This window comes from Rhineura floridana, chromosome 2 (assembly GCF_030035675.1).
Source record: "Rhineura floridana isolate rRhiFlo1 chromosome 2, rRhiFlo1.hap2, whole genome shotgun sequence".
NCBI lineage: Eukaryota > Metazoa > Chordata > Lepidosauria > Squamata > Rhineuridae > Rhineura > Rhineura floridana.
This window is the reverse complement of record NC_084481.1, coordinates 240,099,779-240,243,957: the sequence shown is the minus strand read 5'-3', so window position 1 is coordinate 240,243,957 and position 144,179 is coordinate 240,099,779. Positions and strand designations below refer to the sequence as shown.

The following is a 144,179-nucleotide window of genomic DNA, read 5'->3' as shown; positions in this document are numbered from 1 at the left end:
AAAGTAGAGCAGTAGCCTCCCGACCACGAGAGCAAGGAGTCCTGGCTTTACCAGCCCTGGGCCCAGCCTGTCTAGCTGAATTCCTCGCCCAGAACTTCAGACCCTGGAGAGACTGGGAGGAAAACCTGGGAGAGGGTGAGATGGAAAGAGATGGAGGACTGACAGAAAGAGAGGTGTCACCACTACCACTAGCGGCCTGGGTAGCAGCCTTTGCCTGTGGTTGGCGTGATTCAGCCTGGGCAATCCGATGGTGGGATAATGGCCAGATACGTTATCGTGCCGCTGCAGCGTGGCGAGAGGCGGTGCCAGCCTATCTGACACCCCTCTTTATCGCTGTCAAGCGATGGTCGACATGTGCGGAGTGGGTCCGGGCCAGTCCGCTAGTCGGTCGCCCACTCCGCTGTCAACTCTATCAGAGGATAGTGGAAGAAAGCCTATTCCGCCCAGAGGCTGAGCGCCGGGCTGCACGGACAGACATCTCCCTATACCTGCAGGATACCCAATATCCAATCCCCCTGTTCCGGGAACGGCGTATCCCATTACGTCTCTGGGATGTCCGATGGCGTTTTTTCCATCAGGTGGCAGCGGTTGAGGCCAACCGGCCATGGGTGACAGAGGGGGAACAGTCTTGCAGAAGATTACGCTGTGTCAGAGATCGAATGGCAGGAATCACAGTCCGAGGGGGTGGTCAGGAGACCGTACAGCATTTTGTTGCCGACTGCCCTGCTTCACGGCTGGTTTGGGAGGGTCTATCTAAACAATTGCACTGGCCAGGCCTGGCTCACCAAAGGTGGGAAGCGGTGGTGTCGGGTCAAGAACAACCGGGGCTTGGAGGGCCACAGTGGCCAGGGGAGGCACCTGCAGGAAAAGGGCGAGACTGCTCAAAAGTCCCACAGTCAACCATTTGGCTCCTCAATCTTCAAGTTTTGCAGGCGCTCTGGCGGGCGCACGGATGGGAACGTTTCACTGGCAAAGAGAGCGATCCCAAAGGCACTGTGCGCGCTGTCCTCGGTGCCCTGCGTGATATGGCGAATTATGAGCATGCACGGATGCCGGCGACGAACTGGGTCCGCCTCTGGCCCTGGATGGCCGGTGTGCCTCCACCCATTACCTGAGCACTGCTTATTCACCTTCAGACCATATCAGTTTAATATATTTCTAAATCAGTGCTGTATGATCATTGCCTTTGGATGTCTGTCTGTATGTATGTTTATTGTTTCTGGATATATGGGTTTGTATATATGCTTAGATAATCCGATACCGTCGCTCTGCTGTTCTAGCTGCTGCTGCTACGAAATAAGGATCTCCACTTTGGACCTGTGGCAATTGGAACCATAGCATTTGAAGCAAATTTTGAAGTAAACTTTGGAGTGGACTGTAGTTCTGTTCTAGATTGTATGTTGTATATTATAAGGGGTATTATGAGGGGTAAATTTTGTTGTGATCTTTGTTGTATCTTTCTTGTAAATTTTCCTGTTCTTATTTCTGTGGATATAGGCCGCATGTGTAGTGGCCGTGTATTCATTCTGTAGTATGGTTTATTCTCAATAAAAATATTCATACCTAACCCTAACCCTAACCCTAACTTTGAACTTTGCACCTTGAACCTTGAATCTCAAAATTTTGGAGTGAATTTTTGGAGTGAACTTAATAATGAACATTGGAATTAACTTTAGAGTGAACTGTATTTCTATCTTGGAAAAATGTGTTGGATACTGTTAATGTTAATGTTTATTGTAAATGTTTAATGTTTATTGCTAATGTTAAAATTTCTGTAGGAAGGTTATTATAAATAAAAAATATTCATACCTAAAATATTCATACCTAACCCTAACCCTAACTCTGTTTTCAAGGAGGAAGGACGTGGTTTTCTGGAGCTCCTGCGAAGGGTTTGGGTGAGCGTGATTTTAACCCCCTTGGGGGGGTTGAATTTCTTCAAAAATAGTATCTGGACATTCCTAAGACTGTGGGGATTCTTTTGAGACCACTTGTGTATTTGGGGGACGTACGGGGGGGGAGCTATAGGTCCCCCCCCAACGAGGCCTACTAATCCCAAACAAACCTCCCCCCGGCTGGGGGAAGGAAGGACTTTGAAATGGAGGCCAAACAGCTCATAGAAATAGATAGAAAGCTCAAACAAGAGCTTCGCCAGAGAAAAGGAGAGAGAGTTAAAAAGAAAGAACTCCCTCAAAAAGGTGAAGGCCAACTGGGGAGTTGGGAGGAGAAAGAAGAACCTCCAAACAGGATTGGAGTGCAAGCTGGAGCCTCTTTATCCAGCAACCTCATGAAGATTCTTCAGTTTGTAGAGAATACAGAGTCACCTAAACCTACAATGCAATACAGAGGAAAAGTCAGGAGAAAAGAAAGAACTTATACAAGAGCAGATAAAAACAACAGATGAGATGAATGAAATGAATTTAGAAATGCAATTAAACCCTGGGAATATAATAGAATTCCTAAAGAAAAATCAAACAAACTTAGAAACTTCTGAGAAAATTGATGTGTTACCTACCCCATTATCTGTTAAAGATTCCAGAGATTGTATAATAAATCTTACAATGTCTGCAGGATTTATAGAGGAAAAAGCAAGCATGCAAAAAGAAAGTAAAGCAAACCTGCAAAAAGCAAGCATGCAAACTGAAAACTGCAAACTCCAAACTGCTAATAATGATGTAATTGATCAGGCCTGGGAATACTCTCAGCTAGATACAAATCCTGAAGTAGATTCCAGAGATTGTATGGTAAATCTTGCAACTTCTGCAAGCTTTGTAGAGGGAAAAGCAAGACAACAACAAGAAAATAAAGCAAGCCTGCAAAATACAAGTCTGCAAAATGTAGCAAGCAAAACAAGCTTGCAAAAAGCAAGCCTGCAAAATGCAAACCAGCAAAAAGCAAGCAATACAAGCTTGCAAAAAACAAGCCTACAAAATGCAAATATGCAAACAGTAAATATGCAAACTGCAAACTGTAACATGCAAACTGCTAATAATGATGTAAGTGACCAGGCCTGGGAATGCTCTCAGCTACATACAAATCCTGGAGTGGAGCAACCACTTGTAAATCCTGATATGGATGTAGCAGCAGCAGCAACTCAATTAGATCTACATGAGTCAATGGAGAATTCTGAAGCAACAGAGGCTGATGCATCTGCAATTGTGATGGAAGATGAAGAAAGAGGTCTATGGTCCTGAAGGACTACCTGTAGTAGAAGGCGGAGCTAGAGAGACCAGAATTCTGTTGCGTTGGAAAGAACAATTAAAATCTGGATGGCTAAATTATCATACCTGGCTGCTAGCTGAGCCAGGTGGATCTTGGGACATGTTAAAACTATGGGGTTTTCTTGTTGCCCATATTGCAGTATTTCCCGCCCCTGCAGGCCCTAATTTAACCAAACTTAGCCGTGATGCTATTTTAGGTTGGCTGGACAAGACACACACGACAATGAGGGCAGCTTTACAAGGAACCATTCCAGGTACCATGGAGGAGATGGCGTTACACCGGACGGTGACTTTAGGTATAGTGGAAAGACTATTAGTAGGGAGACGTGCACGTACCTCCACACGAACATTACCCACCTGGCTTGAACCGGCAAAGATGGAGAGAATGATACAAGACCTAGCCAGAGAATGGGAAACAAAAACCAGTGTTAACTGTTGTCCACTTATCTGGCAGTCGATAGGACAGGCAAACTCTACAATACAACGTCAGGATTATATTGAATGGCTGTGGCGCCTAGTGGGACATCTTAAGTTTTGGCGCAAGACTGCACGTAGAGTCGCGATGGAGATACCTAGCGGCGGAGCAGACGATCGAGATGACCGAGAACGAGAGACCGTGGCGGCTGAAATCGAATGGCGGTTGGCCGTACCTCCAGATCCAAACTTGGAAATAATGGCCCAGAATTCTTGCCAGGGGGCTTCTCTGAAAGAGGGGCCTCCGCAAACGGGTGAGGGACAATCGGGAAATTTACATTTACCTTTGCAACAACGAGCCTCTAATGTTAAAAAAGGTGGTGGGCAATGGGGAGGAGGAGCTAGGGAAGAACTGATAAATACGATGCGGGTGGAAGTATCAGGGCCGATACAAGGGAATAGGGGACTCTTAGAAGGGGTGGTTGGGGAGCCTAGGATTTCACCACTGTTGCCCTCTGCTGGTTTGCCCTCTGCTGCTCTGCCCTCTGCTCTGCCCTCTCCCTCCTTACAGAATACTGGCGATTGGCATGCAGACATCGCGCCTATGAAGATATCCCAGCAATCGAGCGGTGGATGCCCGTCCAGGAAATCATGCCAAATGCACCCACAACTGCAAGAGCAAGAGCCATCACAGAACACCCTTTTGTCTGCAAATCCATCTGGAAACTGTACTGAGCCTTGGATTGGTACTCCTTTGAATATTGTTTCTCTCCCCGGGACTGAGCAGGGAGAACCGTTAACAGGTATAGGAAGACCTTTATCAGAAAGGGAGACTACAGAAACAATGGGACTGGGACAGGATATGGGAGGAAGCCTAGCAGTAGGTAATGTTGGGAAAGAAATGCAGAAAGATGATGGGAGACCATCCTCAGGAGCGGGTGACATAAGGCAAAATACTGGGGAATCACATTTGCTGTCTGGCAAGGGGGCGAGACGACCTGAAATGAGTGAGACGATGCGCCCGTCCCCGATGACTAGGGCAAGTAGTGGCATCAACCAGAGAGTGTCTGAACCTGCACGCACTTATGCTGCTGCGGCTAGTGGAGGAACTGGAACGGCACCGAGAGCTAGGATGGGGGGTGTGGGTGGCCCCACCCGTGGCACGGCATCGCGCCCAAATTTTGGTTTTGGCTTTGATTTAGAGGCGGAGATCCTTGAGGATGCCCGCTTTCTAGATGAATATTATAGTAAAATACCACAGCGCCCAGACCCCCGTGAACGCTATGTGGTCCGTCTACGATATCGAGGGCCTGACCCCGCCTGCCTAACAAGAGAATATGTGATTCAACAAGTACTTCTTGGGAACCTAGGGATGAAAAAAGATCATTTCCTGGCAGTCATTACTCCCCCTGGCCTTACAGAGGTTGATGTTTGTTTCGCCTCAGAACGTACCTACCAAGCTTTCTGGGATCGTTGCCGGACGGCCCGTCAGCTTAAAGCACGATGTTTTGAGGATTTTGATATTATCCCTCTCTCTCGGGGCGAAAACAAAGTAGTAAACATTGCGTTTCGCACCACTGGGATTCCCCCAGAAGATGTGGGAGTCTGGTTGAGGAAACACTGCACGGTCCTCCTTGATCCAGAACCACGTATAGATGAATATGGGATTTGGACTGGAGAGTTTCGGGCAGTGGTTGCCCTTCACCGGAACGTAGAGGGAGGTCAAATCCTCCACTTACCAAAATTTTTCTTTATGGGTCCAGATCGTGGAGTGACCCGCTACAGTGGCCAACCACCGGCCTGTTTCCTTTGTGGTTCCTTTGCTCATCGCCGCCGGGACTGCCGGTTGGCCCTCTGTGCAAAATGTGGAGTATGAGGACACGCCACAGCGGCCTGCCAGTGGCCGGTTACCTGTAGTCTGTGTCGCAATGAAGGCCATGTATACCGGTGGTGCCCGCAGGCATGGCTCAATAAGCAAGATCCAGACAGGTACCTAGAATCCATGCAAGAAGCAGTAAGGCATGCCTGGGCAGCCCAAATGGTAGAACGCCAGGAGTCAGAAACAACAGTTAGCAGTGAGGTGGGTAGGGGGGAGCGACAAACACCACCAACACTAACCCCACTGAGGGAAGCTAGATGGGGAGAGGGTCAAACTGAAGAAGGGGCCGAAGAGGGCCCCTGGGAGACAGTGAGAGGAGTGCAAAAAGGCCATCGCAGGCAACTACCGGTAGCTCATCCAGAGCCCCAGCTGCACCTTGGCAATCGTTTTCTCGTTCTAGAAGGAAATGTAGACAATGCGGAGCGAGGCAGCTCCACTGAGAATATTCAAAGAGCTCCTTCCGAGATAGCGAGGGCACCAAATGCTCAGCAGCCTGAGGGAAGTAGGCCATCATTGGGCATAGGAATACTAGGGAAGAACATGGGCAGAGATATAACGCATGAAGGGATGACGGACAGTCGTCGCCGAGCTACAAAAAGGCAGGTCTCAGAGGCGGCTGGACTAAACACAATAACCCCGCTTAGTTCCCCTAGAAAAATTCCAGGCAAACGTACCAAGGGTATGACAGAAGAGGAGAAAGCACGGGTTTTCTTATGCTCCCTTCAAGGGGTATCTATGGAGGAACTTCGCAACTCCTTGATTAATGAACGCATTGAGATGGACATCTTGAAGCAACGTGAGGAACAATGCCAGCAAGATTACCTTGAGCGGCCGACTGAGGACCGTCTGGCGGAGCTAACGGCGGTCCGAGCTCACTGTGCGGACCGCCGCTGGCGCATACAGACGGTTGAAGATCAGCTTGAGCGGGTGGAAAAGGTGGAGAAGGATAGGGAGAAGGATAGGGGAAAGGATAAGGGAAAGGAGGATGGCATGGAGGAGCACAGTCTGGAAGAGTACAATCCAGAGGAAAATAAAAATGAGATGGCCCAGATAGATGCTATTACTAAAATAACTGGAGAGGAGGTGACCATAGAAACTGTAGGGGCACCGAGGATGCCGGTTACGCCTCCCCCAGAACCATCAGATACTTCTCCATCTCGGGGAATCATGGAAAACAGTAGGCCTGCACCTGCTGCGCTGAGGCGCAGGAGGGGGCAGGAAAATAGAGACTAGCCTCCTCTGAGGCTACTGGTAGAGAGCAAGAGAAGGGGTTTTAAAATTTAAAATTCTTGTTTAAAATTCTTGTTTAAAAAATTCTTAAAATTCTTATCTTTAAAATTCTTCGGTTTGTTCTTATTCTTGTTCCTTTACTTGGATTTGGCTAATAAAGATTGGATTACAGATTGGATTACAGACTTGCACCTATCTTGGATAACTGGACATCGGCTCCTAGACTAGACTGGATTTTGGAATTTGGAATTTGGAATTTGGATTTTGGACTTTGGACTTTGGACGTTGGACTTTGGACGTTGGACTTTGGACTTTGGATCTTACAACTTGCAACCTTAATTTTGGATGCTGTTCCTGTGTTGGGTACTGTGGGGGTTAATGTTAATGTAAATTTCGTTTTGTTATTATTAAGCCACATGTGTAGTGGCTGAGTAATAATTTTTATAATATTTATGTAGAATGGCTTATTCCAATAAAAAATTTCATACCTAAAAAAAAAAATTTCATACCTAACCCTAACCCTGACCCTCACCCTAACCCCTGACCCTCACCCTAACCCCTGACCCTCACCCTCGACCCTCACTCTCACCCTAACCCTAAACCCTAACCCTAAGACCTAGCCCTTATCCTAACCCTAACCCTAACCCGATCCTAAAAAAAAAAGACACTAGGCCAAAAAAAAAAAGAAAAGAAAAAAGTAAAAAAAATGACACTAGGCCTAAAAAACGGGCAAAAAATCACCGTTTTGTACTCTAGCTCCACTCATTTTGTGTGCCATTGGGTTCCCTATCCTAACCCTGACCCTTGACCTTGACCCTCACCCTCACCCGACCCTGACCTGACCCTCACCCTCACCCTAACCCTGAGCAATGTTAACCTGCCTTTGGACTATATTGGGTAACAGTCTTTATATTAACTTCAGTTTTCAGTTTTCAATAAGTTTTCAATAAGTGCTGTGTATTGCTTGTGGACAGATTGTGCAGTTTTTGGACAGATTATGGACTGGGTGACGCCGACGCTCTGCTGCTACAGCTGCTGCTGCTGCACCAAATGGATTTGGACTTTGGAACTGTGGCCTTTGGAGCAGACTTTGGAGTGCACTTTATTCTGGGTACTTTGAAGGATATTTTGAGGGGTTAATTTTGTTGTTCTTAGTTTTGTTCTTGTTCTTGTTGGTCTCAGGCCGCAAATGTAGTGGCTGAGTACCCATTATGTAGTATGGTTTATTATCAATAAAAACTTCATGCCTAAAAAATGCATGCCTAACCCTAACCCCAACCCCAACACAAACCCTAACTTTGAGGGGTATTTTGAGGGGTTAATTTTGTTCTTGTTTTTGTTGGCCGCATTTGGAATACTGTGTACAATTCTGGTCGCCTCATCTCAAAAAGGATATTCTAGAGTTGGAAAAGGTTCAGAAGAGGGCAACCAGAATGATCAAGGGGATGGAGCGACTCCCTTACGAGGAAAGGTTGCAGCATTTGGGGCTTTTTAGTTTAGAGAAAAGGCGGGTCAGAGGAGACATGATAGAAGTGTATAAAATTATGCATGGCATTGAGAAAGTGGATAGAGAAAAGTTTTTCTCCCTCTCTCACAATACTAGAACTCGTGGACATTCAAAGAAGCTGAATGTTGGAAGATTCAGGACAGACAAAAGGAAGTACTTCTTTACTCAGCGCATAGTTAAACTATGGAATTTGCTCCCACAAGATGCAGTAATGGCCACCAGCTTGGATGGCTTTAAAAGAAGATTAGACCAATTCATGGAGGACAGGGCTATCAATGGCTACTAGCCGTGATGGCTGTGCTCTGCCACCCTAGTCAGAGGCAGCATGCTTCTGAAAACCAGTTGCCGGAAGCCCCAGGAGGGCAGAGTGTTCTTGCACTTGGGTCCTGCTTGCGGGCTTCCCCCAGGCACCTGGTTGGCCACTGTGAGAACAGGATGCTGGACTAGATGGGCCACTGGCCTGATCCAGCAGGCTCTTCTTATGTTCTTATTAATAAAAAAATCATGCCTAAAAAAAAATTCATGCCTAACCCTCACCCTCACCCTTTTTTGTAGAATGGATAATCTTCAATAAAAAATTTCATACCTAAAAAAAAATTTCATATCTAACCCTAAACCTCACCCTGACTCTCGCCCTAACCCTAACCCTAAACCCTAATCCGAACCCTAAACCCTCACCCTGACCCTAAATCCTAAATCCTGACCCTGACCCAGAGGTCTCCATCTAGGGGGTCGCCAGCCTCAACCTGGGCGGCCCAAACTGCCACCGTGCCTTCTAGTTGTAGGTGTAGCTCCTCGCTCCCATCCAGGGTGGCGGGACACAGCCGCCAGAGCGGGCGGCCGCGAGTCCCGACCTGCCTCATCCTCCCAACCGGTGTTGGCCAGCAAGACTAAATTTCACTACCAGCATGGCGTGATCGGACCAGTCGGAGGCGAGGACGCAGCAGCCCTCCACCTCCCACCCTGCCAGTGCCCAGACGCGGTCAAAGCGGCTGGCCACGCACAGATGGTGAAACGTGAAGTGCGCCAGCACCCCCGTCCCCCGCGCCACTCCATAGCGCTCACCATCGTCAAAGGGTCTCCCACTCCCAGGTGGACAGAAGGCCAGCTGATTGGGTACCTGCAGCACTGCATCCTGCAGACCGCGCTCTGCCAGGCCAGGTGCCAGCCGCCTCTCCTCTGCCGTCAGGGATGGCGGTACTCGGCCTGCCGGGACCGTGCGGTCCTCTGGCCGGGCTCGGTTATTAAAGTCCCCCGCGACCAGTAGTTGGCGTTGCGTGCGGCTCTGAAGGAAGAGGCAGAGCCACAGTTGGCGCTGCCCCTCCCCCCATTGGCGCATAGACCCCACAGAGGCGGTAGGCACCTCCCGGGCCCTCCAACCCCTGGCCGGCTGTCGGCAGCAGTGATGGCGGAGGCGCCTAGCGGTCGAGCGGAAAGCCGGGAGCGACAGACCATGGCGGCTGGGGTCGGACAGCGGACGGCCGTAGCCCCTGACCCAAACTGGGAAACGGTGGCCTGCAGTTCTTGCCAGGGGGCTTCCCCGGGCCACCATGCAGCAGAGCAAGGTATATTTGTGCTCTGCTATCTGAACCAAAGGAAGATAATAGATTTGTATCATGCTTTTTTATTTGAGTCTACAAAGCAGCTGGCCATATTCTGAAAATGGTTTACATTAAGAGGCTTACACTTAGAAAACCACAAAAGGAAGGGGGCAGGGAAGAGAACAGGGTGAAAACTATTTTTTAAAGTAACACTGACCAAGTCAGTACAATGCACAAGACAAACAAAAGACAAAACACCTCCCACATGTAGACAATATTCAGTTCCTCTGAATGTGTTTACTTCCTCAGTTCAGGAAGGGTGGAGCTTGGACCTGTTGCTTCAGCAATGAAGCACCTGAGACTGCAAGCTTATACAGGAGCTGGAGGCTCCACTCTTTCCTGGTTCTCAGCCAGACCACCATCTAGGCATTTTCCATTCAAAGCAAACTGTGATGTTAGCTGAGATAACAGCAGAAATATTCTCAACACCATTTCATTCAGTCACATCAAAATAGTATTTTTATGGTAATAGCACAAGTTCTGCCCAAGTGCAGCAGTACAAACCAGCAGACAGTTATAACGTAAGTACACTGTGGCTGCTGGTATAAAATTAAAACATCTGAGTGATCAGGACTCTTTTTCACTATAGTTGTAGTAACAGAAACACGCTTGCAGACATAACCAGTGATGAGAAACAGTACTGTGTGCAACAGAAAGTAAAGACACATTCTACAGTTTGTAGACTCGTGCACCTTTTGGTGCTCTTAGAACTAATCCCTGCACAGATAAATGGCAAACATTGATTGCACTGTAACTCTCAATCCACTTCTGGATTCATTCTACATCCAATGTTCTGGCACAGCTATGGTGGCATTTTGCTTCTACCACCATTTCCTACTCTCACAAGCATCATGAGAATGATTTTCAGATGTCTGGGTAGGTGCTACATTAGTGTAAGCAGGGCCTTTCCCCATCTAGGAATAGTTGTCAGATGGATCACAGCTTAAACATGTGTGCATTACTGAATAGCTAAAATATGCTTTTATTCATTCCCTCTCAATAAATAAAACTATCAGTGGGACATAAATAAAATCCCAGTTACTTAGATGTTTTCATACTGTATGTCTCACTAAGCCAAACATTTTCCCCAAAGTTCAAATTTTAAAAATTATCACATGCAATTATTTAAGTCTTGACTAGTCTTTGGATCAAATTTTGGTTAATCTTGGTGTAATGAAAAAGAAAAGAATAGCGAGCTAAACCCACTAACAGACTCCTGCAGAGTTGATTACTGTGGTGAAGTGGCAGGTTGTTTTTGTGAAGGTTCAGGACCCTAGTCAAACTTGACCTATTGCTACTGTATTAAATTACCAGGAAGCATTGATGTTGGAGGCTTATCACTTCACAGAAGCTTTGCCTAAATAGTTAGTGTCAAGAATAACTAACTTTGGTCAAGCTGAAATGGGGCAACCAGAGAGAATTCTGGGAACCTGTGGCTTCCTTAAGATTCCCTACTGGGGAAGATCCGAAGCTCAGTGTCAGACGGGCAATTTACAACCTTGCAAGGAAGTGCAACTAATTCTTAGGTGTTGTCCCTTATCGGCTTCCTGGGATTAAAAGTCAGGAAGAGGGGGTGTTGTAGATCAGGGCCCTGGGTGAGGCTGTCTAGCTCCCTAGTCTATCAAAAGACTTTAAAGGAGTAGAATCCCAGCAGGAGCAGCATACGGATATTTGCTTTCCCCCCTTTGTTGACCAGTAAATCCCTTAAAAGTTGAGGATGCTCTTTCAATCCTTGTTCCCTGTTCCATCCACCTGACATCTGACAGAGGAATGCCGTTTGGGGAACCAGGCAGTTCCAATGTAAGTATAGGATCTTAGCTTAGCTAGCTGTTGTTTTCTTTGTCTGTTTTGAACCTCTCCCCTTTTGTGATGCCAATGTACTATGTGAAGCCCTGCTGAGGGTGATTAGCTTTAAGGAATCAAACTGTTTTGTTCTCTTTCTGTACATACTGACTTAATTACTTTTTTAAAAACTATATTTATATAAGTGGTGTGTATTGGCTTGGAGCTAAAGATTCTGAATCTAGTCCTTAACCACTGGACACTACTGAATCAAGATTGGTTAATCTCTTAGAAGTAACATTAGTCTCTGAGATCCCTTCTCTCAGAGCAAGGAAGTATTTGGAAGGGTGGTGGCAGTTAAAACCGGGAATATGTACCTCAGAAAGGAGAGAGAGTTTACCCAAGAAGCGGCAGCCTAAGGGAAGTTGGGACTGTTCTCGGAAGCAAAGATCCCCCCCTCGGGTTGCCGAGGACAAGGGACCCCAAGGGGACAAATCTTTGACAGTTAGAAAATGTAATGTACAAGCAGCTCAAAGAAATCTGAGAAAGAAAATAGCCAAGTTCACATTTTAGTGGATAGCCCAAACCCTGGCCAGCCACGGCAGGGCTTAACGGAGAGTGTGCTGCCTCCGCAGGGTTAGAATTATATATAGAGATACTCCTTCATAAGGCATTTATTTGGTTAAGAGTTATGGAATTCTAGAGGGCTTTCTCCATGCTCCCTTAGCCTCACAGTAACTTCCTGTCAGGTGACATCACCCCTCTCTTTAATTGGTTGTTATTTTTCCCTCCAAAAACCTGCCTCAGTTTGTTCCAGTCATCAGTGAAGCTAGCAGCAGGCCTAGTAGCCCCAGAGAACACTCCTTTTTTACCTATCTGTCTCTCAGAAGATATTTCTCTACCAGAATTGCCTCTTCCAGAAGCTTCTTTCTCAGAAGGTAACTTTCCTCCATTTAATCTACCTCATCAACAATCCTACAATATAATTTACCTGCTACCAATCTTCTTCTTCATCATCACCCTCCTCAGTTCATCATCCCCAGAGACTGTATGCTTTCTTCGAAGTTTTTGTATACCTTTGTGTTTCCTGGTTTAATAAAATAGTTCTGATTAAAAGAGAGAGATTGAGTTGACTGTCTGGCAAAGTGAGTTTCAGAACCACGGGCTCAGAACAGTAAAAAAGGAGTGATTTACACTTCCTCTGGAGTCTTGAAAGCAAGTGAATTAGCATGTAACCCTCCTGCTAAAAAATCCACTCAGCTTCTCTTACAAGTTTCTAACCTGCTTGTCTCACAAAGTAGCTGGGCCCATTCTGAATTATCAGGAGACTGTGTTTGGCTGTATGTTACCCCAAAGCAGACTGGAAACTCATACGCAGAGTTCTTCAACCCCCAGATGGCGCAGACCAAGCCAAGCGGGAGACAGAACAAAGCACACGGGTATTCCAACCACGCTGAAGGCAGTAGCCCACCAGCTATTCACAAGGCCTGATTGCTCAAGGCAAGCCCTCAGACCACCTTGTACTCAGCTCCAAACTCAAGCTCTGGGTGCAAAACGCAGATCGGCCTACAAGGAGCCAGCCCTGTTGTTTCCCCACATTGAGTGAGCACCAGAGTGCCACCTGCTGGACTCCAAGCATAACTGCAGTCCAGCTACCCACATTAGAAATTGCAGCCATTTTAGAAAGCTTCTGCAAACTGCAAAATACAGGTTTCCACAATGCCACTTCCCAACGAAGCAATCTGCAATGAAGGCAGTCAGGATAAGGCTGAAAGTGCTGCATCCCTATCAGACAAAAGAAAAATGAAAATAACTTCTAAGATGAGGGAGTTTCTAGAAGCGCAGGAGGCTCAACTTTCCATGAAGTGCAGCAGAGCCTGGGAAAAGGTGACCTGGAAGTATCCAGAACAGCTGCCATCCTGGAAGACATGCAGAAAGTCCACAAAAACCTGGCAAAGCACTGCATTGCCTGGCTTGGCCTGACACAAAACCACTACCGCATCCTAGACAGACTGAATTCAGAAACAACTCTGAGTGAGAAACAGGTAAACTAACAGCAACATAAACTAGTTGATGAGGTTCAGGAGGACCTGGAGCAGCGCATCCTAGCCTCAAGGGAACTAGAAATGCAAGATGGGTTAACACCTGCATCATCTGGTGACAAAGTCAAAGGGATTGAGCCTTGGGAAGCACCAAACCCTAAGGCCCTTCTTTCATCAAGAGCTTCCACAACATCAAGCTCCAAAGCTTCTTCCAAGTTAACCAGTAGTTCTGGGAAGTTAGCCATAATTGCCCTAACCCTTGCTGCAGCTGAGGCAGATGCTGAAGCTGCAGCAGCAAAAGAGCGCACAGAATTTGCCAGGAGAGAGGCTATTCTACGTGTAGCAGCCGCTCAGGGGAAGGCAAAGATGGAAGGGGAATTGGCTCTGCTTGAAGAAGAAAAGGTAGCTGCCCAGGCCACTGCACGGGCAAAGGCCCTGAAAACAGCGCTGAAAAGGGAAGAGGTGGACTATGCTCAGCGCGTATCAGAATACATACCAGACCAGACAACTTCACTGTTTGAGTCCATAAGGTGTGAGCCCAGCCACAGCCCGGAGTATGCCTGTCAGCCTGACTTCCGTAGGCCTCGATACCATGAAGCTTCCTATTGGGCCTGTACAGCAGATGTTTGCACTGGGAGCAATCCATTGGATGAGATAGAGTTGGAGTTCAGGAGCCAATCACAGCCATGCCTTCCCAAGATGGATGACATCCCACCTCTCCTTGATGAGGATCCCCTGCTGATGGTTCCATCAAATAGGCCCATCTCCCATGCACCCTGGGACACTTCACAGGTAACCCCTCCAGAAACTTATACTGCCCCCCATGAAGGCCGTCAGAGGCTATGGGATACTCCAGGTCATGCTGTCAACTACTCCAGCTTGGCTGCCCAGTTATCTAGACGGGACCTGTTATCTAGAGGGCTTACAAAATTTAGCAATAGACCAGAAGACTTCAGACCCTGGAAAGATGCATTCCTAACCACCACCCAAAGTCTGGAGCTGTCAGCTGCTGAAGAGCTAATCTCATGACAGCCTGGCTGCAGCCTGATTCTGCAGCCCAAGTGTGGCGTATCTGTGCAGCATGCATAGGCAAACCCAAGGAGCACTGTGTCGAGTTTGGAATAGGCTAGAGACATGCTATGGTGCACCTGCAGAGATTGAAAGTGCCCTTATGGCAAAACTGGAAAGCTTCCCCAAGGTAACCAGTAAAGACTACCACAGGCTGTGGGACCTGACAGATCTCCTGGAGGAGCTTGCAGCTGCGAAGCCAGACCCACATCTTCCAGGACTCTCATGCCTAGACCACTACCTGTCTCAAAAGCTAATTGTAATGAAGCTGCCATACCCAATACAAGAGAAATGGAACTCTGCACTCACAAACTACAGGGAAAGGTACCATGGCATCTATCCTCCCTTTTCTTTCCTTGTCAGCTTCATCCACAGAGTTGCTAAACAGATGAATGACCCCTACTGTGTCTGCTCTGCATGGAGTACCATTGACCCTACTCATAGGAAGACATCCACACGTGACACCAAACCTAGAGCAGTTGCAACTGTCTGTGAAACAGAGATTGCAGATCTCATGTCTACACCTAAGAAAACAGAAGGCCCAGACCATATCTGCCCACTACACAAAAGGCCCCATCCTCTAAAGAGGTGCAGAGCCTTCAGAAAGAAGCCACTTGAAGAACGCAAGGCTCTGTTGAAGGACCACAAGATTCGTTTCAGGTGCTGTGCCTCCACTGAGCACTCTGCTAAGGACTGTAAGGTCAGCATTAAGTGCACGGATTGAAGCAGTGACAGACATGTTACCGCACTGCATCCTGACTAAAGCAAAGCAATTCAGTCCTCATCTGTTTCCTCTGTCATCAACCACGGCGGGGAGGGAAGTAACAAGAAGACAGAGCTTGATGTCTCCACAGTCCAGTGCACCAAGGTGTGTGGTCCAGGGCCTAAAGGAAGGTCCTGTCACAAAATATGCCTAGCCAAAGTGTTTCCTGAAGGGCATCCAGAAAGAGCTATAAAAATGTACGTCATGCTAGATGATCAGAGCAATCAGTTGTTGGCAAGACCTGAATTCTTTGAACTGTTCAATCTCCATGGGAAGGAGATCCCATACGTTCTTGAGACGTGTATGGGTGTCACACAGACAGCGGGGAGAAGGGCCACCGGCTTCCTGATTGAACCCATCAGGGTGAGGTGCAGCTGTTGACCCATAGGCATGACTGCCTCGTGTTTCCATCAAGACTAAAGCAAAGAAGAGCAGAGCAGGGGTTAAGCTGCTTGCAGAGCCTTGCAGAGCCTTGGCGAGGCTGTCAAGGCCAGCACCTGGTGCTGCCAAGGCAACCAAGAGAGAAAGGTTGGACAGCTCTGCCAGCCGTTTGTGGGGGAAGAAGTTCTTGCTAGGTGGTGTATTCTGTGGGGGAAGAAGTTCTTGGTAGAGGGAAACGTCTTGTGTGCTGTTTTTGCTGCTTTAATGTCCAAAGTAAAGGACTCTTAAAACAAGATCTCTGTCGGTGCTTGGATTTCTTGAACGTCTTGCTGTTCACCTGTAAAGAACCGGACACGCAATTCCACACACACCAACAGGGTTATGGGCCCAGATCCGGCGCACGTTACAGCGCAGTGAAGACTGTTCTGATCCAAGTCAGAGCTCCGGAAGGCAGCTTGATTGTGCCTTGGAGAGGTGAGCGGAAATGGCAGTGAATATGTCTGCAGGCATGCCAATGGAACGTCTCACGGAGACTAACTATGCCAGCTGGAAGCTACGGATGACAGCATTTCTGATTAAAGAAGACTTGTTTGAAGTTATCGACACCACCCCACCGGCAGTTCCTCAGGCGGCCTGGACACGTAAGGATGAGAAGGCACAGGCTTTTATTACTTTGGCACTCTCTGACTCTCAATTGCTCTATGTGAGAGACGAACCCACAGCGACACGGATGTGGGATGTGTTGCAAACTGTACATGTGCAACAGACAGCGGGGAGCAAACTTTGCTTGGCGAGGAAACTGTACCAGATGCATCTAACTGAAGAATGCACCATGACCAAGCATATCACAGAGTTCAGACGTTTGTTTGCAGAATTGGAGGACAGAGGAATGGAGCATAGCAATCTTCAAAAGGTGTACATAGTTTTGGCTTCACTTGACGAAACCTGGAATAATCTCGTGATATCAATGGAGACTATGCCAGACGGAGGTCTGAATTTGGACTTTGTGGAGGAAAAACTGAACCAAGAATGGCAGAGAAGACAGGAGAAGAACTGAGCTGAAGGAAGCTGTCAAAAGCAAGCAAAACTTCAAGGAGCAGCAGGGGCAGAAAGCCTGTTATTTTTGTGGAGCACGGGGTCATATACAAAGGAACTGTGCAGCCAGGCGGAAAAGCAGAGACTGTGGCTGGAAGCAGTCAAGTGTGAACTTTGTAAGCGCAGAAAAGCCTCAAACCATCAGTACGCAATGGGTGTGTGACAGTGGTGCTTCCCATTGTCTTGTGAAGGACCTAAGCCTGTTTCACACGTCGAGAGCAGTACAAGACTCTGTGTTGTTGGCTGACGGATCCAGGAGAGACGTGCTGGCACGAGGCACGATGAAGTTAAGTAAGATTGGGATTCTGACGGACGTTTTGTATGTACCCCAGTTAGCTAGCAATATTCTGTCTGTGAAGAAGTTAGTAGATATTGGTCATACTGTAATCTTTGACAAAGAGAAATGTATTGTGCAAAGAAGGGGCAAGGTCACCTGCAGAGGATTTATGACGAAGGGGCTGTTTCAAATGACCATGAGTGCGTTGCATGTGAAAAGCACTAATGACGTGAGGTTAATGGGGCTTAATGGGAAAGACGGACAGGGCTGCAAGGACGCTGCTGTCAATAGCCCACTGTCAGTATTTACAGCCCGGATGGAGGTGCCTCAAAGGGCACATGAGGAGCCATGCTCAATCAGTGAAATCAGGCTAATGCCTGAGGCAGAGCAGCACAAATGGCAGCAGGCCATGCAAGAGGAGCTGCAGGCTATGGCAAATAATGGCACATGGACCCTGAGTAAACTCCCTATAGGGAAAAAGGCTATAGGGTGCAGGTGGGTTTTCAAAAGGAAACGGTCCAGGGCAGGAGAGGTACAGAGATACAGAGCTAGACTGGTAGCTAAAGGCTTCACGCAACAGCAAGGCACAGACTACGATGCGGTGTTTGCAACTGTGGTCCGATGTGAGTCTGTGAGAGTGTTGTTGAAGCTGGCAGCAATGCAGGGTTTGCATATAAACCACTATGATATCAGCACGGCCTTCCTCCATGGTGACTTAAAGGAAGAGATTTATATGGAGCAACCCCCAGGTTTTATAGCCGAACAGGGGTTGGTCTGCAAGCTGAATAAATCATTGTATGGCTTGAGACAGAGCGCCTGGTGCTGGGACATGAAACTCGATAGTGTGCTGAGGGACATGGGCTTCAGAAGGTGCACGGCTGACACATGTGTGTATGTGAAAGTGACAGGAACTAGGTACACATACTGTGCTGTTTACGTGGATGACATCCTCTACTTTTATAATGATGAACAGGAGGAAAAAGACTTCCATACCTGCTTGAGCAAGCAGGTAGACACCAAAAGCCTGGGTCCGGTGGCACAGTACTTAGGTACAGACATAGAGCGCACCACTGATGGCTGTATAATATTAAGACAGGAAGGAAAGATAAATCAGCTCGTGGAGGAGGGCAAAATGACAGAATGCAATGCTGTCAAGACTCCTATGGTTGTGACATTCCAACAGCACATGCAAGAGACGCCTTGTGCAGAACCTGATTTGTACAGACGTATAATAGGAAAACTACAATATCTGGTAAAGGTGTCTCGCCCAGACATCTGTAATGCCATCAGCATATTGAGCCGGAAGGTAGAGCATCCATCAGAGGCTGATTGGCAGGGAGTAAAAAGGGTATTACGTTATCTACAAGGAACAAAAACAAAGGGTCTGGTTCTATCAGGAGTGAATGTAGGGGGTCTGGAATGCTTCGTGGATGCGGATCATGCAGGTGAGCTGAGCAGTCGCAAGTCAACCACTGGCATAGTTGTGATGTGGCACGGGTCTGTCATTGACTGGAGTAGCAAGAAACAGACAGTGGTTGCCACATCGAGCTCAGAAGCTGAGTATGTTGCTCTATCCCATGCCTGCAATGAGCTGCAATGGTTCACAATGCTCATGCAGGATATAGGCATGGAAATACAGCTGCCTATCACTGTGTATGAAGATAATCAGACTTGTATCAAAATAGCCACAACAGAAGCACATACTAAACGAACAAAGCATATCAGTGTCAGGTACTTTCATGTAAGGGACTGCGTGCAGAAGCGGTTTATCAACCTGACATATTGTGACACCAACAACATGGTTGCTGACATCATGACCAAGCCTTTATGTGAGGATAAGTTCGGCAAACTGGTGCCAAGGCTTGGAGTGGTCTGATGTACAATGTAAATAAAAACATGTAACTGAAATGTAATGTATGATACAATGAACTGTGGCAATGTAATCTGTGAAATGTTACTGGAAACTGAAATGTAACTGTTATAGTTTAAATGTATTGCTGAATCATGTGTAGTCTTAATGGAAAGGTGGGGACTGTTGACCCATAGGCATGACTGCCTCGTGTTTCCATCAAGACTAAAGCAAAGAAGAGCAGAGCAGTCTCCAACCCATTGACGTAATAAACCTCAAACAAAACTATGCAGGTAAGAAGCCAGCAGGCGTGTGGGGGCTTTCCAGTGTTTTGCCCAGCCTGCAGCATGTATGACTATCTGCCTGTTGGACAGCAGTCGTGGGTGTGCTCTCGGTGCAATGAGCTCCTGGCTCTCTGGGAACGACTTCATTTCCTTGAGGCCAAGGTGGCAGACCTGGAAAAGCTGAGAGAGGCAGAGAGGTGTGTGGAGGAGGCCTTCAAGGACGTTATAGCTGTGTCCCACTCCAGCGATGATAGCTCTCCTGCTATCATGGAGAACGATAGTCTCAGGGAAGGAGAGCATCCAGCTGAGGAAGAGGGAAACGATCCCTTAGAAGGGACCCATTCCTTGGGGGATGAGCAGCTATCCTCTCGTGCCAAGGAAATATCTCCAGGGGGTGGAGGGATCCTTGTAGTGGGTGATTTGATCATTAGGAACATAGACAGTGGGGTGTGTGATGGGCGTGTAGACCGCAAGGTGTTTTGCCTGCCTGGTGCGAAGGTTGCGGATATCGCCCGTCGTTTAGATAGTTTGGTAGACAGTGCTGGGGAGGATCTAGAGGGGGAATGTGGTTGGCGATTGGCTTGAGATGTGGTTGGCTGAAGGCAACATCTGGGGTGGGCATTTGGTCACACCTATTCGGTAGGGCATCGCATTCTAGCAGTGGAGGTAAGGGGTCCTGCTGTTGGTGTGTGTGGAATTGCATGTCCAGTTCTTTACAGGTGAACAGCAAGACGTTCAAGAAATCCAAGCACAGACAGAGATCTTGTTTTAAGAGTCCTTTACTTTGGACATTAAAGCAGCAAAAACAGTACACAAGACGTTTCCCTCTACCAAGAACTTCTTCCCCCACAGAATACACCACCTAGCAAGAACTTCTTCCCCCACAAATGGCTGGCAGAGCTGTCCAGCCTTTATCTCTCTTGGTTGCCTTGGCAGCACCAGGTGCTGGCCTTGACAGCCTCGCCAAGGCTCTGCAAGCAGCTTAACCCCTGCTCTAGAATATAAGAACATAAGAAGAGCTTGCTGGATCAGGCCAGTGGCCCATCTAGTCCAGCATCCTGTTCTCACAGTGGCCAACCAGGTGCCTGGGGGAAGCCCGCAAGCAGGACCCGAGTGCAAGAACACTCTCCCCTCCTGAGGCTTCCGGCAACTGGTTTTCAGAAGCATGCTGCCTCTGACTAGGGTGGCACAGCACAGCCATCATGGCTAGTAGCCATTGATAGCCCTGTCCTCCATGAATTTGTCTAATGTTCTTTTAAAGCCATCCAAGCTGGTGGCCATTACTGCATCTTGTGGGAGCAAATTCCATAGTTTAACTATGCGCTGAGTAAAGAAGTACTTCCTTTTGTCTGTCCTGAATCTTCCAACATTCAGCTTCTTTGAATGTCCACGAGTTCTAGTATTATGAGAGAGGGAGAAGAACTTTTCTCTATCCACTTTCTCAATGCCATGCATAATTTTATACACTTCTATCATGTCTCCTCTGACCCGCCTTTTCTCTAAACTAAAAAGCCCCAAATGCTGCAACCTTTCCTCGTAAGGCAGTCGCTCCATCCCCTTGATCATTCTGGTTGCCCTCTTCTGAACCTTTTCCAACTCTAGAATATCCTTTTTGAGATGAGGCAACCAGAACTGTACACAGTATTCCAAATGCGGCCACACCATAGATTTATACAACGGCATTATGATATCGGCTGTTTTATTTTCAATACCTTTCCTAATTATGGCTAGCATGGAATTTGCCTTTTTCACAGCTGCCGCACACTGGGTCGACATTTTCATCGTGCTGTCCACTACAACCCCGAGGTCTCTCTCCTGGTCGGTCACCGCCAGTTCAGACCCCATGAGCGTATATGTGAAATTCAGATTTTTTGCTCCAATATGCATAATTTTACACTTGTTTATATTGAATTGCATTTGCCATTTTTCTGCCCATTCACTCAGTTTGGAGAGGTCTTTTTGGAGCTCTTCGCAATCCCTTTTTGTTTTAACAACCCTGAACAATTTAGTGTCGTCAGCAAACTTGGCCACTTCACTGCTCACTCCTAATTCTAGGTCATTAATGAACAAGTTGAAAAGTACAGGTCCCAATACCGATCCTTGAGGGACTCCACTTTCTACAGCCCTCCATTGGGAGAACTGTCCATTTATTCCTACTCTCTGCTTTCTGCTTCTTAACCAATTCCTTATCCACAAGAGGACCTCTCCTCTTATTCCATGACTGCTAAGCTTCCTCAGAAGCCTTTGGTGAGGTACCTTGTCAAACGCTTTTTGAAAGTCTAAGTACACTATGTCCACTGGATCACCTCTATCTATATGCTTGTTGACACGCTCAAAGAACAAAGCATAATAGGTAGGCACAAACATGAAAACACTCTGCTCGTGTCAAATCAGTAGCAATCCTCTCTGTGTACTATTAAGAGTGAGACCAGTCTAGCATTTCTGACAAGATTTTGGTTAATCTGTAATCTTGTGTCTGTAACCCAAAATACAGATCCCAACATGTTCCAAAAACAACAGCAGCCATCCAGCGGCAGTCTGTGCTAAGAAACTTGTAGGAAGGGGGTGGGGAGAGAAGAAAGACAAAAGCAGTAGCATTTATAAAGAGGAAAGATAAATATATCATTCACTCCACAGTGCATGCCTGCAAGTGTTTCCCTGCATCAAAGAAACTTTGATGAAAACTAAAGAAAAATATAGTTAAAATTAGAGTAAGGCTGAAGTTAGGAACAGTGTAAATTGCCTCCAAACCATAGCTTCCAAGTGGTTAGACAGACAGATCTACAACTGTGAGTCTAATGCATGGTTACTTTTAACAATTAAAATGGCAATCCTGGGCAAGGTTAGTGATATGATATAGACAACTGTGACATAATTTGAAAGGCATTCTCATTTGGCAGGTATTTGGCACTACCCTCAGAAAGAGGTGATGTTCTAGGTTATAGGATCCCAACCAATGACATTTGTAGTAGCAGAGCTTCCATAAAACTCCCACTGGCAATTAACTTGCTGGATTGTAGTTTATCTATAAGTCTTCAAGGCTCTGATTTTTCCACTCTCCTTCTATAGGATATCACTAAATCTACAGCAAACCTTTAATTAAATCTTACAGGTTAATAATGGAAATTTCTAAAAAAATTATTAAGTACAGACATTTTAAAAAGAAATTACCAGTTATATTTTCATATAAAAGCAGGAGTATGTACCCTCAAATCACAAATATGCTTGAAGCCTTTGGGACAGCAACAACATACTTTTGTTAAGGACAGAGCAATTAGTTATTCTTAAATCCAGCTTCCCGATTGCTTCCTTGGGCAAGTCAGATGAAATGCCTTGCAGCTTTGCAGATTTTATCATACACCTCTGGAAAAGGTGATTGCTTCCTTGGCGACTCATATTTAATGTCTTGCAGCTTTGCAGATTTTATCATACACCTCTGGAAAAGCATTGTTACACTGAAGTTGCTTCCTGAGCTTGTGATATAGGGAGCCATCAAACATTTCCCAGAATTCTTCACGGGTCATATAGCAATCTGCATACAACATCTGAAAACTAAAAGGAAAATGAGAAGTAGATCTGAGAATCGTTGCATCTGAAGGAGGCAGAAAATCTTGTTCATTTCTTAGATCAGGCTGATCAGGGTCTTGTCCTAGGAGAGGAAGGAACCCTTCAGCCCAAGTACTCCAGCAGCACTCCATGAAACCAATTCTGTTTTTGAAGAAAACACACTTCAGACTGCTCAGCAGGCCCAAAAGAAAAAGTTTGTCCAAGCAGTTTATAATAAGCAATGTTTTTGTTAAATAATCTATACCTTCAATAAAAGCAACATTTTTTAAAAAAAACTGGCCAATATAAATTATAAATTATAAGTTAAAATTTGTGTTTGTGCAACACTGTCATGTAGCAAGCCAAATCCATACTCAGGCATGAAGCTCACTGGGTGATCTTGGGTCGGTTACCATCTCTCAGCCTAACCTACCTCACAGTGTTGCTGTGAGGATAAAATAGGGAGGGGAGAATCATGTAAACCACCTTATGTATGTATTATTATATTTGTATCCCACGTTTCCTCCTAGGAGCTCAAGGTGGCATACAAACATGGTTCTCCCCCTCTCATTACACGGTGGGGATTTAAGCCTTGAGCTTCTTGGAGGAAAAAGTGGTGTATGAATGTAATAAGTAAATAAATAAACAATAAAAAGGCAACTACCAGAGAGTTCTCATAACAACATGAGAGAAAACATATTTTCAGGACTTAGACCCTTACCCATAAACACTCCTTACAAACTTTTCTATTTGCCTGGTGGAGGCCATGGCATCGAAGTGTTTTGTTTTGGGCTCTCCGTAGGCTCCTACATCCACATAGAGCTCTGCTTCGTTTCCTTTTGGGTGAATCATGCCGGGGTTATTAGGCAGTATGAAGGGACAGAGCCACAGTGGATAAACCTAGAAACAATGGAAGAAAAAAGATCACCACAGTATTCACTTAGAGCAATATATGGGAGCTACTCCCTACTTCTTTCTGAATCTTGTGGTTGGTACTTATTTTGTTTAACAAGTACCTGCTACAAAGAACAACCTTAAATTTAGGAAAGCTCTTACTTTAATGTCACTGTGGAAGGTTTCAATACATTGTTCAAGACTTTTCATGGGGATCATCATGTCTTGTACGACATGATGCTGTTCATAGAGCTTTCGAATTGCTTCTCCTTGGGTCAATTTTAAAAGGGAGATTTTAGGAGGAACCATCCAGCCGAACAGGTAGCGAAAAACAGGGTTATTGCCAAACGGAATGATATCCTAGAAAAAAGACAAATGCAAGAAACTTTACATTCAAATCTGCGTCACTGACTTCAAAAATCAGTGAACTGTGCTCTCCCCAAAAGAACACAACATTTTTTCTTCATTAATAATAGTGCTAAATTGGTACATTCAACCAATACAGACTGAAAGCACACAGATTTGGTTAATTAGCAACTAATTCCACACTGGAAGCAAGTTCTTCCTTCCTTTCCAAGGTCCATTGAGTGCTTGTTAATGGGAACTCTTGCCTACTGAACTGCCGTGACATGATGTTTTTCACACCATCTGGGGGATTACCATAATAGTTTTTCCAGCTGGCTCACATCGGTGATAACAGCAAATCCCAAGGGAAAACACTTCCTTTACCTGCACAGTTTGAAATCAAACCGCAGGAGAAAATGAAATTGGATTTGCAGCAGCCGATCAGATGACATCAGTCAAGTGATTGACAGGTGGGCAACGCTGTCCACCCATCAAACGGCCCATGGGGGCTGAGGGAATGTCAGAATCTGGCCTGCTGGTCAGATTTAATTTCCCATCCATTCTATATATTATGGGGGAAAAGCTCATCTCACTCAGCTACTTTGCTAAATTTATATTACCAGAGAGATGACTGAATTGACAAGGAGTAAACATGGGTAAAATGTCCACCCAATAATAAAGTTGCATGAATTAAAACCTTACCTGGAGCTCCCAGAAAATGCTCCGTGTATGCCTGTGATAGTAATGCCTTGCCGGAATATATTCAGTTCCTGTCTTGTTAGTCTTCAGATAGTTCTCCACGTGCTTAAAAAACCATGTTTTGTAGTAGTTGCCAATTCTATTAATCTTAACATAAACAGGAACACAATGAAATCACCCCCGCAAAAGAAATTTTGTTTGATAATTCAGAAGTACAATGTGGCTGTAAGACAAGTACTCCTAATGTTCAGCAAATTTCTGTTACTATTCAGAATGAAATTGACTGGAAGCACCAGAAAGTTTATGTAGCTCAGGTGTACCTAATGTGATGCCCCCCAGTTGTTGGTGTTACAATTCACGTAATCCGTTACCATTGGCAATGATGGCTGGCGCTGATGGGAGTTCTGTCCAACAACATCTGGAGGGCACCATGTTGGCTATCCCTGAAGTAGAGTCATGCAATGTACTCCATTCATATGTAGTACAGATCATTGTTTAAGTGTTCTTAAAACTAGCAATTATTTCTGTAGGTAGGGACTACCCACAGTGCCAATATTGTGCACTTCTTTTATCAAGCAGAACGGTTTGTGCTAGGTATGGGGAGAAATAGTGGTTTGACCAATAATTTGTGAAATTGATTCAGTAATTTGAGGAGAAATGGTTTTGTACAACAGCCCCGGCCCCAACATAATAATGTTTAAGACACAAGATTGATTTGAAAATCACTGCTTTTTGTCTCTCGCTCTTGGGGTAGGGAATTGGATCCAGCTGGCAAGCCAAATCCTTACCTCCCTCTACAACCAGCTTTGACAGCTGGCATTATTTACAACCCTCACTTTTGGAAGGAAGTCATGTCTTTATGAAAATAACAAATCTAGGGCTCATCTGCACGGTGGTTTACTGTGTTTGGTGCTATTTGCATGTCCTTAAGAACATAAGAACATAAGAAGAGCCTGCTGGATCAGGCCAGTGGCCCATCTAGTCCAGCATCCTGTTCTCACAGTGGCCAACCAGGTGCCTGGGGGAAGCCCACAAGCAGGACCCAAGTGCAAGAACACTCTCCCCTCCTGAGGCTTCCGGCAACTGGTTTTCAGAAGCATACTGCCTCTGACTAGGGTGGCACAGCACAGCCATCACGGCTAGTAGCCATTGATAGCCCTGTCCTCCATGAATTTGTCTAATCTTCTTTTAAAGCCGTCCAAGCTGGTGGCCATTACTGCATCTTGTGGGAGCAAATTCCATAGTTTAACTATGCGCTGAGTAAAGAAGTACTTCCTTTTGTCTGTCCTGAATCTTCCAACATTAAGAACATTAAGAACATAAGAAATTTGCATGGTTCACATGCCGTTACAGGCAAACAGAAGCTATCACACAGATTTCCCCCTGTAAATCCATACTAACTCAAATCCATTGAGAACATGAAAAAGGAGGGGGGAAAGTCTTCACTCCCTTTCTCTAGTGCTTCCAGACACTGGCAGCTTGGTATCAATTACATCTGATACAGAGGCTATGACCCTACCTTCATGTACATCTGCTCCCACAAGTGATACATGCCCTGGTCTCCTCTTGCTTAGACTACTGTAATGCGCTCTATGTGGGGTTACCCTTGAAAACGGTCCAGAAATTGCAGCTGGTACAAAATGTGGCGGCACAGCTTGATAAATGTTGGGAGGATGAGCTGGGCTCCTGGGGGGTTGTCAGAAGAGGATTCAAATGGCTGGCAGAGGGAGGAGGGAGGAACTTACCCTCTGTGGAGCGAAGCCGAAACAGAGGACATGCCAGAGATAGGGACGCCTAGCAACGGGGAGCCTGAGAGCCTTGAAGTTTTAGAATCCCCCCCAGACATTCCCAGGCCCTCCCTTCTCCGCAGCTAAGAGCAAGAGGGAGGGCTGATCACAGCAGAAAGGCGGAGAGATGGTTTACCCTCAGCCCCTCCTTTATCACCCATAGGGGAATCGGACACTTCAGAAGAGGAGGAGGTGATGCCTCCCCCCTCACCACGCACATGCAGACGGTTGAAAAGACAGGAGAGAAGGGGGGGAAGGTGGGCAGTACCTGAGGGGGAGTTAAGGAGGAGCGAAAAGTTGCCCGCCCGTTTAGCCCCTTCTTAAAGAACAGGCGGGAAGCAGCCCCTTGCTCTGTCAACTTTCTCCCAATGTCGCAGGACCTGTATCCCTGTATTGCTTCATGAGAAAGCGCAGTCTTTGTTGGACATTACTCTAATAAAACACGAACTACAATCTCTGGTCTGGTTCCTGAGTCGCATCCTGGGCCTGACAGCTTGACAGAGCCACCTAAATCACCCTCAACGCTCTCTTCACTTGACTGGGACAAGATGTCAAAGGGAGCAGCGGGGGGGACGAACCCCACTTCTGAGACGGAAGAAGTGAAACTCTTGAGGACTAAGGTAGCTGAATTGCAGACGGATGTCCAAGCCCTGCTAGCAGCAGTCAAGGCACTGAAGACGGATAATCAAACCTTGAAGGCCACGATAGACCAGATGCAAACAGCCCCTCCAGCTGCCGCAGTAAAGGTTCCCATTGGATTGCCCCCAAAATACGCGGGACAAAGTGATCAGTTGGCAACTTTCGTGGCTCAATGTGAGTTATATCTGAATGTCAAGCACATGGAGTTTCCAGACAATGGGGCTAAAGTGACCTTCGTGATTAGCCTCCTGGAGAAGCTGCAAAATGGGTGACTCCGTATCTCGTGAGAAAAGATACTGTCTTAAGAAGGTACAGAGGATTTATACAGGAGATGACCGAGATGTTCCAAGACCCGCAAACAGCTGAAACAGTAGCGTGGCAACTAGGCGCTCTGAAGCAAGCTAAAGGGACTGTTTCCGAGTACACTAACGCTTTTAAAATTCTGTCCCAGGAAACTGGTTACAATGACGCCGCCCTGATGTTTATGTACCGGAGTGGATTAAATGCTGAAATCCTGGATGAGTTGGCCAGGATCTCCCCCCCCCCGCTGACCTACCAGGGCTCATCCGGCTATGCCTACAGATAGATCACCGGATGGAAGGAAGGCGCCTGGAAAGGAAGCAGGAGGTCCCGAGATACTGAGCCTCGGCATCTCACAGCAAGACCCTTCCCTCTGCAGGAATGGCAGGTAATGCAGCTGAGGGACAGGGAGGGGCTAGGCCAAGACTGTCAGAAGAAGAAAAGGAAAGACGTCGCCGAGAACGTTTATGCTTTTATTGTTCAAAGCCGGGCCACGTGGCCAGAGACTGTGGACTAAAAGGGGGGAAAACTGAGCCGTCGGGAAACTAGAACACCCAGTCCATGTGCAGGCCGGTGGACTGGGGGCAGCGTTGTATAAAGGCCCCCCAACGATCCAACCTCCCTCAAAGGGGGTGTTGGTCTTGCCTATTCGGATTACAACTTCCAGAGGAGTGGTGTTTAATTCCACTGCCTTAATTGACAGTGGAGCCTCCACAAATTTTATTGATGTAAAGTTAGTCAAGCGTCATGGAATTTCCCGGTGGAAACTGGACGCTCCCCTAGCTGTGGAGACTATCGATGGGAGACCCCTGAAGTCAGGAGGGGTGACACAAGCCACAGAGGAAGTGAAACTTCAAATCCCCGGGCACGAAGAGTTCATTTCGCTATACGTGTCAGATCTCTCGAACTTTGAGGTGATTCTGGGAATGCCCTGGCTAGCAAAGCATGAACCCACAATAAGTTGGAAGGAGGCGGTGGTGTGGTTCACCTCACAGTATTGCCAGGAGAACTGTCAACCTGAAGGAATCAAGAACACCTTAGCGGGGGCAGTGCAAGAGATCGAGCAAGTGACCCTGCCGCCAAAGTATGAAGAATTCAAAGATGTGTTTGATGAAAAGGAGGCAGAGACTTTACCCCCCCACCGCCCTTACGACTGTGCGATTGATCTAGTGCCAGGAGCCAGCATTCCATCAGGGAGAATCTACTCTCTCACAGAGATTGAGAGGGAGGCCCTGAAGGAATTCCTGGATAAAAACCTGAGATGAGGATTCATACGCCCCTCACAATCCCCTGCTGGAGCGCCACTATTGTTTGTGAAAAAGAAGGGGGGGAACTCAGACCCTGTAACGACTATCGCGCATTGAACCAGATCACCATCCCCAACAGCTACCCGCTGCCCCTGATCTCAGAGTTGTTGGACCGACTGCGCTCTGCAAAAATCTTCACGAAGTTGGATTTGAGAGGAGCGTACAATCTGATCAGGATGAAGCAGGAAGATGAATGGAAAACAGGGTTCTTGACCGCTTACGGACAGTATGAATACCTGGTCATGCCGTTCGGACTTTGTGGAAGCCCAGGAATTTTTCAAAAATTCATGAACGACGTGTTTAGAGACTTGTTGGACACATATGTAATCTGTTACTTAGATGATATCCTGGTGTTCTCAAAGAACCAGGAAGACCACGACCAGCATGTGAAGACTGTGTTGCAGAGACTGAGAGAAAATCACCTGTATGCTAAATTAGAGAAATGTGGATTTGACCTCAAGTCTCTAGACTTCCTTGGATATCGAATCTCAGCGGAAGGCGTGGAGATGGACCCAGGGAAAGTAAGCTGTATATTGGACTGGGGCCAACCTGTCACCAAAAAGGATGTACAACGGTTTTTGGGGTTTGCCAATTATTACAGAAAGTTCATTCCAGGGTTTTCCAAATTGACAGCTCCTCTGACTGACTGTTTAAGGGGAAAGAAGAAGTTTCAATGGACAGAGAATGCCACCCAGGCCTTTGAGGAGCTGAAGAGAAGGTTCGCTTCTGAGCCCATTCTGCACTTTGCTGACCCGACCCGCCCTTTCATCGTGGAAGCAGATGCTTCAGATTTTGCTATCGGGGGGGTCCTTCTGCAATTAGACCAAGAAGGAAAGGAGCTGCACCCCTGTGCGTACTTCTCTCGGAAGTTAAAGCCTGCAGAGAAGAATTACACAGTTTGGGAGAAGGAGCTGCTGGCCATTAAGGACTCTTTTGAAAACTGGAGACAATACCTAGAGGGGGCCCCTCATCAGATCGAAGTGCGCTCCGACCACAAGAACCTGGAAAGCCTCCAAACTGCCAGAAAGCTGAACCAGAGACAAATAAGATGGTCCCAGTTCTTCACCAGGTTTAACTTCAAGATCACTTACCAAGCCCAAGCCAAAAACCAGAGAGCTGATGCCTTATCCAGACAGTCACAGTACAAAGAAAGTGAATCCGAGGACCAGCCTCAGTTCGTGATCCCGCCAGAGAAATTAATGTTGGGATCATGCCAGTCTTCGTGGGAAGAGGAACTCAAAAAGGCACAACAAGAAGATGCAGACGTACTAAAATATGGGCAGGAGACGGGACAAAGTCAAGACTCAGAAGTAACCTTTCACTGGAGGAATGGACTATTATGGTTCAAAACAGCCAGATATGTGCCAGAAGGAGAATTAAGGCTCAGAATCCTACGCCAGTGCCATGATTCCATCACAGCGGGACACTTTGGGATTTACAAGACCATTCAGAACGTGGCCAAGGACTTCTGGTGGCCTAAAATGCGTAGGGATATTGAAAGCTATGTAAAGTCCTGTTCTGTCTGTCTGCGGACAAAAACACAAACAGGAAAACCAGCAGGGCTGTTACAACCGCTACCTGTCCCGCATGAACCCTGGAAGGATCTCTCCATGGATTTTATAACTGATCTACCCAAATCCCAAGGAATGACAGCCGTTTTAGTCGTGGTAGATCTACTCACCAAAATGGCGCATTTCCTCCCTTGTGCAGGGGCCTTAGAGGCTAAGGAAACGGCCAAGTTATTCATCAAAGAAGTCTACCGACTGCATGGGTTGCCAAACAGTGTAGTCTCAGACCGAGGAACTCAGTTCACAGCCAAATTTTGGAGAGCAATGTGGAAACAGTTGCAGACGGAATTAAAACTCTCCTCCGCCCATCACCCCCAGACAGATGGGCAAACGGAACGCTTGAACGCCGTTTTGGAAAGGTATTTAAGAAGTTATGTGTCCTATCAACAGACTGACTGGGTATCATATTTGCATTTTGCAGAGTTCGCCTACAACAATTGTCTACACTCCAGCACTCAACAAACCCCATTCTTCGCGAATTATGGATTCCATCCTAAAGTCTTTCCAAGCAGCTCAGAAGGAATGCTGGTACCGGCAGCTGAGGACTTCCTAAAAGAATTGCAAGCGGCGCAACAAACACTGAAACAGCAGTTAAACAAAGCCAAAACAGAGTACAAGCGAGTTGCTGACCTGCACAGGAAGGAGGGCCCCCCCCTTCAACCAGGAGACCAGGTATGGCTGTCCACCCGTTTCCTCCAGATGCCGGGCAAATGTAGAAAATTACAAGACAAAAGGGTGGGTCCTTTTGAAATAGAAACTCAAATTAATCCCGTGGCGTACCGGCTGAAGCTACCTGACACGTTTAAAATACATCCTGTGTTTCATCGATCCCTCTTGACGAAAGCTGCCCCTCCCAGTGAGCTGCGGCCGGAGGAGCCTCCTGGGTCCCCACTCCTGATAAATGAGCAGCTTGAGTTTGAAGTTGAGGAAATCTTGGATTCCAGGATCAGACGCCACAAGCTGCAGTATTTGATTCACTGGAAGGGCTATGGAGTGGCTGACAGATCATGGGAAAATGCAGATGATGTGCATGCTCCAGAGTTAGTAAAACTTTTCCATCAACGTTTTCCTCACCGCCCCAAGCCAGACAGGGGGAGGGCGGCACAGCTTGAGAAGGGGGATGGTGTCGGGAGGATGAGCTGGGCTCCTGGGGGGTTGTCAGAAGAGGATTCAAATGGCTGGCAGAGGGAGGAGGGAGGAACTTACCCTCTGTGGAGCAAAGCCGAAACAGAGGACATGCCAGAGATAGGGACGCCTAGCAACGGGGAGCCTGAGAGCCTTGAAGTTTTAGAATCCCCCCCAGACATTCCCAGGCCCTCCCTTCTCCGCAGCTCAGAGCAAGAGGGAGGGCTGATCACAGCAGAAAGGCGGAGAGATGGTTTACCCTCAGCCCCTCCTTTATCACCCATAGGGGAATCGGACACTTCAGAAGAGGAGGAGGTGATGCCTCCCCCCTCACCACGCACACGCAGACGGTTGAAAAGACAGGAGAGAAGGGGGGGAAGGCGGGCAGTACCTGAGGGGGAGTTAAGGAGGAGCGAAAGGTTGCGCGCCCGTTTAGCCCCTTCTTAAAGAACAGGCGGGAAGCAGCCCCTTGCTCTGTCAACTTTCTCCCAATGTCGCAGGACCTGTATCCCTGTATTGCTTCATGAGAAAGCGCAGTCTTTGTTGGACATTACTCTAATAAAACACGAATTAACTACAACCTCTGGTCTGGTTCCTGAGTCGCATCCTGGGCCTGACAATAAAGCACAGCCGTCACCGGGATCATATCACCCCAGTGTTGATCGATCTACACTGGCTACCCGTTGTTTACCGGGCCCAATTCAAGGTGTTGGTATTGACCTTTAAAACCCTATACAGTTTCGGCCCAGTTTATCTGAAGGACCGCCTCCAGTATCACCAATCATGCCGCCTAACGAGATCAGCCTCGCAAGACCTTCTCTCGGTCCCACCGGTGAAAACAGCTGGGCTGGTGCGGACCAGAGAGAGGGCATTTTCGATCGTGGCCCCCACCCTCTGGAACTCGCTTCCTTTTGACCTCTGTCATGCCCCCTCCCTGATGAGTTTTCGCCGAGCCTTAAAGACCTGGCTATTCAGGCAGGCCTATCAGATTTCTGAGGGGGATTAGTTTTAATAGTATTTATTGAAGATGGCTTTAGTTGAATTGATGCTGATGTTGTGTTTTGTTGATTATGTATTATTTTATACTGTACTGAATTGTTGTATTGTATTGTTGTACGTCGCCCAGAGTGTCCATTTACTCGGACAGATGGGCAACTAATAAATAAAATTTTATTTATTTATTACTGTGCTTCAATGCTTTTAGGTGGATGTGTCAATCGTTCCCTTCTCCACACCCACTCCCTCCTCCTCCCTTCGTTCATTTTATTTCCTGTAGACTGACAAGCAACTCCTGGTTGCTCTCCTTCATTCTGCTGGCCTTTTTATGTTGTTGCCAATGGTGCCTTTATTTTATTTTCTCCCTAACTTGTGTGCAAAAGCATAACACTGCTCAAACAAAGATTTCTATTTCTGCTGTATCCTACCAAGGATAACACAGATATTCACACTTCTGGGGGTTTTTTTAAAGGAACATTTGCAGCTGGTAGAACAGACTGAGCATGCTGGATTAAACCTTAGCAACCAGAGGGAGTGGAAATGTGTAATTAGAGGGTGGGGCCACAAGGAAAAAGTGAGACTAATCCTCCCCAGAGGAATGACTGCTTGTGTGAATGGGAAGAAGTGATTGGCAGCTAACATTTGAGCAGGAACTGCGGATAATGCAGATGAAAAGTGAAGATAAAAGAAGTGTATTTCCTACAAAGAAATGCTGTAGATGAGCCCCTAGTCAGACCCAATCTAATCCAATCTTAACAGGGTCGGTTTGGATGGCTCCTCCCCTGGGAGGAGGTGGCAGAAGGCTGATAGGGGCCCTCCCTAATGGTCACAGGGAGGTGCCATCCCATATGTTAGGAATGTCCTCCAGCGTCATCTGACAAAGCAATGATTTCAAAGGGACACCACTGTGAAAGTAGCACCAGCTGATCGGTCATGTCTCCAAACCCCATTTTAGGCAGGGACTTGCACCTTTACCCTCCCCATACCTGATGTCATATCTTACATCCAGTGTACGGCAGATGGCCATAGTTTGGCCAAAATGGTCTGGTGGGCCAAAATGCAAAGGCCTACAGACAAAAGGTTCCTGTCCTCTGCTATATTAGTTTAACAGTGTGGGAATTAGTGCAGGAGGCTACAGGGGAGAGTGATGAAAATCCCCTCTCCTTCCATTTGTGGAAACCATGCTGGATTAAATTCATTTCGATTCATGGAAGGGTTTAGTCAAGTGTTTTGCTGTGCAACAGACCTAAACTAGTTTAATAGTCACTCTTCAGTCCAGAGAACCATGGGAACTATTGTTCTGCGAGGAAGGCTACCATGATACTTAAATACTGATAGAAGTTTTTGCTATAGATGGGTCTTCTTAACTTTAGAGGCAACAGGTTGCATAGACTGAGACAGAGGCAAGTTTGTCCTGTCCCCTACCTCCACTGTACCCTAATAAGTAGAAAAACAAATGTTATATTACCTTGCTCTGATCAGCTTCATTGGTCAAAACTCCTGTCATGATGACAGCTTCGTCCATAGAATAAACCAGACCCTCTACAAAATGATTCTCTTTCTTCTCAGATTCTTCAGCAAATCTCTTACAGATTGTCTTCAATCCTCTCACGGGCTCATAATGTAGCTTCACATATTTCTTAGCTGGGATCATCTTTATTTCTGCTGTCACCAGGAAGCCCAGTGTGCCACAAGACCAAGGCACCGCATAAAACAAGTCTGAGTTCTCCTTCTGCAAAAAGCACACTACACTAAATCATCTGTTGATACAGAGCAGGCATAAAGTCATAAATCATAGCAAATTAACATGTTGTCTTACTGGTGTACATCTCACATGGCTCCCATCAGCAAGAACAAGTTCATAGGCCACACAAGAATGCTGAAATAGTCCATAAATATGGGAGGAAGACTCAATGCCAGTCCCCATGATCAAGCCACCTGAGCAAGAGACCATTGCACAACAATCAGATGAACTGTATTTTAAATTTAAGCAGGAGAGCTACTTCGTGACAAATGAATTTTCATAGGTAAGGGGGAAAAATCACACTTAACATATATCTTATGCCCCATAGAAAAGTATAAAATTAATTTATTTTAACTGCTAAACATATCGCCCTTCCATAATAAGTGGAACAGTTTTGACGTGGCAGATTTTGGGCACACTAGTCACTTCAAAAGCAGTGAGAATATATATATACTTCACAGAGCATTATCAATATAACTATTTATTCACAAGTCTCCAATGGCATCAATCTTTATTCTGAATTCTGTAATTATTGCCTGTTTACATTCCTTTTCAAGTTCATTGCAGAGCAGATTAAGGCAGATCAAGTTATTATCTTCCCCCCTGCGGCTTACCATCATTATCTCATTCCCCCCTGCTGCTTTCTGTCAGTTACAATCTGCACTTCATTGACATCAGTGAAATAGAACACACATTTGAAGAGTTCACACAGAAAGCAGATCAATAAAAGTATCACACTATTGATGATTTCAAAGCAAATTTTAAAAAAAATGAATTGGGAAAAAAAGAAGACTGAAGCAGAAACCAGGTGTGGAGAGTTGCTACTTCAAAATTCTCTCTGCAAAGAGACAGAAAATCAGAAATAATAATAAATCTAATGGCAACTCCAATTATTGCAGAAAAGGAACCCATCACTACTTCAGACCTTTCAGGGCCACCTACAGTAAAGTGTTGGGTTAAACACTGTCTCTGCTTGCACCTACAGCAAAGAGTCTCCACTGGCCACACCTGGAAGACAAACGGGCTAATCTTCCAATCAGTTGTGAAATATGCCTGAAGCTGTTTTTTTTAAAAAAGTACTCAATCCGACTAGGTTTTTAGAGTAAAATGGGGCATTTTTACTCTATTTACCCCCATTTTCAGAAGAGAGGTGGAAATGCACCAGAACCGACACAAAAGTGTGTCTCTACTCATAATTAAGCTTTATAAGTCTCAAGACCTCTCACCTACTGTAAGATCATCAAGTTCTGGTACCACTGGAATAGTCCAGCCCATGGGGTTGAGGTGTGCAGTTAACTGTCCCATTGAGACCAAAGGTTCCACACGGACAACCTACAGCAAAACACATTTTACATACCATGATCAAATGCCATCAATCAATGCAAATCTGTATTGTAGTTTTATTGCTTCTGCACCATTTAGAGCATACCTTGAAAGTTACCCTTTGCTTTTGTACATCATGAAATACAACAGAAAAGAAATAATTACACAGAATAGTGTTAGAGATCATAAGAACATAAGAAGAGCCTGCTGGATCAGGCCAGTGGCCCATCTAGTCCAGCATCCTGTTCTCACAGTGGCCAACCAGGTGCCTGGGGGAAGCCCGCAAGCAGGACCCGAGTGCAAGAACACTCTCTCCTCCTGAGGCTTCTGGCAACTGGTTTTCAGAAGCATACTGCCTCTGACTAGGGTGGCAGAGCACAGCCATCACGGCTAGTAGCCATTGATAGCCCTGTCCACCATGAATTTGTCTAATCTTCTTTTAAAGCCATCCAAGCTGGTGGCCATTACTGCATCTTGTGGGAGCAAATTCCATAGTTTAACTATGCGCTGAGTAAAGAAGTACTTCCTTTTGTCTGTCCTGAATCTTCCAACATTCAGCTTCTTTGAATGTCCACGAGTTCTAGTATTATGAGAGAGGGAGAAAAACTTTTCTCTATCCACTTTCTCAATGCCATGCATAATTTTATACACTTCTATCATGTCTCCTCTGACCCGCCTTTTCTCTAAACTAAAAAGCCCCAAATGCTGCAACCTTTCCTCGTAAGGGAGTCGCTCCATCCCCTTGATCATTCTGGTTGCCCTCTTCTGAACCTTTTCCAACTCTAGAATATCCTTTTTGAGATGAGGCGACCAGAACTGTACACAGTATTCCAAATGCACCATAGATTTATACAACGGCATTATGATGTCGGCTGTTTTATTTTCAATACCTTTCCTAATTATCCCTAGCATGGAATTGGCCTTTTTCACAGCTGTCGCACACTGGGTTGACATTTTCATCGTGCTGTCCACTACAACCCCGAGGTCTCTCTCCTGGTCGGTCACCGCCAGTTCAGACCCCATGAGCGTATATGTGAAATTAAGATTTTTTGCTCCAATATGCATAATTTTACATTTGTTTATATTGAATTGCATTTGCCATTTTTCCACCCATTCACTCAGTTTGGAGAGGTCTTTTTGGAGCTCTTTGCAATCCCTTTTTGTTTTAACAACCCTAAACAATTTAGTGTCGTCAGCAAACTTGGCCACTTCACTGCTCACTCCTAATTCTAGGTCGTTAATGAACAAGTTGAAAAGTACAGGTCCCAATACCGATCCTTGAGGGACTCCACTTTCTACAGCCCTCCATTGGGAGAACTGTCCGTTAATTCCTACTCTCTGCTTTCTGCTTCTTAACCAATTCCTTAACCACAAGAGGACCTCTCCTCTTAACATGCTTGCTTATATTTGATGTAATTGGGTAACTAAAAATCCAGTCATATGAATGCTTTAGGTAGAGCAGCACAACAGTATCTAGAACAGACACAACAGCTATAGCTGCACCAACAATGTGAGAATTTGGCCACAGATGGTCCTGTCTGACCTGCTTATCATATGTACATACCACTGCAAGTGCAGGATCATGCCTCTGATCCTGGTTATTGCACCTTTCAGAGTTTTGTAAACCAACTTTCAGTGCACAGAAGCGTCATCCTTTATTCTGCATACAGAAACAGCAGCTTTTGTTCTTTGCAATCAAGCAGTTATTTATATTTATCTGATGATAATATTAAAATAAATAGTAGTTTTTTAAAAATATGTATTTTGAAAATATTTTATTCTGCTTGCCCCAAGGGAGAGTCATTGTCAGTCTGCATGAAATTATCTCTGATGGTTAGCAATTAACACACACTAAAGAGTTGATACTGCATATAGCTTTAAAGTGCAAGGTCCATGTGCAGGCCCCTCTGGGGATCCATCACCACCGGTCAAGGGGACTCTGCAGAGGCTAGTACTGGTCTCCCCAGGTCCTGTTGCCTGCCTCTCCACCCCATCCCTAAAGCGAATGTAAGAAAAGGAATCCGGCTCAGAGAAAGTTTCCTCTGTGCCCAATTCCCTGCCCAACATTTTCAACCCACTGGGTCAGTCCAACTCTGACTGTTTTAATGTAAGCATCTATAGAGATGTATGAACCACATTTTTCATGTTTGTATTACATGAGGAAGTCACCGAACATGCCTTCTAAATGACTGCACGTGGCTCAAAAGAACATTTACAAATGGCAAGGAACACCCTTTTGAAAAAGTTCCTTTAATTATTTCAGCAAATGTTCCCTTAAATATTTCAGCAAATGGTTGATTCAGAATGCACACCTATCATGACCAATGTTTTAAAAAGTTTTAAAAAATAATGTATATGAAGTATTTTCATTCTGGCTCCAATACCCTAGGACCACTTCCAATGTTGCATTTCCCTTCACATGTGTACTGGTGAACCAGCCAGAAAGGAATGTCAAATTATTGGACGCTAATAAAAATCAGACCTCAGGAAAAAAAGAACAAAGACCTTTTCTCTCAAAGCACATCTTAGGCTCTGGTAGAAAAATATGCCAACCTGGCATGTATCACTAAGACCTGGCTGGACACAGATGGAGGGGTCTACCTCTTGCAAATGTGTCCACTAGAGCTCACAGTATAGCACCACCCTAGACTTCAGGGATGGGGAAGGACACTAGTTTTGATCTCTGGAGATTCAATTGCCCTGGTCAGTTACCTGGGCCAGCAGACAGACAGCTTTGATTTGAGTGTCTGTATCTAATGTTGGGAATCTGAGACAGGATTTGGATGTCATTGGAGTACCATCCATCCTGTGGCCAAACAGTCTCCTTTGCTGTAGTTTGCTTGAGATGATCTGATGTGCTGTGTTGAGGACCCCATGACTGATCATCTTGGGGGACTTTCAAATTCATGACAAGCTAACCTTATCAGGCGTAGTTTAAGATTGTTCACCTTTCATTACAACTATATCTCAATTTATATATACCCACATACGTGGCAGGACAGGCATTGGACCTGGTTTTCCGTAGTGGATTTGGGGGTGATGTTCTTGTGATGTTCCTGTATTAGTGTAAATAGGGTAAGTGCTGTTTGTATAGGAGATACATGGTAAGTAGAATGAAAGAGGAAGGGGGAGTGAATGGGCAGTAGAATGTTGGATGATTGGCTGAATGTTTAAAATGGCTGACAGTATAAAAGGAAGAAGGACAGTGGAATCTGGGTGGTGAATGTTAGTGGGTTGTTTTGGTGGGTTTTGAGAGGAGATTGTGTGGAGAGTTGGTGGATGTGAGGAGAGGGTGGAGTTCGGATTAATACTAAGACCAGTACCTCAGGAATAGATGTAACCATATGCTTAAGTGCCTTTTAAAGAAATCTTGTTATCTTTGTTATTCAATAAATACTTTTGGTTTACCAAAGGCCTGATCCTTGGCTGGGGTTTCACAGACCAGAAGGGAGGGTAAGGTAAATACCAAGGCTGAAGGATAACAAATGGTGGCAGCGGGGAAGGGAAGAATAACACCACAAGCAGTCTGAGTAAATCAAAGGGATTGGGACAGCTTAAGCACGCAGTCACAGAGGTAACCTAATTGAGGGAGACTCAGGCCGAGTCTCTGGGACTACTGGTTATAGGACGTGACTGGTGGTGCTGCCTAGCAGGGGGATCTGTTGAGATCTGTGCTAGAGCGGGGAGAGAAACCATAAAAAAGGACAGTCCGGACTGGTGGAGTCCCTGGTGGTGCCTAGAGACAGGCAGTAACCACGAGCAGGTAGGAACATGACAGGGAAAGCCAGGGAAGGGCGTCACATGTGGTGGTAGCGGTGGGATATGAACCAAAGAGAGTCCCAAAGACACGTGGTGACAAAGGAGACTACGTCACAGGTGTTGGCTGTAGCGGTGGTACGAATACTAGAGAATCCCTAACAGTGGTGTGGCAAACAGAAATAACAAAACAAGATTACTTGTGAGAGTGACTGGCAAAAATTGTGTGGCAAAGAGTGAGTGAACTCAAACACCATGGCTGAATATATAAAAATGAAAAGAGAGGAGCTGGTGGAGAAGTGCATAACATTCAATTTACCTCACGAGGGTAAAGGGGTAGATGAATTGAGGGTAGCTCTTATAGGATTTGCAACTGCCCAGCAAAAGCAACCTGTCAGGGAAGAGACCCCAGAAGGATACTTAAGCAATCCCGCTTATATAGAGTACTTGAGAGAGAAGTTAAGATGGGAGGCTGAGGAAAAAGACAAGGAGAGGGAGTTGGAAACTGAGAGATTGAGAATGGAAGCTGATGGGAAAGATAAACAGCGAGAGTTAGAAACTGAGAAGTTGAAGATGGAAACTGAGAGATTGAGGATGGAAACTGAGAGAATGAGAGTGGATGCCGAGATACAAGGGGAAAGATTAAAATTGGATAGAGAGAAATTTCACTCTGAGGAGACAAGGAAAGACAGAGATGGAGCAAAAATAAAAATTACTCCAAAGGACTTTGCTGTGTATGAGCCTGGTCAAGATCCTCAAATTTATCTCACAACCTTTGAAAAGGCAGCTCAGTTGTGGGGGCTACCTGAAGATAAATACATGCAGTATTTATCAAACCTGATCAAAGGGGAATTGGCAGAGGTATACCAATATTTCCCCTCAGCCAGGCCCGTCACCTATGCTGAGTTTAAAGAGGCAGTATACAAAAGGTTCAGACTGGGACCTGACTACTTTAGAAAATTATTCCGAAACTGTCAGATCCAAGCAGGGAGGTCTTTTGTTGAACTCGGAGCAAAGCTGACGGATATATTTGGGAAGTGGATGAGTAGTGCCAAAGCTCAGTCAGTGGAAGAGGTGAAAAGCCTCATGATACTGGATCAATTATACCATCAGTTACCACCAGAAATAAGGCTCCTGGTCAAAGACCGGTCCCCTACATCGGTGCAGGAGGCCGCAGAGATGGCGGATCACTTTGCCTCCAACAGAACTGGCTGGGTGGGGAAAACATCAAGAGAGTTTAAACCCAGACCACTGGTCTAGAGTGCCTCCACCTTGTACTGGGCCAAGGAGACAGACTGGGAATCTTGTTGGTGTACCGCCCACCTTGCTGCCCAACAGCTTCCCTAGCTGAGCTGACAGAGATAGTCTCGGAGGTGTTGTTGAGGTCCCCCAAACTTGTGGTGTTGGGGGATATCAACGTTCATGCCGAGACTGTCTTATCTGGAGCGGCTCAGGACTTCATGGCCTCCATGACAACCATGGGGCTGTCTCGATTTGTTACTGGCCCAACGCATGTGTTGGGTCACACTCTTGATTTGATCTTCACCACTGGTCATGGAGATGGTGATCTGGAGGTGGGGTATTTTTCATCTACTCCATTGTCATGGACAGATCACCGCCTGCTGAGTTTTAGACTTACGACGACTCTTTCCCTCTGCAAGGGTGGGGGACCTATTAAGTTGGTCCGCTCCCGGAGGCTTATGGATCCTATTGGTTTTCAGAGGGCTCTGGGAGTTTTTCCAGCTGATAGTACTGGCGCTCCTGTCGAGGCCTTGGTCGAACTGTGGAATACAGAGATGGCCCGGGCTATCGACACGATCGCTCCTGCGCGCCCTCTTCGATGCAGAGCTCATACAGCTCCGTGGTATACCCCGGAGCTGAGAGTGATGAAGCAAGAGAGAAGGAGGCTGGAGTGCAGATGGACACGAACTCCAGACGGATGCAATTATGCTTTGGTAAGTGCCTCTACTAAGTTGTAAATAAAAGCGGTAAGGGCGGCGAAGAAGTCCTACTTCGCTGCCTCTATCAAGACATCTCTCTGCCGCCCAGCAGAGCTTTTTAGGGTTGTACGAGGACTCTTACATTCTGGTCCTCAAGATACCATTGAAACATCTGAAGCTCGCTGTAACGACATTGCAGGGCACTTCCAAAATAAAATCGCATGCATCCGTAGGGACCTAGACTCTGATGTTATGACAGATGAATCCATTGAAGTGTCCAGAACACGGTCTTGTCTTTCATTATTGGATGAGTTTCAGTTGGTGCAGCTTGAGGAAGTGGACAAGGTGCTTGGAATGGTGCGGGCGACCACGTCTGCTCTAGATCCTTGTCCATCTTGGCTGGTCAAGGCTAGCAGGACTAGTACCACCGGCTGGGCCAAGGAAGTGATAAATGCCTCCTTGAGTGAGGGAGTAGTCCCTAGTAGCCTCAAGGAGGCAGTAGTGAGACCTCTTTTGAAGAAACCTTCCTTAGACCCAGATAACTTGAACAATTATAGACCGGTGGCAAATATCCCCTTTTTGGGCAAGGTTCTGGAGCGGGTGGTTGCCAATCAGCTCCAGGTGCTCTTGGATGAGACCGATTATCTGGATCTGTTTCAATCCGGTTTTAGGCCTGGTTTTGGCACTGAAACAGCCTTGGTCGCCCTGTACGATGACCTCTGTCGGGAGAGGGACAGAGGGAGTGTGACTCTGTTGATTCTCCTTGATCTCTCATCGACGTTTCATACCATCAACCATGGTATCCTTCTGGGGAGACTCGTGGAGTTGGAGGCACTGCTTGGCAGTGGTTCCGCTCCTACTTGGCGGATCGTCGCCAGAAGGTAGTACTTGGGGAACACTGCTCGACACCTTGCACTCTCCATTGTGGAGTCCCTCAGGGGTCGATTTTGTCCCCCATGCTTTTTAACATCTACATGCAGCCTCTGGGTGCCGTCATCAGGAGTTTTGGAGTGCGTTGCCACCAGTACGCTGATGACACGCAGCTCTATTTCTCCTTTTCATCTTCTACAGGTGAGTCTGTGGATGTGCTGAATCATTGCCTGACCGCGATAATGGACTGGATGAGAGCTAATAAACTGAGACTCAATCCAGACAAGACTGAGACACTGTTGGTGAGTGCCTTCCCTGCCCACATGGTGGATGTTCACCCTGTTCTAGATGGGGTTACACTCCCCTTGAAGGAACAGGTTCATAGTCTGGGAGTTCTTTTCAATCCTTCCTTGTCTCTTGAGGCGCAAGTGGCCTCGGTGGCAAGGAACGCGTTCTACCACCTTTGGTTGGTAGCCCAGCTACGCCCCTATCTGGACAGGGATGACCTCGCCTCAGTTGTTCATGCTCTGGTAACTTCTAGGCTGGATTACTGTAATGCGCTCTACGTAGGGCTGCCCTTGAAGACAGTTCGGAAGCTTCAGCTAGTGCAAAACGCAGCAGCCAGACTGCTGACGAGGACCAGCCGGTCAGCACATATAACACCTGTTCTGGCCCGTTTGCACTGGCTACCTATTTGTTTCCGAGCCAGATTCAAGGTGCTGGTTTTGACCTATAAAGCCTTACACGGCGTGGGACCGCAATATCTTGTGGAACGCCTCTCCTGCTATGAACCTACCCGGTCACTTCGCTCAGCATCTAAGGCCCTCCTCCGGGTACCAACCCATCGAGAAGACCGGAGGACAGTTACTCGATCTACGGCCTTTTCTGTAGTGGCCCCCGAACTGTGGAACAGCCTCCCCGAAGAAGTACGCCTGACGCCTACGCTTCTATCTTTTCGGCGCCAGGTTAAGACCTGGCTATGCTCCCAGGCATTTTAAGCGTTTACGTTATAATTTTATATTTTTATTTTTTATTTTGTTGCTGCTTGTGTTTATTGTTTGTTGTCTGATTTTATTGTTGATATTTTGTATTTTAACCTTTCTGTACACCGCCCAGAGAGCCACTCGCTATGGGCGGTCTATAAATGAAACAAATAAATAAATAAAATAAAATAATGGTGGCAGAAAGGATGTGGTGCCACAGCGAGTGAGTCCTCCAGTAAAATCTGAAGGGCACAGGACACCCCAGAGTGGACCTGTGTACCCTAAAACAGAGGAGAAATTATGCTACAAATGTGGTAGACCGGGGCACCTACATTTTCAATGTGAGGTTGCCAACCCCATTAGTAATCCTGCTCAGGCAAGGGCAGTAAAAATAGAACCAAACGATTTAACCACAAAAAAGGTTCAGTTCTGCCAGATAAACTGGACAGAAGTAACAGACCTTGATTCAAGTCTGAGAGAGGAAGTGAGTGTACAAGGGGCAAATTATTGGGCATTGCTTGACACTGGTGCCGCTCAGACATTACTGAGGCCAGATTTAATAAAATCTGAAGAAATATTACCTCAGGAAACGGTGAATATCCAAGGAGTGAGGGGTCAACCAGAAAGCTTGCCTGTGGCCCTGGTGAAAATGGCGTGGAGAGGCCGAGAGGGCAGATATAAAGTAGGCATTAATGCCCAACAACAAGAACCAGTGATACTGGGAAGAGATGTTATGGGGGCACAAGGGAAAATATATGTGGTGACCAGACAGCAACTTGGCAGAGAAACAGAAGCCATGTTAAGGGGGGCTGAAACAAACAGGGTGGAATCTGCGAGCCTCAGGTCCCCATAGCAACCCTTGGCAGGCCTGCTGAAGGAGACAAACTGTATCAACTGGTCTCTGGGGAAGAGACAGAGCATTTCAGATAAGAACTGAATAAGGATACCAGTTTGAATCAAATAAAGGAGCAAGCCCTGACCCAACAGATTCCTTTCACTGACAAACTGAGGAATCAAGTTGTGTGTGAGAATGGGATTTTATATAGACTGTGGATGCCTGCTGAGAGAAAGGATGAATGTGAACCAGTGAAGCAATTGATAGTACCTAGCAAATACAGAACCAGATTGCTAGAGGTAGCCCACGATGTCCCATGTGCAGGACATCTGGGAATAAAAAAGGCCAAGAGGAGATTGGCTGCACACTATTATTGGCCAAACATCTCCAAAGATGTAAAACAACATTGTCTATCTTGTGGTATATGCCAAAAGGTGGGAAAAAGTGGAGTAAAGACTAAGGCACCCTTAAAGCCCCTTCCTATAATTGGACAACCCTTTTATAGAGTGGCAATAGATTTGGTGGGCCCTTTTTCCAAACCCACAAGGCATGGCAAGAAATATCTAGTGGTGGTGGTGGATTTTGCCACCAGGTACCCAGACGCAGAAGCACTAAGATCTGTAGAAGCCCCTGTAGTGGCAGAGGCTTTATTAAAAATCTTTATGAGGCTGGGTTTCCCTCATGAAGTGCTGACGGATCAAGGCAGTGTATTCATGGGAGAAGTGATGCAATGTATGTGGAAATGTTGTGGTCTAAAACATCTAAAGACCACTACTTACCATCCGGCCACTAATGGGCTAACAGAGAGATTCAATGGAGTTTTGAAGGGCATGATAAGAAGCTATGTTCAAGATCACCCACAAGACTGGGATGAACGGTTGGGATGCTTCTTATTTGGATACAGAGAAGTCCCTCAGGAGTCAACAGGCTTCTCACCCTTTGAACTGATGTTCACTAGAAAAGTGAGGGGACCTTTGGAACTGTTAAAAAATTCATGGGAAGGAACCCTGGGAGAGTACAAAACATCTGTAGTAGATTTTGTATTGGAATTTCGCAATAAATTAACATCAATGATGGAGGTGGTGAAAAAGAATTTGAGTCAAGCACAGCAGAAGCAAAGTTACTGGTATGACAGAACAGCCAGGGAATGTGTGTATGATGTGGGAGATATGGTTATGGCGTTCATACCCAGGAAACATGACAAATTACAGGCTAACTGGGAAGGACCATATACCATCAGAGAAAGGCTTGACACAGTGACATATGTAATCACCACAGACCAATTAAACAAAAGCAAAGTGGTTTATGTAAATATGTTAAAGCCTTACCATACCAGGGATGCACAGGTGTTGCAAGTTACCTTATTCCCTGAGGGAAGTGGGCCTGAACTTCCGGATTTGGTACAGGAAAGCAAAGGAGGGGTAGATCAAGTGGAATGGTCAGAAGAGGTGAAGGAGGAAGTAAAAGAAGAGATTCTGAGAGTTTTGAAAAACTATGGGAATCTCTTTAGTAATAAACCTGGCCGAACCAGTATAGCCAAACATTCCATTAATACTGGAGATCATGCCCCAATCAGATCTATGCCATACCGTGTGAATGGGAAAGTTTTGAGTGAGATCAAAAAGGAGGTGGAAGATATGCTGGAATTAGGAGTGGCTGGTTTTTATAGGAAGTTTGTGAGAAATTTTGGGGAAATAGCAACCCCCTTGCATGAATTAACAAAGAAGAAGTGTTCTGAGCGGGTGGTATGGACGGATGAATGTCAGAAGGCTTTTGATCTGCTGAAGCAAGCCTTGTGCCAAGGACCCATATTAATAGCACCAGACTATGAGCAACCATTCATCGTGGCTACAGATGCGTCAGACCTCGCGCTGGGAGTCGTCTTGCTGCAGGAGCTCCACGAGCTAGAGGGAGCCCCAGCTGACAAAGCGTCAAGGTGAGTTAAGCAGCAGAGCGAGTTCGGCAGCAGGGCGAGGAGGCCAGGGCCCCCCACTCTGCCCGTCTGTTCCCTGACCTCAACTAAACCGCAGTCTCCAACCCATTGACGTAATAAACCTTAAACAAAACTATGCAGGTAAGAAGCCAGCAAGGGTGTGGGGGCTTTCCAGTGTTTTGCACCGCCTGCAGCATGTATGACTATCTGCCTGTTGGACAGAAGTCGTGGGTGTGCTCTCGGTGCAATGAGCTCCTGGCTCTCCGGGAACGACTTCATTTCCTTGAGGCCAAGGTGGCGGACCTGGAAAAGCGGAGAGAGGCAGAGAGGTGTGTGGAGGAGGCCTTCAGGGACGTTATAGCTGTGTCCCACTCCAACGATGATAGCTCTTCTGCTATCATGGACAACGATGGTCTCGGGGAAGGAGAGCATCCAGCTGAGGAAGAGGGAAACGATCCCTTAGAAGGGACCCATTCCTTGGGGGATGAGCAGCTATCCTCTCGTGCCGAGGATATATCTCCAGGGGGTGGAGGGATCCTTGTAGTGGGTGATTCGATCATTAGGAACATAGACAGTGGGGTGTGTGATGGGCGTGTAGACCGCAAGGTGTTTTGCCTGCCTGATGCGAAGGTTGCGGATATCGCCTGTCGTTTAGATAGTTTGGTAGACAGTGCTGGGAAGGAGTCAGTGGTCGTGGTGCACGTTGGCACCAACGACATGGGGAAATGCAGCCGTGAGGTCCTGGAAGCAAAATTTAGGTTGCTAGGTAGGATGCTGAAAGCCAGGACCTCCAAGGTGGCTTTCTCTGAAATGCTACCGGTTCCACGCGCAGGACCAGCCAGACAGGCCCAGCTTCGCAGTCTCAATGCGTGGATGAGACGATGGTGTCGGGTGGAAGGGTTTGGATTTGTTAGGCACTGGGGAACATTTTGGGACAAGCCGGGCCTGTACAAAAGGGACGGGCTCCACTTGAACCAGAATGGAACCAGACTGCTGGCACTTAAAATTAAAAAGATGGCAGAGCAGCTTTTAAACTGACTGAGGGGGGAAACCCGACAGGAGCTGAGAAAGGTCCGGTTCGGAATAAACCTCCCCCCTGGGATAAAAACCAAAGAAATGATGAAATTTTAAAAGGGGTAGGCCTAGAAGTAGGCATTGTGAGAGCAGGGGCACAGGATATAAATTCAGAAGAGCAAAATTACCACAGGCCTAACCACAAGTGCCAAAGACACTTGAAGAGAGACACTGCTTACAAGTGCCTGTACGCTAATGCTAGGAGCCTCCGAACCAAGATGGGAGAACTGGAGTGCTTGGTCTTAGAGGAGAGCATTGATATAGTGAGCATAACCGAGACCTGGTGGAATGGAGAAAACCAGTGGGATACGGTTATCCCTGGATATAAACTATATCGGAAGGACAGGGAAGGACGTATTGGTGGCGGAGTCGCTCTATACGTGAAAGAAGGCATTGAATCCAGCAAGCTCGAAACCCCCAAAGAGGCAGATTCCTCCACAGAATCGTTGTGGGTGGTGATACCATGCCCCAGGAGGGATTTAATACTGGGAACGATCTATCGTCCCCCTGATCAAAATGCTCAGGGAGACCTTGAGATGAGATATGAAATTGAGGAAGCATCCAAACTAGGAAATGTGGTAGTAATGGGTGACTTCAACTACCCGGACATAGACTGGCTGCATATGTGTTCCAGTCATGACAAAGAAGCAAGGTTTCTAGATATTCTAAATGACTATTCCCTAGACCAGTTGGTCATGGAACCGACCAGAGGGACGGCAACCCGGGACTTAATCCTCAGTGGGGACCGGGACCTGGTGCAAGATGTAAGTGTTGTTGAACCGATTGGGAGCAGTGACCACAGTGCTATTAAATTAAACATACATGTAACTGGCCAATTGCCAAGAAAATCCAACACGGTCACATTTGACTTCAAAAGAGGAAACTTCACAAAAATGAGGGGATTGGTAAAAAGAAAGCTGAAAAACAAAGTCCAGAGGGTCACATCACTCAAAAATGCTTGGAAGTTGTTTAAAAACACTATATTAGAAGCTCAACTGGAGTGCATACCGCAGATCAGAAAAGGTACCGCCAGGGCCAAGAAGATGCCAGCATGGTTAACGAGCAAAGTCAAGGAAGCTCTAAGAGGCAAAAAGTCTTCCTTCAAAAAATGGAAGTCTTGTCCAAATGAAGAAAATGAAAAAGAACACAAACTCTGGCAAAAGAAATGCAAGAAGACAATAAGGGATGCTAAAAAAGAATTTGAGGAGCACATTGCTAAGAACATAAAAACCAACAAGAAAAAATTCTATAAATACATTCAAAGCAGGAGACCATCTAGGGAGACGATTGGACCCTTGGATGATAAGGGAGTCAAAGGTGTACTAAAGAACGATAAGGAGATTGCAGAGAAGCTAAATGAATTCTTTGCATCTGTCTTCACAGTGGAAGATATAGGGCAGATCCCTGAACCTGAACTAACATTTGCAGGAAGGGATTCTGAGGAACTGAGACAAATAGTGGTAACGAGAGAGGAAGTTCTAAGCTTAATGGACAATATAAAAACTGACAAATCACCGGGCCCGGATGGCATCCACCCGAGAGTTCTCAAAGAACTCAAAGGTGAAATTGCTGATCTGCTAACTAAAATATGTAACTTGTCCCTTGGGTCCTCCTCCGTGCCTGAGGACTGGAAAGTGGCAAATGTAACGCCAATCTTCAAAAAGGGATCCAGAGGGGATCCCGGAAATTACAGGCCAGTTAGCTTAACTTCTGTCCCTGGAAAACTGGTAGAAAGTATTATTAAAGCTAGATTAACTAAGCACATAGAAGAACAAGCCTTGCTGAAGCAGAGCCAGCATGGCTTCTGCAAGGGAAAGTCCTGTCTCAGTAACCTATTAGAATTCTTTGAGAGTGTCAACAAGCATATAGATAGAGGTGATCCAGTGGACATAGTGTACTTAGACTTTCAAAAAGCGTTTGACAAGGTACCTCACCAAAGGCTTCTGAGGAAGCTTAGCAGTCATGGAATAAGAGGAGAGGTCCTCTTGTGGATGAGAAATTGGTTAAGAAGCAGAAAGCAGAGAGTAGGAATAAACGGACAGTTCTCCCAATGGAGGGCTGTAGAAAGTGGAGTCCCTCAAGGATCAGTATTGGGACCTGTACTTTTCAACTTGTTCATTAATGACCTAGAATTAGGACTGAGCAGTGAAGTGGCCAAGTTTGCTGACGACACTAAATTGTTCAGGGTTGTTAAAACAAAAAGGGATTGCGAAGAGCTCCAAAAAGACCTCTCCAAACTGAGTAAATGGGCAGAAAAATGGCAAATGCAATTCAATATAAACAAGTGTAAAATTATGCATATTGGAGCAAAAAATCTTAATTTCACATATACGCTCATGGGGTCTGAACTGGCGGTGACCGACCAGGAGAGAGACCTCGGGGTTGTAGTGGACAGCACAATGAAAATATTGACCCAGTGTGCGGCAGCTGTGAAAAAGGCAAATTCCATGCTAGCGATAATTAGGAAAGGTATTGAAAATAAAACAGTCGATATCATAATGCCGTTGTATAAATCTATGGTGCGGCCGCATTTGGAATACTGTGTACAGTTCTGGTCGCCTCATCTCAAAAAGGATATTCTAGAGTTGGAAAAGGTTCAGAAGAGGGCAACCAAAATGATCAAGGGGATGGAGCGACTCCCTTACGAGGAAAGGTTGCAGCATTTGGGGCTTTTTAGTTTAGAGAAAAGGCGGGTCAGAGGAGACATGATAGAAGTGTATAAAATTATGCATGGCATTGAGAAAGTGGATAGAGAAAAGTTCTTCTCCCTCTCTCATAATACTAGAACTCGTGGACATTCAAAGAAGCTGAATGTTGGAAGATTCAGGACAGACAAAAGGAAGTACTTCTTTACTCAGCGCATAGTTAAACTATGGAATTTGCTCCCACAAGATGCAGTAATGGCCACCAGCTTGGACGGCTTTAAAAGAAGATTACACAAATTCATGGAGGACAGGGCTATCAATGGCTACTAGCCATGATGGCTGTGCTGTGCCACCCTAGTCAGAGGCAGCATGCTTCTGAAAACCAGTTGCCGGAAGCCCCAGGAGGGGAGAGTGTTCTTGCTCTCGGGTCCTGCTTGCGGGCTTCCCCCAGGCACCTGGTTGGCCACTGTGAGAACAGGATGCTGGACTAGATGGGCCACTGGCCTGATCCAGCAGGCTCTTCTTATGTTCTTATGTTCTTAGGAGAGAGAAGGCACCAGACATCCAGTGGCGTATCTGAGTCGCAAGCTGACGCCGAGGGAGAAAAACTATTCGTCGGTCCAAAAGGAGTGCCTAGCGGTCGTGTGGGGACTGAACAAGTTGCGCCCATACGTGTGGGGACGAAGATTCACGGTAACAACGGATCATCGGGCCTTGTTATGGTTGCAGACTATGAAAAACCATAACACTATGCTGCAGAGGTGGTCCTGGGCCCTACAAGACTATCAAGTGGACTTCCAGTTCATAAAAGGCAAAGACAATGTACTGGCCGATGGACTTTCCAGGGAAGTGGCTTGGACTGCAGTGACGTGACCAGACGGAGGAACAAAGAAAGACATTTTCCCCATAGAGACTTGTTATATTGTTAGCGCGACGTATAAATCCTGGAACAGGAATAATACTCTGCCGTTGTTTTAAGGGGGGGGAAATGTGATGTTCCTGTATTAGTGTAAATAGGGTAAGTGCTGTTTGTATAGGAGATACATGGTAAGTAGAATGAAAGAGGAAAGGGGAGTGAATGGGCAGTAGAATGTTGGATGATTGGCTGAACGTTTAAAATGGCTGACAGTATAAAAGGAAGAATGACAGTGGAATCTGGGTGGTGAATGTTAGTGGGTTGTTTTGGTGGGTTTTGAGAGGAGATTGTGTGGAGAGTTGGTGGATGTGAGGAGAGGGTGGAGTTCGGATTAATACTAAGACCAGTACCTCAGGAATAGATGTAACCATATGCTTAAGTGCCTTTTAAAGAAATCTTGTTATCTTTGTTATTCAATAAATACTTTTGGTTTACCAAAGGCCTGATCCTTGGCTGGGGTTTCACAGACCAGAAGGGAGGGTAAGGTAAATACCAAGGCTGAAGGATAACAAATGGTGGCAGCGGGGAAGGGAAAAATAACACCACAAGCAGTCTGAGTAAATCAAAGGGATTGGGACAGCTTAAGCACGCAGTCACAGAGGTAACCTAATTGAGGGAGACTCAGGCCGAGTCTCTGGGACTACTGGTTATAGGACGTGACTGGTGGTGCTGCCTAGCAGGGGGATCTGTTGAGATCTGTGCTAGAGCGGGGAGAGAAACCATAAAAAAGGACAGTCCGGACTGGTGGAGTCCCTGGTGGTACCTAGAGACAGGCAGTAACCACGAGCAGGTAGGAACCTGACAGGGAGAGCCAGGGAAGGGCGTCACAGTTCTCTATATGTGAGAGCCATATTTGACCCTGTTGTCATGGACAATTCGCTACTTGATCAGGTTTGATTTCAAAGCTGCCTGTAACCTCCAAAAGAGCAGACCACAACATTTGATGGTCAGCCCCTGAAGGCTGATGGACCCAGAGAATTTCCTGAGGTTATTGCGGAAATGTCTTTAGTTGGAAGTCTTGCAGAGTCCTTGGTTTCTGCCTGGAATAGGAAGATGACCTGGGTCATCACTATGATCACTCCCAATAGTCCTCTACCTATCCAGAGAGCTTCTCAGCTCCCTGGTATTCTGAGGGTAATGAAATCTCAGGATCAATGACTAGAGCACAAACGGCAGAAGACTCAAAGTGACTATGATTGAACACAGGTGAGAACCTAGTTAGTCTTGCTCTGTGGGAATAACGGCAAAAAAATAATTTTTCACCACCACTATTGAATCTGTTCAATGCCATCCAGCAGAACCAGTTTAGAAGCTGCAAGAACCGCACAGTGGGAATCCAGGTAGCCACCTAGTGGTTGATCTTCCAAAGCTAAGAGAACAGGCTTTGGGTGCAAGACACAGCAGTGCAGCCAACTCAGAGATCCTGTGTTCCAAGTTCTGATTCTTCCAGTTGTAAATTTGAAACCACACTGAGTCAGGTACACCAAAGAGAACTGGAAAGCACAGAAACCATTGGGCTTAATTATGTTCTACAAGAGCAATGTCTATTTTTATTATTTATTTATTTAACATATTTCTGTCCCGCCCTTCTACCCTATAATAGGGCACTCAGGGCGGCTTACAATAATATCGAGCACGTACATAATAAAACTGTACACAATAAAAATCACAAAAACATTAAAATACATAAAATACAATTAAAATACATAAAATAATATATATACATATACACAGACATACACACATATATGCATATATAGGGAGTGGTACTGAAGGGACTACTGAGGTAAAAAATAACACAGAAGGCATAAAATCAGAGTCAGGCTCTACCTTCAGTCCCTCCCAAAGGCTCTCCGGAACAAGGTTGTTTTCAGAAGTCTCCGGAAAACCATCAGAGAGGGAACAGAGCGAGCTTGTTGGGGTAGGGTATTCCAAAGCTTGGGGGCCATAGCTAAAAAGGCTCCCTCCCACATGCCTGTGAATCTAACATCTTTCACTCCAGGTATGCAGAGGAGACCCAAGGCAGATGATCTTAAATCCCGGGCAGGTACATATGGGCGTAAGCAGTCCCTCAGGTACATTGGTCCTATTAAAGCCCACAATTTGAATGGAAGTATACATTTCAAGCTTACCATTCTCTCAGCGTCCACCTCCAAAACATCCATCAAGTTGATTGTTATGTTCTTAAGAGTCTTCTTGTACTTTCCAACGCGAAGAGATACTGTAAGCCAGCCAGGGCGGCCTGTGCACATATATGTTCTTTGGCCTTCTTTTTTCCACTCTCGTACCTTCAAGAAAGTAACATTAATTTAATCTCTTATATATAACAACTATTTTTGGACCTGACATTGTTTTTACAAGCAGTAAGCTTTCCTCTTAGTTCTACCTCTTTATAGTTATTCAACTTTGCAACCAAACTTTTGTTTTTTAATTTAAAGAGACTCCAAGTCTTTTTACACTTTGATACTGGCAATTAAAGTAAGCATGTTTTAGATTTACACCTTAGCACAAACATGAGCGTTCCCAGAGAGATCGTGGCTGCTGCACTCCTCCCTTTGTCCTCCTGCTGCTGTGAACTAAGCCATGATTTGGCTTAGAAAACTGGCCAAACCTGGGCTTGTAGTTTTTCCCCTTCAGGCAAATCATGTGCTGTAAACCAAGGAACAAACCTTGGTTATAGTTTGTGACACAAGTGGAGTGACACAAAACACAAGCACATTAAGACAAACCATGGCTTAGCTCACAGCAGCAGAATGCCTTGGACAGCGGCACAGCAGCCACCATCTTCTCTCCAGGATCCCGCACACTTGTGCTTAGCCATAGCTTGGCTTCGCATTACATGTCAGCCAGCTCAGTTTAGTCTTGGAAGAATAGCTCTCAAAAAAATAAGAAACATTATCTTTCTTAAGAGATTAGCTGCTAGGTTATTAAGATTATAATTTATTAAATAGTACTGGCAAAGATATACCTGAACACTACTGCTTTAGCACATGTTATGAATGTGAACTGAACCTGCAGATGTGCTGTTGTGGCCAATTCCTGGAGCCACTTCAAACAACACATACAGGTTTAGGATAAGCTGAAGGAGAGTCAGGTACAGCATGGAGTCAGGTACAACAGACAGTGGCCTGTTTTCATGCAACACTAAGCCAAACCATTAGCATTACAATCGAGACAGAATAAGAGAGCAAACTAGTATTTGGCAAGCACAATATAGCACAGACCATTCTGGACTTGTTTGCACCATGATGCTCAGAAGACTGCAATGTCAAGTTAAAGTATCCCATGCCAATACACCCCCTTATGATTATGATGATAAATTATATAGTGTCACAAGTGTGCAGAATACACGTCACTAGGTCCCTGCCTTAAGAGCTTACAATCTAAAATTCAATACAGGAAACAGAATAAAAAGAAGAGAGAGGTGAAGCAGCTATAAACAGGGAAAGAATACAAAGTTGCTTCAATTACACATGGAATCAGTTCAGCTTTGCAAAATAAGCCTACTAAGTTATTAGCCCACAAAAATATTAACCTAACAACACATATCTGGATTAGGCTGCAGCCCTAACCCCACCTAACTAGGAGTCAGCCCCATTAAATTCAATAAGATTTACTTCTGAGTAACCATGGATAGGAGCGGCACAAAGACAGATATAGCAGGCAAGAAAGACTCTTATCCTTTACTTGCCTAGTCACCAAGAAGAGGTACACATTCCACATTCACTGTTATTATTATTAAATTTATATCCAGTTCTTCCTCTCAAAAGGAGCATTACAGGTGACTGGGTGATACTTTGCATGCAGGAGTACTCGGATTCAGTCCTTGGCATCTTCAGGTTTTTTTCTTTTGGCTTCTCCATTTTTATAAAGAATTGGATAGTAGCTGATGGATGTATAGGGTCAGATGGGCAACAAATCTGATCTGATCCTAGAAGAGTCCACACGTTGGAAATGTAAATGTGAAATGATTCCTTCCATCAACAGGGACACATTACAGAAGGTAAAAACTTGTTCTTGCACAACTATCTGCCAGGGAGGTACACTGCACAGAAGTCTCTGCGATTTGAATGTTTCTGGATAAATGGTTTTCCTGGAGTCAGGCATATACCTACATAAGCCACACAAGGACTGCACTATTTCCCTCTCTTGCTTATGTCTGTGGTCCATAAACAGAGGACCAAGAACTAAACAGATTTACTGTGGATGATACTGTCCATAAGGGCAACAACTTGCCAAATACTGATGCTAATTCAGTACATAGAGATCAGGAATACCTTGTGTATCTTGATTTTTATATTTTGAAAGCTGCTTAGATGTCCATTCCGGCACTGAGTGGTATTAAATAAAGTAATAATTTTATGTATATGACTAAATAAAATCATAATTTAGCACGACATCACTGCTACAGGCACAGAACTGCTTGCGCAAGGTTTTAGTCCAGAGATAGGGAACCTGTGCCCCTTTCCCAGGTGATGTTGGCCTCCAACTCCCATCAGCCCCAGCCCACACAGCCAATGGTTAGGGATGATGGGAGTTAGGTACACAGGAAGCTGCCTTATACGGAGTCAGACCATTGATCCATCAGTTCAACAACATCTGGAGGACCACAGCTTCCCCATCCCTGCTTTAGTCCAAGGGTGGAACAAGAGATACAAGCCAAATTGAGACATATACCAGCATGTCCTCTCCCTCTTTCTGTATCAGAAAATTTCCATTATCAGCCAATGCAAAGCCAACAACAATTCATAACCACCCTCCCCACAAAAAAATCCGACACGTTTGATGCTGTGGGTAGTCCTTATTTGCAGCTCAGAACTGTATGTAACATGAACGTTATTCCCATTTCAGTATTTCTCTGGTTATATTCCCTGTTTGAAAGCCTCTACTCCTGGAAACTACTGACAGAAGCAGTGGGCTACAAAAACACCCTCAGCCTCCCTAGAACACTGAGCAAAGTTGCGCCTCTAACTTCTAATTCTCACAGCATCTCTTTTCTCTCCCCCCCCCTTCTTCTCACCTGCTCCTGGATATTGCGAACTCGCAGGTTATGCTGTCGGGGAGCACTGTGGAGCTTCTGCACAACCCAGGCGCGGAACTGGTAATAGATGTCGAAAAGGACAGAAAGGGGCAACAGGAAGAGGCACACGAAAATCCAGCGGTGATGGACCAACACATACGCAATCCCCTTGTAGCGGGCCCACAGAAAGAGCAGCAAGAGCCCAACCGCGAAAGACAGCAGGGGGCCCATCTCCGTTACAAACACGCGCGCACACGTCAAATAACCTGAGTTCTCTAAATCGGATCTGCTCGACGACTCCTATACGGGACCACCCAGGATGGCACTGAGTAACTGACACAACTTGTTTACCCAGCTCGCCTGCACAACTGTCTCTAGCGCCCCCTTATGACCACCAGCAGCCAGCTGTTCCAACAACTGCCACCCGGAAAAGTCACGCTACCCCACACCTCCTCCACGGCCACACTGCGCTTTTTCTTCCCCCATACACAATTGTTAGCACCTTTTTAATAGTACCGGATCTTCAAGCATACAACGCGTAACACACACACCCTAGTTTATATACTACGTTTAAGGTCAAGAGGTGCATTCATAAAAACACCTTCGAAGACACGCTTCCACGCTAACAGAACAATTTTAACACTCGCTTACAGACTGTAAACCCTATTGCCTTCGCCCTTCTCAACTCTCCTGGCTGCCTCTTCCCCCAGAATAATCAGCCTTTAACTGCGCTTCCCTAGCCTAGCCGAATCTTTTCCTCTCGCTGACGGCAACACCATCCACAGAAAACACGCAACATTTCCGAGCGCTTAATCTTGTAAAGCGCTCAGCACCCGGCGTTCCTCCCCCGCACAACTCGAGGGACAGCCCACCTCTCTCCTGGTTGGCTGGGCGGCTTGCTCGGAGGTGAGGAGAGGGATATCGTCCAACCAATGGGTAAGCGCGCTTGGATCGGATCAGGCGCTGAATGATGGGATTGGCTGGAGGAGCAAAGGCCGGCTTTGGCGGCGGCGGGGGGCTGGGATCTGGACACCAGTTTCTCCAGATGCTTCTGAACAGCACGAGGCTAGTTGGGGGTGCTCCTTTCTCCTCCTCCGCCCTCGTCTCTGCCCCCGCCCTTGACTGGCAGGTTGCCTTCAACGCCGTTGGGAGGGGCGCTGCAAGACATATTTTTATGCTTGGGACTCAGCCTCGGAATCTGCTTTCATTGAAAAATGTGAATAAATATTAAACCTCTCTGATTATGTACAGGGTTCCCCACCCCCGCATTAATTCCAGAAGAATGTCCATCCTTGTCTTTTGCGGGCGGAACACAGAGGTCTGTGGCAATTTTTAAAAAGAGGGGGTTAAGGCTGCAATCTTATACTCGTTTACCTGGGAATGGATATAGTGTAGGATTGCGCTGTAACGTTTAAGGATTTTGGCGTAGGCTTTGTAGCAAAGATATTTTCTCAGCAACAGTTCATGGAACAATTAACGTGCCAAAAGAGTCTGGTGGTGGTCATTTCCCCACCTGTATTACAGACACTTGCCCCTACACAGACAAGCAGTTCTGTGGGCTTGAAATATTGTTGGCATGCTGAAATGAAATAGTATCCAGTCACAGGAGCAGCACCATGGGGACAGCCTTTCAAGCCACGTGCTGGCTTGTGGCACCTTGCCTGGAAAGTTCTCATCTTGCCCTCCTTGCCAATGTGGCACGATGCGATGGCACGAGGCAAACCATCCGCAGGATTTGGGTGTTTGCCATGCTAGAAGCAGTGCCCAAACTTAGGGTCTTCTGTTGCTCCCAATACAGTGACATCCTTGTGAAAGCTAAAACCAGTTCTACATATTATGCAGAATGAGAGGGATGAGTGACTTGGCAGAATTCTTGGTCTTCTCTGTGGCCCTGGTGGGAGTATCGCAGGTAGAGCCAGCTGGAAGGATCGTCACAAGGCACTTAGGTCATTCTGGCAGGACCAAATGACCTACGCGTTCTCCGGTGGCACCATATTGTATGCCATTTTGGAGACGGGGAAGAGCCACTGCCTGGGAGCGTTGCTTGCCTCCCTCAGGAGGGTGTTCACCTGCTCTCCGTACCTGGCCAAGCCCCTCCTCGGGAACAAACTCCACCAGCTGCTCTTCAAGCTCAAGGCAACCTATGAGCAGGAGCGTGGCCAGCAGATTGTGGTTCCCGAGGTGCCGGCAGCAGCTACAGGTCAGGTGTCGAGGTTCAACACCGCTGCCTTTTTTGAGTGGGTCATTAAGAACCAGGTGAAGGACTTCCTCACTGCTCTGGCCCTCTACGACAGCCTGAGGCTGCCGGTCACAGACTGCCCCTGGTGCCAGGAAGAAAACCTGCACAGGGTGGAGCACCTGCTCCACACTAACAACGCGAGGCTGTTCTTCTGCAGCAGGGACAAGGTGAAATATGCCAAGACAGCTGTGACGACCTTCTTGGGACAGCAGCATATCGCCATGGCAGCGGAGAGCAGGGTGGAGATGGCCCTCAGGAACTTTCAACAGATCTTCCACCAGCTCTACGACCTGTCTGCGGAGGAGCTCCGAGGGGTAAAAGCAGCTTTGCAAGTGGTGATGGCGTGGCTCCCTTGCGAACCTTTGGTGTTCTTCACCAAAGTGTTCAGAGCACTGGTGCTGTCAAAGCCCAAGAACCAGTGCCTCTTCTTTGCCGGACCCTACAAGACAGGGAAGACGACAATGGCCCACCTCCTGGGCCTCTGGCTCTCCCTACGTGTCCCTCAATGTGAACCAGCTCAGGGAGCGGCTGGGCTTTGAACTTGGGAGGGCCCTCAACACCCAGCTAGTCATTTTTGATGATGTGTTGGGAGAGGGCTCTTGCCAGGCAGGGAACACGCGGGGAGGCATGGGTTTCAGGAACCTCGATTCCCTGCATGTCATCTTCCCTCCGTCAGTTGTCACATACAACTGGTGTCATATCCCAGAGTCCCTCCAGGTGCGCATGAGGACTCTCAACTTTGAAAACAGTGGCGTTGCGGTCCCTCAAGAGGCCATTGAGTGGATGGGAAAAGGGGCTCTCATGGCTGCCCTTCTTATCTCGGAGCTCTCTTTGTTCCAGCTTGATTTTTTTTTCAGTTCCTCTCTGGAGCAGGATGAGAACTTTGTGCAACAGAGGCGGCTCATCTTGAGAGACTTAGATTCTTAATTCAGGCCACCCTTTTCCCCACCGCACACAACTTCCCCCCCCCCCAAGTTAATAATATCCCGTTGTTTCCATAGTAATTGCTGTTTTGTAAAAGTTTATAGTGATGATATTGTGTGTGTGTGTGTGTAGAGATAGTGTTGTGTGTGTGCGTGCGTCTTTATTGTGTTTGTGCAAGTGTTATATTTGTTCTCGTTTTTGTTGAACAATAACTAGTTTAAACAGTAAAGGTTGGGTTTTTTTCTCTTTACACCTTAGAAATGTTGTTTGTGAATTTTTGGAGGGGGTGGTTAAGGGTTGGGTGGTTTGGTGAGGGGGGTTGTGGTAAGTTAACCTTTCAGTACCATCCATGCACCTTGAACCTTACAGCACAATCCATTCCCTGTGTCATGTCATGCCTTGTTTCTGTTATTTGGGGTCATTGCAGGTGTTGCCAACACTCACTATATGCTCAGAGGCACACCCTACCCAATCTGTCCAAGCTGCACAGGAAGTGAAATACCAACCTGAAATGTGTTTCGATTTCAACAGATTTGTAGGGCAAAAAGTGGCGGCATGGTTTCCCACATCGCTGGTGTATTCACTATAGCAGGCCAATTTCCCAGCTTTTCAGAGTTTGATAGCAACACGTTATTTTTTTTAAAAAAATTACAGAACACAGAGCACCTCTAAGAAATATTAGTGGGTAGCACAGAGCAGCAGCTCAAATTAAGCAGACTAATTAAGAGCCATTACACTAAGTATGCCTAATTAAGAGTTCCCATGACCAGACTACCTAATACTTTTAATTAATTGATGCAGGTCACTGAGGCAGTCTGGCAGGCAAGCTGGTCAGGCAGGCAGGCTGGCAGGAAGGCAGGTCAGGCAGGCAGGCTGGTCACACACAGCCCTACACATTGTCCAATAAAAGCTTGAGGCTGCAGTCCAAGCCCTGGCCAGACAATGGCAAAGGTTAACGGAGCAGCAGGGCCACTGCCACATCCACACTGCTGTATACTGGCATAGAGAGGTTGAGGGGTGAGATGGCGGTGTGCAATGATGGAGGAAGGTCAGGCGGGTGGCATAGCCCCACTGTGACGTCTACTGCTGCTACCTGTGCAGTAATATCTGGACATAATCTCTCCAGGAATCGCCAAATCCTGAAGATAGTAAGCGACGTTTTGTCCTCTCCTATTGCCTTGCCACTGACATGATCAGCATCTATGAACCACCCTTGCGCAATTCAGGAATTATTGGAGGCAAATACCTAGGCAAGACCAGAGTCTCTGAGCCAGGGTCCTCTACAGACAACCCTGTTTACTATGAACCAGCTGACCTCACCATTGGGGCTATGGTGGAAGGTGAGTAGAAGATGGAAGGTAAGTAGAAAGATGAGGCATAACTTAGCTATATTAAATTAAATACACTATTTTAATTAGACCTTTGTATATGAGAAACATATACACCTAGTTGAACTACTACTGAACTGATTGTTGTGGGATTTGAGCTCCTTAGACCTCAACAATTCAAGGTGCTGGTTTTGACCTATAAAGCCTTACACGGCTTGGGACCACAATACCTGATGGAACGCATCTCCTGATACGAACCCACCCGTACACTACGTTCAAGATCAAAGGCCCTCCTCCAGGTGCCTACTGCAAGGGAAGCTCGGAGGGTGGCAACAAGAGAGAGGGCCTTCTCAGTGGTGGCCCTCAAGTTATGGAATGATCTCCTTGATGAGGTGTGCCTGGCGCCAACAATGTTACCTTTTTGGCACCAGGTCAAGACTTTCCTCTTCTCCCAGGCATTTTAGCATGTGTTTTAAATTGTTTTAAATTTTAAATTGTTTTAAATTGTTTTTGAAATATGTGTTTTTAAATTGTATATTTGTTTTAATGTGTTTAGTTGCTGTAAACTGCCCAGAGAGCTTCAGCTATGGGGCAGTATGCAAGTTAAATAAATAAATAACCCTATTATCATCTACGTTGTAGGGAGAACAAAACAGTAAAAAATCAAGGTAGAGGCAGAAGATATTGCCAGTCCGTCTGCAGCTTAATCTTGTCTTTTTGTACTCTGGTCCCAGGACAACAGAGTTGTGCAGTGCAACCACAAAACTCTCTGATCATGGCAGATATGGAAGATTCTATTCTAGAGTCTGCTTTAGGCTGCAATCCACTACATGTCTACTCAGAAGTAAGCTCCGTAGTGTTCAGTGGGACTTACTCCCAGGTCAGTTTGTATTGTATTGCAGCCTCAGTCACTTTCCAAAGCAAGTTAGATGACCAAGCCGCAGGATCAGCTGAAACCTTTGACTCCTTGGGTTGTATACTTGTTTTCCAAAGGAAGTGCTTGATGATCAACAGAGGTAGTGATAACTGGTTGGTTTTCTTTCATCTAGTGTTTGGGAACAGGTTCATTATCACAGATGCTGATGAGTATGTCCTGAATTACATGGAAGGCAATTTGGAGAGTTTTCCAGCAGCAGTTGTGCAGTCAATGAGTCATTTCTACAGGAGTCATTAGATTCTTCCCGGGAAGCTTCACTCCATGTTTCTTAGTGTGACATTATCCATTCCAGTCCTGGCAGACTAAGGTCCCCTTTTCACATAATAATCATGGCAAAGGAATCACAGTAGCACAGTTCCTTCCTGCTATAAAATTAGCATAAAAATCTGCTATGGCTCCTTTACCAGTGGTTAGGGAATAATAGTCTCAAATTGTGCCACCTACAATTCTGCCCTCTCACAGTGTTCCACCACATTGTGGAGTAGTTCCTAGACTGGTTGTCTTAAAGACAGGCACCTGAAATAGTACTGGAGGAAAACAATTTCTGGGATGGAAATAAGAATGTTGCCACATTTCCTTCAGTGAATCAATATAGGAAACTGTTAGCTAGTACAGGTGTATTAGGTGTTTTTGGTTATCAAGTGTGCCAGTTCCCACCTTAGGATGGACTTCCCTTCAACTAATGAGTGGCAGATTTCATTTATTAAATTGTAACTTGAGTATTCCAAAAGTTTATTTCTGTTGAGGTTTTGACAATATGCAAATTTATCTAAATTTATCTAAATTTAAATCAATTTGATTAAAAGGCTGGTGATTAATGAACAATTAATCTGATGACAGCTCTAATTTATCTTCAGTAAGCTTTTCAAGATTATTTTAGCTAGACTAGACTAGGTTTGTACATACTAGATGAAGTATACTTAGTGGAAGTAAATGAAGTTTCTGTTTCAAGTGAGCTTCAAGTGAGTCTGACAAGCAGGAACTGGATGCACTAGCTGAGCACATACAGGAACACATGAGGCGACAAAGATGGCTCAGGGCTCCTGAAGAAAGAAGAATTCTTTGCTCTCTGTGACCACTTTAAAGTGCCTATTGACGACCCCATTTTGCAGAAGGTAAAGAGTAGGAATAATCACCGTATCTAAAGTCTGGCAAGAAAGCCATGACAATGATTTGCAGTAATCTGATCAAATGTTTTGTGCAAATTTCATTCAAGTCCTATTCAAGTCCTATTGCATTCACGCCTTTAGCTCTGAGTCAATATATATTGTATCATGCTGTATCATGATGAAAGTCCCTTCCCATACAGGCATTAAGGACAGGGGCAGGTAATGTGGCCAACAGCAGGAGACATGGTGGAACTGTAAAATAAGAGCATATATGTTTTAAAAAAAGAATTTGTAATGTACTTCTCATATATGAAGATAATGGTACACTAGTCCTTCCTGCACTGTTGATTATCTGCCACAGAGTGAGAACAGCTTAGAATAACGAGATGTTAATGGAGAGAAGATAGCTTCATCTTCATATTTATTTATTTATTTAACTTGTATACCGCCCCATAGCCGAAGCTGTCTGGGCGGTTTACCTTTGTATAAGGTCTCCTATAACATAAGGAGCTGCCATGTTGGATGTGTCCTTAGCCACAGATCTGCTGCCAATTCATGTTGCAGTTGATAGAATTTGCATACATTTATCAAAAAGTATCCCTTAGGTAGTGTGGTGTATTGCATGTTTTCTTAGATGCAACTTGCCTAATTTCTGCTAGGAAATAAGAAGTGGTAATTTTTGGAGATAAGGGTTGCTTACATATTGGCCCTTTTCTCTAGAACTGCCATTCATTGTTCACTCACTTTTTCCAGAGTATCCACACGACATTATGAGCCCTTTGCTGTGTTTTTTCAGCCCTGATTTGTGGTGATTGTGTGTGTCTGTATGTGTGTGTGTGTAATACAATGCAATTGCAGCACCAGACTGCCCAGTGTGGATAGGCAAAGAGCTATCCACTCTTTGGCTTTTCAGGGCTCCTGTGCCTTTGAAATCAAACACTTCATTTTACAAATCCATTCCATTTTATTGCTACCTGTTGATTCAGGCAGAGAAAGTAGTGATGACTAACCTTTGATTTTTCCTTGGAATATTATCTCTAAATAGCCCCAAAATGTCAGATTCTCTTGTGGCAGATTTTTTTTTTTAGTAAGAGATTTTTTTTCCCTTTTAAAATATTGAATGGGTGCTTTTTGGAGCACAGCTCCACCATAAAATGAAAAGGTACCAATAATCTCCCCATCCTCTGCATTCAGAAGAGAAACTGACACTGTCTAAAAGCTACCGTGTATGCCTTTGAATACTAGGTGCTGGGAATTGTAAGTAGGGAGAGTGCTGTTGCACTCAGGTCATCCTTGTGGGCTTCCCACACGCATCTGCTTTGCCACTGAAATATGTTGAATTAAGTGGGCCTCTGGCCTGATCCAGCAGGGCTCTTCTTGATTACAGAGCTAAAGGTGAAGCCCTGCTCCTCACTCTATACACTTAGGAGAGAGGATTCAGAGCCGAGTGGGAAGACTTGAGGGGGTCCCAATTGGTGTAGTGACGGGTAGAGGGAGATATGGCGTTGTGCGGAAGACTTGCCAGGTGAGGGGAACTCGGCCCAGACAACTAACGGCTGTGCCTCGTTCCAGTCTTCCCCACAACCACAGGTTCGTTGGTTGCCCTATCAGCCAGCCCTCAGATCTCCGGATGCTGCTTGTAAATGCCAGATCGGTACATAATAAAATCTCCCTCATCCATGATTTAATTGTGGATGAGGCTGCCTATCTGGCATGTATAACTGAGACCTGGGTGGGCGAACAAGGAGGAGTTGGCCTCTCCCAGCTGTGCCCACCGGGATACTCGGTTCAGCATCAGGGTAGATCTGAAGGTCGGGGAGGGGGGGGTTGCTGTGGTCTATAGGAATTCCATCCCCCTCTCCAAGCACCCTGTCCATGTGACTACTGGTCTGGAATGTTTGCATCTTGTGTTGGGTCAATGGGACAGATTGGGGATTCTGTTGGTGTACCGCCCACCCCACTGCCCAACGGACTCCCTAACTGAGCTGACAGAGGTAGTCTCGGATGTACTGCTGAGATCCCCCAGACTGATGATGCTGGGGGATGTCAACATCCATGCCGAGGCCGCCTTATCTGGAGCGGCTCAGGACTTCATGGTTTCCATGACAGCCATGGGGCTGTCCCAATATGTTACTGGCCCAACACACGTAGCAGGCCATACTCTAGATCTGGTTTTCGCAACTGGACATGGAGATGATGATCTGATGGTAGGGAGTTTTACATCAGCCCCTCTGTCATGGACAGATCATCGCTTGTTGAGGTTTAGACTTACAGCGGCTCTTCCCCTCTGTAAGGGTGGGGGATCTATTAAGATGGTCCGTCCCCAGAGACTTAAGACTTCTGATGATTTTCAGAGGGCTCTGGGGAGTTTTCCGGCTGATAGGGCTGGTGCTCCTGTCGAAACCCTGGTTGAACTGTGGAATGCAGAAATGGCCCGGGCAGTTGACACGATCGCTCCTGCGCGCCCTCTCCTTTGTAGAGCTCATGCAGCTCCATGGTATACTCCGGAGCTGAGAGCGATGGAACAGTATAGGAGACGGCTGGAGTGCAGATGGAGGCAAACTCCTGATGGATGCAATCATGCACTGGTAAGTGCCTACACTAAGTTATACTCAGAGGCAATAAGGGCAGCAAAAAAGCAATATTTTGCTGCCACTATTAAAGCATCTATTTGCCGTCCAGCGGAGCTCTTTAAAGTTGTCCATGGGCTATTGTCTTCTGGCCCTAGGGACTCGGTGGAATCATCTGAGGCCCGCTGTAATGAATTTGCTAGGCACTTCCAGGTAAAATCTTTTGCATCCATCGGGACTTAGACTCCAATGTTATAGCAGTTGAATCGAATGAAGTATCCAGAGCACGGCCTTGTCCTGATTCTTTGGATGAGCTTCAGTTGGTACAGCTTGAGGACGTTGACAAGGTGCTTGGATTGGTGCATGCAACCACTTCTAAGTTGGACCCTTGCCCCTCTTGGCTAATAAAAGCTAGTAGGCATGGAACAGCCGGCTGGGCCAGGTAAGTGATAAATGCCTCATTGCGAGAGGGAGTGGTCCCTAGCTGCCTGAAAGAGGCTGTGGTAAGACCACTTCTGAAGAAACCATCCTTGGACCCAGAAAATCTTAACAATTACAGGCCGGTAGCAAATGTCCCATTCCTGGGCAAGGTCCTCGAACGAGTGGTTGCCAGCCAATCAGGTTTCAGGCCTGGTTTTGGTACAGAGACAGCCTTGGTCGCCCTGTATGATGACCTTTGTTGGGAGAAAGACAGGGGGAGTGTGACTCTGTCGATTCTCCTTGATCTCTCATCTAGCTGACTGAAAGAGGCGGTGGTAAGACCACTTCTGAAGAAACCATCCTTGGACCCAGAAAATCTTAACAATTACAGGCCGGTAGCAAATGTCCCATTCCTGGGCAAGGTCCTCGAACGAGTGGTTGCCAGCCAATCAGGTTTCAGGCCTGGTTTTGGTACAGAGACAGCCTTGGTCGCCCTGTATGATGACCTTTGTTGGGAGAAAGACAGGGGGAGTGTGACTCTGTCGATTCTCCTTGATCTCTCACCGGCTTTTGATACCATCAACCATGGTATCCTTCTGGGGAGACTCCTACTTGGCGGGTCGTCTCCAGAAGGTAGTGCTTGGGGAGCACTGCTCGACACCCTGGGTACTCCAGTATGGGGTCCCACAGGGGTCACTTTTGTCCCCCATGCTTTTTAACATCTATATGAAGCCCCTGGGTGCAGTCATCAGGAGTTTTGGAGTGCGTTGCCATCAGTATGCTGATGACACGCAGCTCTACTTCTCCTTTTCATCTTTTTCAGGTGAGGCTGTCAATGTACTGAACCGTTGCCTGGCTGCGACAATGGACTGGATGAGAGCTAATAAACTGAGGCTTAATCCAGACAAGACCGAGATGCTGTTAGTGGGAGGTTCTCCCGACCGGATGGTGGATGTTCAACCTGTTCTGGATGGGGTTACACTCCCCCTGAAGGAGCAGGTTCGTAGTTTGGGAGTTCTTTTAGAACCTTCACTGTCACTTGAGGATCAAGTAGCCTCGGTGGCACGGAGTGCCTTTTACCAACTTCATTTGGTGGCCCAACTTCGCCCCTATCTGGATAGGGATGACCTCGCTTCAGTTGTCCATGCTCTGGTAACCTCTAAACTAGATTACTGCAATGCGCTCTACGTGGGGCTGCCTTTGAAGACGGTTCGGAAACTGCAGCTCATGCAAAATGCAGCAGCCAGATTGATAACGGGGACCAGGCGGTCCGAACTGAGTGAATGGGCGGAAAAATGGCAAATGCAATTCAATATAAATAAGTGTAAAATCATGCATATTGGAGCAAAAAATCTTAATTTCACATATACGCTCATGGGGTCTGAACTGGCAGTGACCGACCAGGAGAGAGACCTCGGGGTTGTAGTGGACAGCACGATGAAAATGTCGACCCAGTGTGCGGCAGCTGTGAAAAAGGCAAATTCCATGCTAGCAATAATTAGGAAAGGTATTGAAAATAAAACAGCCGATATCATAATGCCGTTGTATAAATCTATGGTGCGGCCGCATTTGGAATACTGTGTACAGTTCTGGTCGCCTCATCTCAGAAAGGATATTATAGAGTTGGAAAAGGTTCAGAAGAGGGCAACCAGAATGATCAAGGGGATGGAGCGACTCCCTTACGAGGAAAGGTTGCAGCATTTGGGGCTTTTTAGTTTAGAGAAAAGGCGGGTCAGAGGAGACATGATAGAAGTGTATAAAATTATGCATGGCATTGAGAAAGTGGATAGAGAAAAGTTCTTCTCCCTCATAATACTAGAACTCGTGGACATTCAAAGAAGCTGAATGTTGGAAGATTCAGGACAGACAAAAGGAAGTACTTCTTTACTCAGCGCATAGTTAAACTATGGAATTTGCTCCCACAAGATGCAGTAATGGCCACCAGCTTGGATGGCTTTAAAAGAAGATTAGACAAATTCATGGAGGACAGGGCTATCAATGGCTACTAGCCATGATGGCTGTGCTGTGCCACCCTAGTCAGAGGCAGCATACTTCTGAAAGCCAGTTGCCGGAAGCCTCAGGAGGGGAGAGTGTTCTTGCACTCGGGTCCTGCTTGCGGGCTTCCCCCAGGCACCTGGTTGGCCACTGTGAGAACAGGATGCTGGACTAGATGGGCCACTGGCCTGATCCAGCAGGCTCTTCTTATGTTCTTATGAACATATAACACCGATTCTGGGCCGCTTGCATTGGCTGCCTATATGTTTCCGGGCCCGGTTCAAAGTGCTGGTTTTAACCTATAAAGCCTTATACAGCGTGGGACCACGACACCTGATGGAACGCCTCTCCCGATATGAACCTACCCGTACGGTACGCTCAGCATCAAAGGCCCTCCTCCGGGTGCCTACTCAGAGGGAGGCTCGGAGGGTGGCGACAAGAAAGAGGGCTTTCTCAGTGGCGGCCCCCGAATTATGGAATAGTCTTCCTGACGAGGTACGCCTGGCGCCGACATCACTATCTTTTCGGCGCCAGGTTAAAACTTTCCTCTTTTCCCAGGCATTTTAGTATGTGTAAAAATGTTTATGTTTTAAATTTAAATTTTAAGCTTTTAAAAAAACCTGTTTTAAATATGTGTTTCATTGTATTTTATGCTGATTGTTGTGAACCGCCCAGGGAGCTTTGGCTGTGGGCGGTATATAAATTTAATAAAATGAAATGAAATGAAAATGTCCAACACATGAACAGGGCTATAGAGGAGCCAGTATCCACACATGGAACAATCCTAGAGCTAGGAATTCTCCCATCACCAGGAGCTTCTTCTCTGTTTTTCCATATACTTGAACCTTTATAAATAGGTCTAAACTGAACTGGAATTGTTTTTGTTCAGTGAACTAGCCAGGTTTAAAGGACTTCTCTTGAAAGCAGCTGGCCAAGGCTGTCTGCTTCTATGGGCCACATCTTTTTAATCCAGGTGGTTCTCAATTTGGACTGTTCCTTGGAACATGCAAGTGGTTCCTAAATGAGTTGTGGAACTATTATTCAGCCAAAGGACAGATGTATCTAGAGACTGGAGTGTTCTTGTTTGGAAAATGGAGCAGGAAATGTACTCTAATCCAGAACACTCACTTCTGCAGCCCCTCTCAGAGGGGAGAAACACTCTTTACCAAGAGCTCATTAAATTGCAACTGAACAGTTGCAGTGTATAAAGGCCAGAACTACTCTTTAGTTCACATCCACAGTTCAGTTTGTAGAACACCAGACTGGAAACTCTTTGACTGCAGTTATGTCCTTCCCTAGAGAAGGGAACTATCTATTTTTCACCACTGTGGAGGAGCCATAGTTGGTCTTGTTAACTACATACCGCTACAGACTCCCACCCACGCCTGTGAAATGATATTCCCAGCTTTTCAATGACTTGACTTTTCTTACTTTTGTCTTCTAGCTTATTGACCTTTGTTCTCATGGAGAAAACCAGATAAGATACCCTAGCTTTCTCAGGGTGTTTCTGGGCTGATCACCACAAAAGGTATAAGCAACAGCAACAGCAGGAATTTTCCATATGTATTCCCTAATGTATATTAAATTGTGCTAATTCTTGAGCAGTCGTTTTGGTCTCCTTCCTTTCTATCCTACACACTCGCTTAACCATTTTTTCAGAGCCCTTGGCAGAGGCAGACATGACTGTACACTCATTGCAAGTTACATCTTCTGAAAAGGCATTTCTCCCACAACTGTAATCTCACAATTAGCTGAGAAGGCTATTTTGACCTAGATGACCCCTCTCACTTTTCACTAGGGACCATGCCAATGCCCACAGCTTCTTCTTTTTTTAGCTACACGAGTTTAAATGTAAGCACTACACTTGGGCTGGGCGACTCCCAGCACTGCTCTTGAAACTGTGTGTGTGTTGCAGCTGCCTGCTGTTAGCAACACCTCCTGCACTGACACCAATGTACTTTTAGACTGGGAAGGGTGTAAAGAGGTTTTTCCAACAAGTAAAGCTTGTGGCTGAGTTATGGTCAAGATGCCAACAGTAAACAATTGCTTCATACCCTAGGAATATTTCAAGTTATCTACTGTTGATGTATGAGCCATTGTTGTCATCATCATCATCATCATCATTTATTACCTGCCCTTCACCCAATGTTCCCAGGGTGGGTTACAACAATTTTAAAATATGACATTAAAAACAATTTAAAAACAAACTACAATCCCCAAATAGGGTGGGTCCTAAAAATACATGTCTCAGTTGTCAAAGGCTGGGTAAAGAGGTACTCTTCAGCATTCACCTAAAACTGTACAGTGAAGTTGCCAGATGCACCTTGGTGGGAGGGAATTCCACAACACAGGGGCCGCCACAGAGAATGCCGTCTCCTGGGCCACCACCATCCAAGCTTCCAAGGGTGGCGGAACTACCTAAAGGGCCTCCTCTGATTATTTCAGCACCCCAGAGGGGACTGTAGGGAAGGAGGCAGTCTTTCAGATAGTTGGGACCTACATAGTTTAGAACTTTAAACACTAGCAGAGCCCTCCTTTTATGCCCAGGAGTGCTCCTAGGACCTTTATAGCAAAAGCAGTACCCATTTTAACTTTAATATCATGACTTGTTTCCAAAGAATGCAAGATAGCATAAATGGTTTTCTCCCTCACCCCCATTTTATTCTTAGCACAACCCTTTGAAGTAGGTTAGGCTACGGGTATGTGAGTGGCCCAAAGTCGCTCAGTGAGCTTCATGGCTTAGTGAGGATCTACAAGACCAAGCCAGGATTCAAAGCTCCTCAGATAAGTGTTGCTTCTAGATTGGGTAATTCATAAGAACATAAGAACATAAGAAGAGCCTGCTGGATCAGGCCAGTGGCCCATCTAGTCCAGCATCCTGTTCTCACAGTGGCCAACCAGGTGCCTGGGGGAAGCCCGCAAGCAGGACTCGAGTGCAAGAACACTCTCCCCTCCTGAGGCTTCCGGCAACTGGTTTTCAGAAGCATGCTGCCTCTGACTAGGGTGGCAGAGCACAGCCATCACAGCTAGTAGCCATTGATAGCCCTGTCCTCCACGAATTTGTCTAATCTTCTTTTAAAGCCGTCCAAGCTGGTGGCCATTACTGCATCTTGTGGGAGCAAATTCCATAGTTTAACTATGCGCTGAGTAAAGAAGTACTTCCTTTTGTCTGTCCTGAATCTTCCAACATTCAGCTTCTTTGAATGTCCACGAGTTCTAGTATTATGAGAGAGGGAGAAGAACTTTTCTCTATCCACTTTCTCAATGCCATGCATAATTTTATACACTTCTATCATGTCTCCTCTGACCCGCCTTTTCTCTAAACTAAAAAGCCCCAAATGCTGCAACCTTTCCTCGTAAGGGAGTCGCTCCATCCCCTTGATCATTCTGGTTGCCCTCTTCTGAACCTTTTCCAACTCTATAATATCCTTTTTGAGATGAGGCGACCAGAACTGTACACAGTATTCCAAATGCGGCCGCACCATAGATTTATACAACGGCATTATGATATCGGCTGTTTTATTTTCAATACCTTTCCTAATTATCGCTAGCATGGAATTTGCCTTTTTCACAGCTGCCGCACACTGGGTCGACATTTTCATCGTGCTGTCCACTACAACCCCGAGGTCTCTCTCCTGGTCGGTCACCGCCAGTTCAGACCCCATGAGCGTATATGTGAAATTAAGATTTTTTGCTCCAATATGCATAATTTTACACTTGTTTATATTGAATTGCATTTGCCAATTTTCCACCCATTCACTCAGTTTGGAGAGGTCTTTTTGGAGCTCTTCGCAATCCCTTTTTGTTTTAACAACCCTGAACAATTTAGTGTCGTCAGCAAACTTGGCCACTTCACTGCTCACTCCTAATTCTAGGTCATTAATGAACAAGTTGAAAAGTACAGGTCCCAATACCGATCCTTGAGGGACTCCACTTTCTACAGCCCTCCATTGGGAGAACTGTCCGTTTATTCCTACTCTCTGCTTTCTGCTTCTTAACCAATTCCTTATCCACAAGAGGACCTCTCCTCTTATTCCATGACTGCTAAGCTTCCTCAGAAGTCTTTGGTGAGGTACCTTGTCAAACGCTTTTTGAAAGTCTAAGTACACTATGTCCACTGGATCACCTCTATCTATATGCTTGTTGACACTCTCAAAGAATTCTAATAGGTTACTGAGACAGGACTTTCCCTTGCAGAAGCCATGCTGGCTCTGCTTCAGCAAGGCTTGTTCTTCTATGTGCTTAGTTAATCTAGCTTTAATAATACTTTCTACCAGTTTTCCAGGGACAGAAGTTAAGCTAACTGGCCTGTAATTTCTGGGATCCCCTCTGGATCCCTTTTTGAAGATTGGCGTTACATTTGCCACTTTCCAGTCCTCAGGCACGGAGGAGGACCCGAGGGACAAGTTACACATTTTAGTTAGCAGACCAGCAATTTCACATTTGAGTTCTTTGAGAACTCTCGGGTGGATGCCATCCGGGCCCGGTGATTTGTCAGTTTTTATATTGTCCATTAAGCCTAGAACTTCCTCTCTCGTTACCACTATTTGTCTCAGTTCCTCAGAATCCCTTCCTGCAAATGTTAGTTCAGGTTCAGGGATCTGCCCTATATCTTCCACTGTGAAGACAGATGCAAAGAATTCATTTAGCTTCTCTGCAATCTCCTTATCGTTCTTTAGTACACCTTTGACTCCCTTATCATCCAAGGGTCCAATCGCCTCCCTAGATGGTCTCCTGCTTTGAATGTATTTATAGAATTTTTTTTTGTTGGTTTTTATGTTCTTAGCAATGTGCTCCTCAAATTCTTTTTTAGCATCCCTTATTGTCTTCTTGCATTTCTTTTGCCAGAGTTTGTGTTCTTTTTTATTTTCTTCATTCGGACAAGACTTCCATTTTCTGAAGGAAGACTTTTTGCCTCTAAGAGCTTCTTTGACTTTGTTCGTTAACCATGCTGGCATCTTCTTGGCCCTGGCGGTACCTTTTCTGATCTGTGGTATGCACACCAGTTGAGCTTCTAATATAGTGTTTTTAAACAACTTCCAAGCATTTTCGAGTGATGTGACCCTCTGGACTTTGTTTTTCAGCTTTCTTTTTACCAATCCCCTCATTTTTGTGAAGTTTCCTCTTTTGAAGTCAAATGTGACCGTGTTGGATTTTCTTCGCAATTGGCCAGTTACATGTATGTTTAATTTAATAGCACTGTGGTCACTGCTCCCAATCGGTTCAACAACACTTACATCTTGCACCAGGTCCCGGTCTCCACTGAGGATTAAGTCCAGGGTTGTCGTCCCTCTGGTCGGTTCCATGACCAACTGGTCTAGGGAATAGTCATTTAGAATATCTAGAAACCTTGCTTCTTTGTCATGACTGGAACACATATGTGGCCAGTCTATGTCCGGGTAGTTGAAGTCACCCATTACTACCACATTTCCTAGTTTGGATGCTTCCTCAATTTCATATCTCATCTCAAGGTCTCCCTGAGCATTTTGATCAGGGGGACGATAGATCGTTCCCAGTATTAAGTCCCTCCTGGGGCATGGTATCACCACCCACAACGATTCTGTGGAGGAGTCTGCCTCTTTTGGGGTTTCGAGCTTGCTGGATTCAATGCCTTCTTTCATGTATAGAGCGACTCCGCCACCAATACGTCCTTCCCTGTCCTTCCGATATAGTTTATATCCAGGGATAACCGTATCCCACTGGTTTTCTCCATTCCACCAGGTCTCGGTTATGCTCACTATATCAATGCTCTCCTCTAAGACCAAGCACTCCAGTTCTCCCATCTTGGTTCGGAGGCTGCTAGCATTAGCGTACAGGCACTTGTAAGCAGTGTCTCTCTTCAAGTGTCTTTGGCACTTGTGGTTTGGCCTGTGGTAATTTTGCTCTTCTGAATTTATATCCTGTGCTATATATATATTTATATCCTGTGCTTTATATGAAGCTGCCTTATACATAGTATGCCTGCTTGTCTGTCCAACCTAGTACTGTCTACTCTGCCAATAGCTCTCTGTCTCAGAGGGCTTTCTGGTTAAAAGTATCAGAGCATAAGAAGAGCCTGGTGGATCAGGCCAATGGATTTCATGGAAGAGCCTGGAAGATAGCAGAGACTGAACCAGCAACTTTCTACATTCCATCGACCTTCCCAAAATGTTCTAAGGCTGCTGTTCCATCTCAACCAAGCATATTGGGGAATGAACTTGCCATGACCGGCCTCACAATTAAGAAGCCACATTTCCTGAGGTGACAGGTTAAGCCAATATATGTTAGTGGTGAATGCACAAATACGAGTTCTGGAGATCTTTCTATACCTTTTTATTTCAGAAAATATTGTTTCAGAGATAGCTTTTTGAAAAGCTGTTTAACAATAAAAATTCATACACAATTTGTATTTTTCAATGGCACAAGGGGAAAATAATAATTGAGAAGGAAATCCTGAAAAATGTTGCCTTCTCCTCCCCACCTCCCCAGACCTTTCAAGATTAAGTTTAAAATATGCAAGAACAGGCATTTTTATCTCAGCTTCCTGACTTAAATTTGGTCCATATTAATATTAATAAGGGGACATCCCCCTGACATGTACATATCTTCTGTTGTACACTGCCCAATGCAAAATACTCCTTGGCTGAATAGTGATAAGAATACATAGCTTCTGAATGAAAACCAACAAAAAACAAAGCCCTTAGTAACAAATTCCAATGTAGTTGTGCAACAATAAAGGATAATAAAGGCTGTTCTTCTGGAAGACACAAAATCAGGACTAGAGGTAGCTGCTTTTCATCTGTAATAGTGGAATCTTAATTCCATCCAGCCTAACCAACAAACTATCTGCAGCCTCCATTATTAGTTTTATATAGCATTTAGTTTCTGTTCCAAAAGCAGCCATTAAACACACAGGGCTTGGGTGGGCAGAACATTTAAAAGGGGATTCTGCTTTCCTAACTGTTTTACCAGATGGGTACTGAAACAAATAAAACAATGTATTTTCAAGAATACAAATGTTAATGCCCTGCTGTAAAAGATCTATACACTGAGCTTTAGAAAGTTTGTGGTTAGACCTGCAAAATCATGCTACGTAACTTCCAATCTATCTAGGACAAGACAGGCAGTAAAAGCACTATGAGGTTACATCTCTCAATCCAGAAGGTATGATGAGGAAGAAGAGGAACCTCAGTGCTCCTAAAAGTAAACCTCCCTGCCCTGCCAAAAAACTTGACCACATTAAACCATTGCCTCTATTTCCTCCTCCCCGCATGAGACCGCAAATCCAGGTGACCTTTTTTGCTGCCCAACCTGGGAACCTTTTTTTGGAACCTGGGAAGCAAATTGTGGGACAATGAAGGTGTTAACACTGAATCAGGAGCTAAGAGGTCCATGTGGTAATATCTATGAATAGCCTCTTCTTCCATTTCTTTGGAAAGAGACTATGACTGTTACACATGCACACACTCACACAGAAGGCACTCCTCTGTGGAAATGCAGGTTACATGTAGCTTTATTATACTTTTTGGGAGCTCTTAAAAAAGAGATATCCACTGCAGCTGCTGAGGCTGCAATTTGAAGCACACCACCTGTGCAGGGGAGATGCAGATGCAAAGGGCCTCCATAACCCTCCCTCCCAAGCTTTTTTCCCCATTTTCAATGTGAGTGGTACCCATTTCTTTCTCTCCTTTTGAGGATGGAAGCAGTGGGTATGGGAGGGGTGTTTTTCAGTGGAAAAGTAGCTTGAGAGGAAAGAGTTAAGGAAACCGCTTGTCTGTCTCTCTCACACACACCCCTTCTGCTTCAAAATCCAGCATCAATGAGTGCATTGTGTTAAAAAACAACCGAAAGAAGTATCACATAACTATACAGCACCACAAAAGGACCACAAGAACAAAACCAGAATGAGACTGCTTGCAGCCTTCTTTGCATGAAGTTTTAGAATGAAAGCAAGTTACCTAGAATTGAAAGTAGATAACTGAATCTGGTCTACTATGGAACTAAGACTACCTGTTTGTGGTACTGTGGCTTGTGCTGTATTACAACACAGACATTTATTTAGAATTGTTTCAATGAGAAGGCACCTACCTATAGTCAAAAAAAGGCATAGAAAATTGAAGCAATGTGTTCAACAAAAGCTGTCCCTCTTATGAATAGCTAAACTAGTGTATAGATGTGAAATACACCAATACATAAAGACAGACACATACAATAGATAAAAAAGGTATGAAAGGCTACGTGGCAATGTAAGGCACTTGTATGATCTGTAACATGCTATACTGGCTTGACAACTTTGTGCAGGAGGAAGCAAGGTGAGCAGGCTGAAGACTGCTTTCTACAGTTTTTAAAACTGATCTGCTGAGGTGCCTTGGGAGACAGGTGACACCAGTTGCTACAGAATTAGGGAAGCGCCATTTGATCTAGGTGGGTTGAGTAGCAGCAGCTCAGGATCTATAACAGCAAGTAAGGAGAGGTCCCAGCTTAGAACAGTGGTCTCTCTCTTTGTAACAGGCTGTTTATGGGAAGGAGGTGGGCAGAATGAAGGTGGGGCTAGCTTCCATTAGGCTCAACCAACAGAGACCTGGTTTCACAGCTGTATCATGCTGGGTCAACCCACCTCACCTCACCTCCTTATAGCACCATTGTCTACCCAGCATAGTCCTTCACTCCTATACAAAAAGTATATAGATGAGGTATCTTTAGGACTCAACAAGGAGTGACAGGCACAATGTGGTAAGTTTGGCTTTGGCTCAGAATATCCCTAAACTGGACATTCCAAGGTTTTGGAGGAAAGGGAAATCAACAGCTCCAGGTACGCTCTCAAGTAGTGCCAACAGGAAAAGAACAAGGGAAAAGATGAATGTGATACTACAGCAGTTCAAATACTGTCCACAGCTTAGGGAGTATTGTTTCCCCTCCTCATACTATGCAACAATCCTAAGAGCTGTACAACTTGTGGCCCAGCAAGCTCAACGCACTGCCCGAGCTGTGCATTGTGACTTGCCAGTGCCTTGGCAATCCCTCCATTTTACTGTCCTAGGCACATCAGATGCAAAACATACTAATGCACCACATTTGGCGAGGTGGATTATAAATTATGCAGACTCAGTTTAGGGGCACCATGAGATAAGGAAAGTGTGCACAAAAATGAAAGCTGAAATTGAAACCTGCACCAGTTACTATAAAAGATTCCAATGTTGAAAAAAGACTTGACATGATAACAAATCAGGCATTAGGTGGCCCAAATTCCTTGCACTGGTAGAGTGAAGAGCCACTCAGTCACTTAGTGTAGATTGCTGAGCCAGCTGCTATTCCCTAGCCTATCCCAGCAGCTTGCTGAATACTTATCGTCATGGATGGCCAACGCGAATAGAACCCTCAAGCCCCTTCCTAGTATTAAGTCATGATCTACAATCCAGAGGGCCTCTATGGAGAAAATACTTGTGAGGTGATCCAGCTGCACTGGGGCTTAGAGCAAGTCTCACAACTAACCCTGCCGAATGAGGCAACCTCAACTGTACAAAGGAGGACAGGAGATACTATTTCCTGAAAACAAATAAACAGGATGGCAGTACATAGAACCTAAAAGTTATTCTTGAATGAAGGACCCATTCCCTCTCCCAGAATACTCTTGTCACTGCTAGTTATGCTTCAACAAGAAGAGGAAATGTAGCTGAGAAAAGGGTGACCTCTGAGGTAGATTTTATACTTAATACCGTCCACCAGCCTGGAGAGAAGGTGGCAGATTATGTGGACAGCAATTTCCCCCATTAGACAGATTCCCTCTCCCCAAATTCCTAACTCATCCACATATTAAGGAGCTAGGAATTGTCCAGCATTCTGTGTGGAAGCAACCTGTGCAGCCATAGAAGCAGAGGAAGAAAATAATTCTCAGGAGCTACAATGGTTAGAGCAAAATGGATTCAGATACCCTTGGATAAAACTTATGAAAAAGGGTGGCTCAGAAAACAGAATACCAGTGTTGTCATCCTAAGCAGACTTATTAGGAAAGAAGCCCTACTGAACACAGTGGGATTTGCTTCTGAGTAAACTTGCATAGAATTGTGCTGCACAAGCAATAATATTGCCATGCTTTGTATGGATGGACCCCTTAAACATGACAGACCCAGGCATGATTACCCCAGTGCTTCATTAAGGACACTTGTTACAGAGGAAATAAAGTATCCGAAAACTGTCTGCTTGTTAAGTAAGGAGGTCACAGGTCATCCATAGATGTATGCCCTGAGCTGCCGTTTGAGTGAGTGGGGAAGCTGCTCCCTATGCTAAGGCACTGTAGGTTAAGAAAAGGCCAGTGGAAATGGAAAATATGTCATACACATACAAAGCCATCAGGTCTATTTGCTGGCGTTTTAGGAGAATGCAGTTCTTGCTAAGACAACAGTAAATTCTCTATTATGCTAGGAGGAAGAAGCACTGGAGATCAAAGGTTTGCATCTGTCCCACTCTCCAGAATGCATCAAGAGCTAATCTCTGAGAACAGGAATAGCACAGCCCAAAGGATACATGCATACAAAGGGATGTGTGTGCTTCTCTCCATTATGTTGTGAAGGCCTGACACATCCTAAATGTTTCACTAATTTTACCAGATGTGCAATAGAATTAGGAAACGTAGACAGAGAAGGAACCCTCAGAGATTTGCTCCTTGATCATGACTCAAATTTGATTTCCCACAAACCCTCTCTTTGCAGGAATGCATTGTCTCAAGGGGTCAGACCTTCACATACTACTCCGAAGTTCTGTTCTCATGGCAACAAAGCACATCTTATTTTAAAGATACTACCTCTCCAAGCCAAAGCATCATGAGATGCAACAAGAGCACTACAAAGTCAGGGAATGGATTTTTAAGGAAAATTCACTTATAAAAACATCTCTGGGTGCAGAAAAAGTAGCAAGAACACATAAAAGGATAGATAAAAAATGCACAATAAGAAAATACACTGGATGAGGAAAGGGTTTGGTGTCCAAACCCCGCTGTGAACGGAGAGGGGCTTTTTGGTTACTGTCTGGAGGGAGAAAGATCTTTTCATTGTATGTGTTTAAGGCATTTGAAATAGGACTTTGTGAAGACAGAAGGGAGGCAGCTGCTTCTTATTCCCGGAGTCCTTAGTTTTGCATTTTCCATCTCCTTCTCAAACATCCTTTGCAGATTGTGTTTTGGCTCTACGGAGACTTGAGTTTCTTGGTCCGTGGTGAGGTACCATTTTCTGTTTTTATCACTCCATTTTCATGGTAGCCTGAAGTGAGGGGACGGTAAGGAGAAAATGATTTTAAAACCCCTCAATAAGTGGTTAAGGTGTTGGACTATGACCTGGGAGACCAGGGTTTGAATCCCCACATAGCCATGAAGCTCACTGGGTGACCTTGGGACAGTCACTGTATCTCAGCCTCATGAAAACCCTATTCACAGGGACTCCATAAGTTGGAATCGACTTGAAGGCAGTATAGACAAGATCTTTTAAAGATACAAAGAATGGAGTTTGGATGCTGTACTTACTGAGTACTATCATTTCAGGGTGAAGGCTAAAATGATGTACCTTTTTCAATTCCTCAGGCCACCACCCACCCACAGCTCCCTCTGACAACTCTCACTGTCCATCAAAGTTTCCGAAGCCAGAAGTATGGGCTTTTGTAGTATGAGCAGAACTACTCCACAGGAAACATATCTGAGGCTTCTGGCAGATTTATCCTAAAATGTGGTTGGCTTAACTGTAACTGTCACAGTTATATCTTGCCCTCCCTCCAAAGAGCCAGAAGTAGCTTACCTATGACTCCTATGCATTCGCTCACCCAGGTAATGTACAAAAAACTATTCTCCTGCCCATCAGACCCTATCATGGACCCATGGGTGGGGTGGGAGAAAGCTGCAAGAAAACTGGCAGGTATCTCTATGCTACTAATACACCAAAAAGTGTGCTCTAGCTGTTTCTGTTTCCCTGGCCCAGGTCCCTAAGTCCCATATTTGTCAAGAGCTCATCACACCAGTCAAGAAATGCCTCCAGTGCCCACTACCTGATTAAATTAGGGTTATCACCCAATTAAAAACATTATTAATTGATTAGTCATATGCTTTAATAAATTAATCAAATCTTCATAGATTTGGCATATGAAAAAAAAAAGGTTTGAAGAAAAAAGTTATGTGGCACAGCAGGCATCATTCCACACCTCCCATCTCTTTTATACAGATGATGCCTGCCTCTTGCAGTCGTGAATGTTCTTGTATGAAAAATATTTCTTTAAAAATCTGCCTCCCAACTGATCTTTTTTTAGTTGAACACGAGGTTTTTAATTGATTAATCTAACCAAATAGTTAGCTATACAATAGGGCTTCGGAATGTAGGCAACAGCATCATATCAATTCAGAACACTGGTCCACCCTAGCTCAGTATTGTCTACAGCAGTGGTTCTCAAACTTTTTTGGTTCGTGGTGCACTGTAAAACATATAAAAATTTTCTGGCGCACTTCGTGTACAAAATTAAAAGTATATTAATATATTAATTGATCATGGATGTAATAAATCTCTATACAAATGGGTTTCTTCTCATTTTTAAAATATACTTTCATAATATTCACGACACACCTAGTCACCTCTTGTGGCGCACCATTTGAGAATCAGTGACAGGAAGCAGCTCTCCAGGGGTCAGAGAGGGGATCTATCCTAGCCCTACCTGGCAATTCCAAGGTTTGAACCTGGGTCTTCTGCAACCAAACCATGCACTCTACCAAAGAGCTACAGCCCTTCTCCTAGGATATTGGCATCCTAGCTTAAACCACACATTGTTTTAATGTGCCTAGGCTTGGTGCTTACCAGACTCCCTTTTGATGGTCTTCAGTGGCTGCTTGCCATGGGCAACTGCTGCTGCAGCTCTTTTTCTAGCACTTTGCTCATTCCAGTACTCCCGCCAGCGCCGCAACTGGAAGTGGATGAAGCGCCACATCATCCAGGCCTGTGAGAAGCACACCAGAAGTAGAACAAACATCCTAGAAGAAGGAAAGAGGGAGGCTGTGATTAACCAAAGACCCGGCCAGTTATAAGGGGATGCCAGAGGGGATGAAAGAGCCACAGATTAAATTGCCCTGCTATCCATCTGGCTTTCTATATCAAAAGCTTGAAGGAAAGATACCAAGGTTGGCACATCCAAGTTGTCAGCTCTTCCACTATCGAACCAATTGTGTTCTGGTGGATGTTTGTTTTGATCCAGTCAGCTTTCACAGCTGTGTATACAATCTTGAAAGTATGAAAGACAGCTTCATTCAGAGGACTTGTTTGCACAAACAGGGTATTTATGCTTGTTTACCCTAAGAACTGTTTAATTTACATAGACTGGGACCCTATTCAGGTATTTTAAGAATGTGGAAATTCCACATGTGTTGGTATATAAGTAGCACTCCTGATAGGAAGCAGGCTATGGGATTGAGTGCTCCCACCGCTGCTGCTCCACCACTCTTTGGAACAAATTTATTTCATCCTTGCCTGTTAGTCTTAAACATAGCTAATGTATCAGGATGAAGATTAATCACAGTTAATGCTACAAAGCAAATTCCCCCTTAACCAGGGTATGCTAGCCAGACCCTGATTTAAAATACCAGTTAAAGGGGAATCTCTGACGTATTGGTGGCGGAGTCGCTCTATACGTGAAAGAAGGCATTGAATCCAGCAAGCTCGAAACCCCAAAAGAGGCGGACTCCTCCACAGAATCGTTGTGGGTGGTGATACCATGCCCCAGGAGGGACTTAATACTGGGAACGATCTATCGTCCCCCTGATCAAAATGCTCAGGGAGACCTTGAGATGAGATATGAAATTGAGGAAGCATCCAAACTAGGAAATGTGGTAGTAATGGGTGACTTCAACTACCCGGACATAGACTGGCTGCATATGTGTTCCAGTCATGACAAAGAAGCAAGGTTTCTAGATACTCTAAATGACTATTCCCTAGACCAGTTGGTCATGGAACCGACCAGAGGGACGGCAACCCTGGACTTAATCCTCAGTGGGGACCGGGACCTGGTGCAAGATGTAAGTGTTGTTGAACCGATTGGGAGCAGTGACCACAGTGCTATTAAATTAAACATACATGTAACTGGCCAATTGCCAAGAAAATCCAACACGGTCACATTTGACTTCAAAAGAGGAAACTTCACAAAAATGAGGGGATTGGTAAAAAGAAAGCTGAAAAACAAAGTCCAGAGGGTCACATCACTCGAAAATGCTTGGAAGTTGTTTAAAAACACTATATTAGAAGCTCAACTGGAGTGCATACCGCAGATCAGAAAAGGTACCGCCAGGGCCAAGAAGATGCCAGCATGGTTAACAAGCAAAGTCAAGGAAGCTCTTAGAGGCAAAAAGTCTTCCTTCAAAAAATGGAAGTCTTGTCCAAATGAAGAAAATAAAAAAGAACACAAACTCTGGCAAAAGAAATGCAAGAAGACAATAAGGGATGCTAAAAAAGAATTTGAGGAGCACATTGCTAAGAACATAAAAACCAACAAAAAAAAATTCTATAAATACATTCAAAGCAGAAGACCATCTAGGGAGGCGATTGGACCCTTGGATGATAAGGGAGTCAAAGGTGTACTAAAGAACGATAAGGAGATTGCAGAGAAGCTAAATGAATTCTTTGCATCTGTCTTCACAGTGGAAGATATAGGGCAGATCCCTGAACCTGAACTAACATTTGCAGGAAGGGATTCTGAGGAACTGAGACAAATAGTGGTAACGAGAGAGGAAGTTCTAGGCTTAATGGACAATATAAAAACTGACAAATCACCGGGCCCGGATGGCATCCACCCGAGAGTTCTCAAAGAACTCAAATGTCAAATTGCTGATCTGCTAACTAAAATATGTAACTTGTCCCTTGGGTCCTCCTCCGTGCCTGAGGACTGGAAAGTGGCAAATGTAACGCCAATCTTCAAAAAGGGATCCAGAGGGGATTCCGGAAATTACAGGCCAGTTAGCTTAACTTCTGTCCCTGGAAAACTGGTAGAAAGTATTATTAAAGCTAGATTAACTAAGCACATAGAAGAACAAGCCTTGCTGAAGCAGAGCCAGCATGGCTTCTGCAAGGGAAAGTCCTGTCTCAGTAACCTATTAGAATTCTTTGAGAGTGTCAACAAGCATATAGATAGAGGTGATCCAGTGGACATAGTGTACTTAGACTTTCAAAAAGCGTTTGACAAGGTACCTCACCAAAGGCTTCTGAGGAAGCTTAGCAGTCATGGAATAAGAGGAGAGGTCCTCTTGTGGATAAGGAATTGGTTAAGAAGCAGAAAGCAGAGTAGGAATAAACGGACAGTTCTCCCAATGGAGGGCTGTAGAAAGTGGAGTCCCTCAAGGATCGGTATTGGGACCTGTACTTTTCAACTTGTTCATTAATGACCTAGAATTAGGAGTGAGCAGTGAAGTGGCCAAGTTTGCTGATGACACTAAATTGTTCAGGGTTGTTAAAACAAAAAGGGATTGCGAAGAGCTCCAAAAAGACCTCTCCAAACTGAGTGAATGGGCAGAAAAATGGCAAATGCAATTCAATATAAACAAGTGTAAAATTATGCATATTGGAGCAAAAAATCTTAATTTCACATATACGCTCATGGGGTCTGAACTGGCGGTGACCGACCAGGAGAGAGACCTCGGGGTTGTAGTGGACAGCACGATGAAAATGTCGACCCAGTGTGCGGCAGCTGTGAAAAAGGCAAATTCCATGCTAGCGATAATTAGGAAAGGTATTGAAAATAAAACAGCCGATATCATAATGCCGTTGTATAAATCTATGGTGCGGCCGCATTTGGAATACTGTGTACAGTTCTGGTCGCCTCATCTCAAAAAGGATATTATAGAGTTGGAAAAGGTTCAGAAGAGGGCAACCAGAATGATCAAGGGGATGGAGCGACTCCTTTACGAGGAAAGGTTGCAGCATTTGGGGCTTTTTAGTTTAGAGAAAAGGCGGGTCAGAGGAGACATGATAGAAGTGTATAAAATTATGCATGGCATTGAGAAAGTGGATAGAGAAAAGTTCTTCTCCCTCTCTCATAATATTAGAACTCGTGGACATTCAAAGAAGCTGAATGTTGGAAGATTCAGGACAGACAAAAGGAAGTACTTCTTTACTCAGCGCATAGTTAAACTATGGAATTTGCTCCCACAAGATGCAGTAATGGCCACCAGCTTGGACGGCTTTAAAAGAAGATTAGACAAATTCATGGAGGACAGGGCTATCAATGGCTACTAGTCATGATGGCTGTGCTCTGCCACCCTAGTCAGAGGCAGCATGCTTCTGAAAACCAGTTGCCGGAAGCCTCAGGAGGGGAGAGTGTTCTTGCACTCGGGTCCTGCTTGCGGGCTTCCCCCAGGCACCTGGTTGGCCACTGTGAGAACAGGATGCTGGACTAGATGGGCCACTGGCCTGATCCAGCAGGCTCTTCTTATGTTCTTATGCTAATTCTAACTGCTGTTAATGCTGGCACCAGTGTAACACTTAACAGCATTTAAAACCAGCAAGAGAATCTGAATGGGAGAGGGAGCATGCAAATACTGCAGTTTATACCCCAATTAGTTTAGCTATGGGGAGAAGATTGAGTTAATCTGATTGGGTGTGAACTGTAAGGCTCCCATGCATACCTTACAAATGAATAGAGAGCTGAACTCACCAAGCATCACTATCCTCCTAGCCATCAAGCTATCTTTGCTTACCTGCTAGAAACAGAACATGCCAGAACATACCTGAAAAGTAAAGTGTTGAAGTTTCCTTTTTCAGGGTCAAATGCCTGGTTCTCCACCCGAGCTAGCCCAAAGCCAATGACCAGCACAGAAAGGGTGAGGGTGAAAAGTCGGGAGATGACAAATACCACTGCCCATGCATTAAACCTGGTGAAATGAAACAGGACACCATTCAGCTATTACAAATAGTAAGAGATACTTGTACCTGGTAGACCTTTTTGTATAATATACAACTGTCCAAGACTGTCAATGTAGAATGGTGCTTCTTTAAGGGAAAAAAGCTGGGTGCCGATTATTACACCTGGACACCGAAAAAGCAAGGATTTTCAGGGTAAAACAGCACATTATGTTTAATATGAAGCCTGCAGCTGCTCTCGGCCCTGTTTTGGAGGAAAGGTGGGATACAAATTTCAATCCTCCTCCTCCTATCTATTTTTCCTTATGCAAAAAAATAGCACAGATCAGAACCTCAATTTTTAGAGAAGAGATTTGATACTTCCCTCCCCAACTTCAAACCCCCTCCCACTGGCTGGGGCACAGCCATTGCTAATAGTCTCACTGGAAACTTTTTCAGTATTGGTTGCTGACATGGAGGGTAGAGGAGTTTCAGGGGGTCATGGCTGGAGAGGGAAGGATTAAGCCCTGCATGTTATGGTTTCAAGCCCATGCACCCCAGCTTACTTTTGAAGGAGAAAACAAAAGCACAGGCATAGCTGCAAGCTACATATTAAATGTAATGTGTAGTTCCACCCTTAGAATACCAAATTTGGCATAAGATTTAATGGGTGAATGGAATACATAGTCTGGGTTGTAATTTTTTCTAGCTTCCTCGACAATTATGTTAGAATATATATATATAAATTTTAATTCAAAAGCACAATAGGAGATACTGGAAATTTTGTTTATTAGATTTATATCCCGCCCTTCCTCCCAGTAGGAACCTAAGGTGGCAAATGAGCATCCAGCCCTAGAATTACCCCAACATTGCTAGTGAGCCTCGCAGGCTATGCCTACCCATGAAAGGGAAGCCACATCTTCACCCCCAAAACACACTGAAGAGCACTTACAGCTTTTCATTGTTTTCATCTGTAAAATAGAAAAGGCGAGCCATGTGGAAAAGGAATTCAGCCATGTACTGCAGCAACAACAATAATAGTCCCAGGCGTGTGAGGCTGAAGAAATGGAGGAATAATGTTTGATCTGGTAGAAAAGATGAGCATCTTTTGAACTTACTCCTCTCCCACCCTTCCACCAGCAACAATGAAGACTGTGTCATGATCATGGACAGAATCAAGCTAAGCAATCTTGATCCGATCCCATCCCACCCCCCTTACAGAGATCAAAGCTGAGATTGGCTGTGCTTCCACCCATGCCTCCCAATTTCATGCTAAGATAACATAAACTGTTCAAATGTATAAATCAAGTAAATTTGCATTTATTTTATTTATGTATCAAAACAGTACACACAATATATATAGGTAAAATAAACCTTAAGATACCATAAAAACAAATACAAAAAAATCATAAGGATGACTGGCTCATCTTGAAAAACAATTAAACAACTGAATAGGACTGTTGACATAAAAAGGTATTTAAGAGACACCTGCAAGTTAGCCGTGAGGTTGCCTGCTGAATCTCTGCTGGAACAGATTTGCTAAGCTGAAATCACCATACAAGTCTTAAAGAAGGTTAAGGGCTTTGCTATGCAGGAAACAGATTCCTCTACCTCCTGCTCATAGGAACACCAGCTCAACCCCCCCCACCCCTTCTTCTGGGGTTTCATCAATGTTTCTGTTTTACTTACTTACTTACTGTATTTAATATATGAAACCTCCCACCAGTGTCAACCATTGACTAGATATTTTTCAAGCCTACAGACTTTGGGCCAAAGTACACACTATATAATTCATAATTTTTTAAAAATAAAAAAGCAGTTTGGCTCAGGCAGGTTCTCTTGGAAGATGGAAATCTGAGCTTGTTTTCTTTACAGATTTTTTAAATTAAAAGAACATTTTCAACTTTGCAGCTGTAGATGGAAGAATACTGAAAATATTAAGAGTTCCTTCTACCTTGAAGAGAAAGCAGGTGTGCACATATCTAGTAATTGCAAGTAAGATCAGTAGGACTTACTTTAAGAGGTAGGCTCCAGCTATATGCGCTAGATAGAGAATGATATAGTGCAGCTGACGAGGAATCTCTTCCTGGAAAGCAAGGAAAGACCAGAAGAAGCCAGTGTAAATCAAAAGAGGCAATGAACAGGTTGCATCTAATGCTGGCAAAGTAGGCTATACACAGCTAAATGGATGAATCCCGCATCAAAGAAATGGGCATGCCAGTATATAACAGTGCACTTTTACAAGACTTGTTTTCAGTACTACGAAGAATTTCAAATAGTTAGGCAAACTAAGACACACAATGCATGCACACACACTCCTCCCAATAATCCTGGGAACTGTAGTTTACCCTTCACAGAGCCACAGTTCCAAGCAACCTTAATAAACTACAATTCCCAGGATTCTTGTGTGGTCTACACTGATCCTCCTCTGCAACGAGCATAGCAGTACTGGAGACTAACAACAATAATAATAACAACAACAACAACAATAATAGCCTGTCCTTCACCAATAGGTCCCAGGGCAAGTTACAAAATTTAAGACACAATATTACAAAGAATGAAAACACATTTCAATCACAAGAATAGGGTGGGTTCTGAAAAGAAGCATATGGCGCAGCTGATGAGATGTCTATTTAAAACACATACTCTACCTTTGGGCTTCCTAATGGCCCCCATTTGCCCTGTGAGAAAGTCAGTCAGGCTGGCGCTTACCTTCCGGACCTTTTGGAAATACAATTCAGGCAGTGCATGAAGCCAATAGGACAGCTGACAAAGGTAGAAAAATTTGACCTGGAACCTAATGTTTAAGGAGAAGAAACACGTTTCTTAGGCATCCATATAAAGCAAAACATTTTTGGCATTCTCCCTCCCTCCCTCCCTTTTGTAGCTTAGTGCTATCTTATGTATTTATTTATTGTATTTATATACTGCTTCATAGCTGAAGCTCTCTGGCCGGTTTACAATAACTAAAAACATTAAAAACAAATATACAAATTTAAAAACACATCTTTTAAAAACAATTTAAAACACAATTTAAAACACATGCTAAAATGCCTGGGAGAAGAGGAAAGCGATGAAAGCTAGCCATGAACACCTGGAAACTGCAAAAGGGCTGTTAGTGCTCACCCCAAATAGTTAAACTACCAAGCACCAATGCCACTGACTCCTGCTGTAAAGAATTTTGTGATGAAGGGGAAGAAAGGGAAATGAGTCACTTTTGCTAATCCAGTGCAGTCGCCCCCTGCATTCTGGCAGGCACGGAAGCAGATGGCCACTTCCTATCTCTCTGCTCTGTCCCAAGGCAGCGATGGGAGTTTCCTGCTTTTCCAAGGCAATGCTTTCATGACTGTGCAGCTGCCATGACTGTTGTGAGGGACTATTAAAAGACTGGTATCAGTAGAGGAAGTCTGACTTGGTTATAATACATGTTTTAGGATTTTATTACAATTGTTTAACTCATTTTGGGATGAAAGTTGTCAGTTGACATATCATTGCTATACATCCTGTGGAAAAACTACATACAGTATCCAAATTATATTTCTTTAGGACTGGTGTGGTTGGCAAGAATATTAATAGTATTCAGGAGCGAGGCTAATCAGACAAGATAGTTTTACGTTCCAGTAGATCTGCATAGCCTAGCAGCAGAGCAGCCTTCTGGAACCAGGGCTTGTTTCTAATGCCTGCTGTGAGGATCTCTCGGATAACTTCTCTGTCAGTTAAGATGCTCTACTTTACACACACACTAAATGAGCTCCCTTGGGGTTGTCTTCAAGCACTGGTGACTCAGATTTTCTGCAAGAAGAAAGCCCCCAAACTCCCCACAATGTCCTTGTGGGAACAGGGAGGTGTCTTCTCTACAAAAAACTACACACACACACAGAAGCAAGCAGACCACAAAGAACTACCAAGGGCCTGTTCCTAAACCTCTAATGCAAAGCAATGAATACCAGGGTTGAGGGCAAAATTGCATATTCATCATTTTAATTTCTCCATCACTTGCCCAAATCATTTTCAAGCACAGGATACAATGGAATGCCACTCATGGTGAGTGATAAAGGAACAAGGTACTGGTCCGCTACTCTCACAAATCAACCTTGCACTGTACATACATGGAGTTTGTCTTCAAGCACAAAGCAAATCTATACAATTCAAACACTGAAGTACATACTCCCACCTCCTCAAACAAAGTCGGCCACCTGTCTCAGCCCAACCCACCTCACACAGGTTGTTGTGAGGACAAAATGGAGACTGACAGAAACATGTATACCACCTTTGGCTCGCTGGAGGAAAGGTGGGATATAAACATAATAAATACGTAATCAATCCATTTCAGAAAAGTGTAATTTTATTTATTTATTTATTTATTATTCAATTTATATCCCTCCCTTCCTCCCAGCGGGAGCTCAGGGCTAATCTGTGTAATGGCTCTTGGCTGTAAAGGTATCTTGGCTTCACAGAAGAAGAGAAGGGATGGCAGAAAAGGGAACTGTATGTAAATCTTCCTGTTAAGACATTATTTCACTTATTACCTTTAGGGCCAAAATCTGTATACAATCTGTAAAAGGATTTATAGCTTCTGAAAACCAGAATGAAGAGGCTCAATGTATTAACAAGCATGTATTGGAGATAATATATGTACATGTCATTCACACAGACTGGGGCTGTGTGCAATTCCCTCAAGGAAGCTCTGTCTTCATGCTCAAAACCATAAGCATGTTCACAGAACAGTCTTTATTTAGCAGAAAAGGTCACGGACAGAGGGTGTGCATTTTAAAAGGATAGCTGATTTCTATTTGCTCTTTGAGTTTCATTTAAGGGGGAGAAAAAGATCTCCAGAATTCTCCTCAAAGAAGCTACTTGTGCCTGAAGCAAAGGAGAGGGCATTCTTAGGGACCAAATTGATGAAATAAAGGCTAAAGTAGGCTCCTTTCAGGAATGCAAGTATGGACTCGTTAACTAAACCTAGCTCAACAAGTCTAATCAATCATGCCATTATGTGTACATTTAGATCACCATTAATGGGAATGTCATCACCTTTTCCTGCATTCCTATGGTCCCATGGTGTGGTCTGAAGGCACCTGATACAGGTGCCTTCCTGAAACTAAGCAGGTTTGGACCTGTTCAGCGCCTGGATAGGTGACCACCTGGGAATCACAAGTATGCTGTCTTCAGTTCTATGATGGGAAAAAGTTGAGATGTAAATGTAAGAAAGATAAAATGTAATATTGGATTACTACTCAAGAACCTAACTTGATTTCTCAGAAAGTATGAGGAACTTCATGCTGGTGTAAAATGAACATAATCAGCATTGCTTGGAAAATGTGTCCATTTTTGCATGTCCTTGTGCTTTTCTAATTTCATATGCGAGTTTTTCAGCTAAACCAATATTCCAGGCATGATCATACCATGAGTTCATGATTATACTCCTCAGAGTGTGCCATCTGTGTGTGTGCTATTTCAAAATGTGCAGCCATTATCAGGAGGAATATCAAATCTTTAAATAGCACATATTGAGAAGTGCCCTCAAATCTGTTTAAGAGAGCTAAAACTGGTGCACGGCTGATCTGGGATAAGTGTGATCTCAGAAAATACACTTGAACAAAATATTTGCACCACTGAGCATTGGCACTACATAAGAAGGTAAGTTCCAAGTTCACCATATGACCTCCAGCTCTCTGGACTTGTTGGATTCTGGACAGTTCAGTGGCTACTCTGTGGCTACTTACGGGAGATGAACGTGAGGGTAGTTCTCCCACAGACTCTTGGGGTTGGATAAGTATCCTTCCTGAAAAGAAAAGATGCACAAAAATAAAAGGGGAAGAAAGAAAGTGAGCAGCAATCTCTGGGTAAATGACAGCCTACCCAAGTTCTTATCACTTATCCTAAAAGCGATACGACTGATATCCAAACAGCTTCACATTTACAAGCTATTATTGAAGACTGTGTAATCAAGATATAATAAACACATTTTCTTTGTTCACATATATAGCAAAAGATGAGTAAATTCTTTCTACAGAAGGATGAGGAACCTGTGGTCTCCCAGAATCCCTGATCATTAGGAAATGCTGGCTGGGGCTGATGGGATTTAGAATTCAGCAATATCTGGAGGTTCCCACCCTTGTTCTACAGTAGCAGCAGTTGCAGAAGGGTTTAATGTAGGTGTTGTTTTTCAAAACGTGGATGGACACATCTTGGTGAAATTTTGCTACACCATACTTTTTAATTTCAGAGCATATTAAGCCTTGCCAGCTTCTTTGGAATCCTAACCACAACACATAATCAATATGCTGTGGGAAGAAATGGCAGTAATGGGGTGGGAACATCTCTGGTACTTTCTATACAGTCTCTCGCCTTCCTGCAAACTCTTCTTCTGTTTGGCAACACAGGCTATGTATAAATATTGCCCAATTCCATCATGGCTAAGCTAGAAAAAGCCTATCCTAATGAAGGGACGGGAAATCCCTTTCTTTGTTCACTAATTTTTCAATCATCAACTATTTGCCGTGATAACAAAATGAAACCCCCATGTGATTGTTGGGGACAATTAGAGGATGGCCATCAACATGATGCCTGGCTTGTGAGCACCCTGAAACATGTAGTCTCATATAGCAGAGTTTAGTTTTTAGTTTATAGTTTATTTATATACCACTTTTTGGCCAAAAGGCCCCCAAAGTGGTGAACAACATATTAAAACAGATTACAAAAAGAAATTACATAAGAAATAACCAGTAAAAAATATACAGTAAAAATACAATGCAACAAGAACGATGCAAATAGAAAACAATGCAACAAGATCAAAGTAAAAAAATTGCAACAAAAACAGTATTTTCTTTGTTTTCAAATGATACACACAATGGGGTATTTGCTTTACTGACAATACAGCCGCAGGTTTTTTATGTGCTTAACATAAAATTATTTTTGTAAACTCATAAAAGGACACTTATTAGCAAATCACACAGACCTGCAGTAATGGGATGAAATCCTCTTGTTCCAAATAGTTACAGTTTGGTTTTGCTAAAAGGCAAATGAATTTTGTAGGACCAGAGGTCTGCTACTTTCTCAGAACAAGGAGTCATAAGTGAGCAGAAGCCACAGAATACATCAGTGACTCTCTTCACCTTTACAGACATGTGACTCACAATTCATCACCATTAGGACATACAACAGGGTACTAAAAAAGAAAACAGACTATACAAATCCTAACACACAAAATTCAGATTATGAAATCTAGATGCAGAATTAAACCATAAAACAGCTGCAGACAACAAGAATGGCTGCTGGAGAGGGAGAAGCTCGGCTGCCAAAGCCCTCAGACGAAAAAGATTCTGCTGATTCTCTCTCAAGACAGACAAGTTAAATAGAAGATGTGAGAAATGGAATCGAGACAACTTCCATCTGTCTCCCCCCTTCTGAAAGCCCCTCTGGAGCTCAGCTTTTGGGAGATATCTTTACCTCTCAAAGCTGCCATTTCCAAATACTTAGCGTTAAACCAACAACCTGCAGAACAGTATCAAATATGTTGTGATAAAGAGTACATTTCCTACACATTTTCAGAACAGGTCAGCCCAATAACATTACCAAAGTCATGCAACAAATAAGACATGCCTGGTATAAATATAATTATAAGGAGGGAGCCAAGTGATAAGGTGCAGGTCAGAAACTGCTTAAAGTTATCATGCTCTCCCACTCCAAGCTATTTTATCAGTGAAAAGAGGCTTCAAAAATAGTGTTTTTCTCTGTCTTTTAATCACCACCATAATTGCCATTGTGACTAACTGCAGAGAGCCTATGCGCTATTCACTAATAGGCAAAAAACCTTGCAGTTTAAGAATGTACCTATAGCCCACAGATATTTCTATCAAACTTTAAAAAGCAAGGAAATTGGGCAGCTATAGTAAATGCACCAGGGGAACAGGAGACCTGACCTCCTCTCTGAGATATTGTACTGCCCCACGCACCATATGCTCAGAGGCACATGTTAGCAAATTCTTCCAAGCTACACAGGAAGTGGACTGGACTGTGAAAGACCAACCCAAGTGGTGTTTGCATTTTGACCAATTTGTAGGGCAGTTTCTGAGTTCAGGACTATAACTTTTGTAGGTTTTGTTTTGAAATGAGCTTATGGGAAGCATCAGAATGGCATGGGGGTATTTTCAATTTAACATTGTGGAATGTGAAAAATCCACGCTGGCTATAGTATACAGCCACTCTTGTGTGTGTTCCACTGGCCCTGCCTGGAATGAAGACTGTAAATATCCTGTTCAATTAGTTCAGAAGACATACATTTGATCTGCATGACTGCTATTCCCAAAGTCATGCTAAGGGGAAGAAAAATGACCACATGGACTGGGCCCCTGTTTCAATCTGACATCCAACATATGGATGTTAGCACTGTTCCAAAAATTTCTCATATACGCATACACACACATGTATGTGTGCACGCATGTTTTAAATAATCATTCTCCATCAATTAATGAGAAAAGAAATTGTAATTCTAGATGGGGTCACACTCCCCTTGAAGGAACAGGTTCGTAGTCTGGGAGTTCTTTTCGATCCTTCCTTGTCTCTTGAGGCGCAAGTGGCCTCGGTGGCAAGGAATGCGTTCTACCACCTTCGGTTGGTAGCCCAGCTACGCCCCTATCTGGACAGGGATGACCTTGCCTCAGTTGTTCATGCTCTGGTAACTTCTAGGCTGGATTACTGTAATGCGCTCTACGTAGGGCTGCCCTTGAAGACAGTTCAGAAGCTTCAGCTAGTGCAAAACGCAGCAGCCAGACTGCTGACGAGGACCAGCCGGTCAGCACATATAACACCTGTTCTGGCCCATTTGCACTGGCTACCTATTTGTTTCCTTTTTTTTAATAATAATTTTTTATTATTCAAATTTTTATAAAAACAAATACAAATACAACAAAAACAATACAACAGAAAAAAAATAAAAGAAAAAGAGAAACTTGACTTCCGATTTGTTACAGATCAGCTATAAGTATATGATATATATCAAACCTGTCTCCTAGAACATACGAAATTCACTTTTTTCCAAAGTCTATCTTAATTAATCGTCAAATCCCATTATCATCATTTCATTTTTTTCTTTCAACAAAAAGTCCAAAAGAGGCTTCCATTCCTTAAGAAATGTATCTGTCGTTTTTTCTCTAATAAGACATGTCAATTTGTCCATCTCAACTAAGTCTATTAATTTCAATAGCCATTCTTCCATTGTTGGTATCGATTCCATTTTCCACTTTTGTGCATATAGTAATCTTGCTGCCGTGATCATATATAATATTATTCTTCCATATTTCTTTTCCTTTTGTTTATCCATAAAACCCAATAAAAAAAATTCTGGTTTTGACTGAATATTTATCTTTAAGATTTTTTGCATCATCCTACCTATCTGTACCCAAAATAATTTTGCCTGTTTACACAACCACCACATATGATAAAAAGATCCTTCTTGTTGTTTACATTTCCAACATACATTAGAAACATTACTATACATTTTTGACAACTTTTCTGGAGTCATATACCAACGATACATCATTTTATAAAAATTTTCTTTAAGATTATAGCATAATGTAAATTTCAAACCTTTTTTCCACATATTTTCCCATTGATCCATTTGTATATTATAACCAAAAATTTTTGCCCACTTAACCATACACTCTTTTACTTGTTCTTCTTCCATATCCATTTTTAATAAAAATTTATACATTTTTGCAATTATGCATTCATCATTTGTACACAAACCTATTTCAAAATCAGATTTATTTATTTCAAACCCATACATTTTCTTGTCCATTTTAAATCTTTCTAACAATTGTAAATAGGCAAACCATTGTGAACTACATCCTTCCTTTATTAGTTGTTCTCTCTCTTTCATTATATATTCACCATGCACATTTTCTAATAGTTCTTGGTAAGTTAACCATTTCTCTTTTCCAGCCATTTCTCTTCTATAAAATGCTTCTTGACTTGAAACACATAATGGTATTTTCGAAAAAAACCTTGTTTTGTATTTATTCCATATATTCAACAAAGGACGTCTTATAAAATGATTATTAAAATCCACATTAACTTTTACTTTATCATACCATAGATATCCATGCCATCCCCACTTCAGGTTGTGACCCTCCAAATCCAATAATCTTTTATTCCTCAATAGAATCCATTCCTTTATCCAGACTAAGCAACAAGCAGCAAAATAAAGTCTCAAATTTGGTAATCCCAGCCCTCCTCTTTCTTTGGCGTCTTGTAATAATTTAAATTTAACTCTTGGTTTTTTCCCCTGCCAAACAAATTTAGAAATATCTTTTTGCCATTGTTTGAAAGGTAGATCAGAGGATATGACAGGTATTGTTTGAAATAGAAACATCATTCTCGGCAATACATTCATTTTTATTACAGATATTCTACCCATTAATGACAACTGTAATTTATCCCATCTTAACAAATCTTTCTTAATCTCTGTCCATAGTTTTTCATAATTATTATGAAACAACTTTGAATTTTTATTTGTCATAATGATACCTAAATATTTCACCTTTTCTTCTATTTTAAAATCTATCTTCTCCATTAACTCTTTTTGATCTCTTAAAGATAAATTTTTCACCAGCATCTTCGTTTTTTGATTATTGATCTTTGATTATTGACTTCCCGGAAGGAGTGCTGGCTGGTGATTATCTCTGAGAGAGCTCTATCTCAGAGGAAGCTTATTTCAGTTAAAAGCCAGTCAAGAGGAATTTGCAAAAAACCTTGGGCATGTCTCGTGCTGTGCAGGAGATGATGTCCAGGCACCTATTAAGAATTCACTGTGTAGTTAACTTACAGTACAATGGTATACATTTCTACTTCAGAAGCAACTTCTTTGTGTTTAATGGGGCTTACACCCAGGTAAGTGGATGCAGGACTGCAGCCTACACTTTGATTTAGGATTGGCATTAGGGAAAACAGGGTTCTTGTGCCTTTAACAGCTGTATCTCTACAATCTCTACAAAGATGGGGGATGCTTGGCTCAGCAATACGACATGTGAGAAGGATCTTGGAATTGTCACTAATCACAAGCTGAATATGAGCCAACAGTGTGATGTGGCTGCAAAAAAGGCAAATGCTATATTAGGCTGCATTAACAGAAATATAGTTTCCAAATCACGTGAAGCATTAGTTCCCCTCTATTCAGCATTGCTTAGGCCTCATCTTGAATACTGCGTCCAGTTCTGGTCTCTGCACTTCAAGAAGGATGCAAACAAACTGGAACAGGTTCAGAGGAGGGCAACAAAAATGGTCAGGGGATTGGAAACAAAGCCCTATGAGGAGAGACTGAAAGACCTGGGCATGTGTAGCCTGGAGAAGAGAAGACTGAGGGGAGATATGAGAGCACTCTTCAAGTGTATGAAAGGTTGTCACACAGAGGAGGGCCTCGATCTCTTCTCAATCGTCCCAGAGTGCAGGCCATGGAATAATGGGCTCAAGTTGCAGGAAGCCAGATTTTGACTGAACATCAGAAAAAACTTCCTAACTGTTAGAGGCATACAACAGTGGAATCAATCACCTAGAGAGGTAGTTGGCTCTCCGACACTGGAGGCCTTCAAGAAGCAGCTGGACAGTCATCTGTCGGGAATGCTTTGCTTTGGATTCCTATACTGAGCAGGGGGTTGGACTTGATGGCCTTATAGGCCCCTTCTATTATTCTATGATTCTATGAATCAGAAGTATCAGGACATAGCTGACTTCCCATGGTAAACATGAGGTTGCTGGGCGGGGTGGGGGGAGAGGGAAGCAGCAATGACTGTACTCTCTTTAATTTAATGCCATGCCCCCCATGTTGTGTTATGCCACAGCCCATGACAGACATTTTATGTTATGCCACGCTCCAATGGTAGCCATTTTGTGACTGGAGCCCTGAGCATTCTATCAACATTCGAAATATACCCCTTGTCCAAAAAGGTTGGTGAGCCCCACGTTCTACACACAGGTAGTGCTGCGTCTACATAGGGCTTTTGTTAAGGAAGTATTAGGAGAGGATTACTGTTAATCTCGGTCTTGATACACCCAAAGAACCACCAACTTCAGTAAACATCAGAGTGGCTATGGATGACAATAAGGGAAGAGTCCAACTCTGTGCAAGCTGCTTGGAACTTTTGTTGAATCATAATGTCACTAGCATCATGGGTGACAAGGAGCTCATTATAAGATTGAAGACAACATCGTACCTAATAAAATGCTAGAGTGAGCAACAATAGACATCTTTCTTTGAAGTTTATAATATTATTTGCTATATGAAATTAGTATTATTTTCTGAATGAAGTACTGTGTATCAGTTACAATCTTGAGTCTTTTTCATTGGTTATCCCTGAACTTGACTGGTTGCTGAAGTGCAAATTTGAACCTAGATTAGATCACCAAATTAACTACATTGTGTTACATAAATGTTACTCTGACATTATGAACACTGACATCTATGTGCATTTGGTTTCATTCCAACATAATTTGGGCCCAAGGACAACTCAAAGGTGACAGCCTGTAAGCAAGTAAGTTCTATGCCCATGCACAGTAATGTTTGGGAACTTTCTAGATCTCTAGTAAGGGGGCTGGTACTCATGAACCCCCCTACCCTGGAAAGAAAGTGTTGCCCCTCTGTAGGAGTTCCTTTCCACTCTCTAAAACATTTAGACACCCTATATTGGGGAAGGTGAGCAAACTGCATGACTGCACACACAAACACTCCGACGTCTACAAGCAAGCAAGCTTTTTTTCCCCTTTATGGTTGCTGTGCAGTCCCACAAGTGAGAGATTTGTTTGCTAACATATCTAGAGAAGGGTCCTGTTGTCCTCATGGAGACAGCCTATAGAGGACAGCTCTTCCATGGCTGCACACACGTCATGTCCCCAATAGGGACTTTGATGTCACAATCACCAAGCACTTAAAAGAAACTTCTGCCAAGTGAGAAAAAGAGGTGGCAAGTAGGTATCACAGCCATATCAATTCCAAGAAAAACAAGTACAGGATATAAATCAAGGACACATGCAACAGATTAAGGGACTAAACTCATTGTCTCCCCGTAAATTAACTTGCTTACACATGACTTGTGGAGATTAGGTGAAGCTTTTACAAACCCTATAGGCCTTAAGATGAAAAATCTGGGCATCCTCCCTTTGTTTTAGGATGCCAGATCCAGAATGTTGGGAGATGTAGGAAGTTGTTTCCCACCAGACAGAGACGCTTGGGGAGCAAGGCTGTCAAGGCTATCACTGTGCTGCGAGGACAACTGATGGGGTTCTTGTGTAAAATCTAAGGGTACAGGAGGAAAGGCATATACGTGAAGTCCCTTCCAGGCCATCATGAAGACACTTGTTACCAGCTTGGATCAGCACTGCTCTACTGAAGAATTAAGGGCACCACATTGGCAGAGATGGAAAAAAAGATTCATTCAAACATCGGAGCCAAACAGGGACCAACTGGTGATAAGGGCCGTAGCTCAATGATCGGGCAACTGCTTTGCATGCAGAAGGCCCCAGGGTCAACGGACCAGGTCCAGGTAGGGCTGGTACTGTTTCATTTCTGAAACCCTGGAGAGCTGCTGCCAGTCAGTGTAGACACGACTGAGCTGCATAGACAATGGTCACATTCTGTATAAGGTAGCTTCATATGCTCCTCTGGGTTCTGCAGCAAGCTCTCCAGTCAGCATTTAAACCAGAAGGGCAAAAGCAGCACCTTGCATTCTGCCACCAATGGAAGGATTATAAATACTAAGATCAGGATCTAAAGGAGATTTTGGTGGCTTTGGTTACAAAAGGCCTTGAACCACTGCTAGGAAAAACAATTGCATTGGTATCATGCAAAGATGGGCATACTGGATTGCAAAGACAGCCACTTGCCCAAAGGCCCCGGATCTGAGGAATGTCTTTCACAGACTGTAGAAGTTTGAGTGTGAAAAAAATTGGGTGGTGAGGCTGATGATGCATGAAGCTCAGTTTCAATGCAGTAACACATAAGCACACTTCCCAGAGTGGTTTAACAATCTACCCCTCTTTCAAGAGAACTCTGGGAACTGTAGCTCTGTAAGACGTCTCCTATCGGCACCCATAACAAACTACAGTTCCCAGGATTCTCTGAGGGAAGCCAAGACTGTTTAAGGTGGTATAATAGTGTTTTAAATGTATTGACTAGATGGGGCCACAGTATCTGGGATTATAGTGGCACCATAATGACAAAAGATCCCAGGGATCCCAGAGAATGCAGTAATTATTGAACTATTCCCTTAATATCCCATGCAAGTAAAGTAACGCTCAAGATTCTACAACAAAGGCTCTTGCCATATATGGAGCGAGAAATGCCAGACGTCCAAGCTGGATTTAGAAAGGGAAGAGGCACCAGAGATCACATCGCAAACATACGTTGGATAATGGAATGGAGCAAGGAATTTCAGAAGAAAATCACTCAGTGCTTTATAGATTACAGCAAAGCCTTTGACAGTGTAGATCATGAAAAACTATGGAATGCTTTAAAAGAAATGGGGGTGCCACAGCATTTGCTCATCCTGATGCGCAACCTATATGCTGGACAAGAGGCTACTGTAAGGACAGAATATGGAGAAACCGATTGGTTCCCCTTCGGAAAGGGTGTGAGACAGGGATGTATTTTATCACCCTATCTGTTTAATCTCTTTGCAGAACATATCATACGGAAAGCAGGATTGGAACAAGATGAAGGAGGTGTGAAAATCGGAGGGAGAAATATCAATCATTTAAGATATGTAGACGATACCATACTCTTAGCAGAAACCAGTAATGATTTGAAACGAATGCTGATGAAAGTTCAAGAGGAAAGCACAAAAGCAGGACTACAGCTGAATGTCAAGAAGACTAAAGTAATGACAACAGAAGATTTATGTAACTTTAAAGTTGACAATGAGGACATTGAACTTGTCAAGGATTATCAATACCTTGGCACAGTCATTAACCAACATGGAGACAATAGTCAAGAAATCAGAAGAAGGCTAGGACTGGGGAGGGCTGCTGTGAAAAGGTCCTCAAATGCAAAGATGTATCGCTGAACACCAAAGTCAGGAGCGTTCAGACCATGGTATTCCCGATTTCTATGTATGGATGTGAAAGCTGGACAGTAAAAAAGCGGGTAAGAGAAAAATCAACTCATTTGAAATGTGGTGTTGGAAAGCTTTGCACATACCATGGACTGTGAAAAAGACAAATAATTGGGTGTTAGAACAAATTAAACCAGAACAATCACTAGAAGCTAAAATGATGAAAATGAGGTTATCATACTTTGGACACATCATGAGAAGACAAGATTCACTAGAAAAGACAATAATGCTGGGAAAAACAGAAGAGAGTAGAAAAAGAGGAAGGCCAAAGAGATGGATTGATTCCATAAAGGAAGCCACACACCTGAACTTACAAGATCTGAACAGGGTGGATCACAACAGATGCTATTGGAGGTCGGTGATTCATAGGGCCACCGTAAGTTGTAATCGACTTGAAGGCACATAACAACAAGAAATGACAAAAGGTGAGTAGCTACTGCTACAGTGCAGTTTGTAAAAACTTCACGGAGCAAAGTAGAACTAGATATGGAATGCAACAATTACTTATTACAAGCTGGAGGGACATGTAGTGTTGAGACAGATGAGATATAAGAACAAATTACATTTTGTTCTTGAGAAGGAACAGGATGTTACCTAAGGAAGCCATGCTGAATTTTTCTCAGTTGGATCCAAAAAGAAAGAAAGTGGGAGTAGAACCAATTGTTACCAGAAAGTCTTTCTATCATCCCCTTCTTGCAGAAAGGAGGACTATGGGCCATTTGCTCCTGAGGATACCTGAAACAAGAAGAGAGTAATTCTATAGTGTAGCCCATACACACGATAGTGAGGATCCAGTGGTTTATGGTGATGGCCTCCCAAGTATACGAAACGACGCCTGCTTCTACAGGGTTCCTGTGAAAGAAGGGCACAAGGAAGGACAAAGACTCCATCTGGCTGACCCTGTATTCTTAGTTCTTGAAGGTTTAGCCAGGCCACTGGTGCTGATCAACAGGGATCTGACTCAATCCTGCTGGTGACAAGTTGGTACTAAAGTCAGTACCAAGATGGCTGAGTAGATTAGAGAATAACCTATGAGTTATAGCTTTAAGAATCAACTCATTTGAAATGTGGTGTTGGAGGAGAGCTTTGCGCATACCATGGACTGCGAAAAAGACAAATAATTTGGTATTAGAACAAATTGGCTGGCTAACCAGTCAATCATTTAAGATATGTAGACGATACCATACTCTTAGCAGAAACCAGTAATGATTTGAAACAAATGCTGATGAAAGTTCAAGAGGAAAGCACAAAAGCAGGACTACAGCTGAACGTCAAAAAGACTAAAGTAATGACAACAGAAGATTTATGCAACTTTACCGTTCACAACGAGGACATTGAACTTGTCAAGCATTATCAATACCTTGGCACAGTCATTAACCAAAATGGAGACAACAGTCAAGAAATCAGAAGAAGGCTAGGACTGGGGAGGGCAGCTGTGAGAGAACTAGAAAAGGTCCTCAAATGCAAAGATGTATCACTGAACACTAAAGTCAGGATCATTCAGACCATGGCATTCCCGATCTCTATGTATGGATGTGCAAGCTGGACAGTGAAAAAAGCAGATAAGAGAAAAATCAACTCATTTGAAATGTGGTGTTGGAGGAGAGCCTTGCAGATACCATGGACTGTGAAAAAGACAAATGATTGGGTGTTAGAACAAATTATACCAGAACTGCCACTAGAAGCTAAAATGATGAAACTGAGGTTATCATACTTTGGACACATAATGAGAAGACATGATTCACTAGAAAAGACAATAATGCTAGGAAAAACAGAAGGGAGTAGAAAAAGAGGAAGGCCAAACAAGAGATGGATAGATTCCATAAAGGAAGCCATAGACCTGAACTTTCAAGATTTGACCAGGGTGGTTCATGACAGATGCTATTGGAGGTCGCTGATTCATAGGGTTGCCATAAGTCGTAATCGACTTGAAGGCACATAACAGCAACAATACTCAACAAACCCTTGTCATCCAATGGAAGGTCCTAGAAGAGCAGAAGAGATGCAGTGGTCTTCAACCCACAGTCTGCCATATTGTGTGAAGTTTTAAACTGTTTTGCCAAGACTTCAGTTTGGAAGACTTATCCTAACTGCTTTGATAGTGGAACATTTAGGCTTTTGAAAAGGAGAATGCCCTAATAAATAGAACACATCTAATTTCCTACCATTGTTATCAGGAGGTTCCAAATGGGGCTTTTGTGTGCCTTTATACAATAGAATCATAGACTCATAGAGTTGGAAGGGGCCTTGTAGGTGTTGTCATTTTTTTAAAGGCACTTAAGAAATATTATGAACCTCGTGATACCTCAACAACCCTGAAACTGTTGTAGATGACTCTTTGGTGATCTAAATTACAGCTGGAAACATTAACTGTGCAACTGTAACAACAAACGCAGATTCAGCTAAATATAAAGCAGAGCCACCCTCCTGTGAAAGGTTTGTTCAACTTCCAACCGGGCCGTGCATCCAAGCTGAGAACATTATGTCATGTGAAAATGGGTCTGGTCTCATCTGTACCAAGCAAGCATATACTGTTCAAATCAAGTTCACAAGGATCATGATTATCCAGTTGCCCATTTTGATCCTGAGGTGTAGAAAGATTTGGAAGGTTATCTGATTCTGATCCTGCTGGCCTCTGACAAGAGATATATGCTGATCTATACTGGCTGGTTTATGTAAAGGTTCAGCAGGATAGGTCGGGGGGGGATAAATCATGCTGTATTTTCAATCTCCACAGAATCTAGACATTTGTACTAGGTGAGGGGAAGAGGAACAGAGGTGTTACAGCCAGAACTGAAAGTTGTGCTTGCTGCTGTGAAATAGATCCTCAGGGTTTTAGCATGCTGCTCAGCATCAGTATAACACTGCTTTTTTCTTTTTGTCTTTTCAGCAAGCAGGTCCAAAATGAATGTACTCCCAATCTTTGGCATGCTTAGAAGCTTGGCTGAAAATCTGATTCTCTCTTTGAAGCTGAGTAAGCACCAGGTTGTGACTGACGAGGGAGTAGGTTGGAGGAACTGAATTGGAGCAGTTAGATTCCTTGGTCTGTGTAGTTTCGCTGGAAGGCATGGCTGCCCTGGTCTTTCCCCAGAAAGACATTCACGGTCTCAAAGACTGGCCCCAGAAGTATCATAACGAACAGAGGAAGCAACTATCTGCTCCTCCCCAAGTCAGATAAGGCTATAGTTGTGGCCATTAGAGGTAAGGGCCTTTTTAAAAAAAGACTGGTAATTGTATCAAAGGTAAAAAGGGGAAGAGGAGGAGGGGGAAAAGGGCAAAAATAACCCAGGGCAATTGATTCTCTAATTAAATAGTAACTTCTTTACAACTTACTTGCAATCTGATCAGTGAAGATACATGGAGGAGGTTCAGCTAGGTGCATTACAATCACTGAGATATGGGAGGAGAGTACTTTCTGAGTGAAAGACAGCTCATTTCTTTTATGGGAAAGAAAAGTTGCCCCAAATTTCTTCTACCTTGACAGTTAAAGCACTGAGGTTGCAATCCCTGCTTCCATGTTAGAACATAAGAACATAAGAACATAAGAAGAGCCTGCTGGATCAGGCCGGTGGCCCATCTGGTCCAGCATCCTGTTCTCACAGTGGCCAACCAGGTGCCTGGGGGATGTTCTGACAGAAGTAGAAACATGTTGTCAACCTACTGCTTTCCTGAAGTCATAACTTCATTCATTGTAAGCCAAACCCTGAAATCTTAGCGGAGAAAGCAAAATTCACTGCAATTACTGTTCGTTACAGCTGACAAAGTCTTAATAATCTATTCGTGATTATGAGAATTTAAAATTAAATGTTCTTGTTGAATTACATTCCTGTGTTGATACTTCGATTAAGACAGAAAACTGGCACGTGAAGCACCATTTCCTTGTATTAGTTAATTGATTCCCTATTTTCCTACATCACTGTGCTCAAAATAACTTTTTAAAGAAAAGGTAGATATACATTAAACTGCTGTTTAAAGCAGTATTAGAGACAGAGCTTTAAGAATGTTGCAGGGTCTGTTTTCAGCAGTCTTCTAAAAATGAATAATGAAAGGTTGAAGCATACCTCTTTTTGGAAGGTCGTTCCACGCTCTGGGTACCACAGCGCAAGGGGCCCCATCACTCATACTCAACTACTGAACTTTGGATAGTCAAGGAACAGAGAGAAGGGCCTTGAAAATAGACTAAAGTTCTTAGGCAGGTTTATATGGAAAGAGATACATCCTGAGAGACTGGTATCAGCCCATTTAGGACTTTGAGAATTTAAAAAACCCTCAAAAACCTTGAATTCATCCTGGAAACAAATTGGCAGCCAGTGAAGATGACTGAGGGTTGTCATAATATGACATATGCGGCCGGTGCTGTGGTGGGAGTGTTTTGCCCCTTACCCCTCCCTGGCTTGTATCGGCTTGTGCCGGCTCTCCCGGTGCCATGGCTGCACTACTCTCGGCCGTTGTTGTCGTGTCGCCGTCGCCTCCCGGGTCGGCTCCATTGTGTGGGCTCGTTATCGGAGTGGCCCTGGGCTGTTGTGTTGTCCTCGCTGCTGCGGTTTGGCGCCCTGGATTGCCGTTGCGACTGTTGTGGGCTTGGCTGCCATTCTGCTGCTGTTGTTGCCGCGACTTTATGACCCGGGTCACCATCACTCATCGTCATCGTTGTGCGACCGCCGTGGATCTGGATGCCGCCTCGCTGCTGCTGCTGCGGTCTTGAGCACTGGGCGCTTGCTACGGCTGCTATTACGACTGTACGCCCGAGTCACCATCGTCGTTACTACGGCTCCCGCGGGTCCGGCTGCCGCTCTACTGTTGCTTCGTCCTGACTGCCTCGGACTGTTTTGGAGACCGTTGTCACTGTTGTTGACCGCTACTGCCATTGCCTTTGTGGTCGCTCCTATCGTCGCTGTTGCTTGGTTGGGGGGCATTGCCGTTCCATCGCTTTTGAGCCCTTGCCGTTACAGCTGCCGTTGTGGCGACCCATTGGCTGCTGGGACGTCGTTGTTGCTGCTGTGCTATTTGGATGTATGAGTGGTTGTATGAGTGAGTGTGTGATTGTGTATAGAGTATGAGCTTTGTTATTTATTTTATTTTTATTATGTTCCTGGGCGAGAGGATAGGGTGTTGGGAGGGAGGACCAGAGGGGGCCCCAATCAGTGCAGTGACGGGTAATGGGAGGTATGGCGCTGTGAGGAGGACATGCCAGTTAAGGGGAACTCGGCCCAGACAATTGGTGGCTGTGCCATGTTCTGGTCCTCCTCACATCCACAGGATTGCTAGTAGTTCTATCAGCCAACTCTCGGATCTCCAGTTGCTGCTTTTTAATGCCAGATCGGTAAATAATAAAACCTCCCTCATCTATGATTTAATTGTGGATGAGGCGGCCGATCTGGCATGTATTACCGAAACCTGGGTGAGCGATCTGGGAGGTATTAACCTCTCCCAGTTGTGCCCACCTGGGTATTCGGTTCAGCATCTGGGTAGATCCGAGGGTCGGGGAGGGGGAATCGCTGTGGTCTATAGAAGTTCCATCTCTCTTGTTAGGCACCCCATCCAGGTGGCTAATGGCCTGGAGTGTCTGCACATTACGTTGGGTCAGCGAGACAGACTGGGAATACTGTTGGTGTACTGTCCACCCTGCTGCCCAACAGCTTCCCTAACTGAGCTGACAGAGGTGGTCTCGGACTTGGTGTTGCGATCTCCCAAACTTTTGGTATTGGGGGATCTCAACATTCATGCCGAGGCCGCCTTGTCTGGAGCGGCTCAGGACTTCATGACCTCCATGACAGCCATGGGGCTGTCTCAATTTGTTACTGGCCCAACGCATGTGTCGGGACATACTCTAGACTTGATTTTTGCCACTGGGATGGGGGAAGGTGATCTGGGAGTGAGGAATTTTACATCTATTCCTTTGTCATGGACAGATCACCGCCTCTTGAGATTTAGACTCACATTGTCTTCTCCCCTCTGCAAGGGTGGAGGACCAATTAAGATGGTCCGTCCCCGGAGACTAATGAATCCTGAGGGATTTCAGAGGGCTCTAGGGAATTTTCCGGCTGACAAAACTGATGATTCTGTCGAAACCCTGGTCACTCTGTGGAATACGGAAATGACCCGGGCAGTTGACACAATCGCCCCGGTGCGCCCTCTCCTTTGCAGAGCTCAATTAGCTCCTTGGTTTACCGCGGAGCTAAGAGTGATGAAGCAAGAAAGGAGACAAATGGCAAAGAAAGGGCAAATGGAGGCGAACTCCCGACGGATGTAATTATGCACTTGTGAAGGCCTCTACCAAACGTTATGTGAGGGCGGTGAGGGCAGCAAAGAAGCAGTACTTTGCTGCCTCCATCCAGTCATCTTGTAACCGCCCAGCGGAACTTTATAAAGTTGTCCGGGGACTTTTACATTCTGGTCCTCCGGACGCAATATTACCATCAACGGCCCGCTGCAATGAGTTTGCGAGGCACTTCCAAGATAAGATCATGAACATCCGTCGGGACCTTGACTCCAATATTGTAACAGTTGAACCTAATGAGGTGTCCAGAACACAGTCTTGTCCTGTTTTATTGGATGAGTTTCAGTTGGTACAGCTCGAGGATGTGGACAAGGTGCTTGGACAGGTGCGGGCGACCACTTCTGCTCTGGACCCTTGTCCCTCGTGGCTAATAAAAGCTAGCAGAAATGGAACAGCCGGCTGGGCCAAGGAGGTGATTAATGCCTCCTATGAGAGGGAGTGGTCCCACTCTGCCTGAAACAGGCGGTGGTGAGACCGCTCCTAAAAAAGCCCTCCTTGGACCCTGACAATTTTAACAACTATAGGCCGGTAGCAAATGTTCCATTTCTGGGCAAGGTTCTAGAGCGCGTGGTCGCTCACCAACTCCAGGCCCTTTTGGATGAAACTGATTATCTCGATCCATTTCAATCCGGCTTTCGGCCGGGGTTTGGTACAGAAATGGCCTTGGTCGCCCTGTATGATGACCTCTGTCGGGAGAAAGACAGAGGGAGTGTAACTCTGTTGGTTCTCCTTGATCTCTCGGCGGCTTTTGATACCATCGACCATGATATCCTTCTGGGGCAACTCGCGGATTTAGGAGTTGGAGGCACTGCTTGGCGGTGGCTGCGCTCCTATCTTGGGAATCGTCCCCAGAAGGTGATGCTTGGGGAGCATTACTCGAGTCCCTGGGTGCTCCAATATGGGGTCCCGCAGGGCTCAGTTCTGTCCCCCATGCTCTTTAATATCTATATGAAGCTGCTGGGTGAGGTCATCAGGAGTTTTGGAGTGCGTTTCCAGCAATATGCTGATGATACGCAGCTCTATTTCTCCTTTTCATCTTCTTCAGGTGAGGCTGTTAATGTACTAAACCGCTGCCTGTCCGCGATAATGGACTGGATGAGAGCTAACAAACTGAAACTCAATTCTGACAAGACTGAGATGCTGTTGGTAGAGGGGACCTCTGCCCAGATGATTGATGTCAGACCTGCCCTAGATGGGGTTACACTCCCCCTAAAGGAGCAGGTCCATAGTTTGGGGGTCTTATTAGATCCGCTCCTGTCACTTGAGGCCCAGGTAGCCTCGGTGGCACGGAATGCATTCTACCAGCTTTGGCTGGTAGCCCAACTACGACCCTATCTGGACAGGGAGAACCTCGCCTCAGTTATTCACGCTCTGGTAACCTCTAGATTGGACTACTGTAATGCTCTCTACGTAGGGTTACCTTTGAAGACGATTCAGAAACTTCAGCTAGTGCAGAATGCTGCGGCCAGAGTTCTTACTGGGACGAAGAAATTTGACCACATAACACCTATTCTGGCCCAACTGCACTGGCTTCCAATATGTTTCCGGGCCAGATTCAAAGTGTTGGTTCTTACCTATAAAGCCCTTAATGGCATTGGACCGCAATATCTGATGGAACGCCTCTCTCGCTATATACCTACCCGTTCACTCCGCTCGACGTCTAGGGCCCTTCTCCGGGTCCCAACTCATAGGGAGGCCCGGAGAACAGTAATTAGATCTAGGGCCTTTTCAGTGGTGGCCCCCGAACTATGGAATGCCCTCCCAGATGAGATACGCCTGGCGCCTTCTTTGTCATCTTTTCGGCGCCAGGTAAAAACCCACCTCTTTGCCCAGGCATTTTAAGCTATTTTAATTTTAATTTAATTGTAATTTGTAATTTTTATTTTATTTTTATTTTAGTTTGTTTTAAATATGTTTTTTATTGTATGGCGCAATCCACACCTGCTCGTATTTTAAATATGTGGTTTTATCTTGTTGTACACCGCCCTGAGAGCTGTTGCTATAGGGCGGTTTAGAAATGTAATTAATAATAATAAATAACCCAGGGCAATTGATTCTCTAATTAAATAGTAACTTCTTTACAACTTACTTGCAATCTGATCAGTGAAGATACATGGAGGAGGTTCAGCTAGGTGCATTACAATCACTGAGATATGGGAGGAGAGGGAAAGCCTAAGATGTCCTGCCCAGTCCAATGACAATAAAAACAGAATCTGAGCTTGAAGGTCAAAAAGAGCACATGCCTCTCTGAAATTCTTGGCCTTCCAACAGAGGCACAGAGTCTCACACTCTGCGAATACTGGGCTTGACAGACAGACAGGATATCACTATTTCACAAACCACTCATTTTACTTGGCATCCATCTACAACCAATGAGGTATATGATGTTGAATCTTCCTTAGATTGTGCTCCAACAACTACTTCCATTCTATCTCCATTTCTTAAAGGAAGTTTTAGATACAGCCCAGCTTGTTTCTAGTAGTGTAGTAGCAAATTCAGAAGTGCAGGATATTTATTTATTATTTATTTTATTATTTATTAATTATATTTCTATACCGCCCCATAGCCAAAGCTCTCTGGGCGGTTCACAACATATAACATCCAATATACAATTTAAAAACATATATTAAACTTAAAAATTATACCAAAAATACCTAAACATAATTAAACATATAAACAACTACAAAACTCAGTACTAAAATATTAAATGTAAAATGCATTAAATCGATTGAATATTAAGATGTTAAGTAGTGTTCCTTTTGTAACTGTCATCTTAACATTCCACCTCCTTTGCTCAGGGCTTCAGGGAGAGGCTTCTCCTTGTTGACAAACACCCTAATTTGAAACAACAGCTTATCTGCAATGATGATCCACTCAACAGAGAAACAGAGAACACGATCAAACCCTGCAACAAGCACAGAAGTCAACTCTGTCCCCGCATCTACTCAGGCTAAAAGACTAGTGGGCCTATAATAATACCTTTCCTTTACCATCAGGTCCCAGGGCAGGTTGCAATCTAGTAACATTAGCCACAAGGTTTAGTGACTTGCATCTGCCCAAATAGTATAAGCTAATGTGAGACAGGAATACCCTTCTTCGTATTAAAGAGGCAAAACAGGCCAGTCAGTAATGAACCTTGCTTACTGTTTATGTTAGAGTCCATGTCAACAGCTTCTAGGGGAAGGGATAATGTCCAGGAACACAGTCTGAAGGTAGGGCCATGATGCAGCCACTTCATCTGATACAAAGTAATGCTTTTGCTATGACAGAAGTTCTTTCCACACTTCATACATTTTTGTTTCCTTCCCTGTGTGGGTTCTTTGGTGTGCAGTAAGATGTTACTCCAGACACTTATATGGTTTCTCTCCTGTGTGGGTTCTTTGATGTAAAGTAAGACTTTCACTACGACTGAAACTCTTTCCACACTCCAGACACTTATAAGGTTTCTCCCCTGTGTGGGTTCTCTGATGTGAAGTAAGGTGGTGCCTCCAACTGAAACTTTTCCCACACTGTAGGCATATATATGGTTTCTCTCCTGTGTGGGTTCTTTGATGTGAAGTAAAACTTCCACTATGACTGAAACTCTTTCCACACTCCAGACACTTATATGGCTTCTCTCCTGTGTGGGTTCTTTGATGTGAAGTAAGACTTTCACTACGACTGAAACTCTTTCCACACTCCAGACACTTATATGGCTTCTCTCCAGTGTGGGTTCTTTGATATGAAGTAAGGTGGTGGCTCCAACTGAAACTTTTCCCACACTCTGTGCATGTATATGGTTTTTCTCCTGTGTGGGTTCTTTGATGGGAGGAAAGGATCCCTTCATGTTAATCACAGCCATGCCCCCTCCCTGCTTTTTTTGCTGTGGGGTTGACAATGAGATCCTTGTTAATGCCTAGGAATCAATAAGCATGAAAGAGGAGACAGTTAGCACTGAGAAGAGTCTTCTCAGTGGCTGACTCACCACCTTTCACTCTGAATGGCTCTAACCAGCAGGAAAGGACAAGGAAGTGTGTTAGAAGACTCTTCTCAGTGGCTAATACACTTCTCTTTCATGCTGATTGGCTTGTACAATGCTGGAGACATAGGGATCCTGCTCCCAAAAAAGTAAAGGGTCTAAGACTCCCCGAGACTCTGCATGACTACACCCCTGCTCATTTCCAAAATTTGCACTCCCTGCCGCCTCTTCAATTACCACAATCTCATCCTTGAGTTTCTTTTAGCAATTTAAATGAAAAATACAAGCAAAAGCAGTAATACGTTTCTGAAAAGAGTCCACTGTATCTCAAAGCTACAGGTTCCTGTGAACTGCCAGGGTATACACACACACACTGAGAACCCATAGTTGTATTCAGTGTTACAAGACCCGTGGCAACGATGCAACAGGGAGGCAGATAACAACATGGAAATGGCAACGACTAGTAGTCATATGAGTACTGCAAAGAGGCTGCAGAGAGTGTTCAGGGTTACTTCCTTAGAGATCAAGGTCACATGTACTTCCTCTGCTTTTGGAGACAGGCATGTTGCCTGTCCCAACAGCAATGGACACAAATAATTCAGGATTGTGCCTTTTGTGGTTAACACATCATGCAGATTTGCCTGAAATAAAGTTATCAGTCATATACAAGCCAGCTGTAACAGGAAGCTCAAGGGGCAGGGGCAAATGAGGTCCCTATGCCACTAGTAATGGTGTGGCTTCTTCTATTGCGTCGTTGTACTGATGAACAGCAATCTACACCTCTGCAATAGAAGTCTGCCTGGAGGCACAATCTTTTCTAGGACCTTGCATATCATATACGCCCACCACAGTATTCGGCTGGCTATAGAAAGCAACCTACAACTCTTAATTTATTTAGAGCATTTGTACTCTCTTGCATTTAAGCTGCAAAAGGTACTAGAAGGGGGAGCAGGAAAAACAAAAAGCACATGACCTTTATTTCATTGATTTAGAAAAAAATTATAAACCACTTAATCAAAAAGTCCCTAAGCAGTATACACAAAACATAAGATAATTGTCAATAATATGTAAATTGTGATTGGCAAAATTTAAAAGTACATACTAAATTATATATCTGGATAGTTCTTGTTGAAATACAGACAAATAAAATAGTATAGCGAAGTTACCAGCTCAACAATCAGGCATATCCTTCTCTTCCTTTCTCCCATAAGTCAAAGGTTAGCTACAGAAAAAAGCATGCTACATCTTATAATTGCCACCAACATTTATATCCCTACTTTCTAAAGCAAACTCAGGGCAGCTTACCGTTAGTACTACATATAAGCACCAGACCATGGAAGCAAGATGAAATGCTACCAGCTGTCCAGACTCATTGAACTTGCTGTGCTTGATCTTGGAAAGATGGAGCCTCCGGTTGATTTTCTAGGGGAAATTTTTTTAAAGTTAATCAACAAGACTGGAAGAGAAACAAAACCTTCCACCTCAAAAAACAGTGGCTCAAAGCTTCTTCTGACATGCCAGCCCTGGGAAGATCAAGCCAAGTGACCTGAGGATACCAAACAAGAGTCAAGACATTTTGACTTGGCTTACTAACCAGCAGCCATTATTTGTGGTTGCAATCAGCCCCTCTCCTTCCATGCAAAATGAGACAAGGCCCAGCCTCTTCCCCTTGAGGGAGGGTCTGGGTCTTGCTTCACCTTATGCAAGGCTCTGAAAAACAAGGAACAACCAGGTCCTAGTTCTCCAAGACAGAGTTATTTATCCTCGCTGGCAGCCATCACAGCTCCTCTGGTCTTTCACTTGGAAAATGTAGGTGGTGCTGAAGATCAGAACTGTCCCTCAGCTGCAGCTGAGCTCTGGGGTAAAGTGCTTGGGCTGTAGTTGCACAGGGAGCCTCCATCACCTGCTCCAGCAGTACCGGCTCAATGATCTTTGCCTCCTTCCACCTAAGCAAGTTCCTTATGCCACCAGCCCAGGGAGGGCAGGAAGGAAAGAACAGAAACAAATTCCTAAAAACAATTCAGACACACCCACAAATTCAAAAAGGGAGGATTATGAAAGAAAGAAAAAAGAAAACCTCACCCACACTCAGGAACAAGCAGTGGCAGTCCTGAGAGGGGAAATTATTTGCCCCAGACAGGAATTGGGGGGGGGGGAAGGGAGGAGTTGAGAAGTAGGGAAGAATGTTAAAGCAGCCTAGAACATTAGGAGGGGAGGAGGTATACTTGCCACAACAGGACACATTCACATTCTTTAGTCCCACCACACTTTGGTAAAAGCTGAATGTGAAAAAAAAAGCTCATCATATCTTTGCAATCCCATTCACCTTATAGAAAATGGGACTCGGAATACTTCCCAGACCTCATGGAGGTATTGTGTCAAACAATTGTTAATCTTAAATTTTGTCCAGCCCACAACACAAGAGAAAGGTATAGGTATTTGTTAGCTTGTATGAAAAGCAAGACTTACATCCAAGGCATATTCCTGCACCACAGCATGCAGAATTATTGCTATGAAGATGTAGAAGAGGATTGTGACCAAATCCTTCAGCCCGTAGTGATAAACAACAATTTCACCATCTAAAGGAGTGGGGTAGAGGAAGAAGAGATGAACATCAAAAAGTTCAGCTGAGAAGCCATATAGGGACCAAAATTTTCAAGAGACCTGCTAAGAGACAGGACTTGAATAACAATGAATTAGCTCAAACGCTGGCAAGAAGCAGAAGCAGGCCATGGGGAGCTTAGAAGTACCAAATTTAAGCAGAACATAGGGCGGCTGCAGACAGTTCAACACACACACATTTCTATCTTGTTCCCACCCATCATCAGTAAAGGCTGAGAGCCTGTTCACATAATGTGTTATTTTGGGGTAAGAGTCCCCTGAACGCCATCATTTGAATTTTTGTCAAGTTCTTTGGATGTATTTGTGTGTGTGTGTGTGTGTGAATCTGCAGTTGAAGTAGTTCAGAGGGGCAATAACCTCTGGCAAGATCAAAGGTCCTCAACTCACCTATTTTTCACCCCCAGGTAAGTGACTGCGTGGGTCAAGATCACAGCTCCATAGCAAAACACCGTGACCTGTGAATGACCCAGATAATTAACAGCAGGATGCAGCTCAGGGTTGCTTCTCACTTTACATTTGTTTTTGGGTATGGACACATAGGTGCAAAACACACACAACTTCCATCAGCTGTGAGTGGAGCACAGGCATTTACATCAAGGCTTCTCTTGTCATAACACAAAGAAGCAGTGGCATAGAACCACTGAACTGGAAGGCACCTTGGAGATTGTATAGTGCAGGATCTGCAATGCAGGATGCAACTATAGTGTCACTGACAGATGCACATCCAGTTTTTGCTTAAATATTTTCGGTGAAGGAGAGTCCACTCCCTTCCTGTCGCCTGTCAAACAGCTCCTGTTTTTGGGAAGTTTCTCCTAATGTTTAGCCAAAATCTACTTCCCTGCAATTTCTACCCACTAGTTCTAGACCTGCCCTGGAGGAATAGAGAACAAGCTTGCTCCATCTTCTGTGTGACATTTGAAGACCACTATCATGTCTCCCCTTAATCTTCTCTTCTCTGGCTAAACATGCTCAGCGCTTTCAAACATTCCTCATAGGACTTGGTTTTTCCAGACCCCTCACCATCTTTGTCACCCTCCTCTGATCATGTTCCAGTTTGTCAATGTCCTTCTTCAACTGTACTGCTCAGAACATGCCTGCTAGGTCAGACCAGTGGCCCAACTAGTCCATCATCCTGTTCTCACAGTGGTCAACCAGATGCCCATGGGAAGCCTGCGAGCAGGATCTGAGTGCAACAGCTCTCTCCCGCAAGATTTCCAGCAACTGGAGACATACTGCCTCCAGTCTTGGAGGCACAGCATAGCCATCCTGGCTAAGGCTGCACAGTGGGTCAACACGTTTATTGAGCTGTTCACTACAACCCCTGGTTAGTCACTACCAGTTCAGACCCCATGAGCGTAAATGTAAAATAGATTCTTCTTGCTGCAGAGTGCATTACTTTACACTTGCTTACATTTAATTGCACTTGCCTGTTTACTGCCTATTCACTCTTTTTGGAGGGATCCTTTTGGAGCTAGACACAATGCACCAGGCAAGGTCTAACCAAAGTAAAACAGACTGGTCTTACAACTTCTCATGATCTGGACACAATACTTATGATGAAGTACTGCACTGCAGTCTCGTGTTTAGAATTGGTTTTATTCCAATGTTCAAGTCTGTCAAGAGCAATTTTAATCTTCATTCTGTCTTTTATGTTCGCTGCCCCTTCCAGCTTTATGTTATCTGCACATTCTTCTATGTCCTCATCCAAGTCATTTGTAAAAATATCCTAGCACAGGACTGAGGACAGAGCCCTATAGCACTCGGCTAGAGCCCTCCCTCCTTTTCCAGTCCCCACCACATTCCATGTCTTTCATCTTGAAGAGTGGTGATTTAAGTATGTGTGCTCCATTCACAACAGGAATGAGGTATGTATATTTTGCACTCGGGTATCCAAAGGTAAAAGTGAGAAGTGCTTCTGGGCAGGAGTTGTTAGACTATAAACCAGGGATAATAATCTGAATCTTGGTTTCTGAACAAGCCCCTGCATTAGCCACTGAGGACTATGCTAGGCTAATGTGCACTTATTTTTGCTGTGTAAATAGCAACCATAGGCAAGTTTGGGAAGTGGGGTGGGGAGAGAAGGAGAGGAAAAATTAACTTTTACTTCCTGCTGGGTCTTAGTAAAAAGTAGTTTATATGAAGCTGTTATTTCCATTTTAAAGGAAGCCTCCAATGGCACCATCTCATCTCAGAATCACTGTCTCCATCCCAGAGATTTAAACAAGCAGTTTAAATTGCACTGCCCCAACAGGACAGTATCATCTCAATGAATAAACAGAAAACCGTAGTCTCCAGGGCTGTTAAATCTAACTTTGCATCAGCACGCAGACAATTTGAATATGAGCTCAGGTTGCCAAGTGAGTCAGATCTAAAGCATTATTATGTCTGAGGAAGTCATCCAAAACCCCATGTTGGCCAGCCCACACTCTTCTCGAAGAGCTCTGGTTCAGGGCATGTGCCAAAGAACCCAGCACCAAGGCAGAAGGACCATCATGAAGAATTCAGTGCACCAAGGGTGAATTAGTATGAGTCTTTCCGCAATCCAGCTGCCAGGTGCCTGCATGCATACTCAGGGAGCACCTCCGCTTGTGTTTTATAGTTACACTGGCAAGGGCAGCAGCAATTAAAGGGATGCAGCTCTAAGTTCAAGTAGGATCTTCTTGGCAAAACATTTCCAGTGTCCCCAGGGACAGACAAGAGGAACCAGACAAGGCAAGGGCCAGCGTGATGAAATGCCAAGAATGTTGGGCTACAACATGAAAAAGGCACAGGTTCCAATCAGCCACAAAGCTCCCTGGGTCGGGCATTGGGCCAGACATTCTCTTTCTGATAGAGCTGCTAACTTTTCCCCTGAATCCTGAGCATGACCCTTTAAATCCACAAGTGATACAGACAGTTGTGGGGCCTCCTGCCTCTCCCCCCCCCTTCTGCATTCTGTTCTCCCTTATCTGTTGGGGGCAGAGAGCTGTGCCAGGTTTGCTATGCAGCAGGAGCAGAGGATGTGAGGACTGCAGAGGAGCTCCAGCTGCCTGTTCTGTCACCTCAACTGGAGATTTAAAGGGCAATGCCTTGTGTGCTAACTTGGGCGAGTGGACGGTTTCCCTCCTGATGTGTTGCTGCAGTCTGTTTTGCTGCTCTGGCAATTTTGCTTAGTTTTGTGGTTTTAACTTATGGTTTAATCAGCTGTATTGTTTAAAATTGTCATGAACCCACCCTGGGGCCATTTGGGGATACACATACACTCTCAGCCTCAAGGGCTTATTTCATTTTTTGTGCAAGCATACACATTAGAACTCCAATCCCAGCTTTTCTTTAGAAAGCAGCTTCAGGAGCCTGTGAGTGACAGTTGAGAGGTGTTGTGAGGAGAGAGGGCTTATTCCTTGCTTCAGTCCATCATTTCCCTGCTCCATATTACCACTCCAGCAGCTTTTCCTCTGGGGGCAAACATGAATTTTAAACCCCACAAAAAGAAAAAGTGGTGGAGGAGCAAAGTGAACTGGAACAAACTGGACTGGAGAAATGATGGCCTAAAGAAAGGATTGTGCACCTGCCCACATACACTGCTTCTCCTTCTGGGAAGAAGGGTGGGATATAAATTTAATAAAGAAATAAAATAATAAAATCACACCCGCTCAAAGAAAAAACAGCTGTTGCACTCTAATATGTTCTTTTTGAAAGACAATAACACACACACCATTTTTATTGAGTTTATGTTAATACAGAATCAGACCTTCAGAGCAACGCGGCAACAAATACAGCAATAAATCAGGAGAGGAGACATCATATTCCAAAACTGCATTCCAAAAGAAAAAGATGAAAACATTTACCAATAAGGTAGAGGGCTCAGGGCAAATGATAAAGCATAAGCAACCAAAAGTATAATCATGAATTCCAAATTTCAAGAGAAACTGAAGAAATTTGGTGTTGAAGGCTGTTCTTGCTAATATATGTAATAAAGTTCTACCAAACTGTATAAAAGGCCTGAGGTCATTTATGTCCTTTATGTGTAATTTTCTCAGAAACAGCAATGCTCCATATGTTCTTATAGCCCAAAGAACGGTTCAGATCTTCAGCTGTTTTCCATTTTTGCAGGAATCAGCAAAAAAAAAAAGTTCCTTGGCCTTATGTCACATTTGTGTCCTCAAATTTTTTTTAAAAAAAAGACAATTGTGGTATAATCTGCACTGGTTTCTTCACAATATTAGTGCCCCCCCCAAATGTATATCAACCCAAAATCCACTAACCAAAGGCAAATCCCACCATAGGTGGTAATATGCACCCCTGCTTCCACATCCTTGCCAACACGTGGGGGCAAGATTAGATAATATGCACAACATTTGAATGGAAGTCCTGTACCATCTGCAGCAAACCTTGAGAGTATGAGCTCGTATATGGGCCAAAACAGATTTCACTGGTATATCTCTCCATTATGTATCATTGATGGGCCAGTTCACATCCTCTTCCCACATCTTTTTCAAACCAGAAAATGATCCCCAAGTAACCTCCAACATTTCTTTGTATAGTGCAGAGATTATACCTTGACCAGTGAAGCCCAACTGTAGGACAACGTTCTCCATTTTGGTAAAGGTTCTGGTAGCCTGGGCTTTAACCCCAGCATCTGACAGAATGTAGATCAACTGATATAATTGTAACCAACCCATTTCTAGTACATCCATATTGTGTGATCTACCCTCAGACACAGCATTACACCATGTATGATGGCTGCTCTGAAATTCTTAGAGAAAGGCTGGAAAACATCTAATAAACAAATGAACTGCACACATCAAAGCTGAAGGCCTTTCCTTTATGACAAATGCAATAAATGACGACATTGAAACAATGGGGTCAAGAAGTTTCTTGGGGAGGGGAGGAAATCCCTTTTCCAGAAAAAAAACCCTAAGTATCTGGCCTGTTGCAGAGCGGACCTGGATCCGAAAGGAAAATGGGGTCATAAAATGAACACTGCTTCAGCTTCTTTTATGTTACAACCCATTTCCAACATGAAGGAATTTTTAACAGTTGTCTATATCAACATATTTTCAGGAGTGGCTGTTTGGAAAGGAGGCTGTTCGGGGGAAAACAGGAGTGGGGAAGCTGTGGCCCTCCAGATGTTGTTGGACTCCAGCTCCCATCAGCCCCAAACAGCATGGCCAATGGTCAAGGAGGATGGGGGCTGTAGTCAAGCAACATCTGGAAGACCACAACTTCCCCTGCAATGAAGTCTATGGGATAAACAGGGACAAAGCAAGGTCAACATACAGTATAATCAAAAAGAAGCTTGATTGTCATAGCAGTTACACAAGCTTAGCTAATGAACAATCCAGGGGTCTTAGCTTGCAGGCTACCAAGCAGTGCTTTAAAATACAACATGCTAGTAAAGTATGGGTTTCTTTTCTTACCTGCTGTAGATACGCTAGCATTATATTGAGGTAAGATAAACAAAAAGGCAGTCTTGGCTGTAACCTGTAAAGAAAAAAAAAGGTGCTGTATCAGTTTGTCTGAAAATCACAAAGGAAATCTTTTTGTCATAAATCTTTTATTGATTCCACCATCACAATGACAGGTCACCCAGCTTACCACTCAGACATCCTTGCCAGGCTGCTAACTGGTTGGCGATGAAACCCTTCATAAAAAGGGGATTCAACAAAGAATTGTTCTAAAAATCAAGATGTTAAATTCACTCCTCTTGCTCCTTCCCATAATAGCTTACGTTGAAGGTTCTGGTGAAGCACACTATGTTTTGACACATTCTCCCTTCTATGTATAATTCTGCTTATTCTGCTTTGTATGATGAGTGTTCACAGTCCTAGTCAAGTAGCTCAGTATAACATGCACAGTGGTGGTTCATGAGTTCTCCTTTTCCCAGCAATGACAGGTAGCCATGTAAATACAGCTTTCTTTGGGCATTCAGCTTGGACACGCAAGGGCATAAATGTACAGAGGGACGGGGGGAAGAGGAGTATGTTGGCCCTGCCCTCAATATCTGTGCTTGTGCTGGCTGCACCCACTCCACCACCACCCTGACCTCTGTGTGCCTGAAGTGAGCTTGAAAGTGCTTGCCTGAATGCACTTGCAAGCCTCTTTGTGATCAGAAAGCTGGCCTTATCAGGGTTGCCAATCACAAGAAGTCTTGTAAGGACTTTCACGGACCTTTGCGATGCTAAAGATGCAAAGGCTGGGAGTGGAGGAGGCATGCCCAACAATGCTGGGGCAGGGCTGAGAGCCCCCGCCCCATCTCTTCTGCACACTTATATCCTCATGTGGCCAGGCTGAATGGCAAGGGACAGGCAAAGGATTATATGAAGATGGCATTGCTGTCGATTTGGACTGACAGCATCTCTCCAAGGGTAGAGGATTTTTTTGCCCCTCTCAGTTCCTTTTTAGCTGGGGATCCAGGGATCCAAGTGTGCTCTCTGTCTGCAAAACATATGCTCTTATCGCTGGGCCACAGACACTTCCCCAATGTGTTAATCAATACAACACATCACTTTTATAGTAAGCACTAGTTAATTCAGAATATTTCACCTAGCAGTCTGGTCTTGCTGCAAAGAGATCAATAGAGGCAAAAAGATGCCAAGCTTTGCTTCACATAAATGTTTTACAGTATTATCCCCTGAAAGTAATGGTATATATGCAAAATATAGCTCAACATTTTTTTCCTTCAGCCCTCAGATTATATGTAATAAAATCTGAAATCCTCAGATTCACACAACTCAAGAAGAACATACCCAGATGTGCTGCACAGGCTATTACCTTACATTGCAAGTATTGATTCAGCTATGTGAATCTCAACTTACAATACTGTCATAAGTTGTACCCACTGTGGTACCCATTGAGCCAGTACAGTAGGGCTCCACTCATACGGTGGGTTATGTTCCGGGGCCACACTGTAAAGCAGAACTCATTGAACAGAATGGCACGCGATGTCCGAAAACTGCCGTAAAAGCGGAACAAGTGCCGTATGAGTGAGGCTTTAGTCTAATTGAGACGGCTGCATTAGCGAAGCGCCGTAAAGCGAAGCACTGTAAAGCGGGGCCCTACTGTACTTAAATTTGTCATTCTGCATAAACTAAGTTTCTTAACAAAACAGCAACAACTTTATATTGGATAATATGCTACTACTACTGTGTGATTACAGAGGATTTTGATAAGGTTTTGTAAAAAGTATGAAACCTCAATAATCAAAGCAATTTAAAAAGAACCCTCACCCACTGAAAAACAGTGTATACATCAGCCTGTAGAACGCAAGTCTTTCAGGGTGAAGAATTGCTCTGCCTATGTATCCTGTTCTTTCAACAAATTAGATCAGACTGACAAAACGGTTCAACACTCAGGAGGACCAGTATCAGTCCACTTAGTGAACTCCACCTTCATGGTCATCTACTAACGGAACGTCTCATCTTGTCTGGATTGTATTTTAGTTATTAACCCTCATGCATCACTTAAATGTTAGGACAGCTAGGCATGCTCTTAGGAGCATGCTCTCCCTCCTTTTGAAGGAGATCCCAAAATACCATGCTGAACCAGACTGACATTCTTGTCTAGGACTTCCAGATCCACATTTCAGTTTACAGCAACTGGGGAAGGGCACATCTTTTAGACCGTGGCAATCCCTTTCTTTCTCCTTCTGGCAGAAAGGGTGGGATATAAATCTAATAAATAAAATAAATAATAATTCTGAAAACAAATGTCACTCTCCCAGACTCAAGCAAGGTTCAAATGCACTCTCCCCCAATATAGACACTCACTGTCCTTTTGTCCAAGAGGCTAAAAAGGCCAGCTTCTAAAAGAAAAATGATGGTAGGATCTAATAAACTTGATGGGATCGGAGCCTTTTCTGGCCACAGTCCAGCACTATCAAAGCAGCTGGAAAGAATACCTACAAAAAAGATCTCTCATCCTCTTCTCTCATCTTCAGAAGAAGATAATATAATACCCCCCTCTTCTCTGTATTATCTTCAGAAGATTGTGCCATAATATCAGCAACCCCACAAGAATGGAAGCAGGCAGGGAGATAATAGAAGCATTAGGTTAAGGAGGGACCACCAAAGGCAGCCCCTTTATAAAAGACCAGTTCCCTCCAAGACCACTGTGCCAGGTAAAGTCACATAACCATAGCACTTGTCTGAATTCTGCACATTTGTCATAAGCAGAAATAGGAATGAATTTGTGCCACTCCAACGCACCAGAAGGAAAACACACACACACACAGGGCAGTATTGAACTAATGCAACCTGTCAGCGCAAGGATTTCTGCTTGTGCAGTGGAACATTCTCCCTCTCTCCCACATCCCCCCCCCCGTGCCTCCTTCAATCTGCTCCAGAGAGTTGGGGTAAAATCCAGAACAGATTTAGATGGTGCATGGGTGGAGGAGAGGGGACGAATGTTCCAGTGCACAAGCATAAATCCTTGCACTGATGGAACGTTCACTTAGCACTACACTGGATACATCCTCCACACATGATTCAAGAAACGGAGCCAGGCTACGTGCCAAAGGGCACCCAAAAACCTGGTGGAAATTCTGACCTCAAATACAGCTGTTTCCTGCCACACCGCTGGCCCCCATCATCTGCTGCTGTCTCTGGTGGTCTTCTGGAATCCCTGGGCTTCAGCAGGTCCCGAAACCTATTCCTCAAAGTTGTGCCCTAACAGCACACTGGCAGCTGTTTATTCCGTAACTCACTGTCTTGCTCCTCCAGAGTTGCTAATCTATGTAACGGAGGGGAAAAATCAGCTCCCATTGCCTGGGAGCAAAAAGTGGCTCTGTAGTGAAGATGTCTAGCTTTTTCAACATTCTACCATTATACAACTTGATAGTTCTATTCAGTATTTTTAAAAGTCAGAAACAACAACAATGATTTACCTGTGAGTTGGTTCTAGAAACTGCAAGTAACATCTTTTGCCACTACTTTGGTACAGATACTGGGAAAGAGGGAATTTGGTACACCCAAGTAAAAAAAATCCCTTTTTGAAAAACTATATACTCAAGATGAGTAATTAGCAGGCACAACAGACATTTTATAAAATACCCTTTGATCACCAATAGCAGGATAAGTGGAAGGGGGGGCTTCTAAGGAAGGGTGCATGTCACTGTTCTTCCCCCCCCCCAGCCCACCTTAAGTGATCAAGATGAAGTCAAATCTGGGGAGCAAGAAAGCTCACCTGCCAAGCTAGTGTTGCCAGGCTTTTAACACCTGCTTGGTAGCTAGAAATTTAGCAGATAAAATGTGTCTGGTCATCACACGACAGAGTAAGACTGACCTAAAAATTACTGACTGTTTTGCAGCTGTTAGAGAGGCAAAGAGCCCTCTCAAAACTATACAGCATCTGCTTCATTCCCTGCTAACGAACAGGCTGAAGAGGGGACAATTCCCCAAAGAAAGAAGCAGAAAGCAGAGAGTAGGAATAAACGGACAGTTCTCCCAATGGAGGGCTGTAGAAAGTGAAGTCCCTCAAGGATCGGTATTGGGACCTGTACTTTTCAACTTGTTCATTAATGACCTAGAATTAGGAGTGAGCAGTGAAGTGGCCAAGTTTGCTGACGACACTAAATTGTTCAGGGTTGTTAAAACAAAAAGGGATTGCGAAGAGCTCCAAAAAGACCTCTCCAAACTGAGTGAATGGGCGGAAAAATGGCAAATGCAATTCAATATAAACAAGTGTAAAATTATGCATATTGGAGCAAAAAATCTGAATTTCACATATACGCTCATGGGGTCTGAACTGGCGGTGACCGACCAGGAGAGAGACCTCGGGGTTGTAGTGGACAGCACGATGAAAATGTCGACCCAGTGTGCGGCAGCTGTGAAAAAGGCAAATTCCATGCTAGCGATAATTAGGAAAGGTATTGAAAATAAAACAGCCGATATCATAACGCCGTTGTATAAATCTATGGTGTGGCCGCATTTGGAATACTGTGTACAGTTCTGGTCGCCTCATCTCAAAAAGGATATTCTAGAGTTGGAAAAGGTTCAGAAGAGGGCAACCAGAATGATCAAGGGGATGGAGCGACTCCCTTACGAGGAAAGGTTGCAGCATTTGGGGCTTTTTAGTTTAGAGAAAAGGCGGGTCAGAGGAGACATGATAGAAGTGTATAAAATTATGCATGGCATGGAGAAAGTGGATAGAGAAAAGTTCTTCTCCCTCTCTCATAATACTAGAACTCGTGGACATTCAAAGAAGCTGAATGTTGGAAGATTCAGGACAGACAAAAGGAAGTATTTCTTTACTCAGCGCATAGTTAAACTATGGAATTTGCTCCCACAAGATGCAGTAATGGCCACCAGCTTGGATGGCTTTAAAAGAAGATTAGACAAATTCATGGAGGACAGGGCTATCAATGGCTACTAGCCATGATGGCTGTGCTCTGCCACCCTAGTCAGAGGCAGCATGCTTCTGAAAACCAGTTGCCGGAAGCCTCAGGAGGGGAGAGTGTTCTTGCACTCGGGTCCTGCTTGCGGGCTTCCCCCAGGCACCTGGTTGGCCACTGTGAGAACAGGATGCTGGACTAGATGGGCCACTGGCCTGATCCAGCAGGCTCTTCTTATGTTCTTATGTTCCTATGTTCTTAATAGGTCTCAGAGGAGAAAAACAGAATGAAGGTGGCAATCCAAGTGTGGGATAAGGTGAATAGGGTAGCAAGGATATAAAGAAGGGAAATTAGCCAAGTAGAGCCAAGACAAATATGGAGTTTGTAGCTAGGAAGCACCAAGCAGAAAAAATGAAGGCAATTATTAGCCTTCAGTTCCTCATTGTGTACCCATTATGTCAGGTATGCACCCTGGCTGGAATACAGCTCAAAAATGCTGAAACAGAACAATGTATAGCTTTTAGTCCAGTGCTACAGATGGGAGTTGGAAAGGCAATTGCTAAAATTTAGAACAGAAGTTGGACTTTAATCAAAGTTCATTTGCAGAATGGAGGGGGAGTTTGTCTTCCTGCTGTGCACTTCACAACCAACAGCAGCCTTTACTGCAGAAAGGAGAGCAGCAGCTGGAACAAGGTCTGATAAAAACCAAATCAATGAGTCACACACTGGGGAAAATCGACACAGGCAAGAACAAAGAAATGCAATAGACTGAAGCCTATAGGAGAAGTGAGGGGAAGCAAACAGCCACATTGCTAGAGAGCACAGCCTGCAACAGCAGCTAGGGATGGACCACATTTGTCAATCAAAATGTATTTTGAAGCCGGAGTCGGAGTCCTTACATTTCTACCGACTCCACCCAAAATTGCTTCCAACTCTGACTCCACGACTCTGACTTCACAGCCCTGAGTTTAACTATGCACTTCTAAGCTTATTCAGGAGTCTTTGGTGAGGTACCTTGGAAAAAGCTTTTCAAAAGTCCAAATACTGTATGTCAACTGGGTCTCTATCTATCTATCTATCTATCTATCTATCTATCTATCTATCTATCTATCTATCTATCTATATGCCTGCTTAGACTCTCAAAAAACTCTAATAGATTAGTGAGACAGAACTTACCCTTGCAGAAGCCATGCTGGTTCTGATTCAACAAGGCTTGTTCTTCTGTAACCTTGGTTATTTTATCTTTAACAAGTGGCATTGGGAGAGGAGGTTTCAGACCCTTGGCCTCTCAATTGTGGTGTGCCACAGGGTTCTATCCTCTCTCCCATGCTATTTAACATCTATGTAAAGCCGCTGGGGGCCATCATCAGGAGATTTGGGCTGCAGTGTCACCAATATGCGGATGACACTCAGCTCTATCTCTCGTTTAAGTCCTGACCAGAGTTGGCTGTGGATACTATTTCCAAGTGCCTGGAGTCCGTAAGTGAATGGATGGGAGGTAACAGGTTGAAACTGAACCCCAACAAGACCAAGGTACTGCTTGTGGGAGACAAGAGAAGGTTAGGAGATATTGACCTGGTGTTGAATGGGGTAAGATTGCCCCTGAAGGACCAGGTTCGCAGCCTCGGGGTCATTCTTGACTCCCAGCTGTCCATGGAGGCTCAGGTTTTGGCAGTGAGCCGGGCAGCTTGGTATCAATTACATCTGATACAGAGGCTGCGACCCTACCTTCCTGTCCATCTGCTCCCACGGGTGGTACACGCCCTGGTCTCCTCTCGCTTAGACTACTGTAATGCGCTCTATGTTGGGTTACCCTTGAAGACGGTCCGGAAATTACAGCTGGTACAGAATGCGGCGGCACGGTTGATTAAGAACAGCCGCCGCCGTGATCATATCACTCCAGTATTAGAAGATCTACACTGGCTACCAGTTGTTTACCGGGCCCAGTTCAAGGTGTTGGTGTTAACCTTTAAAGCCCTACACGGTTTCGGTCCAGTTTATCTAAAGGAGCGCCTCCAGCATCACCAAATACGCTGCCTGACGAGATCAGCCTCACAAGACCTTCTCTCGGTCCCACCAGTTAAAACAGCTAGGTTGGTGCGGACCAGAGAGAGGGCATTTTCGATTGTGGCCCCCACCCTTTGGAATTCTCTGCCATATGACCTTCGCCATGCCCCCTCCTTGGTAGGTTTCCGCCGAGGATTGAAAACTTGGCTGTTTAGGTGGGCCTATGGGATTCCTGGGTAATCTGGTTTTAGTCTGTAAAGATGTGGGGGGGTAGATTAATTAGAGACTGATGTTATATTTGTACTTATATGTTGTATTTTTAATTTTATGTACGCCGCCTAGAGTGGCCGTTAATTCGGCCAGATAGGTGGCTTAGAAATAAAATTTTATTATTATTATTATTTAACAATACTTTCCAGCAGTTTTCCTGGGACAGACATTAAATTAAATAGCCTATAATTTCCAGGACCCCTCCCCCCGATCCTTTTTTAAAAACTGGTGATACCTTGGCCACTTTCCAGTCCTCGGGTATGGAGACGGATCTCAAGGATAAATTACATGTTTTTGTTAGAAAATCTGCAACCTTACATTTGAGTTCTTTTAGAACTCTCAGGTGGATGACATCCAGAACCGGTGATTTGTCAGTTTGTAATTTGACAATAAGGCCTAACTTCATCTCCTGTCACCACTATTTGCCTCAGTTCCTCAGACGTCCTTCCTGCAAAAGTTAGTTTGGACACAAGGATGTGCCCTATATTCTCCACTGTGAAGACACTTGCAAGGAATTCATTCAGCTTCTCTGCAATCTCCTTATCCTGCGACATCAAGTGTGGGGACGTCTTGCACACACTGCCTCGGACGTTGCACGCCACCAAGGAGTTGCCATACGGGGAGATCTCCGCTTCCTGCTTTTTTTCCCCCACCTTATACAGTACAGCCTGCGAGCAAAAACGGACCCTCCTTATGACCAACGCCATCTGTTGCTGGACCCTTCAACACCGCTTTTACAGAGTCCTGACTATCGCTACAGCTCAGTGCCCTACCAACCCCATCGAGCTTGGGATCTATAAGCAAGAGCTGTAGTGGACTTACAGCACCCCACCACCTCTGCCTGCACTTCCTCTTACCCGACGTGGTTGAATGAGGACAACGGCCGGGTCATCGCCGACAAAATAGCTGAGATTGGAGTGCCTGTTGGATTTAAGGCAAATTGTGCAGTTAGGGGTGAGGGCCTGCCTCTTTGGCGGACAGGGAGTGGGGGATGTGCAAACCAGAGGGGGGTATCTTGGGGGGAGTCACTCAGACACTCAGCTCTATCTCTCGTTTAAGTCCTCACCACAGTTGGCTGTGGAGACCATGTCTAAGTGCCTGGAATCCGTAAGTGGATGGATGGGAAGGAATAGGCTGAAATTGAACCCCGACAAGACTGAGGTATTGCTCGTGGGGGACAAGAGAAGGTTGGGAGACATAGACCTGGTGTTTAATGGGGTAAAATTGCCCCTGAAAGACCAGGTCCGCAGCCTTGGGGTCATTCTTGACTCCCAGCTGTCCATGGAGGCTCAGGTTTCGGCAGTGAGCTGGGCGGCTTGGTATCAACTTCATCTGATACGGAGGCTGCAACCCTACCTTCCTGCCCATCTGCTCCCACGGGTGATTCATGCTCTGGTCTCCTCCCGCTTAGACTACTGTAATGCGCTCTACGCGGGGTTACCCTTGAAAACGGTCTGGAAATTACAGCTGATACAGAATGCGGCAGCACGTTTGATTAAGAACAGCCATCGCCGTGATCATATCACTCCGGTGTTAGTAGATCTACACTGGCTACCAGTTGTCTACCGGGCCCAATTCAAGGTGTTGGTGTTGACCTTTAAAGCCCTATACGGTTTCGGCCCAGTTTATCTAAAGGAGTGCCTCCAGCATCACCAATTATGCCACCTGACAAGATCAGCCACACAAGACCTTCTCTCGGTCCCACCAGTTAAAACAGCTAGGCTGGTGCGGACCAGAGAGAGGGCATTTTCGATTGTGGCCCCCACCCTCTGGAATTCCCTTCCTTTCGATCTTCGTCATGCCCCCTCCCTCATAGGTTTCCGCCGGGCCTTGAAGACCTGGCTGTTCAGGCAGGCCTATGGGATTTCTGGGATGGGTTAGCTTTTAATGCTGTTTAGTTTAATTATTGAATGTGGTTTTCTGGTTTATATTGTATTTTATTGTGTCAGTGTACGTCGCCTAGAGTGACCGTTAATTCGGCCAGATAGGCGACTCATAAATAAAATTTTATTATTATTATTATTATAACGGCTTTGAGGAGGGCACTGAAGCTCAGTGGGCCCTCCAAGCTACACAGGAAGTGGATTGGACTGTGAAAGACTAACCCAAATTGTGTTTGCATTTTGACAAATTTGTAGGGAAGCACACTATCTCAGACAGGAGATCAGGTCTCCTGCTTCCCGGTGCATTCACTATAGCTGGCCAATTTCCCTGCTTTTTAAAGTTTGATAGACATATCTGTGGGCTATAGGTACGTTCTTAAACCGCAAGGTTTTTTGCCTATTAGTGAATATTGTTTAAAATAAAAAGATTTTTAGGCCCCCTTACATCACACTATTCTCTTATAGGAGGCGTCAAAAAATAAAAACATAATCCCACTAGTGTAACATCAAGTAGCACATATACTTTACAATAGCTTCTGGCAAGAAATAACTGCAGATTAATCTTTAAAACAGGAGTGGGGAACCTGAAGTCCCTCAGATTTGTTCAGTAACATCTAGAAGGCCACGAGTTAGCCACCCCTGCTTTAAAACAAATACAGTCCAGCGTATAAAAAGTCTACAAAAATCCAGATAACCAGAACTTTAAAAAACTTTCGCACAAACATAAAAGGCAAATGTAGGGTAATAGCAACTTGCCAAAGACTCCTTGTACCTTCAATAACACATTACATTTGGCAGATACAGCTTCACATGTATAGAACGGCATTAATAGAAGTTGCCATCTGCTTTACTTCTTCCTCTTATGCAACTTTAGGGAGAAATCACCAGAAAATAAAATATCAGAAAACATTTAGGCCAGTGGTTCTCAACCTGGGGGCTGTGACCCCTGAGGGGGCCGTGAAGTAATCCAGAGGGGGCCGTGAACAGTAAAGAAATGAATGATTTATTATATTTTTTTAAAAGTCTTCACTCCCTCTACACTGTCTGCTCCCCACTGCCACTGCAGATGACACCTCCCCCTTGCTCCAAACGAGAGGGGAGGACCTTGCTGAAGCTCCAGAGTATCTTTCAGGCCTGCCAAGGGAAAGCATCTGCTGCCACCTCCTTTTAAAAATTCTTCTTATTTGCGAGGCTGCCCAGATCTCACCTTTGGCCCAGATGGAGCCAAGGAGCAGTGAGGAAACTCAGGACTTGCTCGCCCCCATCTCTGAAGATGTGTGTGTGTGCCCTTTCTTCCACCTACATTCCACCCCCCAGCCTCTCTTTTCAAGACGCTGTGGCAATTGAGGACTTCCCCCCTCTCACATGCCCAAATGCATACACACCTGCAGATGCTTGCAGGAGGTGTAGGCATGTTTGTGTGTGTGCTTGCACTGATCTGCCTTTTGCTCCACTCTCATTCCCCAAGTCCATGCTAGCCAAGTATTCAGTTCTGATGATCATCCCAAGGCCTAAAAGCACTAACCCTCCTCCTGAACCTATCCACCATTTTGTCTTCACAATCTAGTATCCCCACCACTACCATATTGCTGCTTCTTGATGATGATTTTTGAAAAGCTCAGCAGGTTGGATAAGGCTGGGGTCCACATACTGCAGCTGAAATGTATTTATTTAGTTATTATTGCATTTATATCCCACCTTTCCTCCAAGTTGCTCAAGGCGGTGGTGCATACAGTCCCCCTCCTTCCATTTTATCCTTACACAGACCCTGTGAGATAGGTTAGGCTGAGAGACTGTGTCTGGCCCAAGGTCACCCAGTGGGCTTCATGGCTGGGTGGGGATTTGAACCTGGATCTTAGCCCAACACTGTAACCCACTGGTGTTGGGAGACAGGGCTGTACATCTTCAGACTGTGGGGGAGAGGAACCCAGTTTGACTGGACCTTTGCATTAAGAAAAGAAAACAACACCTCCCTGTCTGCAGGGAGCTTTTTATGGAAAGGGGTATTTAGAGATGTGATTTTGCCACGCATCATTTTTCCAATTAACAGAGACTAAACTTACAATTAGTGTGGGGGGCTCATGAAATTTTTTGAGCTTACGAAGGGGGTACCATACTCATAAAGGTTGGGAACCACTGATTTAGGCGATAATTTTCTTTCACACAGACACACTTCCTTCTCAATTCTCAGTAATGGAAATGGTGAGAGAAAGGCCCAAGTGATTTATTTTACTAAAACCAGTAACTGTAAACAAAAGTAAGCACTGCATGTCCACCAATTTGCTCGCAAGCCAGAAAACAAAATGCCATATCCTCACCAGTGTACTTGCAAGACAAGAAAATCAATGCTCATCCCATCAGCCAGGGAAATAAGGCTGCTGTAGCTAGTTGGACGAAAATGAGTACTAATTGAAGAGAGAAGGAACCAGAGAAATCTTGCACCATCACTGACACACTGATGCAATGGAGAGAAATGAAGAGAACAGTTTATCACTGTTTCCAACCCAACCCAACCCCGCTTGTCACAATCATTACAGTGTCTTTACATTCATTGGCTAGAATGCTAGAAGGCCAAAGGAGGCTTACAGTACAATCCTATATATGTCTACTCAGAAGGAAGTCACAATGAGTTCAGTGGCACTTATTTCCAGCTATATGCATATAGGTTTTTAGCCACTGGATAGAATATTTTTTAATATGTTTTTATTAGTTTTCAAAGTAAGTAACTACAAATAACAAAACATACTGTTACATAAATAACAAGAAATTGAATACATATATGTACAAGATACTCACAAGTACAGGAAGAGATGTCAACCATTTATCAGATTGGTACAGAGCCATTTTGTTGTATCTTATGAGAGAAGCAGGTGAGATGCATGAAGAAGTCATAGAGGAAATTAACATATTAGTTCCTGATCACTGCCTCCCTGACATATCCTCACCATAATTGTACTTGAGCTAAAGGTGGTTGCAATAATTGATCATATTGACTGCACATTTTCCTCTTGTATCTTTGTAAACAAAAGAGCTAGAGAATTTTTAAAAAAGAGAATGGAAGCTGAAAATTCAGGGAAGTCTCCACCACAATCTATGGCCCAGATTGATACAGAAATGTTCAACATGTTCAGCAACAAGAGCCTCAATCATAAGAGCCAGAGAAGTAGAAGGCTATGCATGGTGAATGAACGCTTTCTTTTGTTTACCATGCCAATGCATCCTGGTATGTTTATTATATTTTATTCCTGTTTATCCATGTGGCAAAAATGAAGAGATACATGCAGTAAAATCCTACGCATGCCTGCTCAGGAGTTAAGTCCACTTGAGTTCTATAGGACTAAGTCCCAGGTAAGCATGATTGAAACTTTGGTACTTTCCAGTACAGCATCTTGCAGCTCTATCTCTAACATGAGCAAATTCACATTTCACAAAAAAGGATAAATACTTTAGTTATATTAAAAAAATAATTACACATCCACCCATGGAACATAATTGTATGTGCTAAGTTACACGTCCTATATGTCATGTTCTTCAAGTAGTAAAGTAAGCTTACTCTGCTAAACAGAAAGAATAATAAATTTGCTTATTTATTTCAGTTATTTATCGGTTGCTTTTCAGGTTCAAGCCCTCACAAAGCAACATACTGAGAGAAATAAAGCAACAGACCCCCAGGCAGAGTATGAAGCACTAAGTGCACACAGACAAATAGACACATGATAGATAATTAATTAGATCACCAAAATTCTCTTAAGGGAAGGCAATAATAATAATAAATTAAGGCCTTCTTCCTTGCTAGGACTGAAAGGGCCAAATAAATGGTAACTGGAAGATCTTACCAACAGGCAAGAAGCAGGACTCCAGATGTTGATCCTAGATTATGGGCAAGGCAATATGGATGTAGGGACTCTTTTAGATAACCTGGTCCCAAATGATTTAGGGTCTTAAAGGTTAATACCAGCATTTTGAATTGGGCCAGAAATGCACTGGTAGCCAGTGCAACTGGCACAAAAATGGTGTCACATATTCTGACCTTCCAGCCCTCATTAGCATTCTGGTGGTTGCACTTTGCATCAGCAGATGTTTTTGAACAGTCCCCAGAGACAGCCCCGTGTAAAGTGCATTGCAGTAGTCTAGTAAAATGCACTGCAGATATTTTCCCCACTTCCCAATTATTTTCCTAAATCATGGCTGATAGAGGCACTCACCCCTTCTTACAGTTCCTCCTGCCCAGCCCTGATGTCACATAGCTGCTGCCAATCAAAGAAGAGGACAAAACAAGCAGTTCTCCCAACTTGTTTCTCTGGATGCATCATTAAACACTGTATTTAGTGCTCTATGGTGGTACCAGTTTAAAAGAAAAATTTCCCTTGTTTTAAATATGATTAAATGAGTAAAAACATTTTTCTATGCCATCACCCAAATCAGCATTGTATTATGAAGATCATGGGCTCTAGGCTAGGGCATCGTTAGCCTCTATGATAATCTGGCCCTTGTCAAAACACTCAATCTCCTATGTCAGAAAAATCAACCAAGTGGCAGATCCAGATATTTGACTGTTACACCACCTTTCTGTGGACCACCTGAATGAAGCTTGCAGACCACAGTGTTGAGAACCTCTGAAGTAGGCAATGAATGGGAAAGCTGGACAGCAATCTGCCATAGCTGCTGCTTGACTAGTGAGGTACTGGTGATCTGTCCCTGCCTTCGGACGAGAGGGTGGGAAGAAAAAAAATATAAGTGACAACATGGGTTGGCAATGGCAGGTGGGCTAAGGGTACCCCTCCTCTGCATTTCAGTAATCTATACAGGATTTAACTACTAGAGCATGGATAACTGTGGTCACATTTTTCCTCAATCATCTTCCAACCTCAAGCCATCAATGTTTTTGTGTACTGGAAACAACTTGTTAGTTTAAGTGAACGGAACTGAAAAGGGTGAGAAATGTTCTGAGTGAAGCAGTTAAAATCTTCTTTTCTCCCATTTGTCTTCACAAAGCTCCTACCTTCCCTCCCCACCTCAGTTTGCTTTGAAACGTGGCACTGGGAAGCAAGGAACACGGTTAGTTTTTTTTTTAAAAAACACCCCCTTCAATTTCTCAATCACACACTCAACTGAGCCACAGGCCACAGACGTGCTCTTTCTCTCTCACACACACACCCCAAAGTTGCTGGCAGAGCCAGCCAGACTCCACGTCAGAAGAGTCTGAAGGATCAAGTTGTTTCACAAGAGTCGCCACCCTCCCTTGCATGGAAAAAAGGGGAGGGGGAAAAAAGAAAAGCTAGAGAGGCAAAGGAGGAGTTCAACATTCCTGGCATTTCTGTGCAAAGTGCCAGGGTTGCAGAGGGGGAAACTGCCTGAAAGCTACATGAAGAAAGAGCTTGGAAGGAACCCCAACAAGCCAGCGGTGGGTGAGAGAGAGAGAAAGCCTCCATTCACAACTACCCAGATCTCATTAAGAGGGATGGAATTTGGGACAGTCTAAAGTTCTGAAAGAAACCCTCCAGCTGTATGCCACAAACAGGCATGTCTGCACACGAATCAGACAGAGGACATTCATGTCCAGGCAGCAGCAAAATGTTCACAGAGATCCACCAGACAGAAGATGGGAAGCAAGAGGAAACGAAGGCTAGAAGAAATGTCAGGCTTGTTTGTAGGGCATCCCTTATACAGAGAGGAGGATGTTACTACTGTACGCCGCCTAGAGTAGCCATTGGCTAGATAGGCGGCCTATAAATTAAAGTTTATTATTATTATTATTACTATCCAGTGTTGTCCTCCAGACAAGATACTTAACATTGTCCCCACAATAACATCTTTGTAATCAATATTCTTTGGCAGCTGCTTTCCTACCTTTTGGGAGAGGATATGGAAGATGTATTATGGGGACTTTAAAAAAAAAAAAAGCAATTCTACCAGCACAACATGAGAAAGAGGGGAGGGTCAGCATAACACAGTCCACATCATGAGTTGGCTGTGCTCATCATACAAGACCCCTGAAGAAAGAAAGAAAGAAAGAAAGAAAGAAAGAAAGAAAGAAAGAAAGAAAGAAAGAAAGAAAGAAAGAAAGAAAGAAAGAAAGAACCTGCCATTTTCTAGGATACCTGCCATGCTCTGGTTTTGTGCTGCAGCAGTGAATCAAGTTAACAGAAAGCCACTGTCCAGATTACTTGATCCCATGAACCAAGCAAGTAAATGTTTAGGACATCAAACAAGCACTGAAATGCGCAATTGCTGGACCAGCACCAATGTCATCCGCAACACCCCCTACTTACTTCCCGTGAAGCACAGCTACACAGCCATAGCATCTTACTAGAGAGGTAACGCAAATACAACTCTATGGCAAACAGCATACTAACAATATGCAAAGCAGGCAGCATGAGCTCCTGCAATATGCAGACATCCAAGAAATTACCCAACAAGCAACAACAACTGACCTGGTTTCTCCCTGCTTATGTGGACAGCACTAAAGGTTGTCTGGCTGCAGGCATACTGAGTGACAAAACAAAGTTAGCCTTGCATTTTCCAAAGGAAGCTTTCTGGGGACACTTTCTCTCCTCATTGTTTAATGTAAATTGGTTATTTTAATGCTTCCATTTAGTTGCATAGCGAAAGCTGGTTATCAACTATGTGGTAAAAAAATGACTTTGGCCCATTTTTTTCTGTCCATATTTTTCTGTGAAGCTTAGATTCTATTTCATGTCAGGAATTCAGTATGACAGAACGAGGAAGCATCAGATTATTCCAGATTAGCCACATTAGTAAAAGAAAGTATCATGTGCTCTCGTGGCATGAACCATGCAATGCTGCCTCAGTTCTCACCAAACATAAACAGGTAATTTCCACATTTCTTACTTAAGAACATAAGAACATAAGAAGAGCCTGCTGGATCAGGCCAGTGGCCCATCTAGTCCAGCATCCTGTTCTCACAGTGGCCAACCAGGTGCCTGGGGGAAGCCCACAAGCAGGACCCGAGTGCAAGAACACTTTCCCCTCCTGAGGCTTCCAGCAACTGGTTTTCAGAAGCATGCTGCCTCTGACTAGGGTGGCAGAGCACAGCCATCACGGCTAGTAGCCATTGATAGCCCTGTCCTCCATGAATTTGTCTAATCTTCTTTTAAAGCCATCCAAGCTGGTGGCCATTACTGCATCTTGTGGGAGCAAATTCCATAGTTTAACTATGCGCTGAGTAAAGAAGTACTTCCTTTTGTCTGTCCTGAATCTTCCAACATTCAGCTTCTTTGAATGTCCACGAGTTCTAGTATTATGAGAGAGGGAGAAGAACTTTTCTCTATCCACTTTCTCAATGCCATGCATAATTTTATACACTTCTATCATGTCTCCTCTGACCCGCCTTTTCTCTAAACTAAAAAGCCCCAAATGCTGCAACCTTTCCTCGTAAGGGAGTCGCTCCATCCCCTTGATCATTCTGGTTGCCCTCTTCTGAACCTTTTCCAACTCTAGAATATCCTTTTTGAGATGAGGCGACCAGAACTGTACACAGTATTCCAAATGCGGCTGCACCACAGATTTATACAACGGCATTATGATATCGACTGTTTTATTTTCAATACCTTTCCTAATTATGGCTAGCATGGAATTTGCCTTTTTCACAGCTGCCGCACACTGGGTCGACATTTTCATCGTGCTGTCCACTACAACCCCAAGGTCTCTCTCCTGGTCGGTCACCGCCAGTTCAGACCCCATGAGCGTATATGTGAAATTCAGATTTTTTGCTCCAATATGCATAATTTTACACTTGTTTATATTGAATTGCATTTGCCATTTTTCCGCCCATTCACTCAGTTTGGAGAGGTCTTTTTGGAGCTCTTCGCAATCCCTTTTTGTTTTAACAACCCTGAACAATTTAGTGTCGTCAGCAAACTTGGCCACTTCACTGCTCACTCCTAATTCTAGGTCATTAATGAACAAGTTGAAAAGTACAGGTCCCAATACCGATCCTTGAGGGACTCCACTTTCTACAGCCCTCCATTGGGAGAACTGTCCGTTTATTCCTACTCTCTGCTTTCTGCTTCTTAACCAATTCCTTATCCACAAGAGGACCTCTCCTCTTATTCCATGACTGCTAAGCTTCCTCAGAAGCCTTTGGTGAGGTACCTTGTCAAACGCTTTTTGAAAGTCTAAGTACACTATGTCCACTGGATCACCTCTATCTATATGCTTGTTGACACTCTCAAAGAATTCTAATAGGTTACTGAGACAGGACTTTCCCTTGCAGAAGCCATGTTGGCTCTGCTTCAGCAAGGCTTGTTCTTCTATGTGCTTAGTTAATCTAGCTTTAATCATACTTTCTACCAGTTTTCCAGGGACAGAAGTTAAGCTAACTGGCCTGTAAGATTGGCGTTACATTTGCCACTTTCCAGTCCTCAGGCACGGAGGAGGACCCGAGGGACAAGTTACATATTTTAGTTAGCAGATCAGCAATTTCACATTTGAGTTCTTTGAGAACTCTCAGGTGGATGCCATCCGGGCCCGGTGATTTGTCAGTTTTTATATTGTCCATTCTCAAAAACCAAACTGACTCCGAGGACCATCCAAACTGTTGCTCCCCCATATCTGAGTAGATGGGTAGAGACAGCACCCTCTAATTTCATACAACCACACATGAATCCATGAACACACTACACCAGTGGTTTTGAAACTTTTTAGCTTCAACCTATCTACGTTCAACTTTACGTTCAACTTATCTACTCAGGAATCTGGGCATGTTCTAGAGCACAACGGTCATGAAAGAAACTATTTCAAACCTCATTGGTGTACCACAAGGACACACTGTAGAATGCAACCCCACTGATTGTACGGAACAATCAGAATTCCACAGGATGAGGGAATGTCTTCCAGGGAAAGTTGTACTTCATTATTGTTATTTTCACTGAGAAACCACTGAAAACCTTCTGAGGATCCCAAGGATTCCATAGAACACAGTTTGAAAAGATTTACAGAGGGGTAACAATATTAGAAAATACACACGACATGCCACACAGTGACAAAACTACAAGGCCCAGTTAATGAAGCAGCTTCAATAGGGCTATTCCATGTTAACAATGATACTGTAGCATAAATTCTAAATGATGGCATCTAAGAACAGAGGTTATATAGGCAAGCACCAGCCAGTCCCCCATTTTAATGGGTTAACAACCAGAAGATCACTTGTGGAAGAGTCACTGAGCTACCAGTCTATGGGTTATGGGGATAGTGGAAAGAAGGGATTATAAATATGCATTCCATAGCACAGCTGACCAGCAGACCTAAATCAAGCACACTTCTCTTGGTGAGCTCATATAGTTTGGTGTTGTTTTTCTTTAATGAGGGAATCAGCGGCAGCACTTTGCCCAAGGATAGGAATGCTCTTGATATGGATTTCAGAGGGCAACTAATAGGAAAGTGAAGTCCCCAGGTATTAGCGTAGAAGGAGAAGACTCTGTATGATAGACAAATACTTCATTATTAGCAGGGATGCCTTAAACAGTCACAGATGAGCAAATTGATCAGGGCAGTGAAGTATTATGTAAGGATGAGCAAAACATGTTCCCTGAACAGGGAAGGTCAAGGATACAGAGGCCTTAACAATATGCAGGTGTGGGCTCTCCATTCTCCTCCTCACCTCACCTCTTTCTTGGGAGGGGGGTGATTTGTGCCATACAGAGGGACAGGAAGACTAAGCAGGGGCATCAGCTTCCTTCCCTCTCTTGCCCTCTCCACTGTGTAGTGCAGCTGAGAGGACTGGCCCTGCTACACCTGACCTTAACAGCTGCACTGCCCAGGGAGACAGCGGAGGTAATGGCAGCTGTGCTTCTTGCAGCTCCTCAGTTGCAGGCTTAGCTGGGTGGGCAACTGAGCAGCTGAGGCAGAAGTCAAGGAGCCGTCGCAGCCTTTGCTCGCTCACATCCACCTCACAGCAGCACAACAGGTAGGATAATACCTGATCCCAAATATTTTCCTCTCCACTCGATCTCTGCACTCTCTGAGTAGCTAAAGGGCACAGCAAGCCCAGTCTTCCAAAAGGCAGAGGCACCAGTGAGCAAAAGCAGAGTTCTGCTGCTCCTCGGAGCCACCTCTGTTGCCCACTTGTCTTGCCTAAGCAAGAGAGACAGTGATAAAAGAGCAGTCGCAGCAATTGCTTCCATGCTCTCTCTGGGCACTGCCACTGCTGAATTGGGCCTGGCTGGTCTTTGCTGTCCAGAGGGAGAGACCAAATAAACAAAGGCAGTGGCTTACTGCTTGCTCAACCAAGGAGGAGACTGCCAAGGAGCAAGAAGTCCCCTCAGCAAGAGGCTTCAGCAAGTCCCCTCTCAGTGACCTTCTCACCCACATGGTCACCAGCTGCTCCTCTTCTTCCTCATAATTGCAACCACCTGCTTGCTTGCAGGGGAAAGAGCTCATGAGCAAGCAGAAAAGTGGCATCTACTGCTCTGAGGAATGCAGGAAGCTGTGTGAGGACTGGCCCATCTAACTCAAGTCTGTCTACACTGACTGGCAGCAGTTCTCCAGGGTTTCTAGTAGGAAACATTCCCAGACCTACCTGGAGATTGAATCTGGGACCTTCTCCGTGCAAAGCAGATGGTCTACCACTGACCTATGGCCAAAGCAAGAAGTGGGCGAACAAGCCGGTAGAACAAGCCCAGGGTGCTTTTGTCAGTGAGCCCCCTGCTCAAGTGTGGGCCCTCAGCAGATGCCCAGCCACACTGAGTCATCTATCTGTGAAGTAGCCACCTCCACTTGCCTGTCTGCTCCCTACAGGCCCTAGTGCCAGTCTGCTGAGCTGCCACAGGCTTGCCTGCTTTGAGTGGACGAGGAAGGAGCCAGGGCCACTGATGCTGTCAAAAACTGCAAGAGAAGCTACGATCTAAAAGTCCCAAGGGGCCCCTCGTGGCTGCCTCCTCGTCAGTGGCAGCTAGCCACTATCCAGCCGCCTGAAATATTAGGGCCTTGGCGGCTGCCCAACATAGTCCCTGACGCTGGCCCCAGAGCAGGACAGGAGAAGATAAAAGGCCAGGGAGGACGTTCGTAGGATAAACGGGGGCCAGTTCTAAACCAGAAAGGAGTTTTCTGGGACGCCCGGATTAGGAGCGCCATCAAAACTGAGGGTGTAAGGAAGAGCATGGAAGGTGTGTGGGGGGTTTTGGTGGTCGTGGTGTGACGGCAAAAGCACGAAGAGATGGCCCAAAGGGAAAAACAGATGAAATACTGAGAAAGGCATTCTCTTTGGAAAGGAATCGCACCGCCAGGAAACCTCGGGACTCAGAGGAGCCCATCAAAGAGGAGGATACGCGAGGAGAGGAAGCTAGCTTGCACGCACGCACGCACGCACGCCCGTCCCCTCCCACCAGTCCCAAGAAGTTGCATTCCCGACAGGGACAGGCAGCTCACCTCGAACATCAGCGCGATGAGCACGCAGAGCACCAGGCAGAAGCCGATGTCAGCGTGGTTGTGGATGAGAAACTCCTGGCTGAAGAGCGGGTGACTTTTGGCCCGCCTGCGGAACGCCATGGCCGGCAGGGACCTGAGCGAGTAGCCCGGCCCCACCGCCTTCAGCCTCCGTCCAGCGCCAACTTCTGGGCCCCGGGACAACTTCGGCAGCGAGCGAGAGAGACAGCGACCAGAGCCCGCCCCCCCTCTGCGCAGGCGCAGCTCTTGCTGACTGTTGAGCTGGCTCCCCCGCCCAGTCCGGCTTAACCCTCTCTCTGCCTGGACGGGCCGACGAACAAACGCCTGCGGGCAGACAGAAGTCCTTTAGAATCATAGAGTTGGAAGGGACCTTGTAGGCCAACGAGGCCAACCCCCTGCTCACAGCAGGAAATCCACAGCTAGAGCATCTCCCGCAGATAGCTGTCCAGCCTCTGCTTGAAGACATCCAGCGAAGGGGATCCCACCACCTCCCTAGGCAGTCGGTTCCATTGCAGAGCTGCCCTTACTGTCAAGAAGTTCCTTGTAATGTCCAATCTGAATCTACGCTCCTGCAACTTAAAACCATTAGACCTAGTCCTACCCTCTGGGGCAGCAGTGAACAAATCCGTACCCTCCTCTATGTGACAGCCCTTCAGGTACTTAAAGAGTGTAATCTTTAGCGGGTGTGTGGCGAGGCTGGACGCCTCCTCCTGCCAAAATCCAGCAATACAGACTCCGCTGCCTTCTGGTCAGACATCATCACCCAGAGCCTTCCATTCTGTAGCCCAGCCTGATTCGTGGCATTGAGCCCAAACCCCATCATTCCTTCAGACCGAAGAGAGGGAAAGAGAAGCCCACTTCGGGCCACGTTTGCCTGAAAGTGCATCCCATCGAGTTAACCCTAAGCCACTGCAAGCAATAGCAAGCCGAACCTGCCTTGTTGTTTATCCTTTCTGTAGAAAATGAGATAAGCTCCACATGTTCAACTACATGTGGAGTCTGAGCCCTTTCTTTGGCTGTGGGATGTCATGTTTCTCAACTGTTTTGTGGTTGTGTGTTGCGGTGTATGTGTGTTTGCTCTGAAGCAGATCCCACTTACTCCAGGAGAGCTTACTTCCAAGTAAGTGTGTAAAGGATCACAATACGGATAGGTATTGTTTTAGACGTAATTATACACAGTATATGTAACTACTACATGTGACATAAAACCCTTCCCGTGCATTTAAGAAATATAAAATTTCAGAACAAAATGTCATGGTAGGCTGGATAAGACTGTCATGTATATGTTTGTATACATATGACCGTGTTTTCCTTTTTAAAACTTAACTAGTTGCTTGTGTCAAAAGCTTGTATTGAAAATGTGTTTTACACAAAAAACTTGTGAACTTTTTTTTAATAAAGAAAACATAACATTAAATATAACACGGTTTTATATGGTTCTCAGCTTCCAAATACTTAAAAAATCCTTGTCCACATGTCCTTTCTTTTTTTGGCAAAATATCTTTGCAATCAACTGAAAAGTTCTTTTTCTTAATCTTCAGGACATGAATCGCTCTAACCTGCTGCTCAGGCCCTGAAAGTCCACAGATGCAGGAAGGCCCTTAATCAAGGGGTTAAAGACCAGCTAAATAATAGCTTCCCTAACAGCCACACCCAGGACCAACTTTTCTGCTCCACACTAGCTTTCTTCTTCAAACAGGGTTTTTCTGCTATGAAGCCCCACCCACCAGACTGAACCAACTAAAACAAGGTTGTGGGGGTTACATGTGCATCTATCCTCTAAGCGCTGCTGCTGTGCAAACGGCGACAGCCTCAGCATCCTGTTGCTCCTGCAGCTGCACCAATAAAGGGAAAACATTGGTCACAAGAGGAAGCGAAGGAGCTGCTTATTTGGAGACACAGCTCTGCAGCCTCTATATTTATGGGTAGCTACAGCTGGTATAGCACAGTGGGGAGGAGAGCCTGGCTGGGAGTCCAGAGTCTGTGAGTTCAAATCCCCGCTCGTGTCTCCTGGGCGTCAAGGGCTAACTAAAGATCACCCCCACAGGCAGTGGCTCAGGGGTTACGTGCCCTGCCACCTGTGCAGCTGTGGGCAAGTGGCAGAGTCCCAAGGAGCCCAGTTGCCCCCCAGCTGGCATTTGTGGACAAGGAAGGGGCTGGCTTGTGCAGCTGTGGCAAGCTGAGCAGGCCCGAGCCAGCTGGAGAGGACTAGCCTCAGAGGAGCACCTGGCAACTTTGGGAATAGGGCTGGGGGAGTAGGGACCCATGGATTGCTTTTAATCAAGATGCTGCAACTGCTGGGGATAATAAAATAGATTTCATGGACCCTGTATGGATCCAGATTTGGCAGACACTCAAGGAGCTGGAAGGAAGGGAGAGAAGAGCTGTCGCGGGTGCCCCTGGCTTTGGAGAGGGATTTGCTTGTTTTGCCCACGGAGTGGATTAAGCGCACCGAAGGAGGAGGCGAAGGCAGACTCGGAGGCTCCGGGGTCAGGAGGAGGAGGGCTGGCGGAGGAAGAGGATGGGCCGTCCGGAGGAGCGCCTGGACCACCTCTGCTGGGGGCTGCTGCGGCTGCTACTCGCCCTGTGCTAGCTGGTGCCGCCGCTGCTGGCCAAGAACCTGGAGCTGGTCTCCTGGAGCACCACCAACCCCAAGTTCATGTCTGGGAAGGGTCTGGTCATCTATCCAGAAATTGGAGACAAACTGGATATAATCTGTCTGAAGTCAGAGCCTTCCAAACCATACGAATATTACAAGCTGTACCTAGTGAGGTGAGACCAGGCAGACTCCTGCAGCACAGTTATGGACCCGAACATGCTGGTGACTTGCAACAGACCTGAGCAGGAAATACGTTTCACCATCAAGGTCCAGGAGTTCAGCCCCAACTACATGGGTTTGGAGTTCAAAAGGTTTCAGGATTACTTCATCACATCCACATTCTGGAGGGCATGGAGAACAAAGAAGGTGGGGTCTGCCAGACGTGCTCCATAAAGATCATCATGAAAGTGGGCCAGGATCCCAACTCTGTGATACCTGAGCAGCTGACCACCAGCCGGCCCAGCAAGGATTCTGACAATACTGTCAAAGTGGCCATGCAGAGCCCACGCAACCGACACCCCCCGCCTGTTGTGGAGAACCCTGGGAAGCCAGGCCTCTGGGCTCAGACAGTGCTTGTCAATGACACTGTCTCGGGGTACATTGGGACTGACGTGATCCTGCACTACAGCTTGACCAACCCCTTCCCCAGTGTGAAGATCACACAGGTCACCTGGCAGAAGGCCACCAACGGCTCCAAGCAGAACATGGCGATCTCCCACCCCAAGATGGGAGACTCCATCCTGCCCCCGTACAAGGAGCGGGTGGCCTTCCGAGACCCCTCCACCAAGGATGGCACCATCCAGCTCTTGCGCCTCGAGCTGGAGGATGAAGGTGTTCACATCTGCAAGTTCACAATGTTCCCCCCGGCAATCGGGAGAACCAGCTCAACCTCACTGTGTTGGCCAAACCAAACAACCGGATGGAGGCCACCACAAGCCTGCTGATTGCCAGGGCTGGCATAACAGAGAAGATTGTGGTCGCCACCTGCACGTCCTCCAACAGGAAGCGCCCAAGCACCATCACCTGGGACACCCAGCTAAAAGGGAGGTGGAGTATCAAGAGATCCACAACGCCAATGGCACCGTCACAGTGATCAGCCGGTACTGCCTCCTGCCGAGCTGGCAGGCCCACCAGCAGCAGCTCATGTGTGTGGTCAACTACCAACTGGACCGTTTCACCAACAGCATGACTCTCAACATGCTGTATGAGCCTGAAGTGAGGATTGATGGTTTTGATGGCAACTGGTACCTCAACTGGAAAGATGTGAAGCTGACGTGTATATCAAACGCCAACCCTCCTGCCACGTCATAACAGTGGAAGCTACTGGATGGATCCCTTCTTGACAATGTGGAGACTCAAAACAGCACGTTATTCTTCAAGGGGCCGGTCACCTACAGCCTGGCAGGAAGATACATCTGCAAGGCCACCAACACCATCGGCACACGATCCGGCCAGGTGGAAGTTAATGTGACAGAATTCCCCTACACCCCGTCTCCACCAGGCACATTTGTGGTGCAGTTGAGCATCCCTACTGCCGTGATTGGGGGCGTGGTGGGCGGTGCCTCCTTGGTTGTGGTGGTGGCTGTGGTCCTTTTTGTCATGCTCCGCCATCGCCGCCACACCTTCAAGGGCGACTATAGCACCAACAAGCACATCTACGGCAACGGGTACAGCAAAGCTGGCATCCCCCAGCACCACCCTCCCATGGCGCAGAACCACCGGTACCCAAACGGCTTGGACGACGAGAAGAAGCCCAGCCCGATGGGGGGCCACGGCTACGAGGACAAAGGCACCAGAGGGGAGCACAAAGTGAGAGGTGGCAAGTACGAAGACGACTCCAAGAGGCCCTACTTCACGGTGGACAAGGATGAGGCCCACACCAAGGCCTACAATGAAAGGATACTCGGTTTCCAATACGACCCTGAGCAACTGGACATAGCAGATAACATGGTCTCTCAGAATGACGGGTCTTTTATTTCCAAAAAAGAGTGGTATGTTTAGCTTGCTCCACCTACCCCCCTTTTACTTGCCTCCTCTCACTTGCCACGTGCTGCCTCTTAGCCCCAGGGCTACGGCTGCCTGCCATGCACAGCCCCACGTGTTCTCCCACACACACGCCCATGCAAACACATACACACATATCGGCCTGGGAGGGCAGGCGCAGCATGACAGAGCCTTTTGTTCGTGTTTTTTTTAAAAAAGAACTGCTACTGGTCCAGAGGCAACCAGGACAGGCGAGGGGGAAATTTGGCTTACCAATTTTTGCTTTTGTTGCTGGGAGGAACAGGAGGAGGGACGGGCTGGGAGGGGGGATGTTTCTCCTTCCCTGCCCCCCTCCCTGAAGTTCTCCAGCTGATTTCTGTTCCCTCAAGTGTTGTTTGTATTGATAAGTGGCTTTGGTGTTAATATTCCTTTCCTTTTAATGACTACTGTAGAGTATAGCAACACCCCCGTTTGTAGTCTTAAGATGTCTCTTTGTCAATCTTTGGGTTTTCCCTCCCAAAGGTCACTTGCCCCATCCCTCAAAAACACACACACACTGGTATTTGTATGTTGTCTTAAGGGTGTGCCAGGGAGGGGGCCAAAAACACACACCAACAAACTTTGAAGGTGTGGGGAGGGGGGACCACCCAGACAGAAAGCAGAAAAGCATGGCTAGGTGGTGAAGGCATTGCCACCCTCCACTGTGTTGGAATATGTGGTGCAACTCCAACTTGTGGGTTGAGGGTGCATGGGGTTAAAAAGGGTAGCTAGAGAGCAGACATTTTGGTTGCTAGGCTATACCTGTCCTTTGATCTCCTGCTATCCCTTCCTTCCTGATAGACTGATATGCAGAGGATGTTGATCACAGTTCCTTCCCTCCTTCCACAGTTTCTTCTTTCTCTTGAGAGGGGAGCAGACATCTTTCCTTTGTCTCTCCCCCTTCACCAAGCATAAGGGCAAGCACTGAGATCAGTGTTTGCTGCTCCACCTTAGCTAGTTAGCTAGATATAAGACTCTTTCCTATCAAGTATGTACTTCCAGAATAAAGTAGTTATTTCTTATTTTAAAGCTTAAAGTCTCTGTCTGACTAATTTGCAGGGCAGGTAGAATCTTAGCAAAGATTCGAACACACACATGTAAGCTCGCTCATACTCTCCATTCCCCAGCATCGTGACTCTCCGACACACCAGGCCTGTATCTGTATATTCCTTTGAGCTTCTGTTGCCATTTCCCACAAGGCACTTGTGGTGGGAAGGCAATGTCCATCTGCTTTTTTATTTTATTTCAACATAATAAATGACTTTATCGTCAAAAGAAGAAACATGGAAGTAAAAACCAAGAAAATGCATGATATCCAGGAGGGCAAACGTAGCAATCTTCCTCCTGCGTTTTGCTTTGGGTTTTTTAAAAAATATTATTTTAAATCAGAGGGGGTGACATCAGAGGACCATAGCTCAGTGGTTGAGCAAGTGCTCTGCATGCAAAAGGCCCCAGGTTGAATCCCCCATGGCATCTCCAGGTAGGGTTGGGGAGACCCCTGCCTGAAACCCCTCAGAGCCCCTGACAGTGTCAACAGTGCTGAGGTAGATGCACCTGTGCTCTGACTTGGCTTCCTTATGTAGTGACGGGCAGAGGGAGGTATGGTGTTATGAGAGGGACATGCCAGGTAAGGGGAACGCGTCCCAGACATGTAGTGCCTTGTTCCGGTCCCTCTCATATCCGCAGGGTTGTTGGTTGTCCTCTCAGCCAACCCTCAGATCTCCAGTTGCTGC

General features: G+C 45.0%; 3 protein-coding genes, 1 long non-coding RNA gene and 1 pseudogene across 5 annotated transcripts in view; 1 reads left to right on the top strand and 4 right to left on the bottom strand.

Moving 5' to 3' along the window:
• The window catches only part of LOC133378472 (uncharacterized), a 39,116-nt gene extending 36,186 nt beyond the window's left edge, over window positions 1-2,930 (bottom strand). The window contains exon 1 of the long non-coding RNA XR_009761038.1: window positions 2,513-2,930. This is a non-coding gene — a long non-coding RNA (uncharacterized LOC133378472). The remainder of the gene's footprint in view (window positions 1-2,512) is intronic.
• Window positions 2,931-21,585: 18,655 nt separating this feature from the next.
• LOC133378470 (delta(24)-sterol reductase-like) lies at window positions 21,586-56,424 on the bottom strand. The gene is made up of 9 exons (XM_061613330.1): window positions 55,636-56,424; window positions 52,748-52,903; window positions 35,567-35,672; window positions 34,416-34,534; window positions 34,065-34,328; window positions 24,878-25,021; window positions 23,993-24,190; window positions 23,658-23,836; window positions 21,586-22,942 (listed from the first exon to the last, which is right to left on the bottom strand). The coding sequence occupies exons 1-9, from the start codon at window positions 55,864-55,866 to the stop codon at window positions 22,789-22,791; spliced, it is 1,551 nt and encodes a 516-aa protein (XP_061469314.1). The 5' UTR covers window positions 55,867-56,424; the 3' UTR covers window positions 21,586-22,788.
• Window positions 56,425-73,456: 17,032 nt separating this feature from the next.
• On the bottom strand, window positions 73,457-138,097 carry TRAM2 (translocation associated membrane protein 2). 2 transcript variants are annotated; one of them, XM_061612683.1, is made up of 11 exons: window positions 137,808-138,097; window positions 117,350-117,413; window positions 111,798-111,907; window positions 110,634-110,750; window positions 89,713-89,771; window positions 86,699-86,783; window positions 86,002-86,072; window positions 84,939-85,043; window positions 83,875-84,018; window positions 79,964-80,136; window positions 73,457-78,391 (listed from the first exon to the last, which is right to left on the bottom strand). In XM_061612683.1, the coding sequence occupies exons 1-11, from the start codon at window positions 137,925-137,927 to the stop codon at window positions 78,318-78,320; spliced, it is 1,122 nt and encodes a 373-aa protein (XP_061468667.1). In that variant the 5' UTR covers window positions 137,928-138,097; the 3' UTR covers window positions 73,457-78,317. The 2 variants fall into 2 exon arrangements, with proteins under 2 accessions (XP_061468667.1, XP_061468668.1); XM_061612684.1 differs by lacking the exon at window positions 137,808-138,097 and adding an exon at window positions 129,216-129,267.
• LOC133378469 (zinc finger protein 391-like) lies at window positions 107,958-109,197 on the bottom strand (the record flags this gene model as incomplete). Its single annotated transcript, XM_061613329.1, has 1 exon — window positions 107,958-109,197. A coding segment is annotated over one exon (489 nt), but the record flags the coding sequence as incomplete, so codon positions are not given.
• Window positions 138,098-140,429: 2,332 nt separating the features above from the next.
• On the top strand, window positions 140,430-143,284 carry LOC133378468 (nectin-1-like; annotated as a pseudogene).
• Window positions 143,285-144,179: the final 895 nt, after the last annotated feature.

Bases quoted from the DNA above. Each gene is read 5' to 3' on its own strand.
- TRAM2 (XM_061612683.1), bottom strand. From the start codon at position 137,927: ATGGCGTTCCGCAGGCGGGCCAAAAGTCACCCGCTCTTCAGCCAGGAG. The intron at 89,772-110,633 runs GTAAGCTGCCCT...TTTTCTTTTCAG, and splicing joins GCTTATATGTAGTACTAACG to GAAGGATACTTATCCAACCC. The intron at 84,019-84,938 runs GTAAGTGCTCTT...TCATTTCACCAG, and splicing joins GATGAAAACAATGAAAAGCT to GTTTAATGCATGGGCAGTGG.
- LOC133378470 (XM_061613330.1), bottom strand. From the start codon at position 55,866: ATGGGCCCCCTGCTGTCTTTCGCGGTTGGGCTCTTGCTGCTCTTTCTG. The intron at 35,673-52,747 runs GTAAGCTTGAAA...GTTTTGCTGTAG, and splicing joins AGGTGGACGCTGAGAGAATG to GTTGTCCGTGTGGAACCTTT. The intron at 34,535-35,566 runs GTGAGAGGTCTT...TCTCTTGCTCAG, and splicing joins ACTTGATGATCTTACAGTAG to GTGGCTTGATCATGGGGACT.